Source organism: Gymnoscopelus braueri (genome assembly GCF_963280865.1).
Source record: "Gymnoscopelus braueri genome assembly, chromosome: 18".
Lineage (NCBI taxonomy): Eukaryota > Metazoa > Chordata > Actinopteri > Myctophiformes > Myctophidae > Gymnoscopelus > Gymnoscopelus braueri.
Genome location: NC_137618.1, coordinates 33,883,920 through 33,990,470, shown reverse-complemented (window position 1 = coordinate 33,990,470; position 106,551 = coordinate 33,883,920). Strand labels below are relative to the sequence as shown.

The 106,551-nt window shown below is 41.6% G+C and overlaps 6 protein-coding genes across 8 annotated transcripts; 3 read left to right on the top strand and 3 right to left on the bottom strand.

The window, feature by feature from the left end:
- The first annotated feature begins 1,612 nt into the window (after positions 1–1,612).
- Positions 1,613–64,508, top strand: lrp2a (low density lipoprotein receptor-related protein 2a). Of its 3 annotated transcripts, none has more exons than XM_080412339.1 (78): positions 1,613–1,706; positions 7,143–7,250; positions 7,649–7,769; positions 9,191–9,307; positions 9,998–10,108; positions 11,558–11,671; positions 11,836–11,952; positions 12,534–12,677; positions 12,878–12,997; positions 15,596–15,727; positions 16,685–16,854; positions 17,981–18,204; positions 18,671–18,877; positions 18,969–19,171; positions 19,353–19,493; positions 19,975–20,178; positions 20,837–21,029; positions 22,318–22,443; positions 22,965–23,095; positions 23,360–23,497; positions 23,606–23,887; positions 24,039–24,278; positions 25,017–25,136; positions 26,036–26,152; positions 26,292–26,672; positions 27,311–27,559; positions 28,815–29,026; positions 29,150–29,334; positions 29,437–29,665; positions 29,951–30,128; positions 30,547–30,675; positions 31,583–31,749; positions 32,270–32,413; positions 32,861–32,970; positions 33,948–34,125; positions 34,491–34,704; positions 34,836–35,075; positions 35,221–35,409; positions 35,751–36,671; positions 38,028–38,193; positions 38,383–38,541; positions 38,830–39,119; positions 39,247–39,447; positions 40,728–40,970; positions 41,097–41,222; positions 41,835–41,954; positions 42,683–42,814; positions 44,224–44,425; positions 44,867–45,162; positions 45,578–46,244; positions 46,383–46,553; positions 46,652–46,875; positions 47,086–47,263; positions 47,598–47,794; positions 48,159–48,404; positions 48,585–48,713; positions 50,802–50,921; positions 52,393–52,509; positions 52,935–53,051; positions 53,957–54,094; positions 54,234–54,356; positions 54,769–54,897; positions 56,283–56,414; positions 56,895–57,026; positions 57,156–57,299; positions 57,573–57,738; positions 57,829–57,957; positions 58,104–58,324; positions 58,739–58,918; positions 59,143–59,262; positions 59,554–59,644; positions 60,069–60,136; positions 60,557–60,674; positions 60,915–61,035; positions 61,420–61,536; positions 62,369–62,470; positions 62,563–62,634; positions 63,113–64,508. In XM_080412339.1, exons 2-78 carry the CDS (start codon positions 7,206–7,208, stop codon positions 63,281–63,283), a joined length of 13,818 nt encoding a protein of 4,605 aa, XP_080268465.1. In that variant the 5' UTR covers positions 1,613–1,706; positions 7,143–7,205; the 3' UTR covers positions 63,284–64,508. The 3 variants fall into 3 exon arrangements, with proteins under 3 accessions (XP_080268465.1, XP_080268464.1, XP_080268466.1); XM_080412338.1 differs by having other exon boundaries at positions 1,619–1,706; positions 7,644–7,769; XM_080412340.1 differs by having other exon boundaries at positions 1,619–1,706; positions 7,644–7,769; positions 63,080–63,209.
- Positions 64,509–64,620: 112 nt separating this feature from the next.
- Positions 64,621–68,382, bottom strand: rdh1 (retinol dehydrogenase 1; the record flags this gene model as incomplete). The annotated part of the gene is made up of 5 exons (XM_080412206.1): positions 64,621–64,850; positions 65,022–65,185; positions 65,617–65,875; positions 67,630–67,963; positions 68,356–68,382. 5 exons carry the CDS (start codon positions 68,380–68,382, stop codon positions 64,621–64,623), a joined length of 1,014 nt encoding a protein of 337 aa, XP_080268332.1.
- A 1,504-nt stretch (positions 68,383–69,886) lies between these two features.
- On the bottom strand, positions 69,887–73,674 carry dhrs9 (dehydrogenase/reductase (SDR family) member 9). Its single transcript, XM_080412382.1, has 5 exons — positions 73,620–73,674; positions 73,047–73,361; positions 71,689–71,947; positions 71,407–71,570; positions 69,887–70,253 (listed from the first exon to the last, which is right to left on the bottom strand). Exons 2-5 carry the CDS (start codon positions 73,357–73,359, stop codon positions 70,030–70,032), a joined length of 960 nt encoding a protein of 319 aa, XP_080268508.1. The 5' UTR covers positions 73,360–73,361; positions 73,620–73,674; the 3' UTR covers positions 69,887–70,029.
- Positions 73,675–76,689: 3,015 nt separating this feature from the next.
- abcb11a (ATP-binding cassette, sub-family B (MDR/TAP), member 11a) lies at positions 76,690–91,853 on the top strand (the record flags this gene model as incomplete). Its single annotated transcript, XM_080412205.1, has 26 exons — positions 76,690–76,814; positions 78,008–78,056; positions 78,244–78,476; positions 78,565–78,649; positions 79,479–79,612; positions 79,986–80,157; positions 80,880–81,004; positions 81,199–81,373; positions 81,616–81,729; positions 82,195–82,305; positions 82,393–82,518; positions 82,608–82,811; positions 83,477–83,647; positions 83,761–83,956; positions 84,040–84,121; positions 84,245–84,353; positions 85,333–85,500; positions 85,924–86,028; positions 86,977–87,138; positions 87,619–87,822; positions 89,092–89,333; positions 89,822–89,978; positions 90,251–90,448; positions 90,792–90,998; positions 91,187–91,333; positions 91,653–91,853. 26 exons carry the CDS (start codon positions 76,690–76,692, stop codon positions 91,851–91,853), a joined length of 4,002 nt encoding a protein of 1,333 aa, XP_080268331.1.
- Positions 91,854–95,179: 3,326 nt separating this feature from the next.
- spc25 (SPC25 component of NDC80 kinetochore complex) lies at positions 95,180–100,052 on the top strand. The gene is made up of 7 exons (XM_080457017.1): positions 95,180–95,264; positions 96,760–96,918; positions 97,823–97,888; positions 98,204–98,350; positions 98,484–98,588; positions 98,966–99,061; positions 99,314–100,052. Exons 2-7 carry the CDS (start codon positions 96,768–96,770, stop codon positions 99,436–99,438), a joined length of 690 nt encoding a protein of 229 aa, XP_080313143.1. The 5' UTR covers positions 95,180–95,264; positions 96,760–96,767; the 3' UTR covers positions 99,439–100,052.
- A 503-nt stretch (positions 100,053–100,555) lies between these two features.
- On the bottom strand, positions 100,556–106,310 carry nostrin (nitric oxide synthase trafficking; the record flags this gene model as incomplete). The annotated part of the gene is made up of 17 exons (XM_080412204.1): positions 100,556–101,183; positions 101,276–101,368; positions 101,473–101,722; positions 101,854–101,979; positions 102,080–102,168; positions 102,289–102,397; positions 102,646–102,771; positions 102,886–102,984; positions 103,147–103,272; positions 103,396–103,494; positions 103,830–103,892; positions 104,216–104,297; positions 104,464–104,526; positions 104,709–104,792; positions 105,807–105,892; positions 106,099–106,132; positions 106,243–106,310. The coding sequence occupies 17 exons, from the start codon at positions 106,308–106,310 to the stop codon at positions 101,047–101,049; spliced, it is 1,734 nt and encodes a 577-aa protein (XP_080268330.1). The 3' UTR covers positions 100,556–101,046.
- Positions 106,311–106,551: the final 241 nt, after the last annotated feature.

Genomic DNA, 106,551 nt, shown 5'->3' with positions numbered 1-106,551 from the left:
GCGTCTGCGTTGTGATGTATTGACTTGTCTTGTGAGAAATTATCCCCATTTCTGTCACTATTATTTTGTGATAAACTTAATCCTCATGAGTTATGATATCCTAAACACTTGACTTGATTGAATGGTCACGCTGATTGGTCATTCAGTTGAATTATAATCAAACACAATCTCGGAGAACAGGAATGACGCCAAGGCCGTGTCACATGATGTTCTTAAGTTTATTAAAAAACACAGATAATAAGATAATAGCTATATTATGTTTGATCAAGCCATGCGTGACCGGAGATATCAGAACTGTCATAGAAGTATAGATAAAATAGCCTATTCGGTAGAAGAAAGAAAACTAGGTTAAATGACAGTTGTATTTCAACAGTGATAATCTTGATAAAGGACAGCACATGGTGTTAAATAACACAGCAAGACTTAAGAGTGATTAAATAGCATATAGTGTGTCCACTGCTCACTGCATGGGATCGGATGGGATGTGGTGAGACAAGTCCCTATGATGTCTCCAGAAAAACCGCTCTAAGAGGGCTGCAATTCTGGCCCCTGTCAAAAGTCCAAGCCTATCACTGTTTACTGTACATATTTTTATTTTTGATTACTACTCGTTTATATGATGTTTTTGCATAGAATTGTATAGTTGTCTGTCACTAAATGTTTCAAAGAATTGAATACACAGGACCCCAATGGAAACAACAAGCCATGTAAGCTTTCTTGGGTTTAATCCTTTTAACAGACCTTTATAGAACTGTAGGCCTACTTCCTGTGCTTTTTTTTGCAAACTGTTAATTAAGTATTAAATCAATCAATCAATCAAATACACTCTGCATAGATAACAAATTGGAGATACACATACTGCACTAGTGGTTCTCAGTGTGGTGTCCGGGGACACCACACTGAGGGTTTCAGGCGGTCCCTAGAAAAACGATTGATCGTCTCTGAGATTTGCACACTCTCAGAGTTATGGGGGTCCATGGCCTTACATGCCTATACCAAACTGGGGGTCCTTGAAACAAAAAAAAAAGTTGGTTTAATCACGCGCTGCTGACACTGTCCTCCAGACAGCTTGGGCCACGGCATTATGCAGATTCCGGGCAGTGTTGCCAGATTCTACGAGAGAAATAAGCAGTCAGGTCTAGGAAAACAAGTCCAAAAGAAGCAACTTAGGCCACCAGATGAGCACTTTAAACATAATGCATTGCAAACATAAAAATGTTCATGAAAATATTTGAGAACCACTGGTTTAAATATTTTTTTGTTTGTTTTTGCAAGAAAGCCTTAATAAGCCAGTACACTTTAGAAACAAGCCCCAAAAAAAACGTAACCGCGCAACTAACCAATATTTACAAGCAACTTTTCCAGAAAAACAAGCCCAATGTTGCTCATAATGAGTGGACATGGCAACCCTGATCCCGGGGCAGGAGGGATTTATCCGGAGGGCCGAGGTTGGGGGAGCGGCTGTCCCAGGCTCTATGCCACGCCCCCTTTCATCAACACATGCCCCTTTTCATCAACTAGCGGGACAAGAGAGAGAGAGAGGAGAGAGAGCCCTGCATCCCAGTCCCAAGAGCTTCTCCATCTGCCCAGCTTCATGCGGAGCTGGACGGACCAGCCGGGACCCACTAACACAATGAGGAGAACACTGCGAGCAAAACTTTTCCTCCTCATAGTTTTCTACTGTGTTATTCGGGTCCATTCTCAAGGTAGGCCTGTGTGTGTGTGGTTTTGGTTCTTTGACTGCTTTTATTCAACAGGGTGTCTGATGATGAATAATTCATGATGCGGAACCTGCAACTTTATCTGAGTTGTTATGTTTCTGTTGATTGATTGATTCAGCCAGTCCACTTGTTAAACATAAAAACAAATCGAGTGCCCGATTAAATCTGGAAAGCACTGGATTTTATTTATTGTATCAGAGACAAATAATGTTTCTTTTTTCTCTCTTTTAGGGGGGAGTAGACATTTATTTTTATTCAATAGAGCAGATGCTCATGCAGCAGTTTGAGAGCTCTGAAGAATAAATGTGGTGGTTTCAATGGCCTATGATACCCATGTAGATTATTCAGTGCCATTATTTCCTTGCACTGCAATAAGCTAGCTGACAACAAATGTGATTCTAGAGCAAAATGTCTTACTACAGAGCATTACATTAAAGGTTGAGTACAAAGCCTTCCTCAGACAGATTGGAAGTTCTCTTGGAGAACTTTTGCCTGAGCTTTACTTGTTGCTAGGTAACAGAAGAGAGCATGTGACTTACAGACAATCTGTGTGGACTGAAAGCTACTGGTAAATCTCATTCAGAGGAATAGTTTTTCTCGTGCAAACCCAGGAGGATTAACACCTAAATCATTCCTATATATCATGGGACACATTTCATTTACAGACTTGAAAAGAGGGGGGAAATTATTAAATGTTCTTATATGACAGGCCTGTGTTTGTCTCTTATAGTTGTAGCCTACAGGTCCTACGTCTCAAATTGTAATCTGCTTTCTTTTTGCTCAACCCTTAGTATGTAAGCTCCTTAGTGTGAATCAAGCAACTAATTACACTGCAGCTGCTACGGAAAGCAACCATTTCTACCTAAGGAACCGTTTTGAACTGAGTAAAAGGGCATATAGCTCTATAACGAGGAGAAAGTTCTTACAATCTGTTAAAGAGCCACCCAGGGATCCAGCTTTATTATATAATTATTTCTTGGTAGCGGTTACCCTGCACTTACTTATTTCCTCACTGGCTAGTAACATTTAAGCATACATTCATTTGTCACAAAAGGCTGAAGTAAAAGGAGGCTGCATGTCATCTGTGCTGAATCTTGGACAGTGACATATATATGGAGATGCTGTAGATCGGCAGTGTCCTAGATAATAACTTGGACTGTATTCACAGCATATCTGAGTTACACTTTGTCAGCATATTTCTGTTGATTATTAGCAAGATGTATTAGCTATTAACAGACAGTGATGTGCTGTACTTGTAGCCAGGTATTATGAGTCGTCAGGGACAGGGTATGCAAATAACAGACCTAGATTTGTCTTTGGACATGATCTGGTGATCTTTAATTACACTGAAGGACACATTATGTCAGAAATGTTTGAAAGTAATAGTTTATATATTGTCCTGATTTATTAATCACAAGCTTTGTGCAGAAATGGTCACATGATGCTTGGTGTTGGGACAGGTTATTTTATTTATTGTGACTCGTTTGTAATACTTGTTTTTGTTTTGTGCCTGTCAAGTGTCATAGGGTTAGTTCTAGGTGACTGTTTCATGGATGACCTTTTGTAGCACATTTACTAAATCTGGGCCTTGATGGTGTTGTAGAATGACTGCATCAGCATAATGTGACAGAGTTTGAGGTCATTTCCTGTTAATGCATAGCCTAAACGTCTAACACACAACAAAGGTTTTGATGGATGAATAATCCTAGTTGTGGTTGGTTGCCTTCATCCTGCTTTAGGGCATAGCTGTTGAAAACATGTTTCACCAGTACATTGTTGTAATGACAGGTGAAAATGTGTGTTTTTCTCCATTAATCGTTAACAAATGCAACCTGTAATATTCTTCAATGATCTGTTAAGTGCTGTGTAAGGGAACCCATTACACGGATGGATGCATACATAAACAGAATATGAGATAGCATCTAAAAACCAAAACAATCATGTATGAATAAATAGGCTACAGTTATTTAGTCTACGAGTACGTTTTGAAGAAGGTGTCTTGGTTCACTTCAATCTGCTCTATTTTTTGTTCGAATTTGTAATGACATGGTAACAACAAGGGGGAAAAAACACTCGCCTTTTGTTGTGCTGAAACTTTTCAATGCTCCGTAACCTAGCCAGCACGTGCAAGTTAAACCTCACAAATGCAGGGTCCTTTCCGGCATAGCAGCCTAAGTCCTTGAGCAACAGTAACACTGTATTAGAAATGGGAACGCAGGTGCAGTTGGCAGGCACAGACAACCAGTCCTTTCCTTTTAGGCAGCTCCTCTATGTAGGTAGGTTACATACAACCCTGTCATGCAGTGGATGGAGTTCAGTCTCCAACCAGGAGCTGGTGTGATGTGATTTAGCACAGAGAAACGTTAAACAATTCATCTATGCCGTTTTGAGTGCAGCATGACAACTTAATTTATGTTTCTTTTGACACAGGCTTTTATAAGTTAATTTATCAAAACATACGATGACTACTCCCTTAAAGCATCCTTTCTAACCAGCCCAAAGCTTCATTCATCACTCCGTTTCTATCCCCCTGTTGTGCCTGTGCCACTGCCAGGCTCCCTTGGTTTTGTCACTGTTTTATTTGTGCGTAGCGGCAAGAGCCAAAGTTGTTTGTCAATTGACTGCATTCTGTTGCATTGATTTCCATATGAAATGGGCAGCAGCGACTTCGCTCTGACAGTGTGGACGGGTCCAGCGCCTCATGCTGCCAGCAGCCGTTCTCTCCATACACATTCAATGAGCGCGGAGGGCCATACCAAAACAAGGCGGTATTGATGAAAGGCTGAACACATCTTTCAGGGGCCCCACGTGATGAGAAAGAGATGTTTTGGGGTAGCAGACAGGAGGAGTTTTTCTAGGAGTTGGGGGTTGGAGACTTCTGTCCAACTTTTGTTTTGGATTTTGTTGTTGTTTTTTTGCAAGAAGCCGGCATTACTGTATTCTTCTTTCTGCTGTCCATCTCCATAGTGGCTTTTTGCGGGGTGACACTTCCAGTTATGAGGTTGCATCCCCACTGGCCCCTCTTTTGTGCCATTGTGATTTCACAGTGGGGTCTGAGGCATTGGGAGGCTTCATTCTAATGAAAATTCCTCTCCTGCGCCTCTTTGTTTAGCAGTAGTAGTGTGTCATTATCTTCCTCCTTGGATAGTGTGGGGTTCTCGCCTGCTGTGGGTTTAAGTTGGCTAATTAGAAGACATGAGAGAGCGTGTAAAAAGCAAATTAAACAAAACATACAAAAGCAAAGGCACTAACAGGATGAAAAAAGAACAAATGAAAAAGGTCTAAAGACACACGACAGAAGACTCTAATCTTTCAGGTTATTCTGCCCTTAACATTTTCAGAACAGTGATTGACGCTGTCAGATGACTCAGATCACTCCTATTTTCAGAAAGAAATAGCAATTTGGGGATTAAGGAAAAGTTACAAAGAAGAAGTTCTTCACTGAATGCAGGAACAGCTCCCACACAAGATAGTACTGTTGAAAGGTTCAACTCTAGTGTGGTTGTCACCTTTCCCAGAACTGATACTGTCAGGAAACACTGGCTGCATTTGAAGGTCTTGGCAGATTAGTTTCTTTCTGGCAAACGTCGTTTTTAAGTTGTTAACCTTGGTCTCAATGTATAGCAATTGTGAATATCTCTTACAATCATATCTTTAATATTGCCGTCCTTTTAAATTTGTATTCTTATCAGCTATTCCTAATTGTAATCTTCCATTTAGATTGGTTTTGTCATTATAGTATTTGTGCGTGAAGCACTTTGCAACTTATTATTATTATTATTATTGTAATAATGTGTTTGTATTGTAATATCGTTATACCACCCTTGGCAAATAATTGAGTTTATAATTATTATAAATTAACTGATATTGTTATTGGACATAACTCGTCATACCTTACATATTGTTGTTCATGTAACTGATTAAATATTTGCAGTGCCTCTTCTACACTGTATGCACCACTTGTCCTATGAGCCATGTTATAGATGATGCTGAAACCTCTGGGATCATTGCCTTGCAACAAAGGCTCCCTTTGAGCCGATGGGGAGCAATTTTATCATTAGTAAACTGAGCAGGAAAAAGGCTTGCCTCCCAGATAGCTGCTGAAGGAGTTAAATTTGAAGCCCATTTGAAGCCTAGGTGGTTATTGAAGACATTTGGTGGTTTGGGCTAATTAATCTGAGACGAGACCTCATGATATGAGCCTATTGCAAGGCTTTTAGTGCAGTAGCACAAGCACTGACCCCACAAGTGAAGTGGAAGTGATCCATCTTTAAAGAGCACATTACATAAAAGGGATGATAAACTACTGACTCTCATAAAATAAACTGTTCACTCACACAGCATTAGTCAAGTGAATAATAGGCTGTTATTTTGCAGGGAATTTATCAACACAGAATCCGATTTCAAATTGTTTTGATATGTCTTTTTAGCGTGGGGTTAAAGTAATTTCCTTTTTACCCATCAGAAGGACGTGCTTAGTAGCTGACACTAATACACAAGTGAGAAGGAAGTAAGCCTGTTCTTCATAGCTTCACAGCTTTTCACACCCTTTGACCAATTAATTACATGGGCAATCTATCATCTACAGCATAGGGATCGAAATATTGCAGTCTAAATCTAATATGGCTTTGGCTACTTGTTGCTAGTACACACATTTTTGATAAACTACCCATGATATTTGTGAGTGAGATGTTTGTTTTTCCGTGTAGAAAGCAATTTGATTGAGTGGGAGGGTGTATCTAGAGGTACTGGATAAGACAGGCTAGAGATAGACCCCCAACCCCAGGCATGCACCACCAACCACCACCTTACACTTCCTTCAGTGAAGAATTTGGGTTGAAAGGTTTGCGGTACCACCCGGTACCACTATTTATCCCAATTACGTTTCTGACCAGGAACAGCATGAACCATAAATCAGGTTGTCAGGAAGAGACAATCAGAATTGCACATTCCTATTTAGACGGGTCTGACAGAGCGCTCTGACACTGAACTATGTTGCCGGAGTCAATATCTCCTGGAAAACGTCAGGGAAGGTAGAGTGGTGGTACCTTATCTCCTCAGATGCCACTCAGTGTGAACATCAAAAGAAGGCTTGAGATGAGTGCACTGAGGGTTGTGTAACTGTCTGGGGGGGAAGGCTGGCACGCTCGTCTCCAAGGCTCGTCAATGCTGTTAACAGCATGCTTCATCAATGGAAGGCATCCCTACACCATTAGGACTGCTCTGATGTTTTCGAGGAAAATAGAGAGGGAGAGTTGGCATTTCAGCGAGCAAAGAATGTTACAAAAAGAATGTTCTTATCTTCTAATTGCATTATTGCCATCACCAGGTGAAGTATTCTACCAGTTCGGACTATAGAGAAATTGAGTTAAAAAAGTGCTGTGGTAATTAAACTCATAATTCCATTTTGGTTGTGTTTAGGATGTGAAAGTGGGCAGTTCCGCTGTGGGACAGGTCGGTGTATCCCTGGTGATTGGCACTGTGATGGCACATCAGACTGTGTGGATGACTCTGATGAACAAGACTGCCGTGAGTCACTCATCACACACAGAGTAGATCAAGATGCCCTAATAGACAGGGTTGATAATATACTGACTCATACTCCATCCTTATAGGTAGAGGATTAGTGTTTGGCCACTTAAACCCAGTACTTTGTCCCCCAGGGGTCAATCTACAAGCTCACAATGCGTCGTGTTGTGAGCTTGCAGATCTTCTATTTCAGCCGAATGTTCGCCTATTTTCACAAGAATGTTCGCCTATTACGACATGACCCAGAATATATAGACGCTTGGGTTCAAGTGGTTAATCATTGTTCATAAGGATCCCTGTAGTCTTCCTAAGGTCCTCAAGGGAGAAGTAGTACTCACAGATTTAAGCAGTGTCCGGAAAATACTCAAAGATGATCTGTTTGTGTTCCCACAGCTCAGGTAACCTGTGAAGCAAGTCACTTTCAGTGTCTGAGTGACGGTGAGTGCATCCCCGATGTGTGGGTGTGTGACGACGAGGAGGACTGTGAGGACGGCTCTGACGAAAGACAGCAGCACTGCCGTAAGTACTTCCTCCAAGACTGACATTAAGACAGTGGTTCTCAAAGTGGGGTCCAGTGACCCTCCCCAGCAAAATGAAATAGGAAGAGTTTAAACACTTGAGCCCGATTTTATTTTTCAGCTATTCCAAAATAGCTGATCTATGTTCACAGCATGTTGCAATGCGATGCATTGTGAGTTTGCAGATCTGCTGTTTTTGACAAATAATGACTAATGTTGACAAAATGTGTTTAATGGGTCGCCGGCACAAAATTCAAATACATATCAGGTCCTTGACATGAAAATGTTTGGGAAACACTGTTCCAATATAGCCCTTTGTATTGCAAGTAAATGCCATTTAACCACCAGCCCTATTGAAATATTTTTAAAAAATGCAGATGTACAAGCTCACAATGAAATCGTTGCGTATAATGACACGCTCCAAAATAGGAGGGACGGCAGGTTGGACGCTTGGGTGGCGCAGTGGTCAAATCCCTGCCCGCCACCACAGAGGTTGTGGGTTCCAATCCACTGTGGGTGCATCCGGCTTTGTCGAGCGTCTACACGAACACAATTGGCCCGTATTCGGGGGAGGGAAGCCGGACGGGGAGGGAGATATGTGTCACTGCATATAAACCTACAGGGCTGGGGCGGCACCTGTCAGCGGGGAGTGTTGGGCGGGAGGAGTAGAACGAATGCTCTACGTCCTCCTGGTGGGGGCTCCTCACTGGCAGGTGAGTCAGTAGGATACGACAGCAGTGACAACACGGAAAAATGTGTGCGGGGAAGAATTAATTGGCATAACGACTAAATTGGGGAGAAAATGGGTTGAAAAATAATTGGCTACTCTAAATTAAAAAAGAAAAGGGACGGGAGGTTGAAAGTAGTCCATTGCCATTCCTTACTTGACTTGAGATTGGAGGGATTTGCCATAGCATTGCAATAATGAGTATCTCAAGTGCATCACATTTGAAATAGTTTTTAACCCATTAAGACCTGGAACTGTGTCATTTTTTTATTTGAGCAAAAAAAGCATTATTTTACACTTTGGGCTATTCAAAAATAGCAGATCTACAAGCTCATAGCGCGGCACCGAGTGCCGCGCTACGAGCTTGTAGATCTGCTATTTTTGAAATTTGTGAAAATGTGTGCAAATCTTTGAATATACATATTTTTAAAGCGAACATTTGTAACTCAAATCTTTGCTTCTGGGGGTCCCTGAAACAAAATATCTTGATGGGGGTCCGCGGCCAAATACATATCATTTTGGGGGTCCTTGACATGAAAAAGATTGCGCACCACTGATATAGAAACATAGGTTTTTCAGAAAACTGTTGAGATTTAGGAGACATGTAGAATTGGCTTCAGGTCTCAATGGGTTAAGAAATTAGTGAATAACACCCCTTCCAGTTGATGCTAAGTTACTCCCAAATGTGTTGCCAGCTGGGAGGACGTGCACCACTGCCCAATTCAGCTGCGGTAACGGAGCCTGTATCCCCAGTGAGTACCGCTGTGACCGGCGGCCCGACTGCTCGGATGGGTCTGACGAAACAAACTGCCGTAAGTTTCCCCCTGGAACGGGTTCCTTTTTGTGTGTGTGTGTCTGACTCAGACTGCCGTGGCATTTTAATCAATTTGTTAAGATTAAGAGGCTCGTTGACTGACAGAATGGGTCACAATATGCTTCTTGTTGTCAGAGGTTGATTGCAGATTCCTTGGTGGATTAGTCAAGCTGAAGTTCAGCTGCTATTCCATTATTGTGCCGACATGGTTACAGCCCTGCACACACTGTGGTAATCTCACAATTGCATAAAGAATGCTGCGTGTGGCTGTTGCCGGTGTTAATTTGTAAACTTTGGTTTCTTATCCTTCGCATTAGTCTTTCACATGTTCTGTGATATTTCTAGAATGCCAAGAATGACCCTTTTTGCCATATTCAGTTCAGTTACAGTGTATTTCAGAGGTCAATTGCCATAATGAATTTCTGATAGCTGCAGGATTCTTTACATGCGTAAAGCAGTGGTTTAAACAGCATGATTGCTTATAGAATGGGTCTAATAAGAGCTGAGACATGCCTGTAAGGCAGTGTGAAGGCAACACTGTAACGTTTACCCACAGTTTGACATTGGAGCTGTATATCCATGTCATACGTTTTAAGCATATGGCTCATGCAATACTTCTACGCTAAAGGATCTGTCTGATGAATGCAATTTACTTTCGTCCTGTTAATAATCTATTCATCTTGTCCAGACTATCCTGCGTGTACAGAGCTGAGATGTGCTAGTGGCGCCTGTTTCAACCGGACCCAGCGATGTGACCAGAGGGTGGACTGCCGTGACGGCTCTGATGAAGCAAACTGCAGTAAGTCTCAAGTCAATAATGTAACGTCTCGCTCACACAGCTGAAATCCATCCCGGGTCTCCAGCTCGGCAGACAGGCAGGTAGCAAGCAACGCCAAGAGAACTAGTTGCCTTGGAGGAGCAAGTTACGGCCGGGTCTTTTGCGGGGTCGCTACACTACCCCCCTCCTTTCTGAAGTGCGCCCCCGCGCTTCTCGCTTCACTCCCTCGCGCAAGGGCACACTCTATCGGTCCTCAACCGCTTCTGACACCAATGTAACGTCTCGCTCAGCCAGCTGGAATCGAACCCCCGTCTCCAGCTTGACTGACCGGCAGGTAACAAGCAACGCCAAGAGAGCTAGCTCCCTTGGAGGAGCAAGTTATAGCCAGGTCTTTTTGCGGGGTCGCTACAATAATAACAGTGGTACCCAACTTTTTCCATAATAGCAAGTGTTCGCGGCCCACCCATCTGACCAATGGCTGCCTTGTTAAAGGAGAATTTTGGACTAAAGTTTTCTTACCTTTTCTATGACGTTATGATATCTTAGGATGAATGGTACAGTAGAAAATGTTCTTAACTCCACCCCTGAGCCGCCACAGCTTAAAAGGTGCGCGGATAGGCCTTAGGTTAGATCACATATTTGAATAGCTTTTATTTTTTATTTTTTTTGTGAGATCTGATGTTCTTAGTGACAGAACACTATGCAGCCAAAAGAAAAAAAAAAAAAAAAACAGAAGTCTCGCTAGACGAGATTGAAATCTCGAGATTTCAATCTCGTCTAGCGAGACTTTTTTTTTTTTTCTCTCTTTTTTTTTTGGGGGGGGGACAGTGTTCTGTCACTATGAACGTCAGATCTAAAAAAATAAAATAAAAAAAAAGCTATTAAAATATGTGATCTAACCTAAGGCCTATCCGCGCACCTTTTAAGCTTTTGCGGTTCAGCGGTGGAGTTATGAAAATGTTCTACTGTACCATTCATCCTAAGATATCATAACGTCATAGAAAAGGTAAGAAAACTTTAGTCCAAAATTCTCCTTTAAGTGGTCAGATGGGTGGGTCGCGTGCATTTTCAGAGCATGTTTATTTTAATGACAAACAATCGATTTTGTTCTGGCTTGGATCAATGGATACTGATAAGTTCCTACTTATCAGTATCAAGGTTTTAAAGAAAAAGAATACCATGAATATTTTTTTCCCTTTATCTTTTTAATATTAATGTTATATAATCATTAAAATCTTAGTGCTTTGCCAATTATGTGGCGGCCCACTATAGCAATATCCTCACAGCCCACCAGTGGTCCCTGGTGGGCTGTGAGCACAGGTTGGGAATCGCAGAATTATAATGGAAAAATGTCTAAAAATGGGATGGCTATAGCTGTAGCTCTAGAAATCTGATCTACAAGCCAGCCATATTGTGACTTCACCTATCGCCTATCACTTTCTTTTGTTTGTTTATATGTTCTGCCTGTAGCACAGCACTGCAGCACGGGCATGTTCCCTTGTCACAACGGAGAGTGTGTTCCTCAGCGCTACGCCTGTGACCACGACGACGACTGTGGAGACAGAAGTGATGAGCAGAACTGCAGTATGTAGCCCTTCCGTTCTCCTCTCTTCTCTTCCTCCTTGTCTCTCTTTTTCCTGGGACAGCAGCGTTTATATTTGCCCGGATAGATGCTCTCTTAAGCTGGACTTGGCCTGACCTTTACTTACGTGTTTTCTCCCTCTCTCTCTCTCTCTCTCTCGTGGCAGCGTACCCCACTTGTAGAGGGAGCTACTTCACCTGCCCCAGTGGCCGCTGTATCCATCAAGTGTGGCTGTGTGATGGAGAAGATGACTGCGAGGACAACGCAGATGAAAAAGGCTGTGGTACGCATTCTTTAAAAGCTACAGCCACTTCAAATACCTTGCAGCACATGTTCAATATTGGACATAGAGCCCCTGAACATTTGGTGGAATGGGTAGGAAGTCCAAGCTCTCTGTGTGAACCTGATTCACCTCCAGCCCCCATGGTGGGTATGGTCTAGCCAGGAGGCTGAGTCTGTGCCCCTTTAAGTGTGTTATTCAAATGCCTCTTTGTGGCACAAGACCGCGCAGCCTTCCAAAGGGCTTTAGAATTCCTCCACACCGCCGTGAAGAGTGTGTGTTTTTAGAGGATGGGCTACGGGAGCCCTCCAAGCACCTCCCCCCCTTTTACCCCCTCAAAACTCAGTTCCCCCCCATTGATTTAAAGTGACAGTGATTTCCCACAATGAAGTCTGCGTCACCATGTCCTTGAGTTCACTATTGCATTCCTCTGGAGATACGGTTGCCTGTCCTCATTGCATACCTCAGACATTGTGTATCTTTCTTTTTTTGCACGTGACACTCCATGGCAGGCCCTCCTATCTTCTTATTTGTTTCTGTTTTCCCTGTGTCAAGGCACTGATGATTGATTGTTTTGCCTCTAGATAATATACCACGCCAGTGCTACCCTGGCGAATGGCCTTGTCCATCCTCGGGTCTGTGTATTGCTATGGATCAGCTGTGTGATGGAACCGTCCACTGCCCCGAGGGAGAGGACGAGACCAACACTACAGCTGGACGCAACTGCAGTTAGTACCAATATGATGCACCAATGTTTATTTTTCTTTCTTTCTTTCTTTCATTCTTTCTTTCTCCCTGTCTTTAGCTTTCCCCTAAGCTTAAGCCTATGATGCATGAAAACAGTTGGCAACCAAACTAAATTCCTTCAGTACAAAGTGTGAAGTACAAAATGTATTAATTCATGAATATTGTGTCCATGGGGGGTCAGGTATCTGGAGATGTCCATCTCTGAGCTGTGAATATCGTTGTCACGCTTCCCCTGAGGGAGGAACATGTTCCTGTCCTTCTGGATATATTGTCAATAACAATGACAGTCGCTCTTGTATTGGTATGTATGATTAACAGACATCTTTTGTCAGCATACATTGTTTTACTGCCTAAAGATTCTTTGGCCTTTCAGAGACGTCTTGTTCCTCCCGTACTGATATGAGATTAAGGTACCATTCTGACACGTGTAGCCCATTGACCATGATACTACTTGACATTACTACTGACCATTTCAAAAGCATATTGTGGTTAAAAAAGCCTTTATGATTTTGGCTTAACCATTCCTTGGCAAACTGACTGTACAATGACAGAAATATTGGTTTATTATTTTTTTATTATTTAAGTCAGTATAACAAATATACCGCGGCAGAGGTCATCAACATGTCCGTACACGGACAAACGTGTCCGTGGCAAGACATGTCTATGTCTGTGACACTTTTTTTTATTTTTAAAGAAAGAAAATCAAAATATGGTCTATATAGTTTCTTCCTTATAATATAAAAACATATTAAATTGTGTTTGAATAACTTTGGTGACTCGTAAAGTAACATGCTCATTAATATAATATGTTCAGGAGATTTGTAGTATTGCACATGGTGCCTGTACACAATTGCATCAGGTGAAGACAGTTAGAAGAAATGATTGCCGCCTCAATTCTGTGAAAATAGCTAAATGTGCTTTCAATCCTTTGTTGGAGAAATCTTTTTTTTTTTTTTTTTTTTTTAAGACAACAGAGTATATGTGGTGTGGTCAGACAATAAAATAATTCAAGTCAACGGCATGCGAGGGACCACAGTGAAAACATGGTGCAGGAAAAGAAGGAAAACAGAAGGCATGTCATCTGTTCATAAGGAGCTAATTTGCTACCAAGGCAAAGGAGGGCAGAATTGGTCAAGTATAAAGCTGGTTGTCGTTAGTTGAGAGACAGTGTTTCAAAGTGTCCACTAATGACAATAACAACTATAATAACAGTCAACAATCATAATCCATGGAAACCATCCATCCACAGCCTGGGTCCTCCTCCATATCTTTTTTTATCTCTCAAGTTTCCTTGTTCCAGTGTTCCATTGGCATTTTATCCTTGACGTTTCCGTGAGAAGCATTTAACATGTTATTATTACATCAATCAAATCAAGTGTAGCTTGTAGTGTGTGTCTTTTTTCCATGGTTACGTGTGCATGCCTTGGACTTTCTCATCAACAGCAGAATACCTGATCACCTAAATGGAATCCACAACTAGCTACCGTACCTTGCCAAACCAAACCAAACCAATGGTTTAGCTGGTAGAACTTGATTTGATCTCCCTCTGTCCTCAAGTAACACTGTCCTTTGAAAAGCCAGCAATCTCTATAATAGCCATATGATGTATAATACGCTAAGTGGCCCTTTTGCGATGGAAGCACTGTCTATACTGATTAGACTCAATTATAATTTGTTTTGGTGGTTAAGTGGCTCAGTTAGTTAATGCAGACATACTATTGTTTTAAAATGTGCAGCACATTGAAATAGACCTTATGACACATTAGGAGTCCATTAGTATACATTTAAGGCAAGGCCAATGTGTTTTTGGTAAAAAATGATTATTTTCCATGTCCGATTACTAATCTGTAGACCATTAGTTCTGCAGCCAGGGTTCACATAAATACAGAATACGAGAAGACAACATCAATACATCAATACATCAAACACCTGAACAATTGGCAACACAGGCAGTGGCTCAGGGGTAGAGTGGCTGGTAGAGCGGCCGGATGGGAACCGCGAGGTTCCCGGTTCAATCCCGGGCTCCTCCAGAGGAAGTGTCCTTGAGCAATACTCTGAACCCCTAATTGCTCCCGATGAGCAGGTTGGTGCCTTGAATGGTTTCCTCTGCCATGTGTGGGACTGTGGGTGAATCTAATGCACAATCTATGTAAAGCGCTTTGGATAAAAGTGCCATATAAATGCACCATTTAGCATCTCTATTCTGGACATAGGCAAACATTCTGCAAAAAAGGATGAACATTCTGCAAAAAAGGATGAACATATTGTGAATATAGCAGGCATGCTAATGTTTCTGGTAGGAGACTCCGCAAGTCTCCTACTGGAGACTCCGCCGGTCATCAAATTATTGGCTTAGGAATGCGACAAAAACAAAGAAATCTCCATGAATTCAAGGCTGCATGGGGTGTGTAATTGATAGAAAATATTAAATAAGTCTTTTTTTGGGTGAACTACTCCTTTAAATCTCAGAGCAAATAGGCCTACAGACTAAGAGAAATGGAGTTCATACCAAGTACAAATGTACCATATTAACCAAAATGCCCCAATTCAACCAAAGCCCTGGAATAGAGATCTAATTATTCTACTGGCCTAACTGTAGCTTTTAGAGAATAAATCTAAAACCATGTATAAATTACTTTGCTGTACGTCAAACAGCAAAATATCTCAACAAGCTCACAATGCGTTGCGTTGTGATGAATTGTGAGCTTGTAGATCTGCTATTTTCACAGAATATTCTGATATTTTCGCCACGTTTGCCTATATTTGCCAAACGTTCGCCTATTATGACATGCCCAGAATAGGGACGATAGGGTTCATGTGGGTTAACCCGGCTCAGAAGAAAAGGAATGTGTCTTTTGACCTGTGTCGGCTGTGATTGTCCTTTGATTTCATGGTGAAGACTTTGACGACTGTTCAATGTGGGGCGTTTGTGACCAGCTGTGTGAGGACAGGACGGGCAGCCACCGCTGTAGCTGCCGAGAGGGTTACATCTTGGAACAGCACAGATACTGCAGAGCCGACACTCAGACATGTAAGTGACTGTTCCTCTTCTGATATTCACTCTGGTTATTCATTTTGATTGACGGTGGGATATTTTATCCCTGCTTCTTGTCTGAATACATGGATTTCTTTTTTGGAAATGTACACTGTCTAATTTATTTATTTATGTTTGAAAATAACACAATCTAAACATTTGATTTAACCCATTAAGACCTGAGAAGATTCTAGAAATGTCTTCTAAATCCTAAAACAAATTTGAAAAAAAAAACCAAATTTTTTTTTCCTCGATTTTTCAAAAATAGCAGATCTACAAGTTCATAGCGCGGCACTCGGTGCCGCGCTATGAGCTTGTATATCTGCTATTTTTGAATAGCCTAAAGAAATCTAAAGTGACACAGATGCGTTCCAGGTATCAATGGGTTAAAATGTATCTTAACCACATTAACCCTGGCATAATTATTTTGGGGCTTCCTCTTTTTAACATTTTCTTTCCGAATTATTAAATGAATGAAAATGTCTTTGTATTTGGTCATGTCCAACCAAACTCCAGCCCCTTAGACTAGCTACTTGTCCTGTCTGCCAACATGCCCTGCTGAGTGTCTGCTGTGCTCTCTGATGCATTGTTGCGCACTAAATGTTGTTTTAGTCAGTCTCTTGCCTTGGTGTAACATAAAAGAGTGTTGACTAAGAGGCCAGCCTCTCTGCCTTTGACCACTAGCCCAGCAGCAACAAGTCTGATGACAATGGCAAGCAAAAGTGCTTTGACTTCATGAGATTCAGTCAGGGATCTACTTGTACATGCAGTGTTATATTGTAGCAGGATCAATTCCAGTGGTTGAGTATATATGCATGACGAGAGTCCTTAATGTTTTTTTAGCCCAACATATAACATTAATTCTCTGCGTCTGGGGCTCTAAAAACATAAGACAGACTACATTACAGTACTTATAACTTTGTAACTGACTTTATATTTTGTTTCCCTCTGTAGCTGGAGTCCCTCTTTTAGTCTTCTCTAACGGCAGAGACCTGCTAATAGGTGACATCCATGGCAACGACCAACGTACTTTGATCCATTCTCAGAACAGAGGGGTTGCTGTTGGTGTGGACTTCCACTTCCTCCTCCATAAAATCTTCTGGACTGATACAATTCAGAACAAGGTAACAGAAGTTTGTGCTATTCCAGTAGCCAGTATTACCCCTTTACCATTTAAAACACTCCATGGACCCTTCCCAGAGACACTGCAAAAGCTGAGGTCAAGTCTGTGGAGAATAGAATGCTGTATTGTGCGAAGAAATACAGGAGCAGTAGAGGAAATGCTTTGGCCCGGACTGTTTTGGTTATCCTTTTAAAAATCGGCACTTTGGATACTGTAATAAAGGGAGAGCTGTTGGCTCCCAAGTGGCTCGGCCATAATGAAGGGGAAGTAGACCAGGAATGGAATCCAAATAGTCTAATCTTGAAACCTGTCTGATGTACTGGTATGATGTCCACATACCAGGGTGCAATTTTTGTAACCTGATCATGTTCAAGGTAATCGTGCAGCGTTTGTTTTCAGGGAGTCTGTCCAGTTATATGCATTCTTTGGCCAGCTCAAAGGGCTTTGTGCAGTCTATGCCTCGGCTTCTCTATGGTTTGAACCGCTGCCACCGGGAAGAAAAGCTGGGGACATAATTGGGACTGGGTATCTGTGTATATCAGCCACCTCTGTGGCGGCATGTCAACGGATTAAATGCGGGGGAGACCACAAACAGGGCATGTGAATGTAACCAGGAAGGTTAAACTACCAGGCTATATCCACATCTTCAGTTTCTCTTTAAACAGGTCAGTTGAAAAAATCCTGCTTCTTAGACGTCTGGATCCTGTTTCAATTCTTTTGAGCTGGAAAGAGCAGTATACCCCTCACTATAGCTGCGTGGTGCCAAGGCTTCAAGCCTGAGAAACTAGTGCCATCTTAGCATGAGCAGGATAGTACAGTAGTTTACAGAAACTGCCCACTCGAAGCTACAAAGCACTACCAAGGTGTGGTCAGAGAAGACAACTAATAAGCCACCAAAGTTCATGTACTGATACTAGTGTTTTAAACATTTGGGTCCCCTATTATTCATACTTTACCAGGAGTTCATACCCCTGACCTCTGGCCTTCAAAGTTTTTTTGATTGATGAGATACTGGTAGCCATTTTATGCTGCTTCTTGACCACGGCAAGAAGTTGATTCCCGTAGCTCTCTGATCACCTTGGGCCGCCTCTCTCTCTCTTGACAACAAAGCTATCTTTTGTGGACAGGTGTTCTCTGTGGATATGGACGGTTCCAACTTGCAGGTGGTTTTAAATGTGTCAGTTGACTACCCTGAGAACCTGGCTGTCGACTGGGTGAACAACAAACTGTACGTAGTGGAGGCCAGCGTCAACCGGATTGACATGGTGGACTTTGATGGGAGTAACCGGGTCACACTGATCACCGAAAACCTGGGAAACCCTAGAGGGCTGGCCGTGGACCCCACTGTCGGGTAAGCACATGCTTCATCTCCCGCCCATCTAGCCGCAGACTGCCAGTCCCTACATACAGTATCTGTGTCATGCTTCGTTGGCACGGAATAATGTGTGTGTATGTGTGTGTGCGAGAGATTAGCAGATTGCCCTGGATGGATTAGTGAGGAGCAATGTAAGTGATGACCCTCATTGTAATCCAATAGCATAAGTTCAAGGGGGAGATAGAGCCAGGTGGCCACACATAAATTGCTTAGCTTAAATGAATGTACAGTTTCTTAGGTAAGATTCACAGCCACCCACCTGGAGACAAAATGTAAAGTTCTGGACGTGAAACTTAATTAAAAAAAAAGGAAATCCTCTTATCATTCTACTTCTTGTCTTTGGTTGAATGCTTGTCTTGGTATTTCCATAATGCACAGGTGCAAGAAGCAACCCTGATGTAAAGAGCCCCAGTTTCCAGGTTTTTCCTCTTTTCTTTCTCAGGTTTATGTTCTTCTCTGACTGGAATGCGCTGAATGGAGAGCCAGGACTGGAGAGGGCCTATATGGATGGCACCAACCGCTATGGGATCATCAGGAGCAAACTGGGTTGGCCAGCCGGCATCACACTGGACCTGGAGGCCAAGCGCATCTACTGGGTTGATAGTCGCTATGATTACATTGAAACCACAACTTATGATGGCCTTCATAGGTAAACCTAACAGATGTTCATAATGGATGTATATCATTTTGTGTTTCATCTGTCAGTGTTATAATATAAGTCTGTCCTCGAACCCTTTTAGAAAAACGGTGGTTCATGGAGGCTCTGTGGTCCCTCATCCGTTTGGCATCAGTCTGTTTGAACACAATGTCTATTTCACTGACTGGACCAAGATGGCTGTGATGAAAGCTAACAAGTTCTTTGACAGCAGTCCTCAAGTGGTTTACACAACAGCACAGACCCCACATGGAGTAGCAGTGATACACCAGTTAAGACAACCAACTGGTAAGCCCCTGACTAAGGCCATACATGTACTGTACAGTGCAAATATTCTCTTCATAGGCACTTATACAGCCTCATGTCACTATTTCTTGGGCAGCTTTTTATATGTGAATGTTGTATTTTTCTGTTGGAATCATAAAAGAAAGTCACGCAGCAAAACTTATTTTGTTATTACTTTTGACAGTGCCAAACCCCTGTGGTGTAGACATGGGTGGATGTGAACAGATCTGCATTCTAAGTCACAGGAGTGACAACGGAGGGCTGGGTTATCGCTGCAAGTGTCGCATGGGCTATGACCTCCATAATGATGGCAGAAGATGTGTAGGTAAGAAATACAAAGCAAAACTGTCCGACTGTCTTGGCAGTATTAGGTTCAACATAATAGTTCCTGAGACTAAACTTCTCTAACTAGAAATGGGAATCAAGGGTCACCGAAAAATTACCTGAATCAACAGTGTGCCTCTCCTGCCAATGAGAAAGATTATTTATTCCTGGAAGGATTCCTTGAACCCTTTTAGTCTGGATTTGGCCAAACCACAGTCTAAGCTCATTATTTTACTTTATCTTTATTTTATTTTTATTTTTGGTCTTGACTCCTACTCAACTGTACTTCTCATGTGTTTCATTCTTACTGCTGTTGCTGCTATGACACCTGAATTTCCCTCCGGTGATCAATAAAGTCAATAATCTTATATCGTCTCAATCTCCCAGAGGATCTGGATCCTAACACACACAAGGGCATGGCATCATGTCACAAATTAATTTTCTGTTATCCTAATACTTCTGGTCTTGGTTCCTCTCTCCAGCTGTCAGGCAGTTCTTGCTATTCTCCAGCCAGCTGGCTGTCAGAGGTATCCCCTTCAACCTCTCATCTCAGGAGGATATCATCCTTCCCATCACTGGACCACCCTCATCCTTTGTTGGGGTTGACTTCAGTGCAGAGGACGATTCCATCTTCTTCTCAGACACAGTCAAAGATATCATCTATAGGCAGAAAGTGGATGGGACTGGTGAGAATCTCATCTATTCATTTAGCTGATGATCGCTTGATAGTTGTAATAAAAACAATACTATTACACAATCATAACATTTCTTATTGGGTAGTACTTGGCATGGAGAATGACAGGGAATCAATACTTAATATATTTGGATTTGGAATGTTATTTACATCCTTGGATAATATCCTTCCAATTAGAGAGTTTGACCATGTGATCCAGCCAGCCTTTAACAGGGACTTAAGGGTTTCATATAATTTAGTTGTGCTTGGTTTCGCGCACTGAAAATAGCCAATCTACATGCTCACAACGCGTGAGCTTGTAGATCGGCTATTCTTTTGTATAAATCATGTATGATGGGGCGCTGACAGTAGGGAACAGTTCAACTCATGAAATCTGTTCCATAGGGGGTGTTTAGCTTTTTAATATTTTCTCACGTGACCAAATGTCTTACGGAGAAAGTTACTTGTTGTGTAGAAATCCATGAAGACTCACTTTGAAAAATGAAAGCAAAACCTCACTGCTCTGGTCAGTGCTGTTATTTTTGGGACAGCTCTAGCTTTCTCTGTCAGGTCTACATGGGGAAAATGCAAGCTGACAGCCTATTTATTTAAATGTGTTCCTCCTTTCATCTCTGCGTTAAATGGTGGCCTGAATCCTTTGATCTGCACAGGCAGGGAGGTACTAGCGGCCAATAGGGTGGAAGGAGTGGAGGACCTGGCTTACGACTGGATTTCAAAGAACCTCTACTGGACTGACCCTCGCTACAGAAGCATATCAGTCATGAAGGTGGCTGACAAGTCCAGGAGAGCTATCGTACGCAACCTCAACAACCCCAGATCCATCGTGGTGCATCCTGTCATTGGGTATCAAGATAGAATTACTTGATATTGAAAGGTTATGGGTCATGTTGACTGGCCATGGGGGTGTACTGTATATCGGATAAAACGTATTTTAACTACTTAAACCGTATACTTAGTTGACCATATTCCCAAGGGCTCTATCCCTCCTGTTTTCACTCTACTACACTAAATATTTTCCAGCTATTGTTAGCCCCCCATAACATGCTAGGGTTCAAGTGGTTTGACAGTTTAACTTTTTTTCTATTGGATAGTAGAGAGACATACAACACAGGTCTTCAGCTGGCATTAGTGGCATGCCCCATATACCAGATCCTTTTAAACATGCATATTTTACAGATTTTAGTCATAGTCATTATGCCAATGAATTCCTCCCCACACATTTCTGTGTGTTGCCACTGCCGTTATATCCTACTTGCTCACCTGTCAGTGAGGAGCCCCAACCGGGAGGACGTAGAGCCTTCGTCCTACTACTCCCGCCCAACATTCCCTGCTGACAGGTGCCGCCCCAGCCTTTAAGAGTACATGCAGTGACAAACGCCCGGCTTCCCTCACCCAAACACGAGCCAATTGTGTTCGTATAAACGCTCGACAAAGCCGGATGCACCGCGGTGGATTCGAACCCCTATAGACTCTGCGGTGGAGGTCAGACACTTCACCACTGCGCCCCCCGATGGCATTAGAGATTTATTTATGACATACTTATATTAGAGGTAATTAATTTTGCTTCTTTTTAAGTCCGGGGGAGTATAGTGGCAATGAAAAAGAACAATAATTGCTTAAGTGCTCCAGAAATGTGATATCAGATGTCATAACATGCCATCTGACACTGTTGATAATGTCTTTGTCTCAGCTATAGGACATGGAAGCTTTAGCAAAACTGTCCACTTGTAATTACATACCTTTAATCATACCAGATGTGTCCCACTCCCAACATTCATCAAATTCCACAAGAAACCTATTTTTTTTTAAAGAAGTGGTCCTATAACCAAGATTAGTTCAGCATGAAAGCTGGTATTGTAATGAACACTAAGAACTTGGCTTAAATAGAAAAGCTCTATGAAGCTCTCAAAAATAAAATATCAGCATTCTTTAGAAAAAAAGTTTTTGGTCTCGGAGATATTATTTTTCAAAAGAGTAATGCTACTTTATTGCGTGACACTGTGTGTGTGTGTGTGTGTGTGTGTGTGTGTGTGTGTGTGTGTGTGTGTGTGTGTGTGTGTGTGTGTGTGTGTGTGTGTGTGTGTGTGTGTGTGTGTGTGTGTGTGTGTGTGTGTGTGTGTTTACTTGGCAGGTACATATTTTGGACTGACTGGTACCGTCCAGCAAAGATTATGAGAGCTTGGTGTGATGGGTCACATGCCCTGTCTATTGTGAACACTACTCTTGGCTGGCCAAATGGCCTGGCCATTGACTGGAGGTGAGCAAACGGTCCCAGAACCACATGTTCAAAGTTGCATGTAGACCCAATGAACAACATTCTTACACCATTCTTCCTTCTCTGGCGAGTCTCAGTAAAACATATATAATTCACTAGATGTCAAGGGCTTTAGGATACTTTTTTCTTTGTATGCATGTGTGGGAGCAGTATGTGGTATGTGGGCTATGGGGTGGTCAATCTTACAATACATACTGTATGTGATGATGTCATGGTATTATTCATTCACCCATCCAAGATCGAAATGTGAAAACAAAAAACCAAAATAGCCGACAATGACAGCTTGTAGATGAGCTATTTCCAAAATGTTTGAAAAGCTTTGAAAATTTCAGAAGATTCTTCAAAAAATTTGGAAATTATTTTGTCTATGACATGTCCCAAATTAGAACGTGCTTAAGTATACATGTATTATACGAGTGGTCTTCTCTAATCCTTTTTCTGACAGATATCTTGTGTGACAGTGTTTAAACTCTTGTCTGTGTGCTCTGATGATCTTTTCACAGCTCTATGCGTCTGTATTGGGTGGATGCCTTCTTTGATAAAATTGAGCACAGTACTTTTGATGGACAGAACAGACTGTCTCTGGGCCGAATCAGTCAGTTATCTCATCCCTTTGGCCTCACCATTTTTGAAGGTAATAAAATTTATAATTTACTGTATGATATGAAATGTTGAGAAGTTTTATCATGAGTGGAATATGGTCTTATACACATACATCTTGGACACAAAGATGGCTTGTAGTTCTTGCTTCAGTGCTGGCCATTTTTCAAAGGAGCAATTACTGTCAAACTAACCATTAATTGACTGGAGGTGATGAGAGATGAAGTAGCTCTGGTTGTGCTCTGGTATTATTAACATGTCTCACTTGCACGATGATTTCTGTGTTTAACCCATTAAGACTATGCATATTTCACTGACTGGCGCCTGCGTGCCATTGTGCGTGTGCGCAAGACTGACGGTGGGGAGATGATCATTATCAGGAGAGGAATCAACCACATCATCCATGTCAAGTCTTTCAACTCCAACACTCAGACTGGTGAGCTGCGTTACTTAACCAGTGCGCTCATTATTCTGTTCATGTGTGGCTCAATGTTTGCATCACTTCCATTGATGTGTATTGTGTATATACTATTCCCACTCCCAGGTAACAACCTCTGCAACAGGCAGACAAATCCAAATGGCGACTGCAGCCACTTCTGCTTCCCAGTGCCAGATTCCCAGAGGGTATGTGGCTGCCCATATGGCATGAAGCTGGCACCCAACCAGCGGGCCTGTGTGGAGGACCCATCCAGTGAGCCCCCAACAGTTCAGTGTGGAGCCAACTCCTTCCCCTGCAGCAACGGCAAATGTGTGCCCATTAGCTACAGATGTGATGGCCTTGATGACTGTCATGACAACAGCGATGAACTAAACTGCGGAACAAACAGTAAATGCATCCGTTTTTTCCTACTGTACAGTGGCTGGATTGGACCAGATTGACCCAATCACAGTTGCAATAACGCAATGTAATCAGGAACATTTAATTGCAAACACATTGTAAGTGTAGAATGCTGAACATCATTCGTACTGTTTTGCAGACATCACTTGCTCCCCTTCCGCGTTCACCTGTGCCAACCAGCACTGCGTGCCTGGACCGTGGCGCTGCGACGGGCACAATGACTGCTCTGATGGCAGCGATGAACAGAACTGTCCCACACGCACGCCTAGCACTTGCGCTGCCAGCAAATTCACCTGTGCCAACTACCGCTGCATCCCAAACACCTGGCGGTGTGACACCGATAATGACTGTGGGGACGGTTCCGACGAGCTGGACTGCCGTGAGTTGCCTTGTACATGCATGAAGTCAAGTTAACCCATTGAATCCAGGAACGCATCTGTGTCATTTTTTGATTTATTTGGCTATTTAAAAAAATCGCAGATATACAAGCTCATAGCGTGGCACCAAGTGCTATGAGCTTGTAGATCTGCTATTTTTAGAAAAATCGTGAAAATGTGTGCAAATCTTTGAATTTATATATATTTTTTATCTTTGCCTCTGGGGATTCTACAAATGTCCTCTAAATCCTAACTTTTTTTTAAATTATTTTTATTATGTTGCTAAAATATAAGTGGTTCTCAAACGTTTTTCATGTCAAGGACCACCCAAAATATGTATTTGTCCACGGACCCCCCCCATCTGAAAATATTTTGTTCCAGGGATCCCCAGAAGCAAATATTTGAGTATAAAACGTTTGCTTTAAAAAATATGTATATTCAAAGATATTTGCAAAAATCACGATTTAAAGAAAATAGCAGATCTACAAGCTCATGTATATCTGCTACTTTTTAATAGCCAAAGTATAAAATAATGGTTTAAGTGGTTACACAGATGCGTTCCCGGATTGAATGGGTTAAGATAACTGAATCAAATTGACTGGAAGGAACGCAGACTGCCTTTTTCAGGGAAACCTTTTCTGTTTCATCTTTACCCTTTGCTGTCGATCATGTGATACTTACTGTATGTGTTTTAGTGTACAGTCATGTGTAATGTGTCTTACTGTTTGGTATGTTGACAGATCTGTCAACCACGTGCCAACCAGACCAGTTTCAGTGTCCCGACCACCGCTGCATCGACCCCAGATACGTGTGTGACGGGGACAGGGACTGTGTTGATGGAGCTGACGAGCAGGGCTGCAGTGAGTCGTTTGTTTTCCTGAAATACACTTGGGACCCTGCCTCTCATTGACTGCACAATGTGTTATTGTTTATGTCATTGGTCGTGTGCAGTCAGTTTTGTTTAGGGCGCATAGCGTAAGAAGCACAGTAGGTCACTTTAAGTCAGTTCATTCATAAACTCCAATTACAAGTTGAGATTGAAGATTTTGGGGGTCTTGCAGTAGCATTGGTCATTTCTAACGATACATTTTACATTTGCTACATTTTTTTCCTAATAAAGTTGTTGTTGTTACGTACCCTCTCCCCCTGCCCCCCCCCCCCCCCACACACACACACACACACACACACACACACACACACACATCTACGTCACACAGCCGATCCGACCGACCAATATGTCTGAGTCATGGTGTCGGGGGCTTTGTCAGAGTACCCGTTGTACCCGTCTGTCTGTGTCTCTTTTGTGCCCATATATGGAGATGTCTGTTTCTTTTTTTCAAGATATTTTTGGGGGCCCTTTTCGGCCTTCATTGATAGGAACAGTAGACTGACAGGAAATGTGGAGAGAGATGGGGGGGTGACATGCAGAAAAGGTTATGGGGATCGGGAGTTGAACCCGCAACTCGCCCTCCCTCCCATTAGCCAATTTTAATATAGGTTAGCTTCTTATTGTCAGAAATTCTTATCTTGGGACTGGACCTCAGAACAACTGACATGTTTATGTTAACCAGCAAGATGTGCTTGGAAATTGAATGTACAGTAAAAAGCAACATGGATGTAGATATGCCTCTTACATAATAATAACCTCTACATACATAATAATTGATTTTATTACATGTGTTACACAACAAATTATTTCTGTATACATGACCCTTGGTAAAGCTAACCGAACATGCATGTTCTACTGGCTCTCTTTCAGTCTACAACTGCACTGTGTATGAGTTCAAGTGTTCCAATGGTCATCAATGTGTCAACACCTTCTACCGATGTGACGGGGTCTTTGACTGTAATGATCGCTCAGATGAGTCTGGCTGTCGTAAGTATTTCGCTCTCTTTCTATATGAACGTTGTGTCACCATGCTGCTGATGATTGTTGCAGCACCGAACTGTTTATTTCATACTTGCCGCGTATGGTCAAACACGTTCTTTGTTCCATGTTCCTACTGTGCCATTAGCAACCAGGCCCCCAGGGATGTGCCACCACGAGACCGAGTTCCAGTGCCAGTCAGACGGAAGCTGCATCCCCTCCACCTGGGAGTGTGATGGCCACCCAGACTGTGAAGACGGCTCTGACGAGCACCACGCCTGCATGCCTCGCACATGTCCGAGCTCGCTCTTCCGCTGTGACAACGGCAACTGCGTGTATACCAGTTGGATCTGCGATGGGGACAATGACTGCAGGGACATGAGCGATGAGCGCGACTGCCCGACTCCGCCTTTTCGATGTCCAAGCTGGCAGTGGCAGTGCCCGGGCCACAGTGTTTGTGTCAACCTCACCCGTGTGTGTGACAACACCCCCGATTGCCCCAACGATGCTGACGAGTCTCCGCTCTGCAGTAAGTGTTCCCTCCGGGTCTTACATCAGCCATACTGTACAGTACGATACATCCTTCTCTGTCAGAACGATCAGGATCATTGTATATCATTTCAAAGATTAATGCGGCCTCATCCTGATATTTTATTGGATTTCTACATTTTGTTAATGATTCATATTCCTGTTATTAGTTTTTTGTTTCATGATGATTTGACATTTGTTAAATTCTGCAACACCAGTGACATCATTTAACGAGGGGAAAACAATAGTTAAAGTTGTTGTTGTTTGCTGTCTTTTTTGTATTCTTGTGTTCAAATCATGCATGTGTGTGATTTGATTTGTATTAACTTAAAATGATCTGTGATTTTCCTCTCTTGCCCTCCTCAAAACTTTCAGATGAGCATTTACCAGGTAGGAACAAGTAGAGTAGAAATAGAGTGTTCGTTCTAAAGCTGCATGCTGGTGTACATCAGTTGATGCTCAGTGATGATGGTGAAAGCATGTCAATTAATAAAGCATGTACATTAATAAAGCATGCAAATCAATAACTCAAGTAGAAGTCTCTACTCATGCGGTTATTTCTCGCATTGTCCATTAACTTTCTTTTAACTGCGTTTCATTTTGTGGCCATAACTCACTCTTTCCATCCCCTCCACGCAGATCAAGAGAGCTGTTCAGACAACAATGCTGGCTGCACCCATGGGTGTATCCAGGGACCCTTTGGGGCTCAGTGCACGTGCCCTATGGGCTATCAACTGAGCAATGACTCCAAGACATGTGAGGATATAGACGAGTGTAACCCTCCCGGACTGTGCAGCCAGCATTGCTTTAACGAGAGAGGCTCCTTCCGCTGCCACTGCCAGGATGGCTACACTCTGGAAATAGACCAACGCACGTGCAAGGCCTCAGGTAGGGATGGATATGTCTAAAACCTTGGTTTTGTGGAGTAGAGCTCCAGAAACGGCTAAATCAGAATTAATTAACATAGGGAGATGAGTGTTTCATTACACCAGACACACCACATATTGCATAATGCCTTAATGGAAAATATTGCACTCATGGTAGTTATAATAAAATCATAATCATTTGGTTCCCTTTAGTTGTTTTGTAGGGGTATTTGTCACTGTACATTTGCACATGCCTGAAATTTGACCTCTGCATCTAACATCCTAATATATTACGAGCAGTGGGGAAGTGCCCGGGGAGCAGTTAGCGGTTAAGTGTCTTGCTCAGGGACACTTCACATAGACTGGTTGGGACAGGGGACGTACCGGCGACCGGCGACCGGCGACCATTACCAGATGGTCTCTCTACCCACTATTCTAGGGCCTCCAACAATTAAGCCCAATACATGGTCCTTGACATTTTGAACATTTGTTCGGAAAGGAAGGTTATATAACTACAAATTGACGTCATTCAGAACTTCGGTTGGGTGGTCTCAGAACTTGTGCACCCCCAGATGTCCTGACTCTCCGTACTAGTTAAGAAAGCCTGTCCGAAGTTTTGTCCAACTCGGAAGGAGTATGTATTGGGCATTATGACTTCTTTGACTTGTTTATTCAGTTCATATTTCTAATCTGACATTGCCCTGCAAAATCATAATCTTGCAAATTAAGAAGATAGCAATTAGCAGTTCTTGGATCAAGCCTGTTTCCTCAGGAGATTGGTGATGAGGATGTCACTGTGATTGGCCCACACAGACCTCAGCCTTCCCCTCTGTGGTGGCTGCTGGGCGGGAATTATCTGTAATGTAGAGGGGGGATTGGCCCCCAGACAGCTAGGTAGACACACTGTCTTTCTTCTCCACTCTCTCTTCACACAGCTCTGATTTCCTTAGATAAGACAAATAACATATATGTCACTCAGTGGCTCTCGTTGGGGTAATTAGGACATGATCACCAACAAAGGGCTGCTTATGAGGAGCGTGCCCGACATGAGACCATCTTCCATACAGATAACCCGCTGAAAGGCTTATGTAATACAATAGCCCATTATACCAACACGAGTGCATTCCCCAACCAAAGCTATGTGAGTGGGGTCTGGGGTCTATTTATTTTCTATCCTGTTGTGACGTTTTGGAAGGCATTGCAAGCTGATGAGTACTGTCATTAAAATGAGAATGACATAGGTTTGACTATGTGTCTGTTTGTCTGTCTGTCTACAGATTCTCGGGAAGCCTTCCTGTTGGTGGCCAGTCGAAATCAGATCTTGCAGGATGATATAAGCTCACAGCCCAACGTGATCCGTTCGCTGGTTCGGGACGGGCGCCTCATCGTGGCCCTGGATTTCGACTCAGTCACCGACCGCATATACTGGTCCGATTCCATCCAGGACAAAGTCTGGAGCGCTCACAAGAATGGCAGTGATAGAACTGTGGTCAGTCAATACATACATAGCATAATTTATGTTATGATCCCTATTTTTAAATAGCAAGTATTTTATTGTGAAGGATGTGCACAGATTATGTGGTCAGCTAAGAGCTAAATCTCTCTTTGACAGATATTTGACAGTGGAGTGACGGTGACAGAGAGCCTTGCCGTAGACTGGGTGGGCAGGAACCTGTACTGGACCGATTACATCCTGGAGACCATTGAAGTGTCTAAACTGGATGGCTCCCATCGGACTGTGCTGGTCAGTGAAAATGTCACAAACCCACGAGGCCTGATTCTGGATCCAAGGAACAGGTTAGTGACTTGAGATTAGAGTTTAGATTTGGAAATGCTTGATAGGCCTAAATGATGATCTTCTCCTGTTTTTCTACTAACCCAAGGCATTTGTCTTTGCAGTGCACACCTGATGTTCTGGACTGACTGGGGAAGAAACCCCCGCATTGAGAGGGCCAGTATGGATGGAAAGTTGAGGACCACCATCATAAACAAGAAGCTCTACTGGCCAAATGGTCTTACCATTGACTATCCCAACAAACTGCTCTACTTTGCTGATGCGTATCTGGACTTCATTGACTATTGTGATTATGATGGGAACAACAGGAAGCAGGTCCTAGCCAGTGACCTGGTAAGAGCATAGCTTTATTCACATTTTCAAAATGAGCTTAGCAGATATGATGGATGTGAATTCATACCCCTGACTTATACTTGGTTGCTCACAGTGTCACGCACCGAAAACATGTGCGCTTGTAGATCCGCTATATTTGGTACTCGACACTGGCATGCAATTAAGTATAAATCAAGCTATACAAGAACTGAGGTTTTGTGCAAACACAGTATGCATTCTCACCTTCCTGTGATGAATAATATGAGTAAACCCCACTTCTTGTCTTTTGCTGCTCCCTATAAAAAGGTACTACAACACCCCCACGCAATTACCATTTTTGAGGATTTTGTGTATTGGACCGACAGATACGTCAACCGTGTGATCCGAGCCCATAAGTGGCATGGGGGGAACCAGACAGTGATGCTGTACAACCTACCTCAGCCCTTGGGTCTGGTAGCAGTACACCCAGCCAGGCAGCCAGCAGGTATGATGGATAATGGACAGACAGTAACTGATCCTTACTGCATTGGCTCCATGGATGGAAGCATTTGGTAGTGAATTGTTCTAACTGGGCACAGTTTGGCCATCTTGTAGGTTCAGCTCATTACAAATATTTGGCTTGGTCATTTAATCAAATTAAATATTGTATTGCCAGTATACAATGGTTCCATTGTATTGGAAATTAAATTCCATAATAACCCCAGTGGACCTGTGGAGACGACTGCATTGACTGTGGTGTGTGTGTGTGTGTGTGTGTGTGTGTGTGTGTGTGTGTGTGTGTGTGTGTGTGTGTGTGTGTGTGTGTGTGTGTGTGTGTGTGTGTGTGTGTGTGTGTGTGTGTGTGTGCGCGCGCGTGTGTGTGTGTGCGGGTGTGTGTGTGTGCGTGCATTTGCTATGTATAGGTGACAACCTCTGCTTGGGGAGTGCCTGCACCCATATCTGCTTGCTTTCGGCTGTGGGACCCAGGTTCTGGACATGTGCCTGTCCATCAGGCTGGACACTGGCTGTTGACCAGTTGACCTGCGTCAGAGGTAGGCATTCTGCCAAAGGAGGGGAAACACTCATCACTTGATTTGATGAAAAAGGAAGTCAGGTCAGATGCAATAAATAGATGGGTGTAGGGCAGGCCAATAGTTTATTTATCTCATCGTCAACTATAATAATTTACAATTCTTTTTTACTATCATCAAAGTTCTGCTTTGTTTTGTCCAGCTTAAAGCTGATAAGAGGATACATCTTAGAAAGATTTGGACTCATATTTTGGATTAAACTAGGGTACGTGTCAACAGTATCCCATTTTACATTTTCCTGTAAAATCCTGTTTCAGTCATAAATATTAGGAATCATAAAAGCTTGTCTTAGGTTTCATCAAGACAAGGGGCCTATAATCCAAAGTCCATGGAGTCCCCTTTAGGTCAGCAGCTTAACCCATCTCAGGTTTCGTCTCATTCAAGCCAAGCAGAACGCATTCTCCCTGGAGGCCAATGATTATCCAAGAATGAAAATGCCCCACAACCATCCATTGACTCTAATCGCTGATGACAAAGCAAATCAGATTGTGGAACAAACTTTCACCAGTCAATCCTCATTATAGATAAAAGGCTGTTTTCCTGGATTGAGTAAACCAGTGATCCCTCATTCCCAGTAGAGATCATACACTAAAGGTGACTTTTAGCCATTGATGAGGCTAAATCCAGGTGCGAGGAACAAGCTTGTATAAATCCAGCTTGTGGCAACACAGAAGTGCCACTTTGATCTGCTGTGTAATCCCAAAAATATTTAATGATTGATTACACAATATTGCCATTGAAAAGCATATTGTCTATGTTTCCAAAGGTTACGCAAAAGTGTTTTTCTTCTCAATGGCTTGTATAGAAGTTGTTCATGTTGGTATTTTTATTACATTTTTGACTGAATCTGTCTATTTTTTCACGTCAGTTGAGGATCCATTCCTGGTGGTTGTAAGGGACAGTATGATCTACGGCATTTCCCTGAATCCAGATGAAAAGAGTAATGATGCAATGGTTGCTATCGTTGGCCTTCAGAATGGCTACGATGTCGACTTTGATGACAACGAAGAGACCATCTACTGGGTGGAGCACCCGGTGAGCCTAACCACTATGTTCTACAGTAGTGGTTCTCAAACTTTTTCATGTCAAGGACCCCATTATTATAACATTATGTGTTTGGCCGTGGACCCCAACTGTAAAGAGTTTGTGCCAGGGACCCCCTATACAAGACTTACATATAAATCATCCAAAATGTTGGATGATTTTTGTGGGGGATTTATTTCATTGCAAATCTTCAAACTTGATGTATATAGGGTTAAAGTGTTTAAACTAAATGTTATGCTATATTTCTTTACAAATTTTTCTTGGGACCTCCTGCTCATTGGAATTCATTGGAATCCTGGAATTCAGAGTGCTCATTTAACCATGACAGGGTCAATTTTGCGTTATATTTCAGTGAAACGAACACTCTTATTATGTTATTATGGGTCTATTTGGGTCAAATGTTTACTTTATCAAAGTTTAATTATCATGAGGATATTACTGTGCACAGAACATGTTCTAAACATATATACATCCTCTGACTGACGGTGTCCTTGCCCCCTTTGTGCCCCAGGGTGAGATCCACAGGGTGAGGTCAGATGGCACCAACCGGACAGAATTTGCCCCTGCTGCCATCCTGGGCTCCCCTGTTGGCCTGGCTCTGGACTGGATTACTGAGAACTTGTACTACACCAACCCAGCCACACAGTCTATTGAGGTGAGAAAAGCTGTGCTGTCTTCTCAGCGGGTATGTGTATGTGTGTTCTCCCTCTGTTAAATGAAGCTGCCATTACTGAGCTGGGTGTGCGTGGCAATGGTGGATTCAGTAGGCTTCTGTAGGTTCTACAGTATTCTGTGTGTTACCACTTTCTGTAAGACTGTCTGGAGAAGAACACAATGACTTCCTCTCACCTGTGTGTGTGTGTGTGTGTGTGTGTGTGTGTGTGTGTGTGTGTGTGTGTGTGTGTGTGTGTGTGTGTGTGTGTGTGTGTGTGTGTGTGTGTGTGTGTGTGTGTGTGTGTGTGTGTGTGTGTGTGTGTGTGTGTGTGTGTGTGTGTGTGTGTGTGTGTGTGTGTGTGCGCGCGTGCGTGCGTGCGTGCGTGTGCTGGTGCGTGGACTCGCGTATGGTGTGCTTGGGTTTGTGTGTTTTCACTCGCTTGGCCAGGTTTTGAAGCTCAGAGGGGAGGTGCAGTACCGGAAAACGCTCATCACAAATAACGGCTCCCCGACTGGCCCTGGCACACCTATTGGCATCGCAGTGGACCCGACGCGTGGGTAAGCCCCATTTAACACAGCCCTGGCATGGACGCTCATCCCTACAGCCAGTGAGCCCTATCAGCCTCCTCAGCGCCATCTGCTCTAACCCCAGAGAGAGAGCTCAGGCAGTGATACTGAACACCAGTATTGGACAAAGTACTTAACCCCAGTACTTGAGTCAAAGTATAGATCTGCTCCTGGTCAAATATAACTCCACTGCAAGTTAAAAGTTAAAGTACTGGAATACTTGCTTTTAAAACTACTTACGTGTTCAAAAGTACAAATCGTTAATGTCGGGCAGAAACCTTGTATCTCCATAAATCAAAATGTTTATGTATTTTTTTTCTTTCGTAAATGAGTGCCCATATTTCATCATACAAGTGAAAGTAGCCGATCTACAAGTTCACAACACGTTGTGATGTGACGCGTTGTCAGCTTGTAGTTCAGCTATTTTCACAATTTTTTAATGATTTTGAAATAATATTAGAAACGGTTTTGGACATTCAAGGCGTAAAAAAGTATAATAATAGCTGATCTACAAGTTCACAATTTGTTGCGGCGCTATATTTTACGCTATGGTAAAGTGACACTTTTTTTTTTTCTGGAACAAGGTAGATATTTCTCCGTAAATAAAGTCACCAACCTGTATGAATGAGGCTATATGAATAGTTTGATGCAAAATATTCGCAGATGCATTTTTGGATTGTTTATTCGTCAGGCTCCCGGTGTGTAACGAGACTAACGGCCTTAATGCATATTACACAAGATTCAATGGGAAGTGTTCATCAGAACATACAGTACTGTAGACACTAGAAACGTCATTCCCAGAACCTGACAGACAACATTCTCGCCCATTCTTTCTCTCTTGACTGTGAAGCACTTTGTGATTTTGCTTTGTGAAAGACATATTAAGATCCTGAGTATTATTTTATCGGAGTTACAAATTGATGAATGAACACAACTACGTATCTATTCCCATCGTTAATTTGTTTCAGAAAACTCTACTGGACAGACCAGGGCACAGAGAGCGGCATCCCAGCCAAGGTGGCATCTGCAGACATGGATGGTTCCAACCCTGTCATCCTCTTCACTGGCAACATGCAGCACATTGAGTTTGTCACGCTAGATATCCGAGAGAACAAGCTGTACTGGGCCGTCACCAGCACTGGCGTGGTGAGCACTTATGGCTAATTCATGGTTTTACTTTTGACAAATGATGTACCTCAAGACAGACATTTACTGACTGATATGTCACTATCTATCATTCATTCTCAGGGTTGGGAAAGTTATTTTTGAAATGTAATCACATACATATCACTGATTACTTGAATTGTAATAAGTAATATAATCATTTAGATTACTTCATTAAAAAAATGGACCTTATTTCACTTGATTACGTTTAGATTACTGTCTATATAAATGTTTTAAGCACCCCATATAAAACAGACAATGTCTGACATTACGACACATAAAGGTTGTCACGTTTTGATTCGTAACTGTAACTGATTGCATTTCACTTGGTCATTTCAACTCCACAGATTGAGCGTGGGGATCCAGACGGGAGTAACCGCATCACCATAGTGACCGGCCTGTCTCACCCGTGGGGCGTGGCTGTCTTTGAGAACTACCTCTACTTCTCTGACCGTGACTTTGAGGTCATAGAACGTGTAGACAAAGCCACAGGTGCCAACAAGATTGTGTTGCGGAACAACGTCCTCGGACTGAGATCGCTGAAAGTTCACCACAGAGAGAGTAAGTGTTGGTGGACTGTGGGGAAGATGCACATGTTGAAACGCGGTCAGTTCTGATATACCGCGTGTCTCACTGTCTCACTGTCTCTCTGCTCTCTGCTTTGTTGCATCACATTTACTCTGCATCCTCAGCCATTGCGGGGACATCCAACGGATGCAGTAACAACATTGGGGTTTGTGAGCAACTGTGTCTGCCACGGCCCGGGAGTCTGTATACCTGTGCGTGTGCCACAGGTTTTAAAGTCAACGCTGACAATAGGACCTGCGCTCCGTACCAGTCCTATGCGGTCATCTCCACTCTGTCTGCTATCAAAGGCTTCAGTCTGGAAGGGACAGATCATTCTGAGACGATGGTGCCTGTAGCTGGAAGAGGTGAGTGTGACTTCTAAGAAGCTGTTATTCCATTAGGAGAGGACGTTCTACTACATGGACACAGAATATTAACATTTTATTGAGAGGATAGCTGGCTGATTGCCATGTTTGAATTCATGATAATGACCCGTTAATGGTCTTGCAGGCCGTAATGCCCTACACGTTGATGTGCACATGGCGTCTGGCTTCATCTACTGGTGTGACTTCAGCATCACCGTGGCATCACAGAACGCCATCAGGCGCATCAAGCCAGATGGCTCAGGATTCCGTAGCGTGATTACATCTGGAATAGGACGGAATGGGATAAGAGGCATTGCTGTGGACTGGGCTGCAGGTACTCTATCAGCATGGTCCCACTCTCATCCTCAAGCTGTTATAGAAATTCTAATTCTAAAAACTCGTAATTTTTTATTTAAGCTAACTCCAAAAGTGGGAAAATATATTTGATGGCATGTTATTTGTATGGTATGGTACTTCGTACTGTATAAGGGCATGACATGCAATCTGTATTGATGAATTAAGATACCGTTGCTATTAAATGGTACAGCTTTATGGTGCATTGACCAAGCTGATCTGTGTGGCGATCACCTACCCTTTTCAGCTGTGTCTGGCTCAGTTACGAAGTCATGCTGTGCAAATAATACCAGTTACTCAACTTGGATATTGTTTTCACAGGAAACCTGTATTTCACCAATGCGTTCCTGACTGAGACATATGTGGAAGTGCTCCGGCTGAATTTCACCTTCCGCAGGGTACTGTTGAAGACCCAAGTGGACATGCCCCGCCACATTGTGGTGGACCCCAAAAACCGCTATCTGTTCTGGTCGGACTATGGCCAGAATCCTAAGATTGAGCGGGCGCTTTTGGATGGTACAAACCGCACTGTCCTAGTGTCCTCTGGAATTATAACCCCAAGGGGTCTAGCTCTCGACCGACAGACTGGCTACGTCTACTGGGTAGACGACTCCTTGGATATGATTGCTAGGGTCAGTCCTGAGGGTGGGGACACAGAGATCATCCGATATGGCAGCCGCTACCCTACTCCATTTGGGATCACAGTGTTTGAGAGTAGCATCATTTGGGTTGATAGGAACCTGAAGAAGGTGTTCCAGGCTAGCAAAGAACCAGGAAGCTCGGAGCAAGCTGCCGTCATCAGAGACAACATCAACATGCTGAGGGACATCACCATCTTTGACCAGCGCACCCAACCCACCTCAGCCCTGCAGCTTAACAACAACCCCTGTGTTGAGGGCAATGGCGGCTGTTCGCACTTCTGCTTTGCACTCCCGGGCAGCCCGGCCAGAAAGTGCAGCTGCGCCTTTGGGAACCTGGCGGCAGACAATGAGAGCTGTGTCGTGTCGCAGGATGATTACCTCGTCTATACCACGGAGAGCACAGTGCGGAGCTTGCGTCTTGACCCTGAGGACCACGCGCTGCCCTTCCCCGTGGTCAATGTGCCACGTACCTCAGTGGCGCTGGATTTTGACCTGACAGACAGGAGGATCTACTTCACACAGAGCTCGGGGGCAGGATCGAGCAGCATCAGCTACATCAGCCTGTCCTCTGCCACCTCATCCCCTGTACTGGTGGCCTCAGGTAAACACCCATTTTTGCCTTTAGTTTGAGAGCGGTGAACTGGCGCACTCTGCCGATCGCTACTGTTTTCGCAGACATCCACACAGGCGCTAATTCAATATCCTGTCAATACCGAGATTGTCATTGCTGATGGGTGTGTGCCAGCAATATTCCGCTGAAAAGTTGATAAATGATAGCCATAATCCTCAAACAAACATACTTCCCTCTACACCTTTATTTGGAGATCAACGTAGGCTGGATAAGGTGCACACACAAATAAAATGGTGCTTTAGGCCCGATTAGGTCCACCTTTTTAGTCCTTTAGTGCAGGGGTCTTCAACACGGGGTCTGTGACCCTAGGGGGTCCTCAGAGTTACTACAGGGGGCCACCAAATCGTTGTGTCATAGGAACTTTTTCTTTTTACATTGACCACTTCAAACCTAGCATCCCTATTCTGAGGGGAACGCCTCACACCGCATCGCGCTGCAAGGCGTTGTGAGCTTGTAGATCTGCTATTTTCGGCAAAGAGGTTTAGTGTAGTGGAAAAAGAGCAGACCAAGTACAGAGCCAAAGTCAAGTTGACTAATTATTGAGGGTTTGTGTGTTTAAATGTCTGAAAATACACATTAACAATAATTTCACTAGTAAGAGACCACACCTCTGCTTAAGTTTAACGATTTATTGAAACGAAATGAGATGAACGTGGAACGGGATGAGGAACCCAAGGTGGGGTGACACTGAGTGCAAGTTGGGGAGTCGCCTCAGGAGCTGACGGCCATCGTTGCTCTACTCGGGGAGCGGTCGGTCGTCTAGGCTCCGTCACTGTCCCCCCTGGATTCCTAGAGAAGTAGAGACGGAAGGGAGAAGAGCGAGAATCGAGGGGGAAGGAGGAGGTTGGGGTGGAGGAGGACGAACTTGAAAGCAATGAAAGGCAGAAAGAGCCGATCTACAAGTGCAGTACTCTCGACCCATGTTTGGTCTGTTGTTGGACAGAACGAACAAGAGTTGAGAGATCGCAGGTGTATTTATACTGTGGTGATTGCAACAAGGATTGGCTGAGGCAGTGGCGCGGGGGGGGGCTATGGGGGAAAAATGACTTCCAGCGCCCCTGGGCTGAGGTGAGTGGAGGCAGGTGTAGTGGATAGGGGTGATTATGAATGGGGAGTGGCTAATGAGTGAAGGTAGTGACGTAGTGTGGTAGACAGGGAAGCAATTGAGGACGGGGAGTGGCTGTGATAAGCAGAGGGTGGTCTCCACTCCTGAACCTATGTTGTATACAGTACAACTACATTTAACATGAATCCAACGTTGTGCTTCTAGAATGTTAAGTACTAGAAGGTGTGTGGTGTTGAGTGTGATGCATCTGTTTGGTCCAGATCTAGGGGCTCCTGATGGAATAGCATATGACTGGATCAACAGAAGGATTTATTACAGCGACTACATCAACCAGAGCATCAGCTCCATGTCAGTAGATGGCTCTCAGAGGACTGTTATCGCTCATGTACCCAGGCCACGTGCCATTATGGTGGATCCTTGCAGGGGGTAAGACTGTAGTAACAGTATCAAAAGTATGGTTTTCTCTTCCACTCTGTTGAAAAACAAAAACCTTTTTCCTACCTGCCAGGTCTGCACAGTAAAATTTAAGCACAATTCAAGACTGTACAGTATATTGTCCTATATTGTCCCAGTATTGGACTGGCATCTTGAAACAATTCTTTCCACTCTCCACAGTTATATGTACTGGACAGACTGGGGGACCCATGCAAAAATTGAGCGAGCCACTTTAGGAGGGAACTTCAGAACGGAGATCGTGAATAGCAGTCTGGTGTGGCCCAATGGCCTTACCCTAGACTATGAAGAACAGAGGCTGTACTGGGCAGATGCCAGCTTGTAAGATTTTATGATAGCCTTCTATAAACATTTCCATCACTATACAGTATTTATCTTTTTTATCTATGTGGCAATTTTTTTAATCTTACATCTGGTGTATTTTCTTAAATGCAGGGTTCACTGATTCTAGAGTCATTCATTTCCATGAAAAATGTATATTATTATGATATGATATGATTTTTTCTATATATTTTAACATGATATATTAACTTGAACTAGTATAATTGTTTCACATACTGGGGTAACATTTTGTGTTTATTTCCAACGCTATTTCTGGACTGTCATCAGACAGAAGATTGAGCGCTGCTCTCTTACTGGGGCTGACCGGGAGGTCATAGTTGGCACAGCAATATATCCATTCGCCATGACCATGTACGGCCAGCACATCTACTGGACAGACTGGAACACACGCAGCATCTACCGGGCCAACAAGCACGACGGCTCTGACCAGCGGGTGATGATCCAGAACCTGCCGTCTCGACCCATGGATATCCACGCTTTGGCCAGCGGGAAGCAGCAGCAGTGCGACAGTCCCTGTCAGCAGTTCAATGGAGGGTGCAGTCACATCTGTACACCCGGTATGAGAACTTTCCATGCTCATCTGTATGCTGTAATTCCAATGCACTTTAACAGTCTTATCTGTGTCCTTATAATATGAACCCAACCTCATCATAAGGTTCTATTACTCTTTATAAATCTGTTCAGGTCCCAATGGCGCTGAGTGTCAGTGTCCGTCAGAGGGCCGGTGGTATCTGGCCGACAGCAAGTACTGTATCCCTGACAATGGGACCCGCTGCAGTGCGGGTCAGTTCACATGTATGAACGGTCGCTGCATTCGGGCCCAGTGGAAATGTGACAATGACAATGACTGCGGGGATGGCAGTGATGAGCTGGAGAGAGTCTGTGGTAATGGATATCATGAATAACAAGAAACTTTCCCCAAAACGGTTCCTCTTGATTGTTGTTTGTCCTATTTTTGCTTCTCTGTTTCTATCTACGATCCGCTTTTTTGATCACTTTTGACGAATCACTGTTGATGAATCACTGCCCAAGTCGCTGGTCCTTAACACAGTGGTGGCGTAGCTCCCTCTGTCTGTCATATAGCGATCAAAATACTGCTCTGCTCTTTTCATTCTGAAATACTGTACCCTTTACTGACACTAACAGATTTCTGTTTCTCACTGTAACAAATCTATTTTCCAGGACCCAAGGTTGATTTCAGCTCTTTTGGTGTGTATGCTTGCGTTTCACTAATCCAAATTATGTGACCTTTCCCCATAACAACTCAAATTAATGTTAACGAACTAATCATCTGATATGCTCATTCATATCTTGCATGCAGTCCCTCGAGCGGCATCATCATTTATTGCCTTGTCAGGTAAAATGTCAATTGTGTACAGTAGTGTACATTAGTGTACATTAGTGTTGATCCTCTAACCCACTGGTTCTTAAACATTTTCATCTCAAGAACCCCTAAAAAAGATTTTGTGACAGGGTAATCTTCTCCCCATAAGAGATTTAATTTTTTTTCCCAAAATAGCAGATCTACAACCTCACAACAACACGTTGCATCGTTGACAACTTGTAGATCGGCTATTTTTGAATAGCTAAACCATAAAATAGGGTTAAAGTGATAAAACAGATTTTGATGCTATATTAACTAATATTGCTGGGGACTCCCTGGAACCCCCTCAAGGACCCCAGGGGTCCCCAGACCCCACTTTGAGAACCACTGCTCTAGCCCCGGTTTTCCCAAACGTATTCATACCGTGACCCAACTGTGGAGGTACTTTTGGCACAGGCCCCACCAAACATTCTGTGCTGCAAAGCACTACTACTACTACTACTACTACCGTACTACACACTACTACTAGCAATACATTCTCATTATCATGTCAACATTTTTTATAATTCACATTTCTCTATGTATATTGTTCTTCAATACAGTATTCTCCTTTTCATGCTGATCAAATGAAATGTCAATGTCACACATCTTTTAGTCATTTTCTTTATAATTTACAATTACATTTTAGATTGATATGTAGATAGATATGATTTTATTTATTGTGGTCGGCTGACCTGCTGCTGTGACCCACTTATGGGTGACGACCCACAGCTTTCTTGCCCGCTTCTACTTGCCATCTGTCTTGACGTGATGTGTGTTTTATTGTGTTCTGATCGGCCAGCCTTCCACACCTGCGCACCTACACTGTTTACATGTGGGACGGGGCGATGCGTGCCATACCACTACCGCTGTGATCACTATGACGACTGCGGGGACAATAGCGATGAGCTGGGCTGTTTGTTCCGACCCTGCGACTCCAACACAGAGTTCGCCTGCAACAACGGACGCTGCATCGCTAAGGAATACGTCTGCAACGGCATCAACAACTGCTATGACAACGGCACCTCGGACGAGCAGAACTGCCGTGAGTCATGTACCTATGTCATGTACCTATGTACCTATCTCAAACAGACTGGGTTTTCATATAGGTGCTCGTCATAGCTAAGCAGTTTTTCTTTTTCTTTTTTCCCCCTCTTTTTTATCATCTCAGCGGAGAGAACATGCCTGCCTGAACACACAAAGTGTCAGTCCACCAACATCTGCATCCCGCGCTCCTACCTGTGTGATGGCGACAACGACTGTGGGGACATGAGTGACGAGAGCCCCACACACTGTGGTGAGTTGACTACAGCTGGTTCTGAGGTATGAGGTGGGGTTTTCCAGTGTCTTTCAGTGTCATATCATTCAACGGAAAACTGAAGAGATTGTAAAAGAGCTTCTCTAAAATGGGTTTGCATTAAACAAGGGGCGGAAGTCAAAGACAAAGGTATTGGGAAGTAGTGAAGTGAAGTATTAAGTTCTTCTTCTGTTAGCTTCCCTATTAGGGTGACACATCAGTGTTGAATTCAGACACGCAATGCAAACATGTTTCCCTGTTAGCATGTACACAAACAGAACATGATAAACGTCTGTGCAACTGCTGAAAACAACTATTATTATTTTAATTGTGACGAAAACCGGGAAAATTTTATAGTGAATGTTGAAAAACGGCACATTCGGGACACACAGCTTGAAATCGGGACAATCCCAACCAAACCGTGACTCCTAGTCACCCACTCACTCTCTCACTCTCTCTTTCTCTCTCTCTCTCTCTCTCTCACGCACACACACACACACACACACACACACACACACCACACACCACACACCACACACCACACACCACACACCACACACACACACACACACACACACACACACACACACACACACACACACACACACACAGCCACTTCCACATGTTCCCAGACTGAGTTCCGTTGCTCCAGTGGCCGCTGCATCCCCACCCACTGGTACTGTGACGGAGGGTCCGACTGCGCCGACGGCTCTGACGAGCCCTCCTCCTGCAGTGAGCAACAGACACAACACACAACACAATCCCCCACCCCGCCTGGCTTTGTGTCTATCTTCGTCTATTGCTATTCTGAGTTTTGTGTCTGAGTCTGTCTGTGAGCCTGTGAGAGTGATGTACCAGAGAGTGTGAGTCAGTGCTGTATGTCTTTGTCAGGGATGTGGTCAGTCAGGCCTCCTATTGTCTGCTGCATTCCTCCACGGTGACGCCCCCCAGTCTCCTCTGACAAACAGCCCCTCCCCCTCCCCCTCCCCCTTTGTCCCCCCAGGGGTTACTGAGGCGCACTTTTGGCTTTTGTTTAGTCAGCGCACCGTGCATGGGAATGTGGAGTTACCATGACTATTTTGAAGGCCTGGCTACTAGTGTTGTATTGTGTCTTACGGTTATCATTTTAGGAACAGCAGGGAAGTAATGTAACCGAGAGCTAAGAGATAACTGCATAAGGCAAACATTTGAATATTGAATATACTTAGTACACATGTACTGTTTTTGTTTTTGTTTTCTTTTGATATTTTTGGGGCTTTTCTGCCTTTATTTATAGTGTATAGTAGAGATGGACAGGAAACAGGGAGAGAGAGATGGGGAGAGACATGCAGCAAAGATCGTTGGGAACGGGACTCGAACCCACGATGCGCTGTCAGGCTACATTAGAGCCTAAAGTGCCCGGACCGGCCGAGCTATGTACCGTTAATGATCATGATATTTGATTCATCCCCCCCCCACAGCCACTATGGTCAGAACCTGCAACCCGGAACAGTTCCGGTGTGACGACGGCAGGTGCATCGCAGCATCCTGGATCTGCGACGGAGACAACGACTGTGGAGACATGAGCGACGAAGATCAGAGACACAACTGTGGTGGGTGTTCCCTCACTTTATCTCCAGTCCTCTCCCGCTTTATCTCACTCTTGTTATTATACATCCTTTTCTCTATCTCTTCCCTTTGTCTACTTCTCCTCCCCTCATAGGGCAACTTAGGCCCCCCATCTTCTCCTCTTCCCCCCCTCCTTGCTGTTCCCCTTCTCCTCTCCTCTTTCAGGACACTGGTGAATCAAGATGCCTACTGGTGGGGAAGTAATTTTAGAGCAGTGGTTCTCAAAGTGGGGTCCGGTGACCCCCAGGGGTCCTTGGGGCTGGGGGGGTTTCTGAGGGTCCCCAGCAAAATGAGGAACAGGTTAAACATTTAAGCCCTATTTTTATACTTCATAAAAAATTGCGAGATGTGACGCTTGTAGATCTGCTATTTTTTGCTATATCTGAACATTTACAAAAAAGAATCGTTGATGACAGGCCCAAAATAGGGATGCCAGATTGAAATTGGTTAATTTCACTATTATTTCACCAGCTAGAAGGTAGTCCAATGAATGTAAATGTAAAAAAGAATGACTTTTCAAATCATTGATCGCTTGATTGATTGATTGAATACTTTATTAACATGATTATTAACAGACTAGGACAGGTAGTACAGTCAAAGGTAATGCTAAAAGGGGCACCAAATAGGGGTCCACAGCCTAATATGTATCGACTTGGGTGTCCTTACTGTAGGACCACAGCGGAAACAAGTCCCCAGGACTTTCTTGTGTTATACTTTTAGCCTAAATGTCTAACTGTACCCTCCGTGCTGTATACATTTCTGATTGGTATTCAATCAATCAATCCTTGACGTGAAAATGTTTGAGAACCACTGTTTTAGAGTGGGGTAGACGGTGCCTAGCATCTCTGGCTCCCATAGATGTGTCTCCCGCCAGAGTCCAAGGAGTTGGCATTCCTGATTTCTCCTGCCTCACTCGCTACTTTGTGCGTGTCTCCTTTCCCCTGGCTTCCTGGCTCTGGGTGGATCAAGACTCTTATGTCATGTCTCACCAATGTGGGATTCCAACAACACGATGCCCAGAGCGGAAGGCTTCAGCGCTCCCCGCTGAGACTCACTTCAATCTGTGTGTGTGTGTGTGTGTGTGTGTGTTTTGAGGGGGGGGGATTTCAAGTCACGGCTTTAAGTTTGGGAACACTTGTCTGGAATCTCTGGACTGTGAAAAATGTAGGGTGATATATGCAGTCATTATTACCACCATCCATCCTGTGTCATCCATGGAAAATAGCCTATCTACAGCTCACAACGCATTGCAGCGCGACACGTTGTGAGTTTGTAGATCGCATATATTTTCAATGTGCAGCACTGGCACCAAGTACTAAAAAAAGCAGGCCTTAAATGTAACTCCTCCTGCTGTGCTTGCCACCACCCCCGCCCCCCCCCCCTCCCCCCTCAGCCAATCGCACGTGCACAGCTGCTGAGTTCACCTGTACGAACAACCTGCCACCTCAGCGGAAATGCATCCCTCACGACTGGGTGTGTGACGGAGACGCGGACTGCGCGGATGCGTTGGACGAGCATCAGAACTGCACGCGGCGATCCTGCGGCCCCAATGAGTTCAGCTGCAGCAACGGCCTCTGCATACGCAGCTCCTACAGGTCAGAGAAATGTGGACCTAACAGGGACAAACTGAATATTATAATAGAAAGCTTGCAATACATTTTATTTAAAGTCATACTGTGTCAACTTTTTCATTTAAACAAAAAGTTATTTTTGATATAATCGTTCACTGTTTTGACAACTCTAAACACAATTTGTATTCACGATTGTCTGCCCCCTGACACTCGCGGCAAAATGACGCAGGCACTAGAAATGTACCGGAAATGCGTTCCAAAATATTCACATTCTTTTTTGAGCTGTACTTCCGTATAAACTACAAGAGGAGTTGCCAAAAAGACTACTAAAACAAATGTTACACAGTAGGGACAGTTATTGCTGTTTGAGAATGATTGACGTGCCTGGCATTTGCCTAAACAGTGCTTCTTCCTATATAGTGTATATAAATAAAAACACTGTGAAAATGATCTCCCGACGTCAAGGTGCGACCGACGCAACGACTGCGGAGACAGCAGTGACGAGCGCGGCTGTACCTACCAGGCATGCCAGCAGCACCAGTTCACCTGCCAGAACGGCCGCTGTGTGTCACAGGACTTTGTCTGCGACGGGGACAATGACTGTGGCGACGAGTCCGACGAGCTGGACCACCTGTGCCGCACGGCGCCGCCCACCTGCCCCCCTGCACAGTTCAGGTGTGACAACGGACACTGTGTCCCCCTCAGCAAGGTGTGTGACAGGAACGACGACTGCGCGGACAACAGCGACGAGAAGGGATGTGGTGAGTGTGTGAAAGTCACACGGGCATGGGGGGTGGGATTGGGGGCTGACTGCAGGGGGCTTCATTCTCAACTGTACACTCCCCTTTCTAGAGGGTGTGAAGAAATTGTAGCCAAAAAATTGTGAAAGAGAGAAACACTGACACGGCTGTCAAGCAACCTGAATTTTTTTGCCATGCAGTGATTCATTGCTACAGTGAATGTGAAACATAGCAATGCCACACAAGCCAAAAACATTCATTTTTTAACGATCGGGTTACAATGTAGGAAAGTACAACAAATGTAAGCAATCTGACAGGAAATGAAGGTAGCAGTACCTGTAGTGAGGTGGTAAACAAAGTATGGTAGTGAAATAAATGATCAATAAATAAATGTCAAGCTTTACAATATGGCTCTTCTCTGCAAATTCCCTGCCAGGTATCAATGAGTGCACAGACCCCTCCGTACACCACTGTGACCACGACTGCACCAACACGCCCACTAGCTTCATCTGCACCTGCCGCCGCGGCTACCGCCTCATGTCTGACGGCACGACCTGTGATGACGTCAACGAGTGCGGCGAGACGCCCGGCGTGTGCAGCCAGGAGTGCGAGAACACGATGGGCTCCTACGTGTGCAAGTGTGCCCCTGGGTACCTCCGCGAGCCGGATGGACGCAGCTGCCGCCAGAATAGCGGCATCGCCCCCTACCTCATCTTCAGCAACCAATACTACCTGCGGAACCTGTCGACGGACGGGGAGGCCTACTCACTAATCCTGCAGGGCCTGACTGGTGTTGTGGCCTTGGACTTTGACCGCGTGGACAAGCGTCTGTACTGGATCGACGTGAGCCGCCGCGTGATAGAGAGGATGTCCTATAACGGCAGTAACAGGGAGGTTGTGGTCAATGGCGTGCTGTACGGCGAGGGCCTGGCTGTTGACTGGGTGGCCAGGAAACTTTACTGGGTGGACAGCTTCTCTGATTGCCTCAAGGTGTCTGAGCTGGACGGGCGCTTTGTGAAGAAGCTGGCTCAGCATTGTGTGGATGACAATAACACCTACTGCTTTGAGCACCCCAGGGCCATTGTCTTGCACCCCAAATATGGGTGGGTAGAAGGCATCGCATTAACCGTTTTAATCCATTACTGCACTGTCATTTTCCATACAGGGTTAAGGATTCCATTGTGTTGTTGTTGTGGGTAGATATCACATAATCTGATGTCATTTTCTTGGATTCCTGTCAGATATGTATACTGGACTGACTGGGGAGACAAAGCCTTCATAGGTCGTGTTGGAATGGACGGAACTGGCAAGGCAGCCATAATCACCACCAAGTTGGAGTGGCCTAACGGGATAACCATTGACTATACTAATGACAAGCTCTACTGGGCTGACGCACATCTCAATTACATTGAGTGAGTTTGAGTGATCTGTCATGCATACATTTAGCACTCTGTTAGTTCATGGCGAATGAAGTTCATTTCAAAGTAAACATACCTTTGACTTTTTCCAGGTACTCAGACTTGGACGGCCAACACAGACACGCAGTGTACGACGGGAATCTGCCACACCCTTTTGCTCTGACGGTGTTCGAGGAGACCGTGTACTGGACTGACTGGAACACACGCACCGTGGAGAAAGGCAACAAATATGACGGCTCTGAGCGCGAGACCCTAGTCAACACCACACACAGACCCTTTGACATCCACGTGTGCCACCCCTACAGACAACCTTTTGGTGAGTTTCCTGTATTCAAGAGCTCATTTCCTACCATCACTGTTTGAGCCACAGTTTGCGCTGAGATCTCTTATCACCTGTGTATCCTGATGTATCCTGCCCCTTAAGTCCAGTTAAGTGTTTTATCAGTGGTTGCACAATGCCAGGCTTGTGCTTGCCCAGCTGTGCTGAATGGGAATTGTTTGACCCCCGTGACCTCTCTCGTGACAGTGACCAATCCCTGTGCGGTGAACAATGGAGGCTGCTCCCACCTGTGTCTGATCCGTCACGGTGGACGGGACCACACTTGCGAGTGCCCAGACCACTTTCTGACCGTCCAGCAAGGGGGCGTGACCAGATGCCTTCCCATGTGCACCAGCACTCAGTACCGATGTGCTAACAATGAGCGGTTTGTACAGCTTTCCTTGCACTGTACCATTACTTTATACCTTGCGATCTCATTGACTTACTTGAATATCAAGCTACTTTTACTGTTAATAGCCTCGCCCAGTAGCTTTTAGAACCTTTAGAAAAGGTGTAATGGTAACGATGGTGGCTTTTGCCAGAGATAGGCAACTAAAGACTGGGCCTTTAGATCCAAACTGAATAATTTTTAACGCTGTTTGCGTTTTCTAGAAAGGTTTAAAAAGTTAAATATTTCATCAGGTCTTCAGAGACTTTAATAGGCAAAGGACCCTCTGGTTTCATGGAAATATAACTTATATTTTCTTTCCCCTCACCAGTTGCATATCTATCTGGTGGAAATGTGACGGTGAGAGGGACTGCAGAGATGGCTCAGATGAGCCCTCTACCTGTCCCCCTCGCCACTGCAGGCTGGGACAGTTCCAGTGTAATGATGGGAACTGCACCAGCCCACACTTCCTGTGTAACAGCAACCACGACTGCCCTGACGGATCTGATGAAGACACTGTGCTGTGTGGTGGGTCATGAACACTCAACCACTATTTCACTTTTCTTTTACATACAGTATAATACAGTATGCTTTGTTTATTTAACCACTTCAGCCCTATAAACTATGTTGTATGACGAATAGCAAAAATAGTCGATCTACGATGTCACAATGTATTGAACTGTTTTTGAAATCTTTGAAGAATTTTGCCCAAAATAGGGACACCAGTTTGAAAGTGGTCATTTGTTTTTAAAAACAATGCATAACTTTGGACAAAAGTGATCCTTGCTTAATACAGTGGTACAGTGGTAATCAGATATCACAGGTGACCCATGCCAGTGGCCTTGCAGTCTGGTGGTTCTTGTTAGCTGAGCTAGCTTGTCGTTCCCCACAGCTACCCACCAGTGTGAGAGCCACCAGTGGCAGTGCTCCAACAAGCGGTGCATCCCAGAGTCGTGGCAGTGTGATGGTGAGGACGACTGTGGTGATGGTTCTGACGAGGATTCCACCCACTGCTCCAGCAGGACCTGTCGCCCCGGACAGTTCAAGTGCCGCAACGGTCATTGCATCCCCCAGGCTTGGAAATGTGATGCTGAGGACGATTGCTTGGATAACTCTGATGAACCGTTGGAGGAGTGCAGTGAGTGACACGCACACGCACACACACACACACACACGCTTATCAGAAAATCAGAAACTGTACGATAAGAATGCACATCTGTATGATCTAATGACTTTTATCAGATAAATATAATACTACGAAATGCTTTTATTGCTTTCCATTTATTGCTAACAATTTGTATTTATTCATTTTCTACAGTGGGACCAGCATATCGCTGTGACAATCACACCGAGTTTGACTGCAGAACGAACTACCGCTGTGTCCCACGGTGGTCTGTGTGCAACGGACACAATGACTGCTTCGACAACAGCGATGAACAGGGCTGTGGTGAGACCCCCCCCCCCTTTTACATTACCATTTACTATTAGGAACCAACTTGCCATCAGATCCCATCTTAAGATTATGTTAACCCAGGCGTTGTTGTGTCATAACAGCACTGATGTGAAGCTGATTATACAGTTGGGTGTGGGGCTGATTGAAAGGATACAAGCGTATTTTGTACCAGGTCTATGTTCCGAGTGAGTGAAGGGCAATTAGCCAACACCTCAGCCTCCTGTGGAACATTACAGTGCGATGGGGTTAGTGGGAGGTTGTGATGGAGGGGATCTCATCACACACTCCCACCACCACCATTCACCTCACTCCCCAGATTTATGAGCTGTCTGGGCACATGGGTCAGTGTGTGTGTGCATGTGTGCATGTGTGTGTGCGTGCGTGCGCGCGCGTGCGTGCGTGCGTGCGTGTGTGTGTGTGTGTGTGTGTTGTTCTGTCCTTGTGTGGGGGCAGGGTTCACACAAGGCTCTTTGTACTTTGCGAGGAGATCCACATGCACACACGCAGGCACGCAGGCACGCAGGCACGCACACACACACACACACACACACACACACACACACACACACACACACACACACACACACACACACACACACACACACACACACACACACACACACACACACACACACACACACGTCGTCCTCCTCCCCTCTCTTATCGGAGGCCCTCCACTCCATTAGTGCCATCCCCGCGCAGGAGGGGAGATCCGTGCTAATCTGCCCGTAAGAATGCGTCAGCAGGGCCAGGTGGAGGGCTAGGAGGCTATCTTTGACCCCCAGCACGGTGTGGTAGAGATAGCTCAGTCCTCCACTCTCCTCCACTCCTCTGCGCTCCCTCATGTCTCGTCTCCCACTCTCCTCCTCCTGCAGTACATAGACACTGGCTGGCATGGAGAGAGTTTACACATCCATCTTAGGCAGGCTGCTTTCCTGCTGATGTCATCTCTGTGCAGTTTTAATTAAAAAAGCATCGACAACAGGACAATACTACATCGGTTTTTACCACACCACACAGTCAAATCCTCAGTGTTATTTTACCCAAATGGACCTGTAACACTGAGGATTTTAATGTGCATATTGAAGACGGTGATACAGTGTTTTATACATACAGTAACTTGTAATGTTTATTATAACTTGCTTGAGTTTAGGTCGAGAAAGTTCAGTGTTCAGTGTTCAGTGAGATTCTTGCATTGCTTCAAAAATAAATCACAAGAAAACTGGATGGAGTGATTTCAACAAAAATGATGAATTTTCTCCATTTCAAGATGTAATGATTATGTTATTTGAATTATTCAGCCGCAGTCTGATCAACTCATTGGGGTTAAAGGGGAAGACCACTCATTTTCAACATTGAACGATGTCTTTAATACACCTTAGAGCTGTGTGGAAATAAGAAAAAAGCCCCCCCCGCCCCTCTATGTTGCCTAGAACTGGATAATTGATTGAGGTCATGTGATCAGTGACATACGCAGGGTGTACCTTTGGCTGAGGGGGCGGAGCCAAAAGTACACCCTGCGTATGTCACTGATCACATGACCTCAATCAATTATCCTTTTCTAGGCAACACAGAAGGGGGGGGGGACTTTTTTCTTATTTCTACACAACAGCTCTAAGGTGTATTAAAGACATAGTTTAATGTTGAAAATGAGTGGTCTTCCAATTTAAGTCCTTAGCAATTTATGTGGTAAAATGTGCCAATAAAAGCTAAAATATATCTTTAATGCCACGAGTATCATAGCCTCAAGGGGTCCTGTATTAATAGTGCTCACTTCCCCTAATAGTTAGGAGAGAGATGCAAATGACAAATTTCACATATGTGCAAATGTAGTTCAAAGTAGGGATGGCCCTTTTTACTGTGTTTCTCTGCAAATGTTGACGTTTATATGTGTGTGTATGTGGGGGGGGGGGCAGTTCAGAACGACCAGATATTTGTACTGTCACCATAATACTCAGTCACTGATGCTATTCAGGTGCAAACATTTTGCATTGCAAATGTTTCGGTTCACCAATACATTTATTTGTTTGTTGAAGTACTGTACCATCTCCTGTACCATCTACTTGTCTGCCCTTCTTCCAGAGGAGCTGACCTGTGACCCTGTTGGAGACTTCCGCTGTGACAACCACCAGTGTATCCCAATGAGATGGAAGTGTGATGGGGACAATGATTGTGGGGACAACTCAGATGAGCAGAGTTGCAGTGAGTCTTCTCCACACTTAAGTGACCAATCTGCAAAATCATCATTGCTCACTGCTTTGCACTGCTAAATTACAGTATATAAACAGCATTTCTTTATTATTATAAATGAATTAGAAGTCTGAGTACTGATGGATGTGTTCATATGCAATTCTGTTGTCTTAGTTTGTAGGACATTAGACCTGTCTTGTGGGAGATACCCACATTCCTGACAAATAACACAATTCACAGCTGGATATATTATTTTCACATAGTCCAAGTGCCTGCTAAGTGTGGGATTTTAACTTAGGTCTAGTCATCAAAATGAAATAAGGGTGTTGATGGCAAAGAATGGCCCCGCTATTGATTTATCAGATGGCAGGGGGGTTCTTGTAAAAGACTCAACACTTCTGCCCTCAGTGCAGCCCAGTGAGAGGCAGCCTTATCAGCTGCTAGAGAAACAGGCTGTCCTCAGCATGTCAAGAAGAGGGAGTGAGTCACCCCATGCCCTGGAGAATTTAAACATGTTTAACAACATTGCCAGCTAATGAGCATAATGTTGCGTTTCATGTCTGGGTCTAAATCCTCATGTTTCATGGTGGAATTGTGGTGCCATTCCCAACCCGTTGTAACTACAGTATGTAGGTGAGCTCACTGCAAAGGAACATAGAAAAAGTTGTTTACTGTTTGAAATGCAGTGCAGACTAGAGATTATGTGTGATGATAACGCTACAATACAGGTTTTATATCTGTTGTCTCCCTCTTTCGACGGATTTAATTGCAACAATGTACAAACTTCAGTAAATGTCCAATACAACCAGTAGGTGTCCTTCCTACCTGACACCAGGTTCAAATACCTCCTCCAACCACTGCAGATTTGCTTGTTATATTGTATTAAGAAACGCTAGGTAAAGAAATAACGGATTGTAACTTTAAACTCTCCCATTGGTAGACAGTAGTTTATAGTAGTTTTACAGAATAGACTATTAACTATACACTTTCTTATATTTTCATAACATGAATTGTTTTTTGCTGTTGCTTTGCCAATAGTATTTGCAAAGCCACAAGTCATACAAGTCTATGAAATTCAAAAACTTCTACAGAGGTAATGATTTACACTATAGGCCTGGTGCCTGTCTGCCTGTGTGGTGTGTAGAGGCAGCTACCTCAGTATTTAACACACACACACACACACACACACACACACACACACACACACACACACACACACACACACACACACACACACACACACACGCACACACACCACACAGCACCTGTAAGCTCCTCAAAGGGTGCTATGTCTGATGTCTTTGCTTTACCTTCTACTGATTATCGTTGCTATTCTTAATGATTTCTTTGTTATTGCTGCAACAATGTTGAGGAACCAACACCAAATAATTGTACACTTGTGTACTCTTATATAAGATGTAACAATAAAAATCTTGAATGTTGAATCTTGAAATTGGTGTTTTCCCTGTCTTTTTTCCCTCAGCCCCCCGCGTGTGCACAGAGAGCGAGTTTCGCTGTGATAATCTGCACTGCATTCCCGACCGCTGGGTCTGTGACCATGACAACGACTGTGAGGACAACTCAGATGAAAGGGACTGTGGTAAGTGGAGGCTTTTTGTTTTGGTGTCTGGGTGTACGTATGTGAGTAACAGAGGGCTGCACTAAGCATAGAACTAATAAAATATCACAGTTTGACCCAGACAGACAGGACCACCAAAGTTCACATTTTAGTCAACCTGCTAGTATACGTAAGGCCCCCGATCGGGAATAAATTGAATGTTGAATTGAATTCTTTACTGTAGATATGAAGTCTAATGCCTAATTTATTGTATATTTAGATGCGCACCGGTGTCGCTCACCGAAAATAGCAGAACAGCTATTTTTGGTGTGAAACACCTACGTGCAACCAAGTATAACTCAGACTTAAGGTAAAAACTAAAGACTAGATTTTCCATCATGAGTGAAGTGCACCAGATTATCATGCAAGGTATTTACACGTTATGTGTTGTATTTATTACGTTGCAGAGTTGAGGACATGTCACCCAGGCTACTTCCAGTGTGTAAGTGGACACTGTATCGCTGAGCGCTTCCAATGCGATGGCAATGCAGACTGTTTGGACTACACAGATGAGGTGTCATGTCGTAAGTCCCTGTAATCTTTTGGCTATACCTCTGCCCACCTCAGAAGATAACTTATTATCTCTGCTACAGGCTTTTTAAACCCGCCACCTCCATATCATATTTTTGTGATAGTTACCTTCAAGTTTGGGTATCATCAGGCTTAACCCATTTAGACCGGGAACCCCTATATGTAACTATACCTTTCAATCCAGGAACCCCTTTTAGGGTAGTTGTTGCTAAATATTTGAAGTTTTTCAGAAAACTTAGGTCAGGATTTAGAAGGCGTTTTCGGCCTCAGGTCTAAAATGGGATAATAATAATAATAATGATTATACATGCCATTTGTATTCAAGATACCCAAAGTCTCTTTACTAAACAAAACAAACAGAAATAAAACAACTTCAAAAGGAAAAGCTAAGCAGAAATAAAAAAATAAACAGCTAAAATAGTTCAAATATAAGGGGGGAATTGAATTAAGTGGGGAAGGCAAGTCTGAAAAGGTGGGTTTTGAGGGCAGTTTTAAACGAGGAGAGGGTGGGGGCAGCTTTGATGTGAGTTGTGAGTGAGTTCCAGAGGGAGGGGGCAGCAACTGAGAAACCCCAGGTTTAGTGCTTTGTCCACCAGGAGGTTGGCATCACCAGACCTGAGGGAACGGGAGGGGGCATGGTGGTGGTGGTGGAGATAGTCAGAAGGGTAGCTAGGGGCTAGGTTATTGAGGGCCTTGTAGTTGGTGAGCAGTATCTTGAAATCTATTCAGTATTTGACTGGGAGCCAGTGAAGGTCATGGAGAACTGGCGTGATGTGGTCTCTAGAGCGGGTTCTAGTGAGTAGCCGGGCAGTGAGGTTGCTTAGCCGTAAACATTTTGTTTTTTATCATTCTCTGCATGTCGCAGTCACAGAATATGGGTCTGTTATTATTTTTTTAGCAACCCGCTTTCCCAATGGCACATACTGCCCTCCGTTCCTGTTTGAGTGCAAGAACCACGTGTGCATCCAGCCTCACTGGAAATGTGACGGAGATAACGACTGTGGAGATCATTCAGACGAGGAGCTCCACCTCTGCTGTAAGCACCACCTCCTTTGGAATCATTTATCTCACTGCAGTGTTAAAAAAAAAAGCTAAATAAAATAAATACCTAATGTATTGACTGAAGACTCTGAAAGTCACGGTTTCCATGACGTTTCTGTCCTTGTTTCCCATAGTGGAGGTCCAGTGTGAATCTCCCTTCCGCTTCCGCTGCGACAACAACCGATGCATCTACAGCCATGAGCTGTGTAACTCTGTGGATGACTGTGGGGACGGGACAGACGAGAGGCAGGATAACTGTAAGTACTAGACACTTGAAATACTACAGGAGTGCATATGTTTGATGGGCAAAGTTGCCTCTTCTCTCACTTGAGGAAAAAATTGTTGTACAGCCAGTAGGGGATATGTACCTTATGTTATGTTTTGCAATACAGGTTGTAACTATGATTGTAACTATGTCTGAAAAGGTGTCATATAATCAATCCCATGAGGGATGGGCCACGAGGTGGCATGACACTTGACATGACAATAAGATCATTCATTCATTCATTCATGTTTCCCTGCCCTTGATTATTTTATATATATCCTGTTATTCCTGTTTTGGTCATGATTTAAAGTATAGGTGTGAGTAGGAGAGCTGCATTTTGATACTGAACTTATCTGTACTCTTTGAGTTGACTTGTGCAATCATTGTCTTGGTGCATGTTATAGGTCAGACCCCCACCCATGGACCCTGTTCCGATGAAGAGTACAAATGCAGTAATGCCCACTGCATCCCTCTGCAATACGCCTGTGATGACTATGATGATTGCGGAGATGAATCAGATGAGCTGGGCTGCCGTAAGTACAGTACATTGATCTGTGTTTGATTGATTGATTGAATACTTTATTAACAAGGTTGAAAACAGTACAGCAGGCAGTACAGTTAAAAAATCGATGCAAAAAGGATAACAAAAATGTTTTTAAAGGATAACACAAAAAGCCCCGGAGGGCTTGTTTCCATTATGGTCCATTGTACTCAGTTCATCGACATACAATACATTACATAACATATCAGCAACGACACTAAAAGCAATAATATATATTTACATTAAAAAGTAGGGTGGGGGCAGGGGGGGGGGCAGAGGATGCCACTCCCACAGGGCTCTTTCCGTGGAGCTAGCTGAGGGAGTGCATTGTTTGACTGGGGGCGAGTTAGTGTAGGATAACATGATCTAAGTCCAATTATAATTTGAGGACAGCTATGTTTTTAGGTCAGTTTAAAATTTGGATGCAGCATCGAGAAGGCTGTTGGTAAGGCGTTCCACATTTTGCTGGCATTATAGTAGCTCCCTCTGCCGGGTGTTGTGCCCATGGGCGTCTCTCACTCTAGAGTAGTAGTTTGACAGATACATGGGCATTGTTCCTCTGAGTATTTTAAAGACCAGACTCATTGCAAGTTGCTGTACTCTGTCTTCCACCTTGAGCCATCCCAGCCTAGCAAAGTGAACTGGGGTTAGGGGAGTCCTGGGGTGGAGGCTTTGCAGTCTTATCAGTTTGTTTTGAGAGGTCTGTGGTTTTGTTTTTTGTGACATGGGGGTGTTAAGTGAACCATTGGGTGCAAGCATAGTCAAAATGTCTCCGGCTAGAGTCATCAGTGCGCTCCTGTTGATAAACGAGGAGATCCTGCCCCCAAATTTTGTTCACCCTTGTGTCAGCCTTAAGGTCCTTTACACACCTGGAACATGACGAAAAAACTATCAAAAAATTTGAATATTTCACATCAAATTATGTATTAATTTGGTGATGCCTCATTCATACAGGTTGATAATTTTATTCAGTCAGTTTATCGCTGTGTAATATTCAAGTTCTGTGTGGATGTACTCATGATCCAAACGGCAGTTCAAATTAATGCAAAATGCAAACTAATGGCAGAAAATAAATGCTCCCGGTGTGTAAGGACGTTTAATCTGAAACTCTGTATTCCTTTATACTGTCATAGAAACGTACTAATTGATTTCATTAAGTCATTTGAATTGCAGATGTCGCAAAATCTGTGAACATGCAGGCCACACTTACTTGATAGAATTCAGCTTTAATGTCCTACAGGCAAACACTTTTGAAGCCAGGTCCATATAGTAAAATCAGTGACATCATAACAAGCATGACAGTAGGACTTGATTACGCTCTCTTCTGTGGTGCTTATCGTGTTTCATGCTGTATTCTGTTGTTTGTGCTCCCACCAGACCATGGTAGCGGGCGGACTTGCAGTGAGAACATTTGTGAGCACAACTGTACAGACCTGACAGACGGAGGCTTCCTTTGCTCCTGTAAGCCTGGCTACAAACCCAGACAGACAGACAGACACATGTGTGAAGGTAAGGGGGGTAGTTTCTCTCAGCGTGGGACTTATCACACAAGATCCAATTTATTCTGAATTAAAAGGCAAATACTTGATTTTGTATTATATTTTATATTGATTCCCATGCCCACATGCATGCATTTGAAATTGGTTGTGTGTGTGTGTGTGTGTGTGTGTGTGTGTGTGTGTGTGTGTGTGTGTGTGTGTGTGTGTGTGTGTGTGTGTGTGTGCCTGTCAACAAAATAACTTGGTGGGAATTATCAGTGTGCTACCCAAAGATACAACTTTTTGGTCAAAAAGATGTTGGTGATCATCGAGGTTAAGATACAAAAATAACATAACAATCAGCCATATCTCAGGAATGGACAAACAAGAGATTTTGGTGCATGCAGGGATTACATCCCCAGGTGCACTTTTAATTGCATAGATTTGCTGTGCTTCCCCAGCCGTGAATGCTGTCCACAGTGTCGCTCTGTTGTTTGTTTCTTGGAAACAGATGTAAACGAGTGTGAGGTCTACGGGACGTGTCCCCAGGACTGCAGGAACTCCAAGGGAAGCTATGAGTGTTTCTGTGCCCAGGGATTTCACTCTGTTGGTGAGCCAAATGGCATGGAGTGTGCTGCCCAGGGTAAGAGCCAAGTTCTCTTGTGGAGCCAAACCTCAAAGGCCCATTACAAATGTGTGTTCTCTTGTAGTTTTAACGGGTTAAAATCTTCAATGAGATTACTGACACTCCCCAAATTCTCTTTGTGTTCAGGAAATCCACCAGTGTTGCTTCTGCCAGACAATGTCCGCATTCGTCGTTTCAACCTTTCCTCTGAGCAATATTCAGACTACGTGGACAACACTGAGCACATCAAAGCCCTGGATTACCTGTGGGACCCAGAGGGAGTAGGACTCAGTAAGCTTATTTCATTATATGATATCATATCATGTTAACCACTTACACCCTATACTTAGTTTACCGGATTCCCAAGGGCTCTACACTAAATATCTCCACCGAAATCTGTGTTACATTTGTAACCAAATGTAACCAAAGAGAATATACAAATGTACACTCTCAGAGTTACAAATGGATAAAATTAACACTCATTGTGTACAGTGAAAACAATAGTGATAAATGTTTTAGGTCACCTTTGGTCTCCTTGTGTTCTTTTCCTCTGGTGTTGCTTAGGCATTGTGTACTGGACAGTTCTGGGTCGGGGGTCTCAGTTTGGCTCTATCAAACGAGCCTACATGACCACATTCAACGACAACGGCAACAACCCAGTGAAAGAAGTGGATATGAACCTGAATTATGTTGCCAGCCCTGATGGCATTGCTGTGGACTGGGTTGGAGGGTATGTCACCAAGCACGACGAAACTGTACTTAAGTATGTCGTCTTAAATGCAGTTCATCTAACATCACTCTTTTTTTCCTTTCTTTTCAGACACATTTATTGGACAGATTCTGGGACCAATCGGATTGAAGTGGCCAAACTGGATGGGCGGTACAGGAAGTGGTTGATCCATACTGACCTTGACCAGCCCGCTGCTATTGTAGTAAATCCAGCACTTGGGTATGAGACTATTCAGCATTAACATTATGAAGTAATACTGATACTGACTCTTATACTTGATATACATACAGTACATATGATACTCATGTTAAATGCATGTGTTCATTTAACTATTCTTTTCCCTGGTATGTTTGTGGTCTTTGTAGAACCATGTACTGGACAGACTGGGGCAGGAGACCCAAGATTGAATCGGCCTGGATGGATGGGCAGAAGAGACAGGTCCTGTTGGACGAGGACCTGGGCTGGCCTACTGGTCTAGCTCTGGACTATCTGAACGGAAACAGGATCTACTGGTGCGACTCCAAGGAGAACACCATCGAGTCCATGAAGCCAGATGGCACAGACAGGAAGATCATCGTGTCAGGAGGTCAGAACATTTAAAGTCATATACAGGCATAGGAATATATGCATTGAACTTCCAAGCCTGGTTCAATCCATAGGAGCCTCTGTGACACGTTTGTTAAAGATACATCGGTTATGGTACCGATGGCATTAAGCATCATCGGGTGGTCCAGCATGGGAGTTGCCTTGTCTATTCTTTCTCTTCCAAAATCCCACCCTTCAGAAATATTGATTAAAAGAAAAAATTATAAAGAAATGTCTGTCTAATAGTAGATCATTTACATTTAATGATCAACTATGTTGTTACCCCCACAAAGTGGATATATTGAGATGAATTCTTCAAGTTGAGATTTTAGCCTTTACATTTGTAACTTTTTTTTTTTTTTTACCACTAAATAATGCTGAAAGTAATTGGATACGAAATACATTTCTTGTGCAGACATTGGAAACCCCTATAGTCTGGATGTCTTTGAAGGACACCTGTACTGGACAACAAAGGAGAGAGGTGAAGTATGGAAGACTAATAAGTTTGGGACTGGACATAAAGTCAAGGTACTGACCATCAACCCCTGGCTGACTCAAGTTCGCATCTACCACGAGCACCGGCAGAACCACTCAGGTCAGGAAATAGTCACATTCAAGTAGAGCTCATAGTGAGAAAAGCTAATTAAAATACCAATCGGTGGTTTGTCTTGAGACAAACAGACTGACTGATCCACTGTTGCTTAATTGCATAATGCATGCTATTAAAGGATTGCTGACGTGTTTCCAAAAATGATTATCTTCTGTCTTTTGCTGTACAAAAGATAACTCTTATTTTGTTTCCTGCTCTGCATCCTATAGTGGCCAATCTCTGTAAGGGTATCTGCAGTCACCTGTGTCTCCTCCGGCCTGGTGGATACACCTGCAGCTGCCCACAAGGGTCCTCTCTACTTGGCTTCAACTCCAACGAATGCGACGCAGGTAGGACCAGTGCTCTCCCCTGTCCCAGGCATCTTGTGTTGGCTGGTCTTGTTGCACCACAATCTGTAATCCATAGTACGGAAATGCATGGCTACTCGTGTGATGCTGTGGTGGTGTTGTTGCTGATGCTTTGTGTGTGTGTGTGTGTGTGTGTGTGTGTGTGTGTGTGTGTGTGTGTGTGTGTGTGTGTGTGTGTGTGTGTGTGTGTGTGTGTGTGTGTGTGTGTGTGTGTGTGTGTGTGTGTGTGTGTGTGTGTGTGTGTGTGTGTGTGTGTGGCTTTCACCCCTGCAGCCATTGAGGCACCAGTTGCAATGCCCCTTGCATGCAGATGCATGAACGGTGGAACGTGCTACACTGATGAGGGGGGTCTGCCAAAGTGCAAGTGAGTTTAGCTGCTGATGCCATCCACGACAGTGGATGATTGCCTGAACTGTTTCCCATGCCCGAGCTACAACATCGAGAATTTCACCCATTCCGTGGCTCCTATAATGCCTTGCAACAGTCTCTGTAACTGAATCCGGTTTAGCGTTACATTAAGAACACAATGGAAGGTGTGTTAATCACCAAAAGAAAGGTGACATAAACTGGTACATAGTCAAATATTTTGTTTTTGTGAAGTAATTAAAGGAGTTTGTGGCCATGTCAACAAGACATAAAGCACAAAACTATTTCCGGCAAGCATTAATAAAAAATGGAGAACTGCAAGGCGTTCTGGTTTATGTGAAACCACCGAATACAAAGATATCGCTGTCATGCTGTCCCAGTGTTTTCCAAGAGGAACTAATCGGTATCCTGGTTTTGTCTAGATGCTCGTACGATTACGCAGGCAGCTTCTGTGAGATGGGGAAGTCAAGTGGCACTACGGGAGGAAAAGGTACTGTAATGCACTTTTCTCTCTTTTTTTCTCACACACACACACACATACACACACACACACACACACACACACACACACACACACACACACACACACACACACAATTAGGTACATTTTGTAACACAATGGAGAATAGTTACACAAACACACTGAGTCACACCTGGTGCTGTTTTCTAAGCTACTGAGTAACTCCACAAGTACCTTGACTTACCTCACATGTCTTACTGGCTGTCAATGGCATAACAGAGCTTAGCAAACATTATGACTCAGCAAATACTTTACTTGTGTTCTGTGAAAAATTACACATTACACACATTACATACCTTTTTTCAAGACTCCACTTGTAAAATCAATATAATTATCATTATTTGAAAAGAAAAAATGAATACATGAATATATCCTTCTTTTTTTCTGTAGCTGTAGCGATTCTGCTGGCCGTGATTCTCATAGTGATCACATTGGGTCTTGCTTTTGGACTTTTCCAAAACTACAAACGAACCGGCTCCTTCATTCCCTCTATGCCTAAACTACCCAGGTACAAAAGCCCTCATCTTCTGTTGCGTATTGTACTTTCAAATGGAAGCCTCTGCTTTAATGCACTTGCATGCAGTGGCACACAGTAAAAAAATCACATCAATTAATTTAACTTTAGTTCATAGTTCTGCCAGGCCATCCTTTTAAATAACAATGTGTTCTTAAATGACCTGCCTGATTAAATAAAGGGTTCAATCAAATTAAATCAATAAATTAATTTGTTTTTATTGGTCTTATCCAGCCTTAGCAGTCTGGTGAAGTCTGGTGACACTGGGAACGGGGTGAAGTTTCATTCAGGTGACAATGTGGACCTGGGGCCGTCACACATCGGGGTGTCATTCATTGACACGGCCATGCAGATGGTGGGTACTGAAGCATGATATTTTAGCACTTTTTAAGCCTAATTTATTTTGTACAACTGTGTCGCTCAACGAAAACAACAGATTTTCGGTCGTACAAGGTTGTATAAATTAGCCATTAGCCTCACTACACATCAGAAAAGTACTATCAGCATTTGTACCTCCTTATTTGACCTTAGAATCCTAGAATGACTTTGGAACTATGTATTATGTGGTTAATTTATTAACAGGGATGATTGATTTTAAACTATGCTAGCAGGACTGCTTCTCTCAGCAATGTTTGAGAAACTAGAGTATTAAATGGCGTACTACTGTTGAGGTCAAAGTATCAGCTGAGTTCATACTGCAAAAGAAGTTACCCAAATATTGCAATTCATATTTCCTCAGGATGACAACTTTGCCACGGAGGCAGGAAGGCAGCCAATCACATTTGAGAACCCGCTATATAAGCCCACCAATGCTGCTGGAGTCCCTAGTGATCCTGCTGTCATTCATGCTTCACAGGTACACACCGGATTATGTTTACTGAATGTTTTTAAGCTTTAGCCACTTATGCCCTGTAGCAACTCATAATGTAATAACAGATTTATTATGTAATAATGTGTTACATTAAGAACCTTACATAGCCGCTCATAATGTAATAACAGATTTATAATGTAATAATGTGTTACATTAAGAACCTTACGTATCCGTTTATAATGTAATAACAATTCATAAAGAAATAACGGTCAGTATCATGTCAGTATCATGTCAGCATCATGGTCAGTATCTTGTCGATATCATGGTCAGTATCAAGTCAGTATCATGGTCGGTATCATGGTCAGTATCATGGTCAGTATCATGGTCAGTATTAATGGCATGATACTGACCATGATACCGACCATGATACTGACTTGATACTGATACTGATTATTACGATGTAACACTTTTATCAACATTATGAGCTTAATATTACATTATGAGCTTTTATTACAGTTAGGTATTACATTATGAGCCACTGCATGCCCTAGGCTATTTTCAAATGATTTTCACAAATGTAAAAAATAAATAAATAAAAAAACACAACCATTGTGCTCAAGATTCTCCTGATCCTATGAAGCAATGTTTTGATATGCTTCCACGGCTAGTGGAAGCAATTTGGTTGACTTGTGTGAAATAAACACAAATCTTAGCTGTCCTATATTACATGTTATTCAAGATTATCTGACTTTAACACACAGAAGGCTTGAATTGTAAAAAAAAAGACAATCCATAAATGATCCAACCTATACATCAGCATTTGATGAAAATTGGTTTGATAAACTTGCATTTTTGTTAATTCATGTCACAAACACAGGTAACTGTTAATGTGAGTGGAGACCACATTGTGAACCCAGTGTATGCAGAGCAGAGCGCAGGCATCGTACAGACTACTCCTGTCAGCTCCAAACCTGCCGAGGTGAGAGTCATCCTCCTCTTTCTGAATCTACTGTAAATGAATTGTTCTATAAGGCTTCTTTTTTTTTTTACTGTTTGTGTTTGTGTTTGCAGGAGTCCAAATGGAGCTTATTCAAAAGAAAATTAAAGCCAAGCACCACATTTGAAAATCCTTCCTATTCTGAGGTAATAATTCTTTATAAAAACCTGCTGCTATCTAGAAAGTTGCATTGTGATTGGCTGAGAGGCAATATAATGTAATAATGATATTGTCACTGGTGTGTAGATCTACATGACCTAATACCGAAGCACACTAGTGCAGATATATCATGCAGTATTATTGACTAAATCAGTGGTTGTCAAGCTTTTCAGTCAAAACCTTAAGGCACACCTGTATTCTTAATCAAAAGAATAGCGGTGTGAGCTTAGATCTGCTATTTTCACTATCTTTGAAAATTTGTTGGGGAAAAAGTAATCATTTTACATTTTTCGCCTTTAATGACATGCCTAAAAATAGAGACATCAAAATATTTTTTAGGGAATAGATTTTACACAAAGTACTGATATAGTAAATAACCCTAACCATAACTAACAATTCATACCTTTTTTTGCTATTTGCTATTGTTGTCAGCTCCGCTAGTTTTTCCGGTCTTCTGTTTTTCAGATGAAGGATGAAAAAGCAGTAGAAAGCAAAGCGGACAAATCCACTGCTGAACCGTCTCCATTTGTTCCCCCTGCCAAACCCCAGAAGAGGGATCGTCCTTGTACCTTCTCACCAACTGAGGACACTTTTAAGGACACAGCCAACCTTGTCAAAGAGGACAGTGATGTATAATGCTTACTTTATGCTCCGTTGTACGACAGTGTCGCGATCAAAAGGACTGATCTACAAGCTCACAACACGTCTGGGACGCATTGCAAGGTTGTAGATCAGCTATTTTCTGCGTGCGACACAATCGTATGATGAAGTATAAATTGGGCGTAACCCTTGCCCTCTCGCGGACGGGAATAAAAAATGTATAAAAACAAAAAAACAAAAGAAAACACACACACTTTGCACAGAATCTATTTTTTTATGCAGCCTGTGTACAAAATTCAGAATGTTTAAAGAAAAAAAGAGATGAACATCTCTATAGTATACAGAAAAAAATGTCTTTTGTGACTATGCCTTCTGATATTTCTTATGCCAATTCTTGTTTTAATGATTTTTTTTATTCTGATGTACAATATGTATGTCTTTGCACTGAAGCATAGAAATGTTAATAAATATGTTGTATATTTGTAAATTTTAAGAGAAAGATTTTGTTGATAATATCTTCTGGCTGTTTGAAATAGATGATCTTATGCATAGTGGTAAGAAATAACGAGCGCTGCATCGTGAATGTACAGTAGGTCCACCTTATACATTGTTAGCGATGTGTTGGATAATAATTATATACTTTTTTGCCACTGAATAAAACTGAAGATGTATGCAGGTCATCTTTCATGTTTATATACCTCATTTCAGGGCTAAAAACGAGAAAAGCAATGACAAAACAAACAGGCGATTATTGGTATTAGTGTTTCAGATACGTGCTCCAGTAAGAATACAAAGCAAAAGATATGTGACAATATTTGATGAATGGTATGCTAAGCATACATATACATTCTACTTACATTTGAATATGATTGAACTCATTTCTGTTTTATGTTCCCTTTGTGATATTTGAATCAATATGATCATATTTTAATAATGATATTATAATAATGGCCTCTTTTTAAAAGAAAATGTTTGAAAACCATACTTGAACACGCTCATGTATTTTCCATGGTGTTTGCAGTTGATTATGTTCATGAGAAAAACATCCATTTAACATTTGATGCCAGCATTTGAAACATCTGTCATTTTCTAAAGATGGTATATTACAGAATGATTGTTTTGTATTATGAGAAAGAACACACAGAAGAAATAAAAACTATCAATGATTGTTTTAAACATGCCCAAATATCTTTTTTTCTAGATAGAGAAATGGATGCTGCTGAGACCTGAGAATGAATAAATTTCTTATTTTGTAATACGATGTTGACTTCTTTTTTTATTCTATTGGCAAGGTTCCATCACTTACATAGTACACACATTATAGACATATAGTACACACACAGGATAGTTATAACAACATGGCAGTAAGTCATTCAGAGGACATTTCTTTCATCTTTTGGTACAGGAAGCAGTGCATTGACTACAAAGTCTGAAACAAATGATGGGAGGTAAGAGAGAGGGATCCAGAACAACTTTGCGTCCCATCCTGCTCCGTAACGTGTGCGAGGGTGACGAGCCGTTAGGGCATGTTGCATACAATTGGTCACTTTGGAGAAATCTGAACTGCACAGGATACCCATGGAGAAATTCTGAGCTTTCAAATCTGAAATTCACAGTAAATATAAAACGAGAGAGGGACAAGGGACAGACATTCAATGATTGTAAATGGCAATAATTATTTTTGTTGGATTTTTTCAATACCTGATAGTGTGTGATTATAGAGTATCAGTGAATGAAGGTGCTGATCAGTGTATTGCAAATTACATCCACTCACATTCATCAAAGTAGATGTCTCCATAGGAGTCTTTGACTTCCTGAGGGAGGCGGTTCCAAAGTCTCTTCAGGTCTGCTTCAATGAGATCCACTCTAGTCACTGCTGTCTTGAAGAACCCCGGCTCAATGATGCTCACTTTGATACCAAAGTGCTGCATTTCCCTCCTGAACAGAAGGAACATGCTGCAATTGCTGAAATATAATTTCTGTGAAATTCTATTCTGTGCATGCAGGAATTATACTGGCAGAAATAAACAGAATTTTAAGACTTTGCTATTAGTGATCACTGTTCCGTTTGATTGTGTGGAGATATGACTTTATGATCAGGTTTTCCGGGGCTATAGTTCAGAAACACGAGCTGCTAGGGGACCCCTAAAAAATCGGGGGGGGGTATTAATTTGACTTGTTTTTCATATACTCCCTCGCAAGCCCTCATGAACAGTCAATTGAGGGGTTAATAACCCTGACTGCTGATGAAGGTTTTGAGCTTGGCAAGGATACCGTTGTACTGTTCACGTGATTTCATCTACTAATATCTCACTTAAATGCCCAATCTAGAACAATATCTGTAGTATTGTCTTTGATAAAAGTGATACCTGAGGCTGTCAGAGAAGGCCTCCACACCCCATTTGGACAGGCAGTAACCTCCACCAGTAAGGGCAAGCCTCCCCAAGACACTGGCCACATTTACCACCCTGCCTTGGGCCTTCTTCACCAGTGGGAGAAACTGGAGGGTCACCTCAATGACACCTATTAGATTGACGTCCAAAACCTTTGTGAAGTCCTCTATCTGCATCCACTCTGTTGGGCCAATGGGTATGGACCTCCCAGCATTATTCACCAATCCCCACAGACCTGATAAAGACAAAGAAGAAACAGCTGGCTAACATAAAGTGTTTGGCTATAAAACATAATAGTTTTCACCGTTATGTTTTTGCTGTTCATCTGTATAAAGAACGGACTTCAGTGAGAAGAACGATTTTGTAGGCTTCCCTGAAGATATGATTAACTTTTGGGTCAAAACGTTCAAAGGTCAAGGTCAAAAACAGATGGGTGTAAAAGTCCTTCCTAAACCTTTTCATGAAACCTGGTGGGAATGATCATTATAGGCTGTCCCAAAGAGATGATTAACCACTCCTTTGAATTTCATTAAGATGGTGTTGTGCGTTGAAAATAGCTGATGTGCAAGCTCACGCACATCAGCGTTATTATTCAAGGGGGAAATTGTCGCCTGTAATGACATGCCCAGAATACTGATGCCAGGCTGAAAGTGGTTAACTTTTAGGGCAAAAAGGTCAAAGATCAAAGACAAAATCAAGGTCATATCTCAGGAAAATAGCATTGCCGGAGTTACAGTTGCACTCTAGTACAATCTTTCAGTTTACATATCTTTCTCATTGTTCAAAGTAGTTCAAACTGTAAGTGATTTTTTTTAGTTAACACAAAAATGGGTCAAAATGTTAGAGCTCTATATTTTGATAGTAATCAATATATGTATAGAGTATATAGTGTGTTTGCTCAGTAACGGGGGTCTCCCCATGTCTCCAGCTCTTTAGTAAATAGAAAATACATTTTTAGGTGGGATACCAATTTCATCCAATGATGCGAGAGAACCATCAACTTGAAGTTTATGGTGTTCTATAGTTCCAATTTTGTCCACTCATCTTTTGTTTCGTCACTTCCAATATCACTTGCTTATCCTGTATCCTGTTCCTGTATGAGTTCTCTCTGCTGATTGGATGAAATTGGAATTCCGACCTGAAAATGTATTTATTTTAAGACCCAGAGTAAACGGGACACCACTGAACAAATACTCTATGATTACTCTCAGAATATAAAGGATTTAACATTTATTTAAAAACATCAAATCATAAAAACATAACTCCTATTGTATATCAAAAACACTTCCTATTAGTCAAAGCATTATTCAACCCCTCTTTCATGTTACAACCAGGAACATACTGTCTTGAATGTGGTTAATTTGAATTAAGTAACAGTAGTAATAGGTGGTAGATGTAGTAAAACTAGCAATACCACAATGTAGAAATATTCCGTTACAAGTAAAGATCATGTAGTCAATTTTGTACAAAAGTATTGGGATAAAAAATATAGGCTACTTAAAGTACCAAATAAGTACCAATACCAAAGTTGTTCAAAATCAGTCAAACTTTTTTGAAAATAGCAGATAGGGCAGATACGTATAAAATAGGGCTTACTTGGTTAATATATGTCTCGTAATAATCTAAATCTACAGAGTAACTAGTAACTAAAGTTGTCAATTAATTGTAATGGGAGTAAAAAGTACAATATTTTCCTGAGATGTACTGGAATAGAAGTGTAAAATATTGAAAACTTTGAAATACTCAAGTAAAGTAAAAGTACCACAAGAGCTGTACTTTAAAAAAAAAACCTTAGTAGTTACTTTCCACTACTGATGATAATTCACTTCAATAACCTGTTTCAGAGAAAAAGGGCTGGGAAACATGTAGATCTGCATGAATCACAGTAGGAGGATTGTGGGTTTGTCAAGTAATTCCTTTATCTCTCCCAGTGCTTATCGCTGACTGGCACCCTATCTGTCTCTACCCCCTACTGTCCGCCCGCCTCACCTCGATCTCCGACCTCTGCGCTCACAAACTCCACCGCCTTCCTGATGCTTGTACTGTCGGTAACATTGAACAGAACGGTCTTGAGTCTGGAAGATGCTGCCAAATCTGCCAAATCTGAAGCACCTTTTTCTGTGAGACATGCAGCTATTACATTAAACCCCTCTCCATCCAGTTGTCTGGCCAGCAGATTTCCAAAGCCGCTATCACAGCCTGTAATGAACACATGCTTCTCATTGAAGGCATCAACCTTGTAGGAATCTCTGATGTACCAGCAAATGACAACGACGATGGCCAAGATTATAAAACAGACTGAGGCCAGGTGTGACAGGATTCCCTGCAAGACAGAAGTCAAACAATGTTGTATGTTACGGATCACTTAAAATTACTATTCAATTAGCAGGGAATTACAAGTAATAAATGTGTGAAATTAAATATAAATTACTATTTTATTTAACAGGCCTGTTAATGAACATGGTCTTGTCTTTTAAATACAAATAATTATCAAGACATAAGTGACTCATGGAATAAAATGACAAAAGTCAGTTTTCATTCAAATATTTTCAAGATATCAAAAATATAAATGTATCTTACCCCATAGAAATCAATATGAACATAACTGGTAGACACCGGTCTGACCTGAGGGTGTTAACTTGTGATTAATTTCTGTTTAAGTTATACTGTATATAATGATGCATGAACACAGATGCTAGACATAATTCTACTTACACAGGGGATTGTAATGTCTTCATCCATTTGGCAGTTACCATAAATCACTCACAATGCAATATACCCCACAAGATATCTACATAAATTATCTATGTGCCAGTGTCTGCTTCTTCCCTTCCTCATTAGTAATCCTTGTCCATCTAGCTTACAGAACTGTGCACAGCTAAAGGATTATAACATTGACATACGCATGCAGCAATGCAGCTAGACACAGAAACACTTGGTAAGCCTGGGACTCAAAAACTTGAGACTAGATTGAAAGTGTAGACTTTGACACTTGTCTAAAAAAAATTCCTTTTCTTTTTTCTTTTTTTACAGTTATGACAAAAGACCACCAGATGGCATCTGGATACATGGAGGGGAAAAAAGCAAATGTTTTTTGTAAATTCTGATACCATTGCCCAACCTCTGTTATTGCTTACTTAACCATTAAAGTTCCAATAAAATGTTCAGATTGCTGATTTACAAATATCAAAGACATTGAACATTAACTTAAGTTTTGTAACATTAATTATAAAGTAAACCTACCATAGCTATAAGTACTCCAAAGGTGTGTGTGTGTGCGCGCACGCGCACACACACACACACACCCCCATATACATTATAATACACTGTATACAGTATATACAGTATGTATATTATATATTGTATATGGTGCATTTTATACAGTATATACACAATTATATTGAGAAGTATTAATTGAGTGGTCAGATCATTTGCAAGTTAGGCTTGCAAGCTTTTATGTTCCAAATGAGAGGCTTTGTGTAGGGGTTGCAACGTGACTAGTGTCAGAAGCCCATACTGGCTACCAATAGCACAGGTCCTAAGCATGCGATTGTATCATAAACTACAACAGCTTGCATGCCTGGGTGGCAGAACGGCATTCCCCCTTAGTTAAAATTCTGTGATTATATCTTTCTATACAGCCAATGCATCTGGAGGTCTATTCTCCATAATAGTTTGTGGTAATGTTTCAATATTCCACTGCATGTGTATCGATCTATGGAAAAGTAATTGCAAATGTAAATATTCAAATGTATCCATACAATCAGTTTAAAAAAAAAACATTTACAATAATCTCATTACTTAACCGGCATCTTTTTACTACACATATTTCACATATTTCTAGTGTTTGGGATTCCGTCCTAGCGTAGCATTCTGGCCACGTCATAAATAGGCAACCATTCAGAGAAAATAGATCTTCTAGTTCACAGAAAATCACGTCATGTCTGTTGTGCAAATCTGCCATTTCTGGATAAGAGACTGTAGAGCATAAACAAAAGTATGGGACCAAGTCTACACACCGACCTGAAGTATAGTGTTCAAGAGGTTAATAAACTAGACTACAAAGACCATAAGATATCTTTGTGAGAAAGTGGGAAATAAATATTATTTTTGGTACAGCATTATACCTTGGTACTGTACACTTACACTGTAACTTGACATACACTTGATTATTCAATGATTATGATTGTCTTGCTGTCATAATGCATAAAGTGAAGAGAACGGGAAGAGAGTATATCTTTTCTCATGAAAGCTGTTTATTTGTTAACAAAGGTGAATTAAAGACACGGGGTACAAATTCTGGTTAATAAAATTGAAATAACATTCCTATTGATTTATTGTTTGCATCAAGGCAGGGCCTTGGTTAAACCGGACCTGGCAGAGACCAACCTATAGCACGGTTACTTTTGGCCTGATCGAATCTATGAGGAAAAGTCTGTCCACGATGCATGTTGGCATGTAGGACAAAGGCAACCAGACGAACTTGGCATCCCATCCAGGGGAGTAGCGAGTGCGAGGGTGGACTGCAGAAATGGCGTGCTCCATACAGTGGACCACCTTCATCAGGTCCCCATCCGTTAGCTGGGAAAATCTTCCCTCAACCTTGTCAAATGCTGGAAGATAAGCAACAATACGATATATAGTTCAATTATTCTTAAATACATGTATTGATGGATTTTTAAGTCTAGTTAGACAAAATAACTAACCAAAAGTGCAATTACATATTTCTTAATCCAGTGTGTACTTTCTTAACACTTCACTGTTAACTGTGTGAGTGACATTGAATCATAAAGTATTGTAGACTCCTGTACTGTATACATTCATTAATATAGTATTTATTTATTTTTAACATGGTGACAGAATCAAGCCAAACTTGCCAGACTTGCTTTCTCAGAAAGAAAGCCTTGGGAATGTTGAAGAACAAATGTGGCTAGAAGGAGCGGGCAGCTGACAGTATGGGCCTCAGGGAAGGGGCTCACCCAGGTGCGCAAATCAATATTGTCCACATTAAACTGCTAAACTGTTAAACAAACGTAGGCCAACAAAAGCTGTTATGTGTCATGTTTACACTGCACATATCTCAGGCAATGTTTTAATACATTTCTCTTCCAATTTTGCTAATATATACTGTACATATACACACATTTTCCAACACAAATTTGGTTTACACACGGTCGGAAAAACACTCTGGTCCTGTCACTCAAATCACAGTTTGGCCACACCCCCAGCAAGTGATCTGCTCGCTCATTCTATCCACAGTTTCAAATGGGTTCCTCCAAACCTCCATTTGAAGTGGACAGAGATTAGAAGGGTGGCCATGAGAGACTAGCCTTTTCATAGCAGCCATACTGACAAACAGTTGTGTACCATTTTTCCTTCACAGGTGTTACCAATGATAATTAAGGCTCTGTTGCATTTAGTAAAGTGGAACCTTTCCAATGACCCATCATGCACGATAGCAGCACTCTGACCAGAATGGAACAGAACCGAACCTTAGTACAGTATTTAATTGGTAACGCAAAGAAAGAACCACCATTTGTCAATATGGCTGCCCTGAAATGGCCTATAAATTCATGGTATGTAGCTGGCTACATGCCTTTAAGAGGGCAAAAGCTGTGGCTCTTGCTCACTCCTCTGGCAGGGCACCCCTTCTGTTTTGTTGTTTTTACCATACTATACTTCTTACCTTTCCACACCTCATTTAGTCATCATGGTTTATTTTCCATTATTCAAGTAGTGATCTAGTGAACCTTCACAGAAACTCACCACTACGTAGGTACTGTTCTCCATAGTCATCTTTTGCATCCTGGGGTAATTTGTCCCAGACCTTCTGTAGGCTATTTTTCATTAGTGGTATATCTGTCACATTTGTTTTGAAGAAACCAGGTTCAATGCATAGGACTTTGACTCCGAAATGTGCCACGCAAAGCCTGAAACGAAAAGAAAAAAAAACACCGGTTTGCCACAAGACATGAACCCGCCATGTGATTGGAAGCTCGAGTTAAATAACATTCAACTACAGTTCAAGACAATTACAGCCGCTCTCACCTTAAACTGTCATTGAAGGCTTCCACCCCATACTTGGACACACAGTAGGGTCCACCAAATGGACTGATTCTCCCAAACACACTGGCAACATTCACCACCCTGCCTTTGGCCTTCTTAATGAGTGGCAGAATGCTCAGTGTTACACTGATGACCCCGTTCAGATTGACTTCTAGCATGGACTTGTAGTCCTCTATGGTGAGCCAGTCGGTGGGAGCAGATGGCACAGACACGCCTGCATTGTTCACGACAGCCCACAGCCCTGGAGGAGCATTACAGTCAGTCACACAAAGATCGAACCTACACAGTGTTTAGGCTCATGAGTAAACATTTCTTAACGGCAAGACATTCCTGAACCCACCTGTCAGCAGGTGGTCTGACAGGTAACTCTCGGTGCATTTACACAGTCACTAACATGCCAATCTTACTGACTGCTAGACCGGTTTACAGTAAGTATCATGCGAGGTTTATTTGAACAATGAACAGCAATAATCCTGTCATGATGTCCTAAAATGGGAATACTTCTGACACCACTTCTGACTAGTGTTTGGGGTTAAAAAATGTTTAAATAAAAAAAAAGGTTTCATCAGCTAAGCTGCCCTTTTTAGCTCTCAAATTATTGCATTGGCTTGAGGAGTGTTTGTTTTCATTGGCCAGAAGTTGTCAGAATGCCCTCTCCTATACAATGCATACATTTTGATAAGGATACACATCAATTTGGCAGACCTATTGAACCATATGCATTTTGCATTATATTGGAGGTAAACATTTTGGCAGGAATAAGTATCATGGCACAAAACCGGCACCTCATCACTACAAGTGTGCATTTGATTTCACACATTTTGACTGTAGTGTTTGGGATTCTAGCTGTAGTACCTACATCAGTCAAAAGTAATAATTATTGGCTATCAAAGCTAGGCCTACTTACCAGTGGTGGGAAAAGTACTCACATTTTTTACTTAAGTAAAAGTATCAATACTGCAATGTAGAAATACTCTGTCTGGAATCAAAAATGTACTTGAGTAAAAAGTACTTGAGTATTGGTATCAAAATATACTTAAAGTACCAAAAGTAGAAAGTACTCATTATGCAGAATGCCGATCTACAAGCTCACAATGCATCCCATCCCAACTCAATGTGAGCTTGTAGATCGGCTATTTTCAAATGGCCGAAATATGGGCTGCAGTGAGTATGTATGTTTTGTAATAATACAAATCTACAGTAACTAGTAAGTAAAGTGTTCAAATAATTGTAGTGGAGTACAAGTAAAAGTATTGAACATGGAAATACTCAAGTTAAAGTAAAAGTACCTAAACATTGAGTAAATGTAATTAGTATATATTTCCACCACTGCTACTTACCCTTCTCGCCAACTAGAGTCTTAATATCAGCCGTTGCCTTGCGGACACTCTCGGGCTTGGTGACGTCCAGGTGGACGGCCGCCAGCCTGTCTGAGCAGACCTTCTTCAACCCATCTTCTCCCTTCTCAGTGTAACAGCCTGCGATCACACAGTAGCCCAGCTGGTCCAGGTGTCTGGCCAGGAGATTACCAAACCCAGAGTCACAGCCAGTGATGTAGACATGTTTCTCCGAGTTGTTGGGTAGTCTTCGTCTCTCTTTGCACCAGCGATACAAGAACCAACCAGACACCAGGCACAGGATATACAGGAACATTTCTGATGCACACAAGAGACAGGTGGATTAATAGAAGCTGCAGCGCCTTAATTGACATGATTGACCAACAGGGGTTTGTAAAATAATAATATATGTCACTCTGACACGAAAGAAGTAGCTATTTAAACATAAAACACAACTAAACAGCCCTTGTGCAAAACAATAACTAAACATTAAAGACATGGGTGGTACAGGACTATAAAATTAAAAAAAAGCTATATGTGATCATATTTCCTGTTGATAGTAAATAAAATCCTGACCTATTTTCCCCAGCAAAGATTAGATGAACACACTGGCTTGGACCCCGGTCGAAACTTTAAACTATGTGTCAGGACACCTTAAATACGCTACAGTTGCACCGGAGATGGATTCATTCCGCTTTCAGAATAAAAGATGAATCGTAGGTTGAACCGTGGGATTAATCCTAGAGTAAATATGCACACAAGGTCCCGCCCCTTCCGGAAATCACATTTGCATTTGGGAGTGGTTTACCAGGCTAATAGCCTATATTATATTGTAAAATGTTAAGTTATGACCTTAGGAATTTACTCAAGAGGCAGCATTTTTTACCAGCTCCTGCAGCCTAATTCAACTATCCAAACAGTTCTCTGCCTTTTTATGCCCCAGTTCCCATACATGCATCAACACATATAGGCCTGTATAATATTGATTGAATTTTATTTGATAACATAGTAGTGTATTATTGTAACATATCACAACTACGTGCATTTTGCTTTGAAGTCCGCTACCAGAAGTCCATTTTTATTTTGGCCGCAGTGGTAACCGCGCCTAGCGAAAAAAAAGTCTACCTGAGACAGCGCTGCCATGTCCGCTTATTATAAGCGACTTTGGGCTCCTTTTTCTGTAAAGTTGCTTGTGCAGGTTGTGTTTTTTTGGGCTTGTCTCTTATTTTGGGCTTGCTTCCTAAATGTTGTTTAAAACAGTGGTTTTCAAACATTCTCTTGTCAAGGACCCCAAAATTTAAATTTGTCCACGGAGCCCCCCCCCCCCTAGTATTTTAGACCCCTGTAGTAGGCAGATTAGTATTCAAATGTTTCAATTAGATTTTTTTTCTCACAACGTGTCGCTGTGAGCCTGTAGATCTGCTATTTTCAAATATCCGACGCTCATGTGGTTTCTTTGGGCTTGTTTTCATAGACCTAGTTGCTTATTTCTCTCGCAATATCGGGCAACACTGACATGAGAGCGTCGGTCTCTAATACAGCACTGAGCGCACTGGCCAATACAAACTAATAGGCGAGTGCGCTCCGGTGCGCAATATCCGAACGCACCTGTGTCTAGAGACCATAGTGTAGAAGAGAGAGTAACGTCACGCTTTGATCTCGCCGCAAAGTGGGCCTCTATGGGCTATAGTTCCAAACATTGGAACTATCTCATTGACGTAGACAGAGCACTTCCGCATTCCATTCTTACAATGGGAGTCGACGCTACTGTCATTACTCTCTTTCTAAATTACTTTGCTAGAGAGTAGAGACTAGAGTGACTGGTGAATCTTCAAATATTTGCTAGTGCCCACATTGTTAAAGAAGGGGGTGTAAAGTGATATACGTTTTAATAAGTGTAAAATAGCTCTACATTCCCATAATAATCAGCTATACATGTTGTTCAGTAAACGTGTCCCCGTCTCTCACTCTTACAGGATAGACAAGTGAAATTGGTATTGATGAGACAAACAAACAAAAACATTGCGGACAAAATTGGAACTGGAACACTATCAAATTGAAGCTTATAAACCCACCTGTTTTTGAACAGACATGATTACAAAAAAATATCACTTATACAGCACCTTTAATCAATCAAAACAGGTGTTTTGAAAGTGACTACTACTCTATCTCTTCCAGAGTTGTGTAGCCTAGTAGAGGAGACCTCTTGTGAACTTTTGTCTATAATGTGCAGTCATCTCCATCTGCTGGAGCTTTAGTGTAATTGTCCAGAGAAAGGTACAAGGCCTGGAATTTCGTGATTTTAGGGGCAAGGCCACACCATGGCCTCTTGGGTGTTAGGGCAGAAAGGCCATCAAATACAATTATGTCCACGGAAATAATTAATTTAATATATTTTGTCTTTTTTGATGCACAATATAACTATAAGTAAACTAAATACATAAGCTGTTATATTTCACAAAATAATTTATTGGTATTTACACATTTCTAATATTTATAGAAACTCAAAGGTCAAAGGTTCACAGCCCTGAACTAATCAGAGTCACTTGATTCATTTGAAGATGGGATGGGGGAATTACAAATCCAGTTTTTCAACAAGTTGACACTAGTGTTGGCAGGGGAGAAAGTGGTACAATCAGCTAGGGTAGTGCAGTTATCGTAAACTATACCGTAAACTCCCAACAAAACATCCTGTTTTTAAAATATCTAAAGCCCCCACCTTTGCTGCGGTTTTATCAGTTGTGGGCTGATTAATAACCCGCTGTAAAAACGGAACAAATTCCTAATCTACAACTTACTTGTCCTAGCGGGCATTGACCTTCCTTGCATCCTCCACTGTCGATGGTAGATCGAAGCCATAATAATTGATTGATTATAACTTTTTCATTATATTTTCATTTTCCCACATATATTTGTCATAGGCTTGCAGTATATATGCCTATCTTATTAGGGGAAAGGTTAGCTTAAAATATAGTTCAGAAAATATGATGATAAAAAATCCCTGGTTTATTGTAATAGCCTACATTACATATGTATTTTAACCATGCAGCTAATCAACACTCAGTGTGTGTTATTATAGTATAACTAGATTGCAATGGAGTCATTCATTAGGTTAGGACAGTCATCTTATGACCAAAAGGTCATTACCCCCATTTTACTATCCATGACACAGACTATAATTTGATAATGAAATGTCTGACTAATTCATTATTAGGCTTACTTGTACTGGCCACCCATGGCTATTGGAGTGATCAGTATACCTAACTAATTATGATAACGTCTAAGGGTGCCTACTAGCACAATTACCCATGTAAATAATATCCTTTCATTTATATGTTGCCAGTCTGCTATTTTAAATGCAATTAGTGAACAGACTATTTACCAATAAGATTTCTTCATATTCTAAGGAATGTAGACTATATACAGAATATGACTGAGGATAACAGGGATGCAGTGGAACATTGAAATATGGAAAATCAAATGAATTCACTTTGAGGAGATTATACAGTATACTGAAGCAAAACTAACAGTTACAGTATCAAGTAGAGTAGACTACATTAACTTGGTTCAATGAATGCACCTTGCCTTGTATGAAGGCGGTCAGAATGCTGACCCAGCCCTTATCAGTCTAATGCAGTCAGAGATAATGGGAGAGCAGAGGCATAGGTTACTTCACAAGAAGATAGGAATTCCCTCTGATGACTCTCAGAGGTGTCTGTGGACACCCAACGTTAAGGAGATCTGTGACTCCCCAACAAGTGGACCAGAAAGGTAGGCTACAGACCCATAAAAAAGAATGATGTGCTTTCTTGGAATTACAAAATATAAATTTGTATTGCCTGGTTAGTTAGACTTACAAACAATAATAATTATTATTATTGTTATTAGTAGTAGTAGTACCCAGTACAATCTTCAGTGTTAAGTTATGGGTCCATTTCTTTCACTCTCAGAAATACAAATGGTTAAATGAACACTGAAGATTGTATTGTGTATCTCTAAATGTATCTAAATATATAATTTATTTCAAGTGATTGAGTCTCATGCTATTTTTCTCTTTAGATTTTTCTCATTTGCAAATTGGTGTAATCTTTTTGTGAAATGCGATGTGAATGCTTTCCCTTAATCACTTAAAGGGATATTTCACTTTCAAAAAAACTTTTGGTAATTTTGTGAGCCCCCCAGACCGTTTTTAAGTTGCTTGATTCAGTATTTACGGGTGTTTTTGATGAATTTTTTGTTTGAAGTTATAATGGGTTTGTATAGGAAGGGGGCGTGGCTGATAAAATTCATATCAAATATCTAAATACTGAATCAAGCAACTTAAAAACGGTCTGGGGGGCTCACAAAAGCCTGAGTAGACGATAAAATTACCCAAAGTTTTTTTGAAAGTGAAATATCTCTTTAACCTAAGCTCATACAACATGGGGTCATTGGCACATGTTTGTAACATATTAGATCCCGGCAGAATGGTTACTTTTTAATCCAAGAGTTAAAATTCCCTACCACGGATACACATGTAAATAAGATTCTATAAATTTGACAGTGTTGTGGAACAATATTAGAGGAAGAAGCATCATGTAATTTGATTATATAGAATACTTTTTAATCTTTACCTTTCATCATTGTCACCAAGCGAGAATATCCCAAGCGCAGAACATAAAGGAATCTCGTACACCAGAGATGGATGAAGAAAGTGAGTGAACATTTATGCTGCAGCATTTACTACCATTACGGGTCCATTTTTAAATTAACCCTGAGGATTGACAATAATGTCCATACAGTACAGCCACAAGCTGTGTAATTAACTGTAGTATATTTGTTTGTATTTTGTTTTACAGAGAATAAAATTGGGTAAGTGTGTTCTGTAAACTTATCACTATCTTCTGCAGTGGCTAATGTCCATATTATGATTAATATGTATTTGTGATAACCCTAAGCCTTTCGTGTTATCTTAATTTTTGCAGAGATGAGAAAAAAAAAGACAATGCACTCAGTATTGGATTCTTTCAATTGGTAAATATTTATCGTTATATAATATATAATTTCAAAGAAGAATGAAATAATTTCTCAACTTTTTGTTAAGACTTTTTATGTATGATCATTTGACCCAAAAAAAGAATATTCTGTATTTAACAACAATTCCCTCTCAAGTCAAACCATCATCTTAAAGCACAGTTAAATGTTTTCTCTTTTTCACCAGTTTCGCTTTGCCACCTGGAAAGACACTGTAATGATGGTAATGGGAGGCTTATGTGCACTAGTACATGGTGCAGCGACCCCTCTCATGCTGCTGGTCTATGGTCAGATGACAAACACTTTTGTGGCTTATGAGTTTGAGGTCCAAGAACTGTCAGACCCCAATAAAACTTGCATCAACAACACCATCTCCTGGATCAATGGCTCTTCATATGACAACAACACCATCCTCTGTGGGTGAGTTCATTAGCTTGCAGTGATGTAATGTTTGATTACAGTGTCTAGGAAGTGCATTCTTATCTGTCACTTCTTGTTATTTTGGCAGGGTGAATGTTGAGGCTCAGATGACCATGTTTGCATATTACTATATCGGAATCGGACTAGGGGTCCTGATCTTAAGTTATTTTCAAGTAAGTATTATGCATTTTCTTCATTCAGCATTAACATAATGTGTTGTCATAGACTCATAGTCATAGCAATGCCACTCATAGTCAGGGGATATTAGCAGAAAGATTTCCAATCTTGGAATAAATTCCTTACCAAAAAAAATCTTCACCAATGTGTTTGTAAAGGTGTCTAGTAACACATCTCACAAAGACTGAAATTCAGTTTCCCTAGGAGAATTTTTGACAGCTGCTGAAAGTTGGGGTACCCACCATTTCCCTGCATTTCCATGCAGGGAAAAAAAAATCAAATTTTAATTCTGTTTTAAGTAGCATGTGAGGGGTCAAACTAGGGTGTTTGTATGATTCTGAATCCATTGCAAGCATTTGTTTTGCACCAAAACCACTCCTTGGGCTAAAAACAGCCCAATCTCAATGGGCTTTTTACACAAAAAGTATACCTGGACAAGGATGGCTATGGCAGTTTTTAGCCCATGGAGTGGTTTTGGTGCAAAACAAATGCTTGCAATGGATTCAGAATCATAAAAACACCCTAGTTTGACCCCTCACATGCTACTTAAAACAGAATTAAAATTTGATTTGTTTTGCCCTGCATGGAAATGCAGGGAAATGGTGGGTACCCCAACTTTCAGCAGCTGTCAAAAATTCTCCTAGGGAAACACCTTTACAAACACATTGGTGAAGATTTTTTTTGGTAAGGAATTTATTCCAAGATTGGAAATCTTTCTGCTAATATCCCCTGACTATCAACACTGCATCAACCAAGCTGCGGTCATGGTTTTTGTAAAGATGGTTGAAATGGTATCAATGTAAATGTCTGTGCTCTGTGATGTAGATTGCCCTTTGGGTGACAGCAGCTGCAAGACAAATTCAGAGAATCCGAAAGACTTACTTCCGTAAAGTAATGCGAATGGAGATTGGGTGGTTTGACTGCAACTCAGTTGGTGAATTAAACACCCGGATATCTGAGTGAGTTGTGAATTTATATTGATATACTGAAAGTGTGTTTTCTAATCAATTTAGTAGGGCTGGGAGAGCTTTTCATAACAGTGTTTAATTTGTATTTTTTAACTCTTCAAATGCTTACAGTGAATAACAGATAAAGAGTCATATAATACAAATATGAAATATATGCCATGTTTTTAATCTACTGTAGTTTTTAACCTTGAAAGCAAACTACAAAATCAGCCTAGGGTTTGTGCCTGTAATGTTATTATTTTATTTCAGTATGTCATTCAAGTGCATAATAGTTTTAACTGCACTGTATTGTTTAATGTCAATGAACATAAACATTTTGTAAAGTAAACTCTGTAAAAAAAAAGATTATTATATTTCATCCCAGTGACATCAACAAGATCAACAATGCCATCGCTGACCAGGTGTCTATCTTCATTGAGAGGATCTCCACGTTCATCTTTGGTTTCATGGTGGGATTCATTGGGGGGTGGAAGCTGACCTTGGTGGTCATTGCAGTGAGCCCACTCATTGGTCTAGCTGCTGGGCTGATGGCTATGGTGAGTGGCAACGAGGGAGAGCGAGTGCATTCTCCGGCAGCGGCAGCAGCCACGGCGTCGCCGGTCGTGGCTGCTGTCGCTGCCGGTGAATGCACTCGCTCCTTCTGACGTGTGAACCATCTTGTCTTGTTTGTGACAGCAACTCTCCTGAGTGTTCATTTAACTCTGAGTGTACAAATGTAACCAATGTGTACATTTGTACATCTGAATTACCTGATGTATATACTTGCAGAGTCATGTCATCTTGTTGTTGTTTTTTTTTGTTTAGTTTTTTTTTATACCCCTGATAACTTTCCACTTGCATACAAGTTATCTCAAAATCAAATGGACAGATTGGCATGAAACTTGCTGAGTGCATTCATGCTCCCTGGAGGAAGAACCAGTGTCCCCATGACCTTCCCTCTAGCGTCTTTGCACACAATATGTCTCATCTAAACTAATAAACACATTGTGTAACTGTTCTGATTTTGGTGACCTCAAGGGTGGCTTCTCCTCTAGTCCCACCCTTCGATCAACATTCTCACTTGGTGTAAGGAGTAGCAAGGCCTCTAAGGGATGCTAGCAGAGCTTTTAAACTCTTAATCTTGTTTTTTCACACTTTTTTCATACACAGAGACAATAGACAGTCACAATTAAAAAAACAAAAATCTAAAACAAAAATGCAATTCCCGATATCCATTTTCATAATGTGGGGCACATTTGAATGTTAATGTTATTTGTAGGCTGTGGCTAGACTGACAGGAAGGGAGCTGAAGGCCTATGCGAAAGCAGGCGCAGTGGCTGATGAGGTCCTGTCATCCATCAGAACCGTGGCAGCCTTCGGGGGGGAAGAGAAGGAGGCAGAAAGGTATATTGCGTAATTATTTTAAAATTCTGAGGCAGTCTGCCCTACAAAAGACTTTTTGCCACGTGTCAGACTCCTTTGCCTAAAATTACAAATGCTCAATTGATTCTCTAATCAAAAATGATGCATTCAAAGGTTGTGCAACAAAGTGTTAGCCTTTAGGATACATATTAATAGAAGTTTATCAATTATCACAGGTATGACAGAAACCTTGAGGAGGCTCAGAACTGGGGTGTGAAAAAGGGGGCCATCATTGGAGTGTTTCAAGGCTATCTGTGGTGCATCATCTTCCTTTGTTATGCTTTGGCGTTCTGGTATGGATCTAAAATGGTCATTGACACTAAGGAGCTCTCTCCTGGTACTCTTATTCAGGTACACAGCATACATTAAATAATTTACCTTCTTCAGTGCATTCCACATGCACAGTAAAATCCTCAGTGTTCATTTAACTCTGTGTACAAATATAACCAAATGGACCCATTTGCGTTTGAGTTACAAATGGATAAATGAACACAGGATTTTACTTTGTATGATGGATACCCCATTATCAGATAAATGTCTTTTGAAAGTTGCAGGCCCTCAAATGACCAAGTAGTTGGTGTTTTTGTCTGCAGGTATTTTTTGGAGTACTCATGGCAGCTATGAACCTGGGTCAGGCTTCCCCCTGCCTGGAAGCCTTTGCTTCTGGACGAGCTGCTGCAAAGTCAATCTTTGACACCATTGACCGGGTAAGAACACTACAGTTGAATACAGCTCGCTGCTCTAAAGAAACAACTTCAGGAGGCTGCATTTACAAACTGTCAAAGTCTTAATAACCTAGCACCCCCCCCCCCCGAACTCTTCTCTTTTTCTCTTGTACATATTTCTTATGTCTCATACCAGTAACCTGTTAACTGATTGTATGACGTTCTGTATAGTAGTGTATATCTGTCTGTCTCTTATATGTCATCATGATTTGTGTGCGTGGGAACTCATTTTAAACAAGCTTAGTGCTTTACGAGTTATCCAGTTTAGTAGACCTTGTATTGTGAATTGTACTTCCATGTACTGTTTCTCATGTCTTACTAAATAAAGTACATCAATCAATCAATCAATCAATCAATCACATGCTAGACACACCATAATTACCATAAAACTTTAAAGCAGCAAGAAATGCATTTAAACTAGGGTAAATTTGTTTGTTACTTTTATAGGAACCAGAAATCGACTGTCTCTCAGAAGAGGGTCACAAACTCGACAAAGTAAATGGTGACATTGAATTCCACAATGTCACTTTTCATTACCCGTCTCGACCAGAAGTTAAGGTAACTCATTTTTGTTCATCCTTTGTTCATATTTTGTTAACAGTTTTGTGAAAGAGGAAACATTTATGGATGACCCGCTGTTTCCAGATTTTAGATGACATGAGCATGCAGATCAAAGCAGGACAAACCACTGCTTTTGTTGGACCAAGTGGGTCAGGAAAGAGCACCACCATCCAGCTCTTCCAAAGGTTCTACAACCCAAAGGAGGGAAAGGTAACAGTCAGACCGTGTGAACAGCTGCCCTGAATGCTCCAAACTTTGATGAAACCATCTATTCACATTTGTGTCATTCTTATCCTCAGGTGACGCTGGATGGTCATGACATCCGCAGTCTGAACATCCAGTGGCTTCGCTCTCTCATTGGCATTGTGGAGCAGGAGCCAGTTCTGTTTGCTACCACCATAGCAGAGAACATCCGCTATGGCCGACCCGGTGTCTCCACAGAGGACATAGTCCAGGCCGCAAAAGAAGCGAATGCCTTTAACTTCATCATGGATCTTCCCCAGGTGCTCACAGAATCTTACCTCATGACTTGACTTTTCTTTGTTTAGTTTTTTTTTACCCCTGATAACTTTCCACTTGCATACAAGTTATCTCAAAATCAAATGGACAGATTGGCATGAAACTTGCTGAGTGCATTCATGCTCCCTGGAGGAAGAACCTAATCTTAAATCTTAAATCTTAAATCTTAAAATCTAATCTTTGGAAGTGCCTTTAACTTCATCATGGATCTTCCCCAGGTGCTCACAGAATCTTACCTCATGACAAATTATACAGTCTAATTCAATGGTTCTCAAAGTGGGGTTCGGGGACCCCCAGGGGTCCATTAGAGGGTTCCTGGGGGACCCTAGCAAAATTAGTTAATAGTTAAAATCAGTTAGTCAAAGTCAGTTAAACCATCTTAACCCTATATCGGCTATTTGAAAATAGCAGATCTATAAGTTCACAACACGTCACAAAAAATCTTTGAAACATTTTAACAACAGATATGTTGTATGGGGTCCCTGGCACAAACTATTTTCAGATGAGGGTCTGAGGTCAAATACACTTAAAATGTTGGGGTCTTTGACATGAAAAAGTTTGAGAACCACTGGTATAATTAATTACAATACAATAACCTTCTCATAAAACCTAGTATAACTGGTGTTGTCTATCCTAAAACATATTTCAGAGATTTGATACTTTGGTGGGAGAAGGTGGTGGTCAGATGAGTGGAGGACAGAAGCAGAGGATCGCTATCGCCCGAGCACTGATCCGCAACCCTAAGATCTTGCTGCTGGACATGGCCACCTCTGCTTTGGACAATGAGAGTGAAGCTGTTGTCCAGCAGGCACTGGATAAGGTGAAGCACCCTTCCCTTCATCAATCTGTACCTCAGCATCACCTAAACATACACTACTTTGACCACCAACTCCAATAATACAACACATTCACAGGTGTAATGTCTATCTGCAGGCACATATGGGCAGGACGACCATTTCCATTGCCCACAGACTCTCTACGATTAGGAACGCAGATGTCATCATTGGATTTGAGCGTGGACAGGCTGTAGAGAGGGGAACACACAGTGAGCTTTTGGAAAGGCAAGGTGTCTACTTTACCTTGGTCACCCTTCAGAGCCAAGGAAGTGATGCATCCAAAGCAAACAAAGGTAGGTCTGGTCTAAAGAGTACTGTCACATTCTTGGTGTCAGTCATCACATGGGAGAATCAATTTTATTGATTCCTCTGCCAGATTCAGAGAATGAGGCCATTGAAGAAGAATTTGCCCAAAAAGTGAGAAGTTTCAGTCGTGGGAGCTATAGTTCTGGTATGAGGTAAGTTCAGCTGTCATATCACAGTACTTTTGGAAGGGTTAGGGTTATGCTCTGCTAATAACACATTCTAATATGAACAATATAATAATTGCAACATTCTCAATATGATTTATTCTTTTGTAGGAGATCGCTTCGTCTGCGATCTCAATCCCAGTTAACAAACGAGAGTGTCCCTGATGCGATATCCGGCAGTTTCAAACTCCATTCAGACAGCGAGATGATAACGGCAAAGGTATATAATTTTTGTCATCCCACTCTAAGTTTTATGTATGTACTATATACTAAAAAAAGAACCTATGATCTTTCTGGCTAATTATTAAGGCAGAGACATCATTATTGTCTTAACTGGGATTTGAACACTGATTTCCCTCATGGGAGACCAAACATCTACCATCCTTAATAGAACCCACGGCAAGGGCCATGGTGTGGTGCTCAGCATTGTGAGGGTTTTATGCCGGGTCTCACAGCACACTAGTAATCCAACCTGGTCCACACTTGGTACAAATATCGCTCAGTACTCTGGCAAGGACCTAAGCTGCTTTCAACACCTTCAATGTACTTACACGTGGTAAGTACATTGAAGGTGTTTCCCACGTAGAGACCGGATGTCGGCCCGTTTACTCTCCTTCAACCCTCCTCTTCCGGTTACAACTTCATCATGGATGAAGGGGTAATGGGAGTTGCTGACAGATTCAGCTGCGGAGCTCTGAATCTGTCTTGAGAGATGACATGCCAATAAATCATATGTGACAAATGCTATGTCCTTTCCATCGCCAACTACCCTACTACATTTACTCCAAATGCTCTACTCTCACATCATATGCACTACTACTCAAAAAACACCTTCATTGCTCAATACATCTAAACAACGACTCTACTTTTGCCCCAGTAACACAACACTGCTAACCACACAGAAATTGTTCACACGCACAAAGGGTGCTTTTTTCTAGTACATCTAAGAGACAATCCCCACAGAGATACAGTATAGCACTCATGAGCTTCACTACAGTCAGTACTACTTGTCAACCAGTAGGTGTCCTACCCGGCAACAGGGTCTAAATTTCTCTAACCACTGCAACTGTGCTACTGTAGTTATATTGTATTAACATACTCTACCATACACATTGGTTAAAATAGTGTTTATAAAATAGTATTCATTACAATATGTACCAGATTGCAGCTTTAATAATAGTAAAAGCTGTTTTCAACAGAAATGTAAGGCTGATCCAGAGGAACGTGATGTGCAAGCAGCCCCAGTGGTCCGGATCCTGAAGTACAATCAGCCAGAGTGGCCCTACATGCTGGTGGGCTCTCTGGGAGCCGGGGTCAACGGCTCAGTCAACCCCATCTATGCCATCCTGTTCAGCCAGATTCTTGGGGTGAGACACTGCATTTTGTTGCCTCATTGTACTTTATGGTACTTTATCATATTTTTCTATTGCATTTGGAATGCATTTTATTTGTATACTGGGGCACTATTCATGCATTATTGTAGTTGGTGTGCGGACTGCTCGCATAATATTTATGATGAACATACACGGTAAAATCCTGAGTGTTCATTTAACTCTGAGAGTGTACAAATGGACCCGTAAGTGTCCATTTGGTTACATTTGATTGACAAATGGATAAATGAACACTGAGGCAGAGGGATAATTTAACCATACAGGTCCATTTGTACACCCTCTGAGTTAAATGAACAGTCAGGGTTTTACTGTGTACTGTACTGTGTACTGTGTACATTGTTACGTGCCACATGTCTTTAGCTCTAATGGTAATTCTTTGTATCGCATTTGCAATTGCAGACTTTTGCCATTCGTGACGTGGAGGAACAGAGAAAGCAGATTAATGGGATTTGTGTTCTGTTTTGTATCGTTGCGGTGACTAGTTTCTTCTCCCAGTTCTTGCAGGTTGGTATTTACTTATTGCCATGTTGTTGAATTTTGTTGTTGAATTTTTTTTGCGATTATTCTATCAATTACTTTTCTGATTGATAAAATTGGTTAGTCTGATTAACCTTACTTACAACAGTGGAACACAAAAATAGATATAGCCAATCGACAAGCTCACAATCGCCACACATTGTGAGCCTTTGAAAAAAGAAAAAAAACTATTATTTTATTTAAATTGATTGTTTTTAAATGACCACTTCACTCATTTTCAACCCATCTTCATATACTGAATAGCATACAAACTTTTCAGGAATAGAAAGGCAGCAGTTTCTATTAGCTTCGATTCCCCATCGATGATGTCACTGGTAGGCGGGTTTCTGAACTGTCCACAGCCCTCTTCTGAGACACGAGTGAATAGGCAGAAGTGGCACCATACTATAATGAGCATTAGTAAGGACCAATTATAAAGATAAGTTGAAAATGGATGAAGTGACCCTTTAATAACAGTCGACTACTTTGATTAACTGGTGCACCCCTAATATTAAACAGTATATTCTAAGCCAGTTGTTCTCAATGTGGGGTCCCGGGATCCCCGGGGGTCCTTGAGGGGGTTCCATGGGGTCCCCAGCTAAATGATTGATCGGCAGGAACAAATATAGCCTTACAGGTCTGCAATTCGCAGAGTGTACATTTGTAACCAAATGTATCCCTTTGATTCCATTTGTACACTCTCAGGGTTAAATTAACGCAGAGGATTTTACAGTGCAGTATGTGTAGCCCAGAGATTTAAAAAAAAAAGAAATGCCTACTGTGGGGTCCTTTAAATTGAAAAAAGGGTGAGAATCATTATTCTAGAATCTATGTCACCATGATACTGAGTGTAATTCATTTATACTACAACGAATAGTGAACTGAACAATTGACATACTTTGTTGTGAGATGAAATAACTCACAGTTGTGTTCCAGGGCTATGCGTTTGCTAAATCTGGTGAGCTGCTGACCCGCCGACTCAGGAAAATGGGCTTCCAGGCAATGCTAAAACAGGAGGTGGGCTGGTTTGATGACCCCAATAACAGCCCTGGAGCTCTGACCACCAGACTGGCCACTGATGCCTCCATGGTCCAAGGGGTGAGAGGCTTTAGCTTTGATTGATTGATTGAATACTTTATTAACATTTTGCAAATAGTACAGTGGTACGATTATACAATGGTGCTAAAAGGATGACACAAAAAGGCTTTGTGGTCCTGTGTATTCAATTCATCAAGACATTTAAAGACATACAATAATATGCAATAATATACAAGACATCATTAATCATAGTAGCAATAAAACGTATATGTAAGTAAACAGTTGGGGGGGGGGGGGTACTACACTGTACAATGAGTGTTAATTTAACTCAGAGAGTGTACAAGTGTAACCAAATGGACATGTAAGGGTCCATTATTTGGTTACAATTTACAGTCTGTGAGTTACATTAAAAAGGATATTACTGTGTAAAACCTGCAGGTCTGTAAATAAGTCGACGTCCTTTAGAGAGCACTACATCGTTTTGGACGACAGTTGTGTGTTTTCTGTACGTTGAACATCATGTTCATGTTGTCTCTGCAGGCAACCGGATCTCAGATTGGCATGATTGTGAATTCCTTGACGAACATTGGAGCATCTTTTATCATTGCCTTCTACTTCAGCTGGAAGTTGACTTTGGTGGTGATGTGTTTCCTGCCCCTCATTGGACTGTCTGGGGTCTTTCAAGCCAAAATGCTGACAGGCTTTGCAAATGAGGATAAGGAGGCCATGGAGACAGCAGGTCAGGTGAGTTGAGTTCCCACTGTCAACATCCCCCAGGGCGAGGGTCATGTCTTCAAGCCACTGCCTTATCACCTGGGCCTTTGATTTTTATTAGCTTCACCGTGAAATAAAAGGCTAACGCCCCATTTATACAGCGTGGCTCGACAAGAGTAACAGATTTTTGAAGAGCACAATATATACACTTTAATATCCTTAGTTCATTTTTGGATCTGGTGTAGCGTGAAATAGCTATAATAGATGAAATAGTTATTAATATGTTCACACATTAATTAATAACTGTTTCGTGTTTGGAGGGCCACAATGGAAGCCATGAGCTTTTTTGTGTGTATCCATCCGTTTTGTTTTCTTTTTCTGAACTTAATTTTATTAATTTATTATTAAAACTTAAAACAAAGCAGAAATAAACTAGAAAAAGTGTTCCTCGGAGCACAGGTCTCCTCCAGGTCAGGTATTGTTATTGTGGACCAGTAATGTTCGGAACCAATCAGGATGGAATATTATGAAACATCAGATAGATCCGTCTTGATCACATGACCATAGAGATAACGTGTATAGATTTGTTTGGACAAAATATGTAGGAGTAATATACTTTTTTTTTGCAAAACTCTGCCTCCTGGTAGCGCTATAACAGGACAATGTGAAAAGGGAGGCATTTCTCCCTTGGCCTAGTGGCAATTGCACTTAGCCAATGAGGATGGAATATGATATATCTGACAGATCCGTCTTGATCACATGACTATAGAGATACTGTGTATCAATTTGCATGATGTTTGGACAAAATCTGTAGGAGTAATATCAAGAAATGTGTTTTGCAAAAATCAGCCTCCTGGTGGCGCTATAACAGGCCGATCTGAAAGAATTGGGGCAGAGGTTCTGCTGTGGCATCCAGGGAGTGGGTGTGCTGTGCACAGTTTCACGTTGATCGGGCCAACGGTGCCAGAGATTAGCTGTTTTCAGACGGGGGCAAAACATAGTCTCGGCCTGGCGGAGACAATTAATAAAAAGTATAAATCAAAATACATGGATATAGCATTTTTGACTATTACTGATATTGACAATGAACCTACTTTTACTACCATGTTGACGTTTTTAAGAATTGTCAATAAATTATCCAATCCAAAACACTACACCTGGTCACTCTGAGAATGTACAAATGTAACCAAATTGACCGGTAAGGGTCCACTTGGTTACATTTGTACACTTAAATTGTTAAATTAACAATGAGGACATTTCTGTGTACTTACAGAGTACCATCTGTGCACTCTCCCACAGGTGTCCAGTGAAGCTCTTGCCAACATCAGGACCATTGCGGGCCTGGCTAAGGAGAGTGTGTTTGTGGAAGCGTATGAGAAACAGCTTGAGTCTCCATATAAATCTGCCAAGAAGAAAGCCAACATCTACGGCATCTGTTTTGGCTTTGCTCAATGTGTTATCTTCATGGCGTACGCAGCCTCATTCAGATATGGAGGATATCTGGTTAGCGCCGAAGGACTGCATTATATGGTTGTTTTCAGGTTTGTTTTTGTTACAATATTCACTGAAAACATCTTGTTGGGTCTAGATATATACAGAGCTAATAAAATCAAAACGGAGATTTTAAAAAATCGGTCTGTTGAAGCTGCAATCCATAAGTGTCATTCCGAAAAGGAATCTCTGCTTGACTAGGGGACGCATTGCCCTTATTGGCTTCAGGCAGTACTACTACTGTCAACCAACCAGTACGTGTCCTACCTGACACCAGGGTCTACATTTCTCAATGGAAGAGTAGGGAGACCACCTCCAACCACTGCAGATGTACACTGTACTACTGTAGTTATATAATATTAACATACTCTACCATACAGATTGGTTAATATTACATTTCTATTCATTAAAATAAATTCCGGATTGTAGCTTTAAGTAGCTCTACTTATCAGTGTTCAAGAATCATGTTCAGCTCCTACAGTATGTGGTTAAAAAAGCATCAATCGATCTGATGGCATGAACAACTGTTTTTTTCCAGAGTGATTTCCGCCATCGTTATCAGTGGGACTGCTCTGGGAAAAGCTTCCTCCTTCACCCCAGATTATGCCAAAGCCAAGATCGCTGCCGCCCAGCTCTTCAAACTCCTGGACCGCGTTCCTAAAATCAGCTTAAACCACACAGATGGAGAGACATGGGTGAGGGACAATGAGTAAGACGAATGTCAAATGTGTCTGTGCCAAGACCTTACCCCTGAGTGTTAATTTATCCACTTGTGTAACTCTGAGAGTGTCCAAATGGAACCAAATGGAACTGTAAGGGTCCATTTGGTTACATTTGTACGCTCTCAGAGAGTTAAATTAACACCAGGTTTTACAGTGTAGCTTCCCCCGTGTGCTCATCTGAGCCATCTGAGCAGCGATCTGCTGGTTAAATGAAGGAAATGTCCTACTTCCCTAACCTGTCTTAGGATAACTTCAAAGGAGAGATAGAGTTCAGCGACTGTAAGTTCACCTACCCTACTAGGCCAGATGTCCAGGTCTTGAATGGGCTGCTGGTTTCAGTGAAGCCTGGTCAGACGTTGGCCTTCGTGGGGAGCAGTGGTTGTGGGAAGAGCACCAGTGTCCAACTGCTGGAGAGGTTTTATGACCCAGATGAGGGAAAAGTGGTACGTTGTCGCTCTGTAATTTCCTGCACATAAAAATCCTGAGTGTTGCTACACTGTGATTCTATCTCTGAAAGTGTAAAAGTTCAACTATAAATTTAAATTAGAATTTGGGTGCTTTTGCCCCTCTCCACTTTGAAAGTTAAATTAGTTAAATTAGCACTTAGGATTTTATTGCCTAGGCCTATGTCATCATCATTTGCAGTCAGCATGTCACTGTTGTAATTGTTTAAGTATTGCGTTTAAATATCGTTAATTAGATTTTCGCTGATTATAAACTGCTAATCCAAACCAAAGCTGATGAACTCACACTATGTATACTTACTATGTCCTGTGTCATCTTCAGGTGATTGATGGCCGCTCGTCACGAAAAGTCAACGTGCCCTTCATAAGGGCACAAATAGGCATTGTGTCCCAAGAGCCAGTGTTGTTTGACTGCAGCATCGCCGAAAATATACAATATGGAGATAACACACACTGCGTTAGCATGGAAGAGGTTATCGAGGCAGCTAAGAAAGCATATCTCCATGACTTTGTGATGACTCTACCAGATGTATGTTTGTCATTCAAGCCTAAATTTATGTTGGCAGTCTCAAATACAACTGCTTTTGTAACGTAATTTATCAATACATGTTTTAAGGAAAAATGTAATCCCATTGTCATTTCTATTTTGTTTTTCTTTCTCAAATTCCCACAATACTTGTAATGTATATATATATTCTTCAATACTTCTACATGCAGAAATATGAGACTCAGGTTGGTGCCCAGGGATCCCAGCTGTCTAGGGGACAGAAGCAACGTATTGCCATCGCTCGAGCAATCGTCAGAAATCCAAAGATTCTGCTGCTGGATGAGGCCACCTCTGCCCTGGACACAGAAAGTGAAAAGGTTGGAGGCACCACCACATAGACTTTCACGCACGCACGCACGCACGCACGCACGCACGCACGCACGCACGCATGCACACACACACACACACACACAATATTTAACCATATCAAACATTTCTTTACCTACGGTACAAGCCATGTAGGGTATCATAATGATCCACAAATCACCATCAATTTTGTGTTACATACATTATTAACATCAAACATAGCCAAGCGTAATTTATTAACGCCATAATCAACATACAACTTAATGATGGCAACCATGGAAGATGCTCTTGTAGTCCCAGTTAACGATCCAGGCTCTGTTCTCCCTACAGATTGTCCAGGCAGCTCTGGATGAGGCTAGAAAAGGACGTACCTGTATTGTCATCGCCCACCGACTGTCTACTATCCAAACTGCTGACATTATAGCAGTGATGTCCCAGGGTGTTGTCATAGAGATGGGCACACATGATGAACTCATGGCCAAGAAGACTGCCTATTATAAACTGGTCACAACAGGGGCTCCCATAAGCTAAAGGTTTGTACTTATTTACCCATCGTGTCTCACACCGAAAATAGTAGATCGCAGAAACTTTGGCCCGCAACTAAGTATAAATCAGGTGTAAGTCACAGAAGGAGGCAAGGACATTTTATAGGCCTTCTCAGAGATTTGAATGAATGTGCTTTTCCTTATGGAATTATTGTGAGAACAGCATTTTTTGCTGAAGTTTGTCTCCCCATCTTCCTGAGCACTCATGATTGCTGACAAGCGGAAAGAAAATTACCATTTGAGTGGACAGCTTTAGAAAGTGCTCTCAATTTCTATTTGCTGAAGAAGATGATATAATAATAATCTTGCTCATTGTATCTGACATAGACAGATATTGACATGACACAATCAAATATTTATTCTGTATTTATTTGTTTAAAGGTGTATTTTCTTTTCTTGGTTATGAAATAAATAAATAAATATTGTCGTGGGCATGTTATCAGTGTTATCAGTCCAACAAAGCAAAAATGGTGAGATGCAGTTAAATATACCTTTATTCCATATCCAATTGTTTGTCTCTGTGTTAAATACCTGTATTATGTTGACATAACATTTTATTAAAAAGATTACCTTTCTTAACCCCCGTGGGGAAATTCATTTTTCATCCAGTTTCATACACACATAAGCCTTACATACATACATGCACACACACAGAGCCTATATGGACTAGGTTCACCTCTGAAAACCCTGTATTTGGGTGCTCTGCAGTCAAATACGAGGCAATATGGCAATATGTCAATATTAATATATGCATCATCTGGGACATTTGGATATGGTAATATTGTGATATGGCATAAGTGTTGTCTTTTCCTGGTTTTAATAGCCAGGAAAAGACAGCCTCATTGAGCCTTATTTTATACTTTCAGAAATTGTTCAAATGTGTCAAATAGCCAACTACAAGCTCACAATGCATCCTTGTGAGCTTTTAGATCTGCTGTAGATCAGCTATAGATCTGCTAGATCTTCTATTTTTGAAAATGTTTGAAAATTTCAAAAGAATTTTTATATTATCGTCACAATACAATATTATTGCTATTGATATCGAGGTATTTGGTCAAAGATATTGTGATATTTAATTAATTCTATATCACCCAGCCCTAATGCTGGGTCTCTGCCCTTTCTCAGAAGAAAATAGTTAGTATGTCACCTTTGCATCATAAATATTTTACAAATACGACAACCTCAATTTGACCCCACATGGCATGGTGTAAAGTAGTGGTTCTCAAAGTGGGGACCAGGGACCCCCAGGGATTCTTGAATTGCAGGGGTCCCCAGCTAATTCAATAAATGGTCCTTTACAGGTCTGTAACTGTGGCAGTGTACAAATGGAACCAAATGGGCCTGGCCCGTAATGGTCTATTTGGTTCCATTTGTACACTGTCAGAGTTATGGAGGTCCTTGGCCTAATGTAAATCCAAACTGGGGATCCTTGAAATTACTACGTTTGAGAATCACTGGTGTTAAAGGGATATTTCACTTTCAAAAAAACTTTGGGTCATTTTATCGTCTACTCAGGCTTTCGTGAGCCCCCCAGACCGTTTTTAAGTTGTTTGATTTAGTATTTAGATATTTGATAATCATTTTATCAGACACGCCCCCTTCCTATACAAACCCATTATAACTTCAAACTCAAATTTTAACCTGTTAGATTCATCAAAAACACCCGTCCTTGGTTCTGCTGACTCACCCTGCCCTCCTAATACGTGAGGGGCCGTGTTTTTTCGATTACTTTTTTCATTTATTTTATTTTATTTTTTTATTGTATTCAATTATTATTTCTTTCCCAACAAAATATTAAAAATAAATGAAAAAAGTTATAAAAAAAACACGGCCCCCTCACGTATAAGGAGGGCAGGGTTAGTCACCAGAACCAAGGACGGGTGTTTTTGATGAATCTAACATGTTAAAAATGGAGTTTGAAGTTATAATGGGTTTGTATAGGAAGGGGGCGTGTCTGATAAAATGAATATCAAATATCTAAATACTGAATCAAGCAACTTAAAAACGGTCTGGGGGGCTCACAAAAGCCTGAGTAGACGATAACATGACCAAGAGTTTTTTTTAAAGTGAACTATCCCTTTAAGTGATGGAGTATGGTGAGAACTACCCACACAGTATTTAGTGACCGTGAGCTTTAGAGGAGGGAAGAGGTGGACATGGGCATAGCCTTGGGGATCTACCAGTACGGCAGATTAATAAAGGAGGAGATAGCTAGGAGGTGGCAAAGTGAGTGGTAGAGGGAAAAGAGAGGAAGGTTTTATTGCTCAATCCAAAATAGTGTTAGTGTGTAGGGAACAGCACTTCGGGGAACAACAGGAGAGAGAACAGGTGATCATGACCAGGTTGATATTTGTACAGTGGTTTAGCATGCTGCATGGGGACTGTCTCGCATTGGGAAACATGAGGATGGACTGTGTGGTGAATGTGGGAAAGAAGAAACTGTGCAGTGGCCAGCGGGTGATCGTGGTATGCTCCAAATACACAACAGAGAGCAATGTGCTGTTCTCTGCAGATGCAAAATATCCTGCATTTATGTAGGAATCTACATTCTTCGATGAATTGAGTACAAAGGACCCCAACAAGCCATAGTGCTTTCTGGGGTTTAAAATCCTCTTAACAGACCTTGTATTGAACTGTACTTCCCTGTGCTTGTCTTTGCAAACTGTTAATAAAGTATTCAATCAATCAATCAATCTGCTCAGACCAGTGGAACACAGATGTGCAGTGGTGAAATCTTTCTCTTTGATACAGGCCTGCACTGTAGGGCAGCCAGTGCTTCTCAACGTGGGGATCCGGGGACCCCCAGCAGCCCTTTAGGGTGTTCCAGGGGATCCACAGCAAAATGTGTTAATACAATATTATTGCAATGAAACTGAGAAAACAGCCAGGACACAATACATGTAATGTCTGTTTCATTGAACTTTTTATTTATTTATATTTTTGGGACAACACAAATCTTGTATAGGGGGTCTCTAGCACAATATATTTTCAGATGCCATAGAGGTCCACAGCCAAATATCATTAATTTGGGGGTCCTTGACATACAGGGTGAGACCCATAGACCAGTGGTTCTCAAAGTGGGTTCCAGGGACTCTCAGGGTTCCTTGAGGGGGTTCTACAAGTCTGTAACTCTGATACAATACAAATGGAACCAAATGGGACCCTAACGGATCAATTTGAAATGTAAAAGTTTGAGAACCACTGCCATAGACCACATAAACAATGGGCAGTACCTAACACCACCAGTTGGAGGCAGCAGCAATACGCCGACGCCGGGCGTCTAGTCTGCCATAAAAGAAGAAGAACAAGAGAAGACCGCGAGTATTCGAAAACAATTTAACCAAACAACAAGTCGTCGCTCAGCACTGCAGCAGCTTATCTGTCAGCCTGACAAACTGTACGTATTTCTCTGTACCGACAGAATGGAACACATGTTTCGTTGATATCTGGTTACTCTGAATTCCTTGGAATACTATGGCTTAATTAACCGACTGTGAACGACATGTAACGTTAAGATAGCGACGTATGCTAACTAATGTTAGCACACTGTGTTGCCATGTCGGCTTATTGTAAGCGACTTTTTCTGTAAAGTTGCTTGTTTTTGGGGGCTTGTTTCTAAAGTGTACTTGCTTATTTAGGCTTGCTTAAATATTATTTAAACCAGTGGTTCTCAAATGTTTTCATGATAATCTTTTGTGCCAGGGAGCATTTCTATTGTTAGAATGTTTCAAGAAATATTCCAAATATTCCACATTTTATAGCAAGAGTTTTTTTGAAAATAGCAGCTCTACAAGCTCACAACGCGTTGCATCGCGATATATCTGCTATTTTTGGCTATTTTCAAATAGCTGACGCATATAGCTTAAAAGTGCACTGCTCATGTAGCCCATAGTTGCTGCTTTTGCGCTTATTGTCCTAGAACTGGTTGCTTATTTCTCTCTCAAAACCTGGCAACATTAGCACTTACACCCATGACGGTTAACTAAACGCATGTAGTTCAAATACTTGGTCAGAGAGACTCGCTATTTAAGTATTTAGTGATTTGACAATGGTGTGCAAAGGATAACGTTGAAAAAAAATCTTAAGTGTTAATAATATCCATGACGTGTACAGTAAAATGTATCTGCACCTAGCTGTAGTATACAACCCTCGTAGACTATTTATGATTCTGACGTTTTCAATCTACGAGAGTTGTAGGGTTCTCCAAACGTGTACACATTGAAAATAAAGGTGCTTACCCCCAAGCCCCAAATGTTAACTATCTCTACGCGGTAGTAGTTTAATGTAATCATCCATATCTTTCAATAAAGAAGTGTTTTAATGCCGTCTGTGGCCGAACGCCATTTTTTCACCCTCGTTTACTTCCTGTTTACATTTAGTGTAATTCCGGGTTTCACCGGATGCGCCCCGTCACTACCGCCCATTGGGAACTTCCGACAGAATCGGCCACAGACGGCATTAAAACACTTCTTTATTGAAAGATATGGATTATTACATCAAACTACTACTGCATAGAGCCAGTTAACATTTGGGGCTTGGGGGTAAGCACCTTATTTTCAAAAGATATGCCAGGGACTCAACCATTTGGATTTCTTGGGGGTCTTAATCTACACTGTATCATCATTAGTGTTCATTTGGTTCCATTTGTACACTCTCAGAGTTACAGACACATAAGGGTCAATTTGGTTTCTAACTATTATTTTGTCTGGGGACCCCCTGGAACCCCCTCAAGGACCACTGGTGGTCCCCGGACTACTGGTTGAGAACCACTGATCTAAGTTGTTTGCGTAGTAGTGTAACGTCTGTTAATGTTATGTCTCCATGCGTATGAAGTCTTATCGACTAGTATGCACATCACAAACAAACACTGCTCTGTCTGTGTTTCATTACAGGTCATATCATGGCTTCTATTAAAGATCCAAACGCTGGTGATTGGTTTGTCGGTGCAATGAACGACATCCGTAACAAGCTGTGCACCCGGGATACTGAAGACTTTGAGACGGTCGTGGAGCTGTGTCAGGCCCAAGTACAGTTCATGCAATCTGCCGTTGGTATGAGTACTATTCAGTCTAAAACTATTATTCATACATGGTGAACTCCTGTTATTTGAACATGCAGCTCTTGAACCTGTCTCCTACATTGTTTACATATATGTATGTATGTATGTGTGGTTTTACTATTGGATACGTAGACAAACTGCTTTTCAACCTGTTTATATCGTTTTCTTGTTCACATCTACTACTTAAAATAAATCTCCCCCCTAACTGTGTCTATTATTTACTTTTTTGAGGCAGGATGGTCATTTAAAGAATCCATAATAATATTCATTCCCATATTAGGGAGATATTTTCAACAGTTGACAATGATACCTGCTTCCATTCTAGTTCTCAGGACACATTGTACAGTATATATTCAGAATCAATAATTGGTCAACATCAGCCTGTCTTTTTTTTTTTTTTTTTTTTTAATCTAACAATTTTTTAAGCAGATACAAAAGACAGCATGTAAAAAGATCAAAGAAACAAAAGAGGTCTGCAATTTGATACAAACAACATAGATGACAACAGTAATAAAATGAAGACAAATCTATATACAAACAACAAAACAAGTAATAATAACAGTATCAACCCAAAACAACAGAAAACTTTACAGTCGTTTATTTTTGCCTTCTTAGATACTCACTATTGTTAGTCGTAGTATTGCTGTGCCCAACCAGTTGTAACTGACCTACCAAAATAATATGGTGAAGACTTAAGTTTCCTATGAATATGTTATTCTGTGAGATACAAATTGCTATCTTTATCTTTTGGTGACCATTTAAATAAGTTTGTTGTCTTTACAGTAGTTTGATGCTTTACTGCTGACTTGCTGCATTATTGCAGTGTATAAATTAAGAATTGATATTCATTATACTTACTAAATAAGTTTCTCCCTCCGCTTTCTTACTCTTTACAGATCAGTGTTCAAAGAAATGTAAGGCTGATCAGACACTGTTTGACAAGGTACAGACATATACAACAGGTGAGCTACCTTGTGTTAATTCTAGCATTCTATGTTCATTTCAAAATGAGCTTAACCACTGGACATTTTTATTTTTGTTACCGGTATGTTTTTTTGTATGGGGATGGTTGTGTAATATTAGTTTTGGTTCCACCACAAACTCATCTGGGTCCTTTATTGTATGAAAACCACAAATTCTACGTGTTGGACCGAAATATTTGTTGTTTTTTTCATGAGAAAGTAGAATAATGGTAATGTTGCAGTAATGATACCTTTACTCAACAAAGATGATCATTTGTTGAATACAAAGGAGTCATCGCAATATCTTCTCCCCAGACAAGAAACTTATTGATAAATCGATAAAGGGGAAACGTAAAGCCATTTCTGAGATGACATCTGAGATTCAGCACAAAGACGCACAGAAAGAAGACATCAGCCAGAAGATGCAGAGACTGACAGAGGATCAAGCTAAGAGGAGAGAGTGTAAGTTGATGTTTTAAAGTTTGACTTTTGCCATATATAATCAGAATAACCACAACGGAGATGGCCCTTATTATAATACGATTTACCCTATGTTCTATTACTGGCACCTACCCTTGTTTTCTTGTGTCCGCAGTGAGTCTGTCTCAACACAAGGCATACAAAGAGAAAATGAGAAATCTCAACAAAGCCAAACAAGTGTTTCAGGATAATCTGAGCTTGGAAATCAGAAAAATCCATGGTAAATATTTGTTTACTTACAGTATGTCATACTGGCAGGCTCCAACATTGTAGGTAGCTGAATAAAGAAGCAGGCTTAGTTCATGGAACGCACGTAAATTATTTTAATGGCCTCAATTATAGATCTTGGACAAGCTTTTTCATGAAAGGACGTTATTTGATGAACAAAATGTGGGATCCTTTGCCATGCTAAAGTGTGTTGCTGGGGGGTACAGGTCAAATTCTTGCATACAGGGGGGAATTGGCGATGACTCGAATTGGAAGAAAATTACATACAACAAAAACAGATTGTGTTCCCCTGAAGAATATTTATTTTCAAACCTGTAAACAGTCTTAATTTACAAGATCATGAGTTAACGCTTTGTTTTCATTTCAAAGGTGAAAAGTTGCAGTTTGTCTTCCGCAAAATCAGCCCCTCTGACCCAAAGAGGCCATACACCTTCTTAATGGGGTTAAAAGATGGGAATTACGATGGTAATTTAAGTCAAATGTAATGATACTTATGCATGCACATTTGCCATAAATTGCATGTTATAATCAAAGTTCCATTCGCCATGACTGATTTCAGTTATTTGAACTCCCTAGACTGGCCAACATGTCTAACTTTTTTCTCTAAGGAAATTATTATTTTCTTATGATTATGACTTATCTTTGTTGTAAGTGACCTGTAGTTATAACGAGGATATTTAATTTGTTCTCTCCCTGTCTATTTTTCCTTATCCACAGTTATGTCAAGCGATCCACAGCTTGAATGTCTGTCTGTTCTGGCAAGCCGATTGCAGGAGACTAATAACTTCGCGGCATTCATGGCAAATATCAGGAAGGAGTTTGCTTCTCTGGCACATTTGTAGGAGTTGAGCTCTCAGAAGGCTATAGCCTTGTCTTAATATAAATCTCTGTTTATATACTATGAAACGCTGAACCTTTCATTTGTTTTATATATTGTGAAAAATGTTGAACCTTTTCTAATCATGAAAATAGCTTATTAGTTTAGCTCTAATTCTTTGTTCAAAGATTGGTTCAAGCATAAATGTATAGAGATGTACTGATACCATTTTCCCCTTCTCGATACCCATAACTTGCGTAAAAAAAACATACTGGTAACAAAAATAAAAATGTCCAGTGGTTAAGCTCATTTTGAAATGGATAGAATGCTAGAATTAACACAAGGTAGCTCACCTGTTGTATATGTCTGTACCTTGTCAAACAGTGTCTGTCATACCGGTGTGTCATTTAAAATATATATATAGGACAGTGGTTCTCATTATGCCAACCTCTTGACTGAAATTCTGTAAGAACTTGCATTTTACCTTTCTGCATCTTTTTTTGTCTAGTTTGTGTTCGTTTTACATATTAAATTACAAATGTGATGAGATAGAAATTTGCCATCTTGTCTTTTTGCTGTCATTAATCTTAGATTAGGTCAATATGGCTGCCACAATCTACAGCCTCTGAGTCTTGGTCTGAGACGGCAGGAGTGACCTCTTTTTACGTAACATCATTTTGCATAAATTAGGTGGCTTTGCTTGGTGTTGACCTCTGAATGAGTAATATTGTATAACAAATGTTGCCTCCCAGTGGAATGCATAGTACAAGGAAGAGGAAAGCCGTTCTAGCAATTATTATTATTATAACATACCGTTTATGTATCATGTAACCATGAATCAATTACCCATGCAGACTCAAACCCTTTTTGACAATGATCCAATTCCATTAAGGTTTTGCGTATTACATTATTTATGAGTTTGTATTCAGTGAGGAACACCTTAAACTACCTTGACTTGATGGTGTCTTGGTGGTGACCCTGCTGCTCCACGCTCCCTTCCTTTCCTTCTTAATACATCACCCATTGCGCAAAGACGCAACAGAATCAAACATCAAAAAACTGAATGTGGGAAATCATAAAATGGTGGTAGTTGTGTTTTAAATTCACCTTAAAGCATCAACATGGCATGATGTAGTGATTCCAGGAGAATATTTGTCCCCTAAAAGTAGGCTAATTTTTTTTTTTTCTTTAATTACCTAGTTTATAATTTTAAAATCCCTTGTAACTAAGTAAGTCAGTAGCAGGCTTGAACCCCATGATGCACCCCCTGAGCGAGCTGTTAGTCGAGCAAGAGTCCGTGCTGAGTGGTGCGAAGTTTGCTTCTACCAACTCAGCGGGATTCAAGTTGTATAGCGTAGCTACCGATAGGCAGAGAATTGTAAATCATGCGATGGGCAGGTTGAATGGGTGTGCGTCTTCTCAACTGAACAATACAGTTCAACCACAAATGGATCTGTAAGCATTCTTAAGAAAGAAACATTTATTTTCAAATACTACAGAAACTTGATTCATGTTCTAGAAGGTGATATGATGTTCACACTCAGTTACAGTACTGCCTACTTAGTTCTCTTTTGTTTTTGGACACAAGATCAGAATTTGACATTTCGGTATCAATATACGGTAGTCAGGTATGTCACACATCAGATGATTTGACAATGCTCATCATCGGCAGCTCCTCAACATAGGTTGATGGGAAATGGCCTATCTGCCCGTTGAGTGTGCCAAACCACCAACCACTGTCATCCTTCCCATAGATATCCAGAAGATCCCCTGAAAATGTAGTTGTCATTGTATTACTTCAGCCATTAATCTTACTATTTGAATTGATGTGCAATATATTGTGCATAATGTGACAGTCTTACCTTCTTTCATATTCAGTTCATCATCTTGATCGGATGTGAAATCATATAAAGCCTTACATTTTCCTATACTCCCCCATTCTGCACCCTTTTGACCTGTTAAATGTTGATATTTTTAATTTGTGTATATTTATATGATGGAATTATAAATGTGATTATGAATAATACAACCGTATAATAGGGCATTATCAACCTATCACCTTGTCCTGTGTCATCATCTGTCTCAGATTGGTCTCCATTAACAGTGCGTCTACAGTCTACAGCTGCAGTCTCTTGGCTCAGTGTTGTGGTAGTGACTTGCTCAATGGGACCAGATGAAGAGTCCACAGATGCCTGTTTCACAGCAGGTCCCTTGTAAATGATGGAAGCCCTCAGCGATTGACGGGATCTGAATGGCGTTATCCTTATTTTGACTGGGCGGGTCAGTTGGACAACACTGTGCTCGCAATCCTTGGACAGAGGAAATTAGTTTTTATGCTGAGAGTTTACATGGCATGCCTTACAAAATGTGTTACGTGTTTTCTCAATACTGGGGATAGAAACTTGCCATTGTGTACTTGAGACAGTGTGTGTCTGCCTACCTTGTCTTTCCATTTGGTGATGCTCTCACTGAATCGGTGCGAAGCCTTAGGTCTTCCTTCTAATTCAGTCAGTGATATGGACAACTTGTAATGAGTAGCCTCGAGAAGATCCAACTTTAGAGTGGTCTAGAGGTACCAATATGAAACATACATTAGCTGACATCTATATTTGGTTAAATTAACTTTTCCTCTATTTTTGAAGTTTGATATAATCCAGAGGAAGTACCTCATCATGCAGTTGTTCGGTTTCCTCAAGGTTTTTTTGGTTTGAAAAAGTTGGATTTTCAGAGTAAGTTTTCATCAGTTTGTCAAGCCCTAACATGAGAATATAAAAAAATATTTAAAAAGTTTAATTAAATAGCATTCCTTATGTACAACAATGATTACTGCCTAATGTAATAACAAGGTTAATGAACTCTGAGTCAATAACAGTACCCTCGCATTCTTTCTTTGTCTTTGTGATACTATCTTCCAGTCGTTGGAGTTTGATTTTGATGGCTTCTCTTCTTCTATTTTTTCCCATCAGTGACTTTCTATCCTCTTCCTGATAGAAGACAGATCACTTTAAGGAAAGGCTACAGAATCACATGTAAAACAATGGGAGCGGTCTTTGTTTTCGTCATTGATGGGGTATAATGGCAGGCAATGCCACATCTACAGAAATTCATTTGAATTTATTGCACTGTATGTTTCTCTGAGTCCTGAATCAACGGTAACTAAATCACAATGGCTGGACAAATCAAGAAGATCAAGAGCGGTTTAATGAAGAAATGAAAAGATTTGTGTCCTTACAAAATAATCGGCCATCAAAAACTCTGCTTTGTTCTCCTCAGCCATGGTACTGGTCTCCTCTACCAGGGTTTGAATGTCTTTCTCCGAGTCAACCCTTTGAACGGCCTGCTCGATCTGTCTCTGGCTCTGAAGGTGACATGACAGAACAAGTGTTACTTGTATCGATGAATGATGGCATCAATCAGCAGCTTCTGTGTGACTCGTAGGCTGTAGCAGGGGTTAGAAATCAAGAAATCTCACATGTTTGAGAGTCTGCCCAAAGCTGGACATTTGGAGATTGTATCTGTTCAGAATATTGAACAGAGTTTCGATCCGCTGTTTCTCCAGCTCCTGGATGACCTGAAACAGACACACAGTGTATCTCAGGAAACATTTACAGCCATTTCTAATCCTAAATAAGGCTACGTCACTCAAGATACATGAAGTCTATTCTAGACTCGAGTTTTATGGATGATTTGTTTTAGAGATACGTTTGAAATAAAATATCACGTTCATCCAAACCTGGAAGCAGTTTTTCAGTGTATTTTCCCATTTTAGTCTGATTTGATGGCCTTCCATGTTGATATTGAAGTATTCTTCATCCACGCGTGTCTGAGCCTCTGCTGACTTAGTCAGTCTGTTAAGCATCTATAGCGTAGCAGATGTTATTTAGCAAGCATTTGAATAGTTAATGCTACAACATAATATTTTCTCACAGACTGAGTGCACTGTTAAATGTGTACTGATGGATAATACTTGACAGTACTCTACCTTTTGTTTTTCTTTCTCTGTGCATATGTGCCTGTTGTTCTCGACAAAATTGAATAGAGCCTCATGCTCTCTTGTTATTCCAACCAATTTCTTCTTCATCTGTCATGATAAGGAGAAAACACAAGCATGTATGGTGAAGTAATTTTGTTGTATTTATAATTAAGTGCATTAAGTTAGATGCAAATACTTTGCATCATTTTTGAGTGTCAGGGTTGACGTAATGTTCAGAAGGTGCTAAACATTTGGTGACATTGTTGTAGCGATTGACCGATTTAGTGTCATTTGATGCATGTGGTTATCATTTTGATTGTTAATGTGATTGTTAAGGGAAGAAGAATATGAGAAATAATTTTACTGTTTTGGGGATGAAGTTAGAGTTTCAAGAAATGCACCCAAGCGGTTGAGAAAAACTGTAATAAGTAAGCTGTGCCTACCTTGAGCTGCTCACTCCAGTTAGCAGCAACAAGTTTTCCAGTTTTCTCAACAAAATTATCAAGCTATGAAAAAACACCCCAACAGAACCAGTGAGTTAGCAGTACAGAAATGGCTGAATGGTATGGAAGAGAGACATTGATAAGATATATAGAGAGATACTGTAGATAGAGACAGACAGACACACGCACACATACATACAGTATAGAAAAATTTACAGAACATAAATGGCTGAATGGTATGGAATAGAGACATTGATAAGATAGATAGATAGATAGATAGAGACACACAGACACACGCACACATACATAGAAAAATGTAGAGTGTTAATTTAAATACTATGGAGACAGACAGACAGAATCAGAGAGAATACATTAGCCGTACATACAGGCCTCTTCCTCTTGTTCTGTTCATCTAAGGCTTGTCGCAGTTCCAGGATTGCTTCCTGCTGAAAGGCATTTCCTAATGTCCTAAAATAAGAACATCACATTTTCATGTCTGCACTGAAGATGGTGGTCTGACAAAAAACGGTATGCACATTTTTTTTGTTCTTACCACAAACTAGATTTTTTTTGTTTCCTGACACATACATACCTGTTAGTGACATTAGTTTGAAAGTTTGAAAAGGTACGGTACCTGTGGATGTCTGCTGTTGAATACATCTCATTTGACACATGACACCATGCGTTGTAGATGGAACTGAGAAGAAAGCAAAATTTCAGTACAATTGTCAGTCAGTTTAAACTCTGAAAGGTCAATTTTTACACTTTGAGAGTTAAATGAACAGTCCAGGTTTAATGCTGTGCACAATCCCCACTTTGTGGTGGTGGACACATGTAAAACAAGAATGGCATCTTAGAGTAGTCATGTGAATTGCTTACTTGTTTGTCATTTCTTTAGAGGCCCTGATGAGTTTGCCAGCAAGTTTTTGCAGTCCTTTGGAATAAGAATGCTCCAGTTCAGCCCTGAAGTGATAGCAAAGGCCTCATGAAGGTCAAATAGTAACTGCAATGGTTGAAGTCACTGTGGGAGACTAACTTAAAGGGATATTTCACTTTCAAACACGTTTTGGGTCATTTTAACGTCTACTAAGGCTTTCGTGAGCACCCCGGACAGTTTTGAAGTTGCTTGATTCTGTATTTAGCTATATACAATTTTTATCACACGCCCCATTCCTATACAAATCCATTGTAACTTCAAACTCCATTTTAACCATGATAGATTCATCGAAAACACCCGTCCTTGGTTCTGGTGAATTATACTGCCCTCCTAATACGTGAGGGGGTCATGTTTTTTCGATAACCTTTTGGATTAATTAATTAATCTTGATTTTTCCCCCCAAAAAAAATCATAAAAATTGTGAAACAATTAATTGAAAAAACACGCCCCCTTCACGCATAGAAGGACAATATCAGTCACCAGACCAAGGACGGGTGTTTTCGATGAATCTATGGTGATTAAAATGGAGTTTGAAGTTACAATGGGTTTGTATAGGAAGGGGGCGTGTCTGATAAAATTAATATCAAATATCTAAATACTGAATTAAGCAACTCAAAAACTGTCTGGGGTACTCATAAAAGCCTGAGTAGACATTAAAATGAGCCCAAACATGTTTGAACGTGAAATATCCCTGTAAGATTAAGTTATACTGCATATGTACAACCCTGTAATGAATAATGAATGTGGTGAAAAGCCAAGGCTTCACGTTAATTATATTATTATATAACATAATTCTTAAGCATTGTACAAATGTTTCTTCTTTGTATGCATACTTTGATACAGTATCTACATGTATAGCAATTATCTAAATGATTCACTGTGGCTATTTGAAGAGGATATGTATATATAATTCAGTATAGTATTTTGTACAATGAACTGGCAAAAACTTTAAGTTTGGTTCTGTTGGGCACCTCTTAAGCTGATCAAAAAATATAGCGGCAGCTTCTGGATTTGGGGAATAAATCACCCATTCAGCTTACCTCTGCTGAAAGACTGTCATGAGTTCTTTGCAGAAGTGCTCCCCATTTTTTGAGAAGAGCTTCACATTTTGGTACAAGAGATTGTACTGAAACAAAATTCAAAAGCCTTCATGAGAATTCTGCCACATTCTGAAATAGCTAACTTAAAACAGTAGAGTAAACTTTAATACTTAAAATGTCTTGACTGAAACTATATTTTGCAAAAGAAACTGTATGAGATTGTTCTTACACCACAGGATTGAAAAGAAAATGTATATAGTTGTCTTTTATGAAAAGAAATATAAGTACTCACAGAACAGGTGCTCATAGGTTCCTTCATTTTGAAACTGCACACATTAAAATCCAGAGTGTTGATTTAACTCTGTGGGTGTAAAAGTTGATCTGTAAAGGTCAGTTTTCACACTTTCAAAGGTAAATTAGCACTCAGGATTTTGTTGCGTAGCTGTTTATTGACTTTGTACCTGGAACTTTGACCACTCTCAGTCTCCTCCCAAAGTTACTCATCCGGAAATCACCTGAGCTCTGCCAGTGGACGGCACACTGCCGTCCACTGGGAAAATTCCATTGACAGATTTAACACCTTGGCTTGCACCCTCAGTCACTATATCAATAACAGCCACCATTAAGCTATGACAAAGTTAATGTGATGAAGCATTACGTTTGGTAAATTGTGCAGCAGTGCAGGTCTACCAAAACAAGCATGACCGACAATTTTATCCTTAGGTAATTCATATTGTGATTGTAT

What these genes read in the sequence shown, in the direction of transcription:
- lrp2a (XM_080412338.1), top strand. Translation starts at nt 1,634, where the DNA reads ATGAGGAGAACACTGCGAGCAAAACTTTTCCTCCTCATAGTTTTCTAC. An exon ending in ACGCACGTGCAAGGCCTCAG is followed by an intron (nt 27,560 to 28,814) that starts GTAGGGATGGAT and finishes GTCTGTCTACAG; the next exon opens with ATTCTCGGGAAGCCTTCCTG. An exon ending in CCCAGAGGGAGTAGGACTCA is followed by an intron (nt 57,300 to 57,572) that starts GTAAGCTTATTT and finishes GGTGTTGCTTAG; the next exon opens with GCATTGTGTACTGGACAGTT.
- dhrs9 (XM_080412382.1), bottom strand. Translation starts at nt 73,359, where the DNA reads ATGTTCCTGTATATCCTGTGCCTGGTGTCTGGTTGGTTCTTGTATCGC. An exon ending in GCCTTCAATGACAGTTTAAG is followed by an intron (nt 71,571 to 71,688) that starts GTGAGAGCGGCT and finishes TTTTCGTTTCAG; the next exon opens with GCTTTGCGTGGCACATTTCG. An exon ending in AGAACAGTACCTACGTAGTG is followed by an intron (nt 70,254 to 71,406) that starts GTGAGTTTCTGT and finishes CTTATCTTCCAG; the next exon opens with CATTTGACAAGGTTGAGGGA.
- spc25 (XM_080457017.1), top strand. Translation starts at nt 96,768, where the DNA reads ATGGCTTCTATTAAAGATCCAAACGCTGGTGATTGGTTTGTCGGTGCA. An exon ending in GTTCATGCAATCTGCCGTTG is followed by an intron (nt 96,919 to 97,822) that starts GTATGAGTACTA and finishes TACTCTTTACAG; the next exon opens with ATCAGTGTTCAAAGAAATGT. An exon ending in GGAAATCAGAAAAATCCATG is followed by an intron (nt 98,589 to 98,965) that starts GTAAATATTTGT and finishes TTCATTTCAAAG; the next exon opens with GTGAAAAGTTGCAGTTTGTC.